The sequence below is a fragment of the Lepus europaeus genome, chromosome 3 (assembly GCF_033115175.1).
Source record: "Lepus europaeus isolate LE1 chromosome 3, mLepTim1.pri, whole genome shotgun sequence".
NCBI classification, from domain to species: domain Eukaryota; kingdom Metazoa; phylum Chordata; class Mammalia; order Lagomorpha; family Leporidae; genus Lepus; species Lepus europaeus.
The window spans coordinates 42135697-42260867 of record NC_084829.1 but is presented as its reverse complement, the minus strand read 5'-3'; the positions used below and the strand labels follow the sequence as shown (position 1 = coordinate 42260867).

Sequence of the window (125171 nt, the reverse complement as noted above, 5' to 3'; positions counted from 1 at the left end):
TTGCTCCTATTACTTGGGAACAAGTGACGTAACAGCTCCTGGAGCCTCTCACCTATTTCTGGTTATCTTTGAACACAGTCTCCTCTTTCTGTGAACAAACACCAAACCAGAAAGGCGAGAGGTAGTCTGAGGGCGGCGGCACGAGGAAAAGAGTTTTTCTTTGCAATTTTGTGTGAAGAATGTCAGGTTGTGGCTCCTTTTTTTTTTTTTTTTTTTTTTTTTTTTAGATTTATTTATTTATTTGAAAGGCAGAGTTACAGAGAGGGAGGGAGAGACACGGAGAGAAAGAGCTCTTCCATCTGCTACTTCACTCTCCAAAGGGCTGCAACAGCTGGGGCTGGGCCAGGCTGAATCAGGAGCCAGGAACTCTGAGTCTCCCATGTGGGTACAGGAATCCAAGCGCTTGGGCCATCTTCTGCTGCTTTCCCAGGTGCATGAGCAGGGAGCTGGATGGGAAGTGGAGCAGCCGGGATTCAAACTGGCTCTCCTAGAGGAGGCGGGTGCTGTAGGGGTGGCTTCACCTGCTGTGCCACAGCCCCGGCTGGGATTCCCAGGGAGTTCTCCGAGACTGGACAGCAGTGGGGACCAGACCTGGAGAGGTGGCCAAGCTCTGAGGAGAAGGTGAGCGCATGGCCTGCCAGGCAGCGGGGCCAGGCCCAGCGTGCACATCCGCAGACTGAGCCCTGCCCGGGCCCCGGGGGAGCCCCACGTGCGGAGGGGCCTGCGCCCTGGACAGCACCCAGCCCCACAGCCCTCCCTGGCAGCAGCTCAGGGAACACGTTAGCAACCAGAAGGGAGACCCTGCACGCCCCGGGAGGGACCTTCCATTTTTTTTTAAACAAGTGAATTACTGTTTTAAAGATTTTACTTTTGTATTTGAAAGGTTGAGCTACAGAGAGAGGTAGAGACAGACAGAGAGGGAGGGAGACTTAGAGAGAGGTCTTCCATCCTCTGGCTCACTCCCCAAATGGCCACAATGGCCGGAGCTGAACCCATCCAACGCCAGGAGCCTGGAGCTTCTTCCGGGTCAGCCACATGGGTGCAGGGACCCAGGCACTTGGGCCATCTTCCACTGCTGTACCAGGCCATTAGCAGGATTGGAAGTGGAATAGCTGGGACTCGAACCGGCGCCCATATGGGATGCCGGCCCCACAGGCGGAGGCTTGGCCCACTATGCCACAGCACCGGCCTGGGACCTCCCCACTTGACCAAGGTGCTCACCAAAGGGGCCCTCAGACCAGGGCTGGGCCAGGGCAGGAAGGAAGCTTGTCTGGCCCTGCCTTATGGGGCGCATGTAGACATCATCGGGGCTGGGGAGGGGCCATGCGCCCTGGGCCAGGTCTGGTTTCTTGGATCTGGTCTCCCCCAAACCCCACCACTGCAGTTATCTGCCCTTTGCATCATAAGCACCACGGGTTGGCCTCTCTTCTTTCCAATTCTGCAACTCCTTTTGCCCATTTTCCGGAGCAAGTGACCTGAAGCGCCCAGAGCTAGGAGGCGCCTCAGCTGGCCAGGGAGAGAAAGGCCCGGGGGAGCTGACCCGGGCACCCCGATTCCTGTCACTCACTGCACACACAATACTGTGACCAGAAGGGAGCCACCAAATGCTGACACAGCGCTCAGCGCTGGGTCACGGAGTCACCGGCGATTTTTATTTTTAAGCCTTGATTATAAAACATACCTGTGTTTTCTGAAGACGGTATTTTTGAAAGGGAAAGCAGCGCTGCGTGACCTATGCTCAACCTAAAGCGGTCCATTTAAGGGGCGTGGGGAGCCAGGACTGCCCTGGTTTGGTCCAGTTCTCCAGACACGTTGGGCAGGGCACGAGAGGGTCCCTCCGTGACCTTGTGGGGAGCCCAGCTGAAGTTCGGGGCCTTGCAGGGTCCTCTCAGGGGTCCAGGAGGAAGCAGAAATCATCCTCCCATCTCTCCTCCCTACTAAAGCCTCCTCAGTCTTCATGTGCGAGGACAAACGCCACCTCCTCCGTGAAGCCTTCCTGAATTCCTCTTTCCCCCTGACAGTCTGCAAACATCTGGTATGAGTTTTCTGTGCTGTACAACCGATCATGACCAAGTTAGCAGCTTAAAGCAATACACTTGGATTATCTCACAGCTTCCGTGGGCCAGATCCAGCACAGCCCGGGGTCCCACGGGCTGCACGCAGGGTGTCCTATGGGCTGTATCCTCACCTGGAGGCTGGATGGGAGAGGCAGCCATGCCCCCGTGCAGATGGCAGGTGGAGCGGTTATCCCAGGCTGTGTGGCCGAGGGCCCTGGCACCTTGTCTGGCCCAAGCAGCAGCCCGGCACCTCTAGAGGCCGTCCACAGCTCCAGGCCCCATGGACATCCGCAACACGGCTGCTGCCCGTCATCAAGCCAGCTCTCATGGCCTCTGTCTGACATGTGGGACGAGTCTTCAGTAAAGGCGTGGAGGGGCCTGCACGGCAGCCCTGGCAGCCCCTGCCATACCTGGGTCCTGGCTGCTCCACTTCCCATCCAGCTCCCTGCTAATGCACCTGGGCAAGCAGCAGAGAATGGTCCAAGTGCTTGGGCCCGTGAACCCGTGTGGGAGACCCAGAAGAAGCTCCTGGCTCCTGGCATCAGCCTGGCTCAGCCCTGACCGTTGCAGCCATTTGGGGAGTGAACCAGCGGATGGAAAACCTCTCTCTGGGTGTCCCTCTGTCTCCCTCCCTCCCTCTGAAACTCTAACTTTCAGGGAAATAAAATACATCTTTAGAAGAAAACACTAAAGAAGAAATAGGGTGGAATCCCAGGACCACAACACGGCAGGTGCCCGAGGCCTGGAGCCTGGTATTATTATTCCCAAGCGAGTGAGAACTGGGGGCAGAAAACTTAAATCACCTGCTCGGGTCTGTAGACGTTTTAAGCGGCGGTTATCAAAGCGTCTCCACTTCACCTGCTCGTGTTGAGCCTAAGCCTGCAGGTCTCCGAAGCAGTAGCCCTGGGGGAGGGGTGCCGCAGAGCCCACAAGCCCTCCCTCCAGTGCCACCCCCTCAGCCTGCCCCTGTGCCCTCTGCCTCACAGCTCCCTCCGGGTAGGGTGGGCCCCCGCGCCCTGGCGCCAGCCCAAGGTGGGAATGGCCTCCCCTGAGACACGGCTGCCAAGTCACCCAGGACTGTATACCCCCAGGGAGCTGGAGGAAGGGGTTGGTGGCGGGGCTGGAGGGCTGGTGGCCACGGGTGATCCAGGAGACTCTGAGGCTCTCCCGGCTCCTCTGGTTGCAGGAATGCTCCAGGGACAGACGCCAAATCAGAGAGAGAAACTGCCAGTGACTGGGGCTGGGGCAGGTGCCGGTGCCGAGAGGCAGCAGCCTCGGGCCTGGCCCATAGCCCTCCAGGGCTGCTCACCTGCCTGCTCTCCACAGAAACTTGGCAGGGCCCTGGGAGCCGGTGAATTTGCCTGGAGCGATTTTCCTGCTCAAAAGAAGGTGGGACTTGGGCCAGCTTCTTGCAAGGACTCAGTGGAGGCTGCTCTACCAAGGCGAGCCTCAAGGGGGCGCCATTCTCCAGGGGACCGGAAGAGGCGTTGCAAGAGGAGAGAGGACTCCTGATGGCGACCCTGCTCCTCACCAGTCGCCAGCTGCAAGGCAGGGGCGAGCAGAGGAGGCGCCCGTTCATATTTGTGCATCTCAAGGACCCAGGCCACGGTGTCTGCGGCGTGATTTGACTGAATGGTTAGGACTTCCTACATTTATCTCTGCTTCTCTTTCAAAATCCCACTCAAGTGGTACTAAGTGCGCCTAAAATGTGTAAGGGCTGGCACTGTGGCATAGCAGGTTAAGCCACCTGCTGTGACCCCAGCATCCCGTATGAGCGCCAGTTCAAGTCCCGGCTGCTCCACTTCCAATCCAGCTCCTTGCTGATGTTTTTGGGCCCCTGCCCCCACGAGGGAGACCCAGAAGAAGCTCCTGGCTCCTGGCTTTGGATCAGCTCAGCTCTGGCTGTGTGGCCATTTGGGGAGTGAACCAGTGGATGCAAGACCTGTGTGTGTGTGTGTGTGTCCCTCTCTGTAACTCTGTCTTTCGAATAAATAAAGTAAATCTAAAAAAGAAGGTCCGCTCCTGCCCCTGACTGAAGGTTGTTCTGCAGAGTTGGACCATAGAGGCCCTGGTCGCTGTCACAGCCTCACCTCGGGAAGAGAGAGGGTCTGCTCTATACATGGGGAGCTATGGGCGGCTCTCCAGCTTCCTCGAACAGCCGTCCCCCTTGACCATCAACAAATGAGCAGAGAGACCAGCCTGGATGCCTAGGGGCCTGGCTCCAGCCAAGGTCAGCAGGCATTTGACAAAAGGGCACCTCTGCTGAGCCTGCACGAACACTCAGATCCCACACTGCCCTGGGCCTCTCTGCCTTCCTCCCCACTCACCGTCCCCGGCGGCCTGGCAGCGCCACTGGCTGCTTGTCTGTGTCCCCAGGCATCCTGTCCCTCCTTCCCACGCCAGCCCAGGCATCCTGTCCCTCCTTCCCACACCAGCCCCCCAACCTCTTATGCGCAAGAAGTATGCCCCCACTGAATACACCACCATAAGCAGAGTTGCAATGTGACTCCTAGGAACGAAACCAGCAGGGTTCACGGTCACTATTTTAACACTTGGCTCTGTGGGAAAAAGCAGCCCCAACGCGAAGGCGTTCGCTGATCTCCGTGGTAGGGGCAGGGAACAGTCCGACGCGAAGCTGCTGACTGTGGAGCTGGACAGAGATGCGCACCGTGGGCTCACACCGGCCCCTGGCTCCTTAGAGACCCTTAGCTCCTCCCCAGTTTCCAGCCCCACTACAACCCAGGGTGAGAGAACCTCGGAAAAGAACAGAGTTGTGCTCTGCCGACGTGTGTCTTTCTTACATCTGAGGGCTTGCTGGGCCTGGACTCAGGACTTGGGCTCTGGAGGGGAGCTGGGGAGACTGAGAACCACGTCCTTCCAAGTGTTCAAGCCCTTCTGGGCACAACCTGGCTGTACAGCACTCCCCTGGCCTCAGCTTCCGTCCACAGCCACCCATAAAGAAGAAGCACCAACTTTAATTGCTGCTAAGAGACCTCCCCCCCTCTCGCCACTCTCAGCAGGTGGACATGACGTGGCTGTCTCAGCCCAGGTGGGTGCTGCTCCTCCTGGAGCACTCAGCCCTTTCCCTCTGGGACCGGCGGCCTCAGGGAGGCAGGTACGGTGCGGAGGGCTTCTGGCTGGCACCAGCCTAGGCGCGCCATAAGACCACGTTGGCAGGAGGCACGTCGAAGCGTTTGCGAGTGTGGTCAGTGTCCCGGCGGTACAGGTAGCCGCAGGTAGGTTTCTGCAAGGTGTAGAAGGGGTTCAGAGAGTTGGAATACTGGGAGGTGTAGAACTTGAACCTGAGCTTGTCCCGGTTCTGCCCCTGGGGATCCAACACCACCGGCACGTAGGCGGCTGCCAGAGACGGCTCACGGTCCTGCTTCCACTTGCGGGACAGGGCTGGCTGTGCAGGCTTCACCTGTTTGCCTGATGGTGTCTCTGGCCCATGGCTGGGTACCGAGGGTTTCTGTGAGTCCTGAGAGGAGGGAAAGGAGAGGGTTTAGGACTTCAGATCCTGGGGCCAGGGGCAGCAGGGAGGAGAAGGGGCCACTGCCAGGGCCACCCGGGAGCACAGTGCTGCTGGCCAGGGAGCCAGGGGTCTGCAGACCTGACCGTCTGCTGCGGCTCACGGATGCTGGGAGCCAGGGGTCATCCTCAGCCCCCCCACCCCGCTCCCCCACACATCCTATCAGTCAGCCTCTTCCACGTGGCTCCATCTGGCCTTCTGCCACTGACCCCTGAGGCCCGTCCACTTCTGTTTATTTTGTTTTTTTAAATGTATATATTTTCATTTTATTTGGAAGGCAGAGAGACAGCGAATGATACTTTATCCACTGGTTTACTCTCCAGGTGCCTGCAATAGCCAGCGCTTTGGCCAGGCCAAAGCTGGGAGTGCACTGACTCTGGGTCTCCCGCATGGGAGGTAGGAACCACATCCCTGAGACATGACTGCCGCCTCCCAGGGTGCATCGGCAGGAAGCTGGATGGGAAGTGAAAGCTGGACTCAGACCCAGGCACCATCACACAGGGTGCGCGTGTTCCAAGCTGCGTCTTAGCTGCTCCCAGATGCCTGCCCATCCCCCGCCCCCCTGCAAGTCTTCCTGCCTCCCCGCCAGCTTGCCTTCCCAGCCTTTGCTTCTGCCCACTCCAGAGGAAGCCGCTCCAAACCAATGGCCAGACCACTTGGTTCGCTTCCTCAAAGCACCTTTCGCTTGCTACTGTCTAGCAAATAAAGCCCAAAGCCGCCCCGCCTTGGAGTTCAAGACCTCGGGCGATGGGCGATGTGGCTGCCACTCGCCTGCTTCCAGGTCCCTGCACCGCCCCGTGCTCCAGCCACACCGCCTGACCCCTCCTTCCCGGCCACACCGCGCCCTTCCAGGTCCCCCAGCCTTTACAAAGGCTGTTTCCCGGCCTGGCATGCTCTCCTCCCATTCAGGAGGGAAATTCTGCCCGAGCCCCTTGGGGCAACGCTTGTCTTACTCTTCGTTCTCTCTTACCCTTGGCATAACAGTCTCCAAAATCCTAGTCCCTCTCTTGCTCCAGACCAAGGCATTTAGAGAGCGCTCTGGAAACGCTGGCTCCACTCAGCTGAGCTCCAGGCCGGGGCGGCTCACCTGCCAGCCACCCGTTCTATTTTAGAACATCACTCATTGTTACCAAGTGCAGCCCCAATCCAGCAAAGCCAGCCTTCCCTTAGCCACCGCTCTTGCTCGCTCGCGTGTCGGGATTCACCCACTTTCTCGGGGTCCCCGCTGCCTCAGTCGGTCAGTGTTCTGACGTCTATTCCCAGCTACGCATCACCACTTAACCATGAGGACACAGCAGAGAAACGCACCTCGAGGCGATTCTTTGTTCTGCGAGGCTCGTAGAATGTCCTTACACAAACTCAGATGTCACTAGGCAACAGGACTGCTGTCACGTATGCAGTGTGTCATTGACCAAAGCACCAGCGTGTGGGGTAGCGTGTGACTATACTCCTATTTTGAAGTTTGCATTTATTTTACTTGGCAGAGAGAGAGAGAGAGAGAGAGAGAGGAAGGAGAGAGAGAGAGAGATGAGAGAGAGAGAGAGAGAGAGAGAGGGAGAGATCCCATCTGCTGCTTCACTTCCCAAAGGCCCAGGAACCAGAACTCAGTCTGGGTCTCCCACGTGGGTGGCGGGAACCCAACCACTTGACCATAAGCTACTGCCTTCCCATGAGCAGGAAGTTGGACTTGGGGGTGGAGCTAAGACACCCAGTATGGAATGTGGGCATCCCCAGTGGCATTTTAACTGCTGCACCAAACCCCATTCCACTGTGCTTCTAGATGGTCCTCTGACCTCCGTGGTCTTGTCCACTCTCCTTCCAACGCCCACTCTGTCCCCCAGTCACCAGCCGCCCATTGCACTAGGGACCCCCCTAGCTGAGACCACACGATCAAAGGACGAAACGTACATCCGTGCACACGTGTGTCAGGCTGACGGGGAACTCACTTCCTCTCTGCCCAGCCTCCAGGCACTGGGAGGGAGCCCCTCGTTACAGACCGGGAGTGAGTGGAGCCCCTGCTCTCTTATAAAAGAAGTCCCAGGGCCTGAAGTCATAAAGTGGCTCCTTGGTGTCTAACTTTACTATGTGCCCGGCCCAGAACTTGTCCAGGGCTTTCTTCCAAGGCAGGCTTTGCTGCCATTGGTCTCTGCCCAGTCCCATAATGAGTAGCAATGTCCAGCCAAGGACCACACACACAGTATGGTGGTCCCCTGGTGAAGTTGTGGCCAGCTTAGCTGCCGTGATAATCACACAATGCATTTCTCCGAGAGAATCCCTATCACCAAGCTGCACAAGTAGGAGTCTCCAGTCTGCATCTCCTCCTGTCCTTCGCAGCCCCAGTAGTTCTCTTGACACTTTCTCCAGGAAGACCTCCCTGAAGCTGCCTGCAGCCCTGCCCCATCTCATCTCTTCAGGGCCCCTTGGCCATCCTCTTGGGATATGGTCCTCCGCCAGGAGGGTCCAGAGGGAATGGAGTATGCACATTTTAAGGAATTAGCCGCTCTTAGAGAGGTACAGGCTCCTCTCTAGCTTTGCTCTCCAGGTACCATTGCTTGTCTTATCCTAGGCCCAGGTCATGGTTGGGACGGACTTGGCCACCCTTTGGGCCCAGGAGGCCAGTGCCTGGGGTGACAGAGGCAGATGCTTTCAGAATGGCGGGGGGACTGGCCAGAGAGCCCCGGAGGGAAGAGGACACTCGGCTAAGAGGACCAAGCACGCACCGAGCGCCAGGTACCAGCCTTTCCGCTCTGCGAAAGCTCCCAAGAGCCCCTGGAGCTGTCACTGACGTCCGCGTTCCAAATGAGGAATCTGAGGCCCAGAGGCGTCCGAGCGCTCAGCCAGGTTTGCAGCATTTGAGTAAGCATCGCGGACAAGCCCCAGGGTCAGCTGCGCAGGAACCAGGAGCCGTGCACGCCTTTCCCTCCCCGCCCCAGCACAGGCCCTGGCTTGGGCCCACCTGCCCTGGGCCTACGGGGCAGCTACTGCTGTTGCAACGCACAGGGCCCCCAGCACGTCCAGGGGCCAGGCCGCCCCAGACTTGGGGCAGAGGTACAATCCCGTGGGGGGAGGGGGACGGAGAAAGAGAAGAGAGGGAGGGAGGGGATGGAGGAGGAACACGAAGAGGAAGAAGGCACCCGGGCAGTCCTGGCCTTGCCCTTCCCGTCCGGGCCAGGCCGGGCTCGGGTGACTAACCCCAAAGGGCTGAGAGCATGTCTCCTCCCAGGCCCAGCCAGCTCTGGGGGGGAGGGCGGGGCCTGGCCGCATACTTCCCTGGTTAATGTCTGGTTTCATTTACCCGTCTCCTCCCTCCCCTGCCCTGCCTGTCAGTGTGCGTGCGTGTGCGCTCGTGTGTGTGTGTGTGCAGTCAGCAGTTCTCAACCTTTTGGACCAGGGATTCCCTCCACTACTGCTCACCCCACTCCACCAGATGGCATTTGGCAGATCTGGGGACTTTTGCTGGTTGTCGCAGCTGGGGGCATCTGACAGTGCATAGGGCAGCCCCCCCAGAGCGGAGCACAAGGTCAACGGCGTCAGGTTGAGAAACCCCGGCTTGGAGACAAATGCTTCCAGCTCCCAGCCTGCCTCGCTCATGTGCACCTCCCACTCCATGGGGAGCGGTAAAGCGTCCAGGATAGGCAGAGGGGCTCACTGCCTCCCCTCCCATCAGGATCCTGCCATCCTGTTTCCATTTGGGTTTCAAGCCAGAGCCCCAAGAAGGAGAGAGAGGCCCCCTCCTTGCCCCCACCCCCCACAGGCAGACCCCATGGGAGGCTTTCAGAGGCACATGTGTGTTCCTGTGTGTGTCCTGCCACCAGGACCTGGCCGCTTCAGGAGTGGACTCTCTGAGCCAGGCCAGAAGGTGCCCCCCCCACCTCCCTACCCGTGGTACTGCCACAGGTCGGCCAGGAAGGCGTCCTGGCTTCTCAAACCCCTGGGGGCCCATGGGCACAAGGCCTGGCCCAGCCTACACCTGGCAGCAGCTGGCTCTGGAGGGGGTAAGGCAAGGAGCACTTGGGTGAGGCAACTGGGGCGCACCCTGCTGGCCTTGGGGTGGGGAGGGCTGCGCTCAGGGCCTGACCCTGCCTTTACAGTGGCTGAGCCTTGGAGCTGCAGCTGCCTCCTTTGCAGGATGGGGACACGGAGACCCTGTTGTCCAGCGGCTGGGGTAGGGGTGCAAGCTGTCTTTTCTGCCGGCCTCAGCAGGCAACTACTCCCAGCCTTCCCTGTTTGCCGGAGGTGGGGGCAGAGGGGCTCCACAGGGATCAGGATCAGCTGGGAGGCAGGAGGGGGCTGGGGGCTGGGAGCCTGCCTCCTGCCTCCACTTCCAGCTGGCCCACTCACTAGCTGCCGATTGCTGGGTGGGCGACCACTGGGTACCTCGGCTTGCCCACCTACAAGTGGGAGTGAGGAGAAACTCCGTGTCACAGGCTGACTCTGAGGGTTGAATGAGCTCCTCTGTGTAAAGTGCCTGAGCTTCTTAAGCACTGGACAATGTAGCTGCTATTTTTACGGATCCCAAGGTTGCCCAGGAGGCAGGCGATGTGACCCAAGCCGCCCAGGATGCTCTCAGAGCACACAGGAGCCAGGGAGCCAGAGAGCCCCGTGGGGACCTCCAGCCCCGCTCCTCTCCCCAGGAGACAGTGGCGGCCCCCACCCCCAACCCCAGCAGGGGAAGAAGTCGGGCAGCAGCTCTAACTCCTAGGGCTCCCAGAAGGGCTCCTGGCTGGGTCCCTGTGTCCCTGGCAGGGTCCCTGGCCTGGCTGGGGCCTCCATGCTCCCTCCTGCCAGTCAGGCGCCTTGTGAGCTCAGGCCACCTGGCTGCATCCCTGCAGCATCATCTCACCTTGAGCATCCTTGGCCAGGGCCTTCCTTGGTGGTGAGATGGGACCTGTGGTGGTCAGGGGCTCCAGGACCTCCCGGGGACTCCTGGGAGGGTCCTGGGAGCACCAGGCTGGGGTGAACTTGTGCAGGGCTGGGGGCATTGTGATGCTCTTTACACCACAATTGCCTGTCTTCCTAGGGGAAGACGGGGTCAGGGCCGGGCCTGGAAGGGTCTTTTAACCTAGACATCACCCCCCGCCCCGCCAGATCTCCACTCCCCACAAATCCCAGGAGCCCACACACCGAGCACAGAGGTGAGTGTAGAGAGAGCATCCCAGTTACTCAGGTACCTCCAGAAATCCTGCTGCACCCCCGCCCCAGGCTCCCAGCATGTTGTACATATCAGTGGCCGAGGGGCCGGCGCTGTGGCTTAGTGGGTAAAGCCGCTGCCTGCAGTGCTGGCATCCCATATAGGTACCAGTTTGTGTCCTGGCTGCTTCACTTCCAATCCAGCTCTCTGCTATGGCCTGGGAAAGCAGTAGATGATGGCCCAAGTCCCTGGGCCCCTGCACCCACGTGAGAGACCCGCCTCCTGGCTCCTGGCTTCAGATTGGCCCAACTCCGGCCATTGCTGCCATTTGGGGAGGGAACCAGTGGATGGAAGATCTTTCTCTCTGTTACTCTGCCTTTCAAATAAATCAATAAATCTTAAAAAAAAAAAAAAAAGAGAGAGAGAGAGAGAGAGACTTTCACTGATTTATTGAATTTCAAGTCCTGCCTGTGGTTGCCTTGGCAGGGCCAGACAAAATGATTTTGTGGGCTGGATATTCCTCATCCCTGAATCTATCTGCCTTCCAAATAACAGAGGTGGATGGGTGGATGGGTGGATGGGCGGATGGATGGATGGACGGATGGGTGGATGGGTGGGTGGATGGGTGGATGGGTGGGTGGATGGGTGGATGGGTGGATGGATGGATGGATGGGTGGGTGGATGGGTGGATGGGTGGATGGATGGATGGACGGATGGGTGGATGGGTGGATGGGCGGATGGATGGATGGACGGATGGGTGGATGGGTGGATGGGTGGATGGGTGGATGGGTGGGTGGATGGGTGGATGGATGGATGGATGGGTGGATAGGTTGGTGGGTGGATAGGTGGATGGGTGGGTGGGTGGATGGGTGGGTAGATGGGTGGGTGGGTGGACGGATAGAGGAATAGGGCCTTGGTTGGTGGAGAGATGGTGCTTGGGCCAACCCTTCTGATTTGAACCCTGCTTATTTCAACCTCACTTCTTGCTGTCTGTCCCCTCACTCTCTATGCACCAATTGATGAAGCAGGCCCTGTTCTCTGCCCTCCGGCCTTTGTTCTTCCTTCTCCCAAATGAGCAGCTTGGAGCAGGGGGGGCAGGAGCTGGAGGGAAGGCTGGAAGGCGGGTGCGAAGACACGGGCTGGCATGAATGGCATTTGGCCCATGATTGGAGAGACAGTGGGTGGGGGATGGTTGTGGTGTTGGAGACAGGGTCACGGGTCCAGGCTGAACTTGACTCCCAGCTCCATCATCTTGGTGGTGTGCAACCTGAGCAAATGAACTCACATCTCCGCGCTTCTGTTTTCTCTCAAAGGCTTCCCTGTTCAGTTTGGGCAAAGTTGTCCAGGCAGTACTTGGCAGAGCGGAAGTAAATATTGGCTATTGCTGTGGGTGTAGGTGGGGGTAATTGGGCTCATGGGTGGGTGGCTGAGTGGGTAGCTCTGTCCCACCCTCAACAACCAGACCTCCGCCCCTGCTGAGGGCCTCACCTCTTCCACACCACACGTGGCAGACACGTTCCAGGCCAGCAGCAGAAATCCCATAGGTGGGAGTGCCATGGGCTTTCTCCTGGCCTTGGCAGTGTGAAGGGTGCTGGAGGAGGCCCCGTGGGAGGGCAGTAGAGCAAGCTGGTGCTTCCTGCTCTCAGCCACACGGGCTTGGGCTTGGTCCAGACCTAGACGTCCACTTCCTGGTACTGTGTCAGCATTGACTGCTGGGATGGATTGGACTTTGGGGCCTGCAGGGCTGATTGGAAGTTGAAGTGTTGGCCCAGATCTCACACCTTGATGGTAATGACCCCTAATTTCCACGAAGGGAGGGAGGAGCCAGGAGGGAGGGGAGGAGTGGCAGCTTGCCTGCCATAGCCTCTGATCCCGCCCGTCTGAGCCCTGGGGGTGATGAGGTCTTGCTTGGGAGGCGAGGAGGGCAGAACGTGGCATTCTGGGTGGAGTGGCCACATCCGGCCCTGGGGACGGCGGCCCAGCTCCCAGCCCTGAGTATTGGGAGGGAGCCCAGGAGATAGGCAAGGGTTTGGGAGAGCAAAGGCCGTGCCTCACCACGTGTTGTGTTTTGTCTCTGCTAAAGGGGTGGGCATCAGGGGACTGGGCAACCAAGGCGATCTGGGAGGCAAGTCTCATCCCTCCTGTGTACATAGGGATGTTGGGTCCCTCATCTTGGAATCTGATGGTGGGGGAATTGAATCCTTCAGGCAGGGGCCCCTGGCTGACCAGAGGACTGGGCCCTGCCAGCAGTGTCCCCGCCCACGACACCTGCACTGTGGGAAGCTCAAGAGGGTGCATTTGCAGGGAGCTGGATTGGAAGTGGAGCAGCCGGGACTCGCACCTGCACCTGTATGGGAAGCCTAAACTGCTGTGCCACAGCGCCTGTGTCTCAATTTCTCATCTGCAAGGTGGGATTCACAGCAGAACTGACCCTGAAGGCTTTTGCTGTGAGAGCCAGGGAGCTTCGGGCGGTGCGGAGGCTCGGGAGGTGCTAGGAGCCACGCTGTTGTTTCTAAAGCCCAGACAGCACTGGCTCAGTCCTGCTTCCTGGAAGTGCCCCCCCACCCCACCCCGCCACTGACTTCCCTGCCACCCTGCAGGCGTGGCCTCATTTCATTCCTCATCAAAGTCCCTGGAAAGTAAGGGCTGCCGTCCACACCCCACAGTGCGGGGGCAGACGGAGAGGCCCGCAGGTGAGCAGCGGACGCTCCCGAGCTCCCCACGCCTTGCCATACACACAGCCTCCTCCTCCCTCTGCTCTCTTGGCTCTGGAGGGGCAGGCACAGGGTTCTGCGTGACAGGTCCCTGCCTTGTTCCTGTGACACAGGCCTGCTTGCTTGTGCATTCTCTCCGCCTCCCCTTACCCACTGTGTGTGATTTGGACAAATTACTGAACCTCTCTGGTCCTTTCTTGTTTTTTTTTTCTCCTCTGTGGGATCTCAAGAACAGAGGGCTGAGCCATTCCGACTCCTTGCTTTGCGGTGCAATATCAAAGCCGGGAAGCCCTCCTGGCTTGTAGTGTGACTCCTTCCCCTTAATCTCCGTACGCCAACCACAAGCCCCAGCCGCCCCAGCCGCCCCAGCCAGAGGCAACCGTTCCAAAGTGCTTAATGAGTAGCTTCGGGTTCGTGTATGTTCTTGCAAAAGAGATATTGTTGTTTTGTGTGCAGGTAGTTTTCATTTGCATAAGTGGCCCTGTGTGTTTTAGATCTCATTTTGTTCTTGACTTTTATCGCTTGTTAAGATCTTATCGCCCTGCTCTGCTGTTGAGAGCCGGCCCTGTTGCTGTGCAGGCGTGGGCTCCTGCCCAGCCCCACTGTGGAGTGCTTCATCCTACCCGCTCCCCCAGAGGCCTGCAAGTCCTCTTCCCACAGCAAGCCTGAAATTATGCCACGTCCCTGTCCCCTGCTGGCCCTGGGTGAAGGATTCTTGGGGTCATGTCCCACCCCAGCAGAAGTGATGGGTCAGCGTGTGAGTCACTGCCCCCGGAAGCCTCCCTGGTGGGGTTTTGAACTTGACTCTCTCTGCTCGGCCCCACACCGACCCTGAAGAGATGCCCAGCGAATGGTGGGTGTAGCTGTGGCTCCTTCCAGCTCTCTCTCGGGGAGGCGGAAGCCAAGCCAGCCCCAGAGAGACAAACCAGAGGGCTGTTTGGCCCAGGCCGAGGGTCGGCCTCCAGAACACGTGAGGAGCGTGCGGGGCCGTGTGACTGCTTGAGGACACTGGTCGTCCACGGTAGGACCGGCTGCAGCCCAGACGTGCGGCCTGGCCCGGCCAGGTGACTGTACCCAAGAAACGCTGTTTGTCTTCCTTCAAGATGGTTCCCGTTCCTACCTCAGAGCCGAAGGGTGGCAGGGTGGCCCGAGGGTCCTTGTCTCCAGCTTCCCCACCCCCACTCCAATGCTGTTTAGAAAAAGGGTTCGTGAAATGATGTTCTTTTTATTTGTTGCCTTTTTTTTTTTTTTTGACAGGCAGAGTTTTAGACAGTGAGAGAGAGAGAGAGAGAAAGGTCTTCCTTCTGTTGGTTCACCCCCACAAATGGCTGCTAAGGCTGGCACGTTGTGCTGATCTGAAGCCAGGAGCCAGGTGCTTCCTCCTGGTTTCCCATGCGGGTAACCCAAACACTTGGGCCATCCTCCACTGCCTTCCCGGGCCACAGCAGAGAGCTGGACTGGAAGAGGAGCAACCAGGACAGAATCTGGTGCCCCAACCGGGACTAGAACCTGGTGTGCTGGTGCCGCAGGTGGAGGATTAGCCTAGTGAGCTGCGGTGCCCGGCCTATTTGTCGCATTTTAAGCTAAAACAAATGATAAACCGACAGAGAACATTAAGAATCTTTGTAATGTAATCCTGGAGGCCAGCATTGAGGCATAGCAGGGGAAGCTGCCACCTGCCATGCTGGCATCCCATGTAGGCGCCGGTTTGAATGCCGGCTGCTACACTTCTGATCCGGGTCCCTGCTAAGGCTCCTGGGAAAGTAGTTGGGCCCCTGAATCTGTATTGAAGACCCGAGAGAAGCTCCTGGCTCCTGACTTCAGTATGGCCCAGCTCCAGTTGTTGCAACCATTTGGGAATTGAACCAACAGATGGAAGATCTCTCTCTGTGTGTCTCTCCCTCTATCTATATAAAACTCTACCTTTCAAATAAAATAAAACAAATCTTAAAAAAACAAACCATAATCCTAACGTTCCAATGCTTCATCTTCCCAGTGTTTCTTCCTTCCAATCCTGGCCATTCACAAACATATTTGCACTCATAATCTACCTAGAATTTTGAATTTTGCTTTTTGTACTCAACAACATTTTTTTTTTTAAGATTTATTTGTGGGGCTGGCACTACGCCATAGAAGGCTAAGCCTCTACCTGTGGCATGGTATTCCATATGGGCGCCTGTTCAAGTCCCGGCTGCTCCACTTCTGATCCAGCTCCTTGCTAATGCTCCTGGGAAAGCAGAGGAGGATGGCTCAAGTGCTTGGGCCCCTGCACCCACGTGGGAGACCTGGAAGAAGCTCCTGGCTCCAGGCCCAGCCCTAGCTATTGCGGCCATTTGGAGAGTGAACCAGTGGATGGAAGCTAGCTCTCTCTTCCTGTGTGTCTCTCTCTTTCTCTCTCTGTATCTCCACCTTTCAAAAAATAAATCAGTAAAAACCTCTCATTTTAAGGAAAAAACAGTGTAAATTCTATTTTAAAAAATATTTATTTGAAAGGCAAAGTTAGACAGAGAGAGGGAAGGAAACAGAGAGAGAGAGAGAGAGAGAGAGAGAGATCTTCCATACTCTGGTTCACTCCCCAAAGGGCCACAACAGCCAGGACCAGACTGAAGCCAAGAGCCAGGAGCTTCATTTGGGCCTCCCACATGGGTGGCAGGGGCCCAAGCACTTGGGCCATCTTCCTCTTCTTTCTCAGGCTATTCTCAGGGAGTTAGATCGTAAGCATAGCACCCAGGAAGAGAGAGACCGAGAGAGAGAGAGAGAGAGAGAGAGAGAGAGAGAGAGAGAGAGTCTTACATCCACTGGTTCCCTCCCCAGATGGCTGCAATAGCCAGAGTTGAGCCGATCCAAAGCAAAGAACCAGGAGCTTCTTCCAGGTCTCCCATGAGGGTGCAGGGCCCCAAGGACCATCTTCTATTGCTTTCCCAGGCCATAGCAGAGAGCTGGATTGGAAGTGGAGCAGCCGGGACTCAAACCAGCACCGGTATAGGATGCCAGCACTGCAGGCAGCAGCTTTTACCCACTACGCCACAGCTCTGGCCCTCCCAACCATCTATTTTATTAAATGTACACACACACATCATTTCATTGTGGGATGTTTTTACCTTGTCTTCAAGGTAACCTTGTCGATACCTGCCCCACCCCGCCTCCTGGGTCCCAGTGGAATTTTCCTTCTTGAGCTAGGTTGAGTTGACACTGCTCTCTTGCAGCCTCTGCTGGCTTCTGTCGTGTCTTTGCTTCTCTGCAGCATCTCCCTGCCCAACATGGGGAGGGGGGTGTTGGGGTGGGCAGAGCACATAGTTCCTGAGTACCAGACCCTCCACTGGGAAGCTTTTTTTTTTTTTTTTAAGATCTATTTATTTGCAAGGCAGAGTTACAGTAAGGCAGAGGCAGAGAGAGAGAGAGAGAGAGAGAGAGGTCTTCCATCTGCTGATTCACTTCCCAATGGGCTACAACAACTGTAGCCGCACCGATCCGAAGCCAGGAGCCAGGAGCTTCCTCCAGGTCTCCCACATGGGTGCAGGGACCCAAGGACTTGGGAAAGAAGCAGAGGATGGCCCAACTGCTTGGGCCCCTGAACCCACATGAAGACCTAGAAGAAACTCCTGGCTTTGGTGTAGCCCAGCCCCAGCCATAGCGACCATTTGGGGAGTGAACCAGCAGATGCAAGATCTCTCTCTGTCTCTCCCTCTCCCTCTCTCTGTAATATCAAATAAATAAATACTTGGGAGTGGAGGGTGTATCTTTCCACAGCGAAGGCAGGTGAGCAGACCGTGGGTGTGGAAGGGCAGGCTGAGACCCTCCATCGCCATGCTGGTCTCTACAGCTTGCTCTCCAGGACCACAAGTCAGAGCCCCACCAGCCCAGCAGCTGTAGATCATCCCCTATGGTCACTCGTTCCCAAGCCTGCAGGGCTAGTAGGCTTCAATCCTTCCCACCTTGACTTACCTCTGGGCGGGGTGGGTGTGAGGAGACGTGGAAAGGGCTGAGCGGAAGTCTGCATGGCGTGGACCCTGAGAAGGGGCTCAGAGGCTGTGGCTTAGACATCGGTGCCCGAGGGTTGTAGGCATTTTAGGTGCAGCCGGGCTGGGGAGTGCTGTGTTTGGGAAGCTTCCCTTTTGACCCATGGGCCCTGCTGATGGGATCCTGACATTGTGGGAAAGATCCTTGGCTGTGCTACTCCTCAAGCAGGTGACCTTGGCTGAGTTAGCACCTCTTCGAGCCTTACTTTGTTCATCTGTAAAGCAGGGGCTGTTAATGGCAGCTGTTATGAGAGTCAGTGAGAGAGTGAGTTAAGGTTCCCAGTGGAGGGGTCGGCACTGTGACGCAGCAGGTTAAAGCCCCGGTCTGCAGTGCCAGCATCCCATGTGGGTGCCGGTTTGAGTCTCAGCTGCTCCACTTCCGATCCAGCTCTCTGCTGTGGTCTGGGAAAGCAGCAGAAGATGGCCCAAGTCCTTGGGCCCCTGTGCCCATGTGGGAGACCTGGAGGAAGCTCCTGGCTCCTGGCTTCAGATCGGCGCAGCTCCGGTTGTTGTAGCCCTTTGGGAAGTAAACCAGCAGATGGAAGATCTCTCTCTCTCTCTCTGCCTCTGCCTTACTGTAACTCTGCCTTGCAAATAAATAGATCTTAAAAAAAAAAAAAAAGCTTCCCAGTGGAGGGTCTGGTACCCAGGAACTGTGTGCTCCCCCCACTCCAACACCCCCTCTCCCCACGTTGGGCAGGGAGATGCTAAACAGAGAAGCAAAGACATGACAGAAGCCAGCAGGGAGCTGGATTGTAAGTGGAGCAGTTGGGACTCAAACGGCACCCATATAGGATGCCGGTGTTCCAGGAGATGGCATAACCCACTGCGCCACAAATGCCAGCTCCAAGTCCCCAAGCTTGACACAGGCCTAGCTGCAGGGTGTCCGGCCTCACTGTGACTTCCAGGCTCCCACCCCACCCGCAAAGTCAGCTCTCGGGGGTTCCTGAATCACACCAGGGCAGAGGTTTAATTATAGGATGGGGCCTTTGTTTGGAAGGGAGCCTGTCATTTGCCTGTTTTTCTTACCTGAGGAGCAGGTGTGAGGTGTTGCGATTAGATGAGAGGAGTGGAGACTGAACGGTGGCAGTGCAGGGTGCTGAGCTGGATGGAGAATTAGGCCCTGACTCTGCCCCAGGGGACTTGGCCCCAAAAGCTGTCAGGCTGAGAATGAAACCGGAGCAACTGCTCTCCATGGATCCCAGACCTTCTAGAGACTTCTCTGCAAACTGGGCACAGAGCGGGTGAAGTGAGAGGTGCGAGGGTAGGCTGCACCCTAGCACCCAGACTCTGCAGCCTCCAGCCCTCTGCCCCATGTGTGCGTCCCCCAGGTCTCTCAAAGTGACCCTGAAAGCAAGGGAGCAGCGCGGGGCAGCGGGAGGCAGGAGGCACCCTTTGTGTGCCAAGCCCCATGCTGTGCCTTCCACATCCATCCTCTTGCTAACCCTCACCGCAAGGCTTGGAGCGTCCGCAGTTAAGGACCGCCAGGCCAGACTCACAACGTTCCCCCGAAAGCTGGCTGTTGCCAAGCCCTTCTTGTTAGTCCCACAGACTAATATCTGCTCTGTCTCCACCATGAGCACACAAGAGGTCCCCTTCCCCTCCTGCTGGGCTCAATTAACCAACTGAGTAACCAACTGAGCAATCCATTCTAAGCAGCTGGCCGTCCCATCAGGCCACACCTCCTCCCCCCTGTCCATCTTGCAAACAGCTGTCCCCAGCCCCCCTGGCTGGCTCAGGGCCCCTGGCCAGCTCAGCCACCCCCACCCCCCAGCTTCCGGGCACCACTGGCTCATACTCAGAGCCTCCCAAACATTCACCTGAATACCTGAATCGCCTAGGTTCCTGTAGAAATGCAGAATCCCGTGCTGGGGAATCCGCAGTGCACTGAAGGGCCCAGGACCCTGGACTTTCACAGGTGAACAAACTGGGAGGGTCAGAGAGGTTGCCAAGGTCTGGGCTGGAAACCAAGACTCTGCATTTCAGATAAGGGTCCGGGCCGTACGGAGTCCTCGGTTCATGGGCCGCACGGAGTGGCCAGGCTCTGCTAGACCAGGCCCCCTGCCTAGCTATCTTTAATTTTCGACAGGAAATCCGTGGATATACTGTGGACATTTGGACAGGCATCCAGGGAGGTCTCCTCCCATCCCTTCCCTCTGCTTCTGGCAGTCTCCCCACCCGCCCACCCCTGGTCACCACTTTGATTCGTTTTTATGTATCTTTCCCAAGTCTGTCTGCGCCAAAACAAGCAAATGAGGTCATACATCCCCCGCCCCACCTCCTGGCCTTCGCAAACGGCCGCATGCTACACACATCGCTTGAGTAACAGTTTATCTTGGAGATAACTGCACACAGTCAGCTGATTGATGTGTTCAGAGTTCCATTATTATTCCATTATATGGACGCGCCACCATTTATTTAACTCGTCATCTCCTGGTGGTCACTGGGGTTGCTTCTGATTTTTCCAGGTGGACACACCCTGGCCAGTCTTGCTGTAACACCCCCCACGCCCACACCCCGACTCCCGCCCTACCGCCGGCACGCCCTGCCTGGATCCTCCACCTGTCCTGAACCTCTGTCTTCCTTCCAGTCTCCTCCCTGTCACTGACCTCTCCAATGTTCATGGCCCCACACTCTCTGCCTGTGCCCCTAAACAGACCACAGCAACTGGAGCTCGGGAGCCACGTCTTTGCTCTCTCTGGCTCCTTCACAGCCCAGCGCTGGGTCCACAATGGCTCTGGGGGACATGGATTCTCCAGCAGAAGGTGCCTAGGACTGGCACTGCTTGATGGTGTCTCTGCTAGGGTGGGGTGGGGGTCAGACCCCAGGAGCTACCCAGGGTGAGAGACCTCCAGCTGCAGAGGCCTCTAAGAAAGAAGCCCACCTCCAGCCCGAGTGTCTAGGCACTCAAGTGGTATGTGATGATGGCCAGGGGGGAACGGGGCATGTGGGGCGCCCTTGTGCCTGTTCCCTGGGGGCAGTGAGAGGAACCGGAATGGAAGGTGTGGCAGTGTGTGCCCTCCCTTCTCCTTGAACATCCTTGTGCCCCCTCCCGGGCCAGCTGCCATCTCCATTCTTCCAAGAAGCCTTCCTGGCCTCCAGCCCCTGTGGCCCTGCCTCCCTCTGAATTCCTGCTGTGCATAGTAGTGAGAGCAGTCACTAGTGTGCACTTAGTCATGCGTAGCCTGCCACCTTGAATCACAGAAGCCTAATCTTCCTGGGGCGAGCCAAGCGGAGCTCCCATCCACTCCACAGTCCCTCCCTGCCTGGTACCTGGGAAACAATGACCTCACAGCTACAGGCCCTGCAGGCCGGGCTCATCTCGTCCCTTGAAGCTAAAGCAAGGGAAGGGAACATCCCAGAAATGTCAGTGCCACGAAAAACAAACAAAAGCAGGAAACTTACAGAGATTAAAGCAGCACACTAAGCAAAGGTGAGGGGTGAGTCTTGGACTTTGGATTGGGAAAACAAATACAAAATTCACATGGGGGCCAGTGTGGTGGTGCAGCTGGCTAAGTGGCCACCTGCGATTCCAGCATCCCAGATTGGAGCACTGGTTTGAGTCCTGGCTGTTCTGCTTCCTATTCAGCTCCCTGCTAACGCACCTGGGAAACAGGCGGAAGGCGGCTCAGGTACCTGGGCCCCTACCACCCCTGTGGGAGACTCAGAGTTGACATGGCCCAGTCCTGGCCATTGAAGCCATCTGGACAGTAAACGAGCAGATGGAAAATTGTGCGCTCTCTCTCTGTGTGTCACTATGCCTTTTGAATAAATAAGTAAATCTTTGGGGGAAAAACAACTGAAATGACATTTTGGGGGACAACTGAGCCATTTTCAACACAGAGTGAACACCAGGCCGTGGGAATGGATCCGAGTGCAATTTCTCGAGTGTGACTATTGTGCTAAGTACTGTGGGAGGTGACAGGAGGGCTGGGACATTCACAGCTTCCAGCCTGCAGCAGAAACATCCAAACTAAAACCCCAAACTTGGTTGTGTGAGTGGGGAGGACCAGAGAAAGTGAGTGTCCACTCGGCACATGTCAGCCCAGGCGAAACCAGGAGAGGGGTAAACAGGAGGGCACTGGACTATTTCACGTTTGCTATGGGTCTGGAATTTTTCCAGGTGAAAGGTGGGGGTGGGGGTGTGGAAGCACCTTGGGTGCCCTAGCTGGGTGGGTGGAGGCCTGGGAGCTCAGGGGATCTGCATCTTGGTGACCCCTCCCCCAGCCTCTGCCCCCTGCACAGGAAGCATGGCAGCACCCCCCCCACACACACACACACCTGACTCTCAGCTCTCTGCCTCCCTCGCACCGGGCCTCCCACGTCCTCACCTGTCCCCAGGGGACAGCCACCCTTGGCAGGGCGAGGAAGCCACCGCGGGCTTCAAGGACCTCTGTTTGCCCAGAGAGGGAGCCAAGCTCTGAGTTCAACGCGTCGAATCATTTTTAAAACTACAGTCCCTTAACTTCACGCCTGGTTCTCCTTGGAGCAGTCAGGGGGGTCCGCCGGCCGGGGGGCTCTGTGGTGGCTTCTCCTTGCGCCGTGCATCTGCCAGGGGCTAGGATGCTTGGCCGGCCCTGTCCTCGGGGTGGTCCCCCGGGTCGCGCCCCCACTGCCCACACCGACCTAGGACCTCGCCGCCCCCTCCTGGCCCAGGGAGAAGGGGCGGAGGCGGGAGTGGGGCAGGGGCGCCCTGGGGGCGGGGCGGCTCGTCTCGCGGGCCGGGGCGAGGTCTACGAGCCCACCGGGCCGCGCCAACAATGGCCTGTTGTAGGAGGAGGCAGGAAGGAATGCGGCCCGGGGAGTCGGGCGGCGGGGCGGCTGCCGCGGGGCGGGGCCGGGACTCCGCCGCCGCCTCTTACCTGTCCAGGTAGCTCGCATTTCCAGGCGAGCGGCGGCGCCCGCAGCACCTGTCCCCGGCGTGCGGGCTGGGAGGACGGCGGGGCCATGGCCCGGTAGGGTCCCCCGGGCGGCGCGCGCGAAGGTGACACCCGGGCAGGGCAGGGCGAGCCGGGCAGGTGCCCGCGGCGCCCGCGCGGCCTGCGGCGGCCAGCATGAAAAAGAACCAGACGGTGCAGGGCACCTTCAGCAAACTCTTCGGGAAGAAGCACGCCAGCCCCGGCGCCACCTCCCTCTACGCCACCAACCCGCCCTGGATTTTCACCCAAGAGGCCCCGGAGAACGCGACCAGGGACTTTGGTACGTGCGCGCCGGGGCCTGGGGAGGGTGCCGGGGACCGCGGGCAGGCGGGCGGGGACGCGTTGGAACCGTGGGACCCGCCGGGAAGGAGCCGCGAGGAAGGGAGGAGGCACCGCCCCGGGGTGGCGGGGAAAGGGCCGTGGGAAAGGAGGGGGAGGGGAGGAGCAGGGCGCGAGGGGACTCCCCCTTATGGCGAGGTGGGCGAACTTTGCCTCCTCCATAGCTGGTCCCAGCCCCTCTTCCCAGGCCTTTAGTTCCTGTGCTTGCGACCCAGCCCCATTCTCGCTCAGTCACAAGTGGTGCCCCAGAACTGGGGGCTTAGGAGGGCCTCGGGGGGTCACCCTGACCCCAGCTCCAGGCCCAACATGGCCAGAGAGGGGCTGCCACCTGCTTGCCCACACACCTGGCTCTGAACAGGTGAGACCCGGGACAGATCAACAGGAGCCACTGCTAACAGGTTACCTGCCTGCTTGTGACCGGAAGTTCTTTCTTGGGATGACAGCTTCGGCTGGGGTCTGTGGATGGAGGAGCCAGGGATGGGACGGTGGAGGCCGAGGAACTCTGCCCCTGACCCCAGCTGCCACTGGCTCCTGAGGCAGGGCGGGGGCTCTGCTGCCCTCAGGCATCAGAACACACCCCTGTAGCCCTACCCCGGGTTCTGGCCACCAGCAAACCGTATCTTTCTGCAATTTGTACTCACTCTTGGCTGGCGGGAGCCAGGACAGTGGGGGACACGATTTCACTTCTGTGTGATTTCTGTGGTCCTGGCCTGGACCACAGGAAGGTCCCCCCATCACAGCTTCCTCCCCTGCCTTTATGGTCACCACGCTGTCTTTACTGGCCACCGGGCAGGGATCCCCAGAGGATGTTACAGCCGCGGCCCCTGCTGTTGGATTCAGTTCAGCACCCAGGCTGCCGAGGTTGGGGTATAAGATAGAGTGGATGGGAGGGGGCCTTTCCCGGCTGGGGGATCTCAGAGCAGCCGGTGAACAGGATTCATCATGTGCCATTTAGCCCTTTCTCAGCCTTCGCTATTGGAGGTTGGAAAGCTCAGCAGGAGCGGAGACGACCTCTAAGTGGAACCAGCCTTTGAGCTGGGAGGAAAGGGCATTCCCAGCAGAGCAAACAGTGGGAGCAGCAGCAAGGTCGAGGCGGGAGTTAGGGCCTGACAGGTACAGCTCTGCTGGCAGGGTTCCTGGGGGCTGAGCGGGTCTCCTGGTCCCAGGGAAGACTTTGGAGGAAACACGTGTCCCTCCCTTCTTAGGTGGCAGCTGCCACTCTGAAGCCCCTGTGCTGTTGGTTTGTTGGATCCTCACGCAGAATCAGGTTCTATCATATTTCCTGTCGAGAAGATGGACAGGGTGGTTATGTAAGCTGCCTGAGGTCACACAGCTTTAAATGCTGGGGCCAAGATTTTCTTAAGTGTACAGTTCAATAATTTCTCTCTTTTTTTTTTTAAGTAGCATTTGGTTGCCCAATCTGGTAACTCATTTTCTTTACAAGTTTTATTTTGTTTAAAGATTTATTTATTTATTTAGAAGGCAGAGTTAGAGAGAGAGAGAGCGAGAGAGCGAGCGTGCTTCCATCCACAGTGCGCTCCCCAAATAGCCTCAACAGTTGGGGCTGTGCCAGGCCGGTCAGGAGCCAGGAACTTCATCCGGGTCTCCTATGTGGGTGCAAGGCCCCAAGCACTTGGGCTGTCTTCTGCTGCTTTTCCCAGGCTCATCAGTAGGGAGCTGGATTGGAAGTGGAGCAGCTGGGACTCGAACCACTGCCCATAGGGGGTGCTGGCATCACAGTCAGTGGCTTAACCTTCTGTGTCACAATGTTGGTCCTTCAGTGATTTTTAGTAGGCTTAGCAACTATCACTGCAGTCTAGGTTTAGGGCTTTTTTTTTTTTTTTTTTTTGACAGGCAGAGTTAGACAGTGAGAGAGAGAGAGAGAAAGGTCTTCCTTCCGTTGGTTCACCCCCCAAATGGCTGCTACAGCCAGCATGCTGTGCCAATCCGAAGCCAGGAGCCAGGTGCTTCCTCCTGGTCTCCCACGCCGGTGCAGGGCCCAAGCACTTGGGCCATCCTCCACTGCCTTCCCGGGCCACAGCAGAGAGCTGGACTGGAAGAGAAGCAACCGGGACAGAACCAGCGCCCCAACCGGGAGTAGAACCCGGAATGCTGGCGCCGCAGGTGGAGGATTTGCCTAGTGAGCCACGGCACCTGCTGGTTTAGGGCTCTTAAATACTCTACGGTCTCCCTTGTGAGACAGAACCCACCCAGGGTACAGGCAGGGAGCACCCACTCGCCAGCTTGTGTTAGCTCTGCGGAAGAAGGCAACTTGAGGGTGTCTGCCTTGGGAACATCGCCCCCTCCACCTCCCCACGCACACACTGCCTCCTCCTCCAAGGAGCGCTCGCCCACATGCCACTCGGGCGCTGCATGACATTTGGTCTGGGCTGTGCAGACTGTGGAGGGTCAGTTCCTCTGGTGACGTGGTGCCCCACCATCTCAGCCAGCTGCTGCCTTCACCAGCCTGGGCAGGGCTGGAGCCCAAAGGACAGCTCCTCCTGGTCCCCAGGGCAGGGCTGGGTCTCCTGCTGACTCAGCCTGGCTGTGCCTGCACAGGGAAGGGAGGGAAGCAGCATGTACCCAGCAGGATGGCTCCTCAGTGCTTCCTGGAGTGGGCACGGCGAGGCCCTCCTCCCTGCTGTGTGTGGGGGCCAGGAGGGGAAGGATCGGTGTCGGGCATTCAGGGGTGGGATGGAGATGCCTGGCCTCCCTTGGAGTTCTGTCTCCTTCAGAACCGTGGGGCTAGCCACTCTCTGGACCCTGATATTTTCTTCTGTTTGATGGGGATGGTGTCTCAGCTGCCTATAGGATGAGGGCCTAAAGTGGTAGATGTGGCAGTGCTTTGAGGAGCATTTAAAAATAATACTCTAGGGGCTGGCGGTACGGTGCAGCAGGTCAAGCTGCTGCCTTCAGTGTTGGCATCCCACATGGGTGCCGGTTCGAGTCCTGGCTGCTCCATTTCCAATCCAGCTCCCTGCTGATGTGCCTAGGAAAGCAGCAGAGGATGGCCCAAGAGCTTGAGCCCCTGTCACCCACCTGGGAGACCCGGATGAAGCTCCTGGTTCCTGACTTTGGCTTGGCCCAGCCCTGGCCACTGTGGCCATTTGGGGAGTGAACCAGCAGATGGAAGCTCTCTTCCTCTCTCTTTGTCATTCTGCCTTTCAAATAAATAAATAAATGGGTTTTTTAAAAAATGCTGTAAAGCAAAGGATGGGCGGACTGTGGCCCTGGCACGAACCTGGCCCATGGCCTGTTTTGGTAAATAGTCTTTTTCGAGCCAGCCAGGCCCATCACTCACGTGGTGTGCAGGGCTTGGACGGCCCACACAGCCTGAAGTCCTTGCTGTCTCGCCCTTCACAGAGGAGCTTGCCAGCCCTGCTTTAAAGCCTGATTCATTGTCAGGTCAGTCCCAGGCCCGGCACTTCCGTCCCTACCTGTTTTACTTCCTCTTCCTCACATTGCTGCAGACCAGAGGCCTGGGGAGGCCATCTTAAGGTTCCCCAGGGGTTGGGATTAGCCTTCCAAAGGGCCCCTGGGCCTGGGGCATTGTCTGAAGCCAGGGGCAAGGCGGCATAGGGGTGTGTAAGATAGAAGAAGCCACTTGCTCTGTGGTTACAGCCATGTAAAATTCTGTTTGCACAAGCAGGCAAAATGCAGTCAGGTGAAGCTAGTAACGGGTACAGTTTTCTTTAGAGCATTTCCAGGTAGTGTGAGCAGTAGGAGAACTTCCTTGGAGGCTGCTGAAATCCTAAGTAGGCCTGCTGCCTTCCCCAGCCCTGGCCTGGCTCTCAGAAGGCCCCACAATGGGATTTTTAACCCAGGAGAAGGCAGAGATTCGAAAGATTCGCAAATCCAGAGAGAAGAGGCTGTGCTGCGAGACACGGGCCCTCAGGACTCCCCCCTTACCTCCTGGGTCCATGGAGCGGCCTCTCACCCCACTCCCCACCCCAGGAAAGGGATGCCCTGTGCCTCAGATGTAAAGCGTCTCTTGATCACCACCACCCAGGACACCCACCTGCTGAAAATGCAGATTCTCAGGGTCCCGCCTCAGGCAGGAAGTCGCGGTCACCGTCATGGTCATGGGGCCCAGGCTCTGGGGCGTTTTTGATCAGGGAGATTTGCAAATCCTGGAATTTCATTTTCTACAAGGAGCTAGGATGTCCTGCAGGGCAAACAGTCGCTTATAGGTAAATGTGGAGGAATGTGGCTGACGCCCCTGTTCCCCCGAGGTTCCCTGACCTTGTCCTGTCCCAGGCCAGGCAGAGGGGTGAGAGGCCTGGGAAGCCCGAGCCGGGCACCTGTTTCCGGCCAGGGCCAGGCTGGCACCAGCCCACCAAGAGCTGACCCGTGCATTGCAGGTGTGTGAAGGAGACTTTTGTTGACTCCTCTCCCTGGAGGTGTGTTGCTGTTTGCCGCCGTGCAGTGCGCACTTCCACACCCTCTCCACTGCCCCTTACGTAAGTGCCTCACATTGCTGAAGCCCAGCTCCAGAATGCCAGGCCCTCGCCTCACCCCTGCAGACCCGTGACAGGTGCCTCGTAGCGCCCCGCCGACAAGTTCATGAGTGGCAACAGGATCCTGAGGATGGGGCAGCATTTAGCATTTCGGGAATCGGGCTTTGTGCTAAAAGCTGCCTGTGTCTTCCCCACCGAGGAGGCGGACTTGGAAGAACTCAGGCTCCCGCAGCAAAGTCATTGCCAGGCAGAGCCTCTCACTCCGTCCAGGGCCTCTGAGCCACTGGAATCTTGTTCCGCTCAGGCTCTGGGGCCGCGGGAGACTCCAGGCGAAGGCGTTCAGCTGCTCTGCACACTTTGAGTGGCAGGTCTGAGCTAGGAAGTTGGGGGCCCCCTACAGTCCTCACACCCAGGGGTGTCCCTGGAGCTGCCCCACCGTGTGCCCTGCCTCACCTCCCCGCACTCCGCCCAGCCTTCAGCGTTTCCAGCGTCCCTTCTGCCCTTGGACAGAGCTCCGGTCAGGCCTGCTGGGGCTTGCTGGGACAGACTGGCCTTTTCAGGTTCCTGTCATGTGGAGCTGCTAATTAGCCGGGAAGGGCCTCATTAATGTGTCGCTGGCCGGTAACATTCGCGGGGCCCCCCTGCTGCCTCTGTGAAATGCAGACGCTGGCCGCCCCACTTCATGTCTCACTGTACAGCACTCCATTGTCTGTCCACGGGGAGGTCTGTGTCGGGGTTCTGGGTTACTCTGGGTCAAGGCAACCAACTCCCCAAGCTAAGGCCTGCCCCCCACCCCAAGCCCCTGTAATCTCATCAGACCCATGGCCAGTGCTCCTGGGGTCATCTGGGCACTCCCGGCCATTTGGGGTCCCCCCACCATCAGGCTGGCCCTGTACCCCTCATCCTGCAAGCTCCTTCCCTCCCTTGCCCGTGGGAGGTGTCCTGCAAAGTGGGAGTAATTATCCCCATTCGCGGGTGGGGAAGCCGGGCCGAAGAAAGGGCCCAAAGTCCTCTGGTGCTACCTGGAGGAGCTGGGATGTGAAGGCACCACCTGTGAGTCCCAGCCTCACTCTGGACAAACAGGAAGGGAAGCGAGGTCGGATCCTCTCTCCCTGCTGCTCTGGCTCTGGACTCCCGAGCCCCGGTGGGGGCCCAGCCCCTTTCCTTTGCTTGCTGTGGGACTGCGGGCAGGCGACTCACCCTCTCTCGGCCTCAGTCTCCTTATCTGCAGATGGGGAATGAGAACCCTGCTCCCCGCACAGGGTTGCAAACGCCGGAGCGGTGCCTGGCTCACCATCCACGCGTGATAGATCTTAGCCATTTAAGTGTTCGATTGACTCAACGAGTGAATTCTGTCTCTGGTTTGGACCTATCCAGAAGTAGGGGAAAGTGCTAAATAACTTGACCTCCATCTCCCTGGGAGCCGAGGGAGCCCCTCTCTGGGGCCGAGGGAGACAGCACTGAACTCTGGGAGGAAAGCAACGCAGAAGGCTTGGCGAGCCCCCTCCTCCTGGGGAGCAGGGGAGGAGGAGGAGCTGAGAGGCAGTCAGCAGTCGTCCCAGCTTTTCCAGGGCCTCCCCCAGCCCAGCAGAGAATCCGCGATGAGCCACGCGCCACGGGGAGGGCACTGTGCTGCTTGTGCCTGGAGCCCTGCCCTGTAACTCCAGGGCCCTGTTTGAACCCCAGCATCTTCACTGCTTTGTGTCCTAGCCCAGCCCCTCCTGCTGTAGGCCTCAGCCTCCTCGTCTGTATAGTCGGCTGCTGGGACCAACCCCAAGCGTCAGAACTCAGACAGATCCCGGACAAGAGAGCAAAGGGTTACCTGCTTCCCAGGGCCTGTCGGCTGTGGGCACAGGTGTTCATCACAATTTGCAAGCGACACAAACTGATGGAAGAGCAAAGTGCGAACTTTTTTTTTTTTTTTTTTTTTTTGACAGGCAGAGTGGATAGTGAGAGAGAGACAGAGAGAAAGGTCTTCCTTTTTGCCGTTGGTTCACCCTCCAATGGCCGCTGCGGCCAGCGCACTGCACTGATCCGAAGCCAGGAGCCAGGTGCTTCTCCTGGTCTCCCATGCAGGTGCAGGGCCCAAGGACTTGGGCCATCCTCCACTGCCCTCCTGGGCCATAGCAGAGAGCTGGCCTGGAAGAGGGGCAACCGGGATAGAATCTGGCACCCCAACTGGGACTAGAACTCGGTGTGCTGGCGCTGCAAGGCGGAGGATTAGCCTGTTAAGCCACGGCGCCGGCCTCTTTTTTTTTTTTTTAATTTGTAAGTCAGAGTTACACAGAGAGAGAAGAGGCAGAGAAAGAGAGATGTCTTGCATCTGCTGGTTCACTCTCCAGTTGGCCGCAATGGTTGGAGCTGCGCCGAACCGAAGACAGGAACCAGGAGCTTCCTTTAGGCCTTCCCACACGGGTGCAGGGCCCAAGGACTTGGGCTGTCTTCTGCTGCTTTCCTAGGCCATAGCAGAGAGCTGGATCAGAAGTGGAGCAGCTGAGACTGGAACCGGCGTCCATATGGGATGCTGGCACTGCAGGCGGTGGCTTTACCTGCTATGCCACAGCACTGGTCCCAGCACAAACTCTTGATGAAGGGAGGAGAGGGGCCAGCACTGTGTTGTAGTGGGTTAAGTCGCCGCCTGCAATATCAACATCCCATATGGGCACCGTTTCGAGTCCCAGCTGCTCCACTTCCAATGCAGCTCCCTGCTAATGCGCCTGGGAAAGCAGTGGAAGATGGTGCAAGTGCTTGGGGCCCTGCACCCATGTGGGAGACCCGGAGGAAACTCTTGGCTTCTGCCTGGCCCAGCCCTGGTTATTGCGGCCATTTGGAAAGTGAACAAGCGGATGGAAGATTCTCTCTCTCTGTAACTCTACCTTTTGGACAAATAAATCTTAAATAAATAAATAAATAAAAGAGAAAAGAAGGAAGAGAGGTGGTAAGATGTGGCAGAGAGAGAGAGAATGATGATGGAGATGACGATGATGGCCCCCCAGGTTATTGGGTGAGAATCACCTGCCAGGCACTGTACAAGCCTCACACAGGAGGGACCACAGTTCACACTGGCACAGATGAGGCGACAGCCTCCCAAGGCCCCAGCGTTCAGTGACAGAGCTAGGACTGGGACCCAGGTTCAGCCTTGACCCCACAGCTGAGCACAGATGAGCTGTGCGACTGCAGGCAGCCCTGGCCGCGGCCCCGCTACCCCTCGAGCCCACAGCAGGGTCAGCTTCTCCGGAGCCGGAGGCAGAAGGAGGGGGCTGCCTGCCCCAGGTGGAAACCTGCAGAGCGGCCCTCTCCATGAATTACTTTGGAAGCAGGTATTTGCGGATTACGTGGTATTTTTTTGTTACCTCAGATCCTTGAGAGAGTAGAAATGAAAGCAAAGACTCTCCTTTATCGCCTGTCCATACCTGAGAGCGAAATTTTTCCGGGTGAAAAATCCAAAGAAACCCTGTACACGATTCTGTCGCAGACTGGATTTAGTTGACGGCAGGGGCGGGGGGGGAGTTTGTTTTGGGTAATGGAAGCAGATCTGGGTTTACCCCTATTTCATCGCTGCTTGTTTTTTTTGTTGTTGTTTTTGTTTTTTCATTTTATTTGACATGCAGAGAGGCATGGGGGTGGTGGGGGAGAGAGAGAGAGAAATATCTTCCATCCATTGGTTCACTCCTCAGACGCCCAGCCTGGAGTCAGGAGCCGGGAGCTCTGATCCATCACCTGCTGCCTTCCAGGGTGCGCAGGAGCAGGAAGCCGGATGGGAGACAGGGCTGGGACAGGAAACAGGCGCTTGGATGGGGATGCGCTTTGTGCTCTGCCCGCCTCTGACGCTTTCTTTGCAGGGGAGCTTATCAGACAGAGAGGCTTCCGTGTGTCCGTCCAGGGCCGTGGTGCATGTGGGCCTAGGCTGTGCTCAGAGGCCGGGCCGGGCACCTCGCAGGGCCTGGCTACTGGGACTGTCCCTGAGCTCTCTGGAAGGGCTGCTTGTCTCCACCCTTCTGAATCGCAGGAACGTCCCACTGCTGCCCCCTAACCTGGGCCTGTGGCACGCACAAAGGCAGGCAGACGCGGGGCTGAGGAGCTTAGGGTGGGGCCCTAGGGTGGGGCCCTTCCTGCCGTGTGTCCCCCAGCGCCAGCTGTCCAGCCATCCCCTGCCCCTCCCTCCGCAAGGGGCTCTGGCCCCTTCCCGGTCTGGCTGCTCGGTTGAGGAGGGGGCCGCTTCTTGGGAAGGCCCGTGCTGGCGTCCCTGACACGTGAGCCCGGTGGGGTGCAGCTGCTTCCATGGGAAACTCCCCAAGGTTGGACTCTGTTGTTTCTCCCTTTGGTTTTGCTCCTTGATCTTGAGGCTGGGAAAGCCCTAGTCCTGACCTTGAACTTTGGGCGGACCCAGCCTGTGGTGCTGGCCACACATGCCTCACCTAATCGTGTTTCCTGACCACACAGGAAGTGAGCCAGGTAGGAAGGGCCCAGGAAAGGGCCCTAACCACACCTCCTCCCTCCCTCTCTCTCTCTCTCTCCCCCTTTCTTTTTCTTCTTTTTCTTTCTAGCTTAAACCAGCACAGATCTGTTCCCCTGCAGTCCTGCAGGTGAGAGGCTGACCCAGGTCCCAGCGAGCTACAGTGAAGGGCTTGGCAAGACTTTGCTCCCGTCGTAGGCGCGAGGGGCACGGCTGCTTCCTCGCTATGTCCCTTTCTGCAGGCGCCCCCGCTCCCTCCTCCGACCTCACAGCCCGCAGAGACCCCGCCCCAGGTGCAGCACCACTCTGCTGCCAACCTCCCGTTTCCTCCTCCGACTCCCAGTACTGGGAAGCCACATCTAAGTTTCCAGAGGTGCCTGGAGGGCTGGGGAAGGGGTGGCCTTCTCCCCGGCCTCAGCCACAGCCACGCCCCTGCCGGGGTGACTGACAGCCTAGCAGGTGTCAGCGTCTCAGAGAGCATACGGCTGAGCCACGGAGCCTGGGAGGTGGTTAGAAGCCCTGACCCCCACCTGGCCTCTGTCCCCTCCCTAGAGCTCTGCTTGACCGAAGCCGAGCCTTCACACCCCCATCCCTCCATGCAAGCCGTGTGAGTGGCAGGAGCCCGTGCGGTGGCCCAGGGAGATGCTGGCACTGAGGCTCCCTGGGAGGCCTCGGGCCGGCTACCTGACTTCTTGTACCAATTTGCGTGGGGCGTTTTGCGCGTTAGATGAGTTAATCACGTGTAAGATGCTTCAAGCAGTGCTGAGCTCACTGGAAGCGCTGGGGACGTTCTCCCTCTTATTATTGGAGTTCTCAGCTTGCCGTGTTTAGATATGCGTGTTTCTCCAGCCCCTAGGCACACAGTAATCACAGCCTTGCCTCTGGCCAAAGCTCAGCTATAGAGAGGAGACTCCTGCACCCCAAGACCGGTGGAGGGATTGAGATTACTTGCATGTCTGCCTGGAGCGCGGCTGGGGTCCCACCCCGTCCCGGGTCCCTAGCAGATCTGCGTGGCAGTGTCCAGAGAGCGGATCCTGGTGTCCACACGCGGACCTGGAGCTCAGGGACCGGTGGCTGTCTTGGTGGCGGCTGGGTGTGTTATCTCTTGTTGCTTCTGATTGGCCACGTCTGCACCCTTCTATGCCCCTCCCCGTGCCCCGGCCAACCTAGGGTGTGCGGCCTCAGGCGTGGAGCCTGGCAACCCCAACTGGGGAATCGTGTTTGCCCAGACTGAGCCGGCCAGGGCCGTGCTGGGGACTGGCGTTTCCGGGCCACGTGGAGCACAGGGAGAGCCCCCCCCACCCTGCCCCCGTGAGAGGCAGAGTCTTGAATGCCGCAGGTAGCAACACGCCAGGGAGGCCACCTCCGGCTCTGGGGGGCTCCCAGGAGCCTCCCCATCATGCCGCAAAACCTCGAGTATTAACTGGAGGGCTGTGGCGGCTGGGGTGGGCGGATTCTGCTCCCAGGATCTCCCCCGCAAGCCGAGGCTTTTTGGAATAAATAACAAAGTAAACTTGGCTTTCTTGCAATTTCCTCCTAGAGCAAGGGGAAAAGTACCCACAGCTGGAGCAGGTTTCTGGTTAATTGAGGTGTTGCCCTTTCTTCTCTTTCCTGTGGGGCTACAGAGCAGGGGCCGGTCCCTCACGGCCTGCTGAATGGACAGAAGTCCTCCTGCTTGCGACCCATGGAGCAGGCGGCCAACAGTGCGCCCTGCCTTTCCCCCATGGGTGTCCAGGGTCTGGGTGAGAAGTGTGCACCGCTATGGTGACACAACCCAGAGCACTGGCCAGGTCCCTGGGGGAAGAGGAAAATCTCCCATGTCTCACAGCGGGAGGGACCCTGTTTGTTGAGCAGTCTGTGTGCTGGCCACTCTCAGCAGTAAGGTTGGCACTGTCATGGGCGAGGCTCAGGTCCCACTGCCCTCCTGTCCTGTCCGGGTGCACGCCGTCGGCCGTCAGCCAGGCAAGTGTTGAGTTAGAGGAGTGGGGGGGGGGGGGGGGGGGAGGCAGCGCCACAAGGGGGGGTAGGAGATGTCCTCATCAGCTCTGCTTGTTCCAGATTAGAAACTCAAACACTTGAGAGGAAAACCGGCTTTTTCCCCCTCCCTCACACAGAGATAAGCTTTGGGTGGGGCCCCCAAAGGCTGGAGGACTTGCTGTGGGAGACGAGGCTCAGGACCTGTTGGGGGAGGTGGGCGTGGGGGGGGGGGGGTGCCGGAGAGCGGTGGCTGCTGGGCGCCAGAAGCCAGGACTGCTAGAGGAGACCCAGGAAACCACCGCCGAGTCCCCGTCCCTGCCCCCGGCGTCGCCTCCGCAGCCGCATCGGCAGCCACCCATCCCGGGGTACAGCAGCCACCCCATTCCGGGGCACAGCAGCCGGGGCAACACGGCCTCCGCTGCCAGCCCTTGCACCCCCAGCTCATGAGCTGCCTCCCTGTGTCTTCCAGATGGCATCTACTATGGAGACAACCGGTTCGACGCAGTAAGCGAGTCGGGAACGGCCACGCTGAAGGCTCGGCCCAGAGTGCGGCCCCTGTTGACCTTCCTTCCCCTGGTGAGTTCGGGCCTGCCCTGCTCTGAGGGTCTGCTCTGGGCAGCCACACAGGAAGCAGCCCCGCCTGCCCAGGGCTCCTGTGGGTCTCAGCCTCATCCTCTGCCTGTTCTCTTCCTTCCTGATGCCAATCCAGGGGGTCTACCGGGAGGAGGCACAGCTGAAGCTCAGGACAGCCAGGCTGGGATTGGGGTGCTGGCTCCTTGGAGGCCAGGACTCAAGGAGAGGCTGGAAAGGCTCTGTGCTGGGGTGGCACCGCGGTGGGAACCCCCGTTTGCTGTGTGCCAGACCCTGCAGATGTGGTCGAACCACAGATGCTGTGCTCAGGGAGCTCCCCGCCCACTGCGGGGACCAATGAGTCACCAGCCTGTCAGGGGCAGCCAGTCCAGCCACAAGGGAGCGGTCAAAGAGGGCTTCCTGGAAGAAGTGACTCCTGAGCTGTTCTCCCAGGACAAATAGCAGGTTTATTTGTTGGTCTGACAAAAACTCCTTTCTAGAGCCCGTGGTTGGGTTTTTGTTCTTTGCTGGGGGAGAGACCCCAGACCATTCCTCTATGACTGGTTGTGTTTACTGCGGTGCGAGCTCCTGGGGTTCCTGGCACACTCTAGATGGGTGCTGTGTAACAGGAATATAGCACAAGCCTTGTGTGTCGTTCTAACTTCCTAGTAGCTCCATCGCAAGTACAAAAAATTAGGTCAAATTAATTTTAACAATGCTTTACTCAACCTGTTATAGTCAAAAGACTAGCATTTCAACATTTAATCGATATAAAAATACCAATGAGATATTTTATATTTCTTTCATTCTAAAGTCTTTACAATCTGGCATATTCCACTTCTTTTGTTTTGTTTTCTTATTTCTTTGAAAGGCAAAGAGACAGAGAGAGCTTCCGTCTTCTGGTGCACTTCCCCAACACCTGCAACAGCCAGGAACCCAGAACTCAGTCCAGGTCTCCCATGTGGGTGGCAGGGACCCAGGTACCTTGGCCATCACCTGCTCCTCCCAGGGTGCAAAGGAGCAGGAAACTGGGAGCAGAGCTCAGACTGAAACCCGGGCACTCTAATGTGGCTGTAGCTGTGTGCCAGGTGCTTGCTCCGGCACGTCCCACTTCTCGTAAGTGACATTTCCAGTCTGGTGGCCTCTTGTGACCAGTGGCTACTGCCAGCCAGGAATAGCTAAGCAGCCAGGCTCCTAGATTGCAGGTCTCTCCTGTCTGCCGTACCTGGGTCCTGGTTGGGACAGTACTGTGGCTGGGTCATGCCCTCCCAGGCCACATACTCAGAACTGCGGTGGTGTGGGCCCCGAGCAGACGCACCTGGGCCTGGACAGAGTAGAAATGGCGGTCACCCTTTGATGGCTGCTGCCATCCTGGGGCCGCTTCCCCCACATCTGGGCCACCCCAAGAGCCAGCAACTGCAGGCTGAATGCAGGCCCAGCTGCGGGTCCTCTGATTGGCTGCTGTCTTGCACCTGCCCCTCCCTACCCCTGCACTCCCCCTACTTTGGGCTCCTCCAGCTTTCTGGCCTCCCTGCCTCTATGCCCTCTGGTTTGGATCAGGTCTGGGCAGAACATGACTCAGGAGCTAACTGACGCCAGGCTGGCCTGGCCATGGCGCTGCTGGGGAGTGCTCCCTGGGAGGCAGTGCCTGGAGGTGGGGGCTTCTCCCCAACAAACTCCCATTGCCTCCCTGGGAGGGACGGGAGAGTGAGTGCTTGGGGAGCTGACAAAATCGGGTCCTCATCCTGCAGAGGCAGGCGCTGCACCCAGGAAGGGGGCGTTCGCTGAGTTATTTCGGTGCTGGCTGAACGTGGAGCGGTCCTCTGATTGGCTGTTGTCTTGCACCTGTCGCCCCCACTCCTCTCCCCTCTACTTTGGGCCCCTCCAGCCTTTCTGGCCCAGGTGTGCTGAGCACTTAGTGTATGCCAGGCCATTCCAAGGGTGTCGCATGCGTTAGCAGAGTTACCCCACGAGGAAGGGGCCTCATTCATCCCCATTTTTCAGATGAAGCAATCGGAACACAGAGAAGGTCGGTGAAGGGTCACGTGACTCATCAGCGGCAGAGCTGGGATCTGAATCTGAGGTCCAAGTTCTATCCAAGCCATCCCACAGTCCCCTCCTCTCACTACCTGGAGTCTTTTTATTTCCCCTCCCAGGGCCAGCGTCCACTTCCCTGCCTCTTGGGTCAGAGACCCCATGAGCTGATGAGCCATATGCACACAGGCTGGCTAACCATTTCAGCCAGAGGGCGCTCAGGCCCCAGGAACCCCCTCCATTGGGTTAGGAACCCTTGGCCCTGGAGGCCCTATGCCAGGGACAGTTTCATGCTACCAGGTCCTCCCAGCCTGGTTCACCACCTGCCGCTGGCTTCAATCCTGTCCGACTCTCTGCCTCCGCTCCCTTAGGCTCTGGGCCGGGAGAGTGGGGAGAAGCAGGCGAGTTCACACACTCACATCCCTGGCCCCCTGGCCCCCTATGAGCTGGGCCTGCACCCGAGCCTTGCCTGACACCGTCCCAGCTGGCGGGGCCTCTGCCCCTCCCAGGCCAGGCTGCTATGGAGCAGGGGAGGTTCCAGGCCGCAGGGCCCCAGCAGCCAGACGATGGGCCTGGGCCATCTTCTGCCTGTTCCCTCGCCACTAATGCCTCCAGCAGCCAGCTAGGGGCCAGGTTCAAAGGAATAGGGCAAGATGAGGTGCAACAGACAAGGACAAGTGCTTCTGCCCTGTCCCTGGAGCTGTCTCTCTCTCTCTCTCTCACACACACACACACACACACACAAACTGCTTTCTACAGGGTCCTCTGGCCAACAGCCAACTATGAAAGGAACCTCAGAATCCCCCAGTAACTGGGATGGTAGCCGGCGCCAGCCCCAGCTCTGCCCCTGGCCTGCAGCATGGCTGGGGACCAGGGCTTCCTCCCCCTGGGCCTCTGACTTCTCCCCGGAGAGCGGAGGGTGGGGGTGCACAGCAGAGGTCCTCAGGGTGTCCCCAGCTGTGCCCTTCTATGTTAGTGATTCCTTCCTGGATGGGAGCAGGCGCGACTGCTGTCTGCAGGCCCCTGAGGACCCCGGGGTCACTCCTCGGGGCCCCTTCTGCATTTGGTAGGCCTGGGCTGGCTGAGAACCTGTCCAGGGGGAGCCTGGGTGCAGAGCCCACAGGCAGAGCCGGTCCTCTGCTACTGGGGCGGCATCCGTGGAGCCACAGGGCCAGGGAGGCTGCACGGCTTCCGGCTCCCCCTTGTCTTCCCCGGGGAGAAGCAGGCCATCCCCACGGTGATGGGAAGGATTCAGAACGAAATGCCCAAGTGCAAATATGGGGAAACTGGCCAGACAGGTCCCCGGGGTGCCCCCGGGCGGCGAGAGCTCCCTGGATCACCCCACCCTGTGAGTCAGACAGGCATGGCCCTGCCCGCTCCGGGACCCCTCCCTCTATCCCTCTGCTGCCTGGGATCGAAAAGAAGCAGCTGCAGCCAGCTCCACCTCCTTCCCACCCCACCCGCCTGCATCTCTGGCTCCTTGCGGGGTGGGATTCCAGCCCCTTAGCGTGTCAGGCACGGCGGGCAGTACTGGCAGTACGGGCTCACGCGGGTGATGTTCGGCAGAAGGGGTGTGGTGTGGGGGGCGTCAGAGGCCTGCTCTCACCAGAGCACAGAGGCAGCTGCCACCCCTGCCGGAACCCAGCAGGACCCTCCAGAGCCCTGTCCGCACTCCCACCCTTCCCTGCCCTTTGGCCTCCCCCAGCCCAGCCTGCCCTCAGTGGGACCAGCCAGACAGGAAGGCCTGCAAGCGGGCCCAGGGCAGGGAATTCTGGAGTGGGTCTAGAAGGGGAAGGGTCTGGGCTCCGAGGCCATGTCCCCTTCCTCCTGCTGACACCTGCTTGGAGGGAGAGCCAGAGCTTCACGGTGCACGGCCTAGGGCAGACTCGAAGGGCAGTTCTGGGATGGCAGGCAGGTGCAGGGGACGGCACCTCATCCGTGGGATTCTTCTCCGGCTCCCAGGATGGGTCCGAGCTGTGGCAGAGCCTGGGGACCAGGGTCGGGGAAGCACCCCATCTTTTAGCAAATGCTCACTGCCCCAGGAGGCAGCAGGTGATGGTTCAAGTACCTGGGCCCCTGCCACCCGTGGAGGAGACCTGGATGGAGTTTCTGGCTCCTGGCTTATGACCTGGCCCAGCTCTGGCTGTTGCAGGCATTTGGGGAGTGAACCAGCAGATGGTATCTCTCTCTCTCTCTCTCTCTCTCTCTCTCTCTCTCTCTCTCTCTCTCTTTCTCTCTCCCTCTCTCTCCCTCTCTCTCTGCCTCTCTGCTGCGCAAATACAACTAAACCAGTTTTTAAAATTAAAAAAAGAAAAAGACAAGAAAATGCTCCCTGGCTCCCAGCTCGGGAGAGGCTGCTGCGTGGGCACACACAGGGGTCTTTGAAGTCAGAGGCACAGCCCTTCTGGTTCCCAGTACTCCCTCTGGCCAGCACCCTCACAGCCCCCAAAGCCAGGACAGCTGGTGAGGCTCCACCCAGCGGGGTACATTGGCTGCCTGGAGGAGCTTCCTGTGGCTCTCACCCTGGGTCAGGGGTCCTAATCCCCTGTTCCCCAACCATGCCTGGTTCCACTTACCTCTAGCCCAGGGCCATCTCCTTTACCCCCTGCAGATCCAAAACCCCCACCCCAGCACTGCCTGCCCTCCCCTCCCCTCCCCCATCAGGCTGCAGGAGGAGTCAGGCGAGGAAGTTCGCACTCCACGGCTCAGGCTCAAAGCCGGCGGTGCCCAGGGTCAGCCATGCGCTGCCCACTGGCCCGGCCCCTGCTGTCCCACCCTTGGGGCTTGGCTGGGCGCTGCGGAATCCCAGGCATGAGGATGTGAGTGTGCCAGCAGATGGGCTGGAGCCGCCAGTGGGGTGAGCCCTGCCCTCTGCGCCCTCAGTGGTGCAGCCGCGGGTTGAGCAATAGGTCCCCCCCATCTTCAAAGAGGGCACTGCGTCAGTCGCTGGCCACGAGTGCTTTCTTCCCTCCCTCCCTCCTCCTCTTTCATCCCGAGATGCCAGCAGTCAGGAAGGGCAGTGGGGGGACTCCTGGGGACTCACCCCTGCCCCCGGGGAAGCCACCACGAGCCTGGTGCAGCCCTACTCTGTGGGACCTCCAGGCGCGCGGTGGCCCCTGACCATGTCGCAGCAAACCCCAGGACAGTGGCATCATCCCCATTGTACAGAGGAGAAAACCGAGCCTCGGAAGGGCACACTTACGGAGCGCCAGCCCTGCCTCGGACATGGTCAGATAACAGGCTTCGGTGCCGTTCTGGCGTGTCTGGGTGCAAAGCTGATGTCCATTCCACAACACTCAAAAAAACCTATTATTGCATCGGGTGTTCTTTTCTAATCTCGAAGGAACAGAAGCTCTTTGTTAAGAACTGAGAAGAAGCGATAAGAATAAGGAAGAAAAGAAATACGAAGGTCCTTGCATGGCACGGCTGGGGAGCCCTTCCACGCGAGAGTGAGGCCTTGCAGGGTTTTGAGGGGCGTTAAAGGGCTGCCTCCCCCGTGCCCGGCTGCTGGCCGAGGTGGCCGGCGGCCCTGGTTTCTGGGTGTTGTCAGCCGTGGGAACAAGGAAAGGCTGAGGCCTAATTCTGTAGAGTTCCCCGCCTGCCAGGGCCCGGGCTGGATTCTGCCCCGGGCATGGAACAAGCTTGGCTGTGGCAGTGGGGCCGGGAGTGGCTGCGGCCGCCCAGCCTGGCCCAGGGACGCCCAGCCTGGCCCAGGGATGGAGGCCAGGGAGCTGGCTCAGCAGGGGTGCGCTCAGATGAGCATTTGCATGTTCTCTGCTTCCCTGCCCTCCTGCTGGTCCGCCCCTCTCTTGTTGTAGCTGCCGCCCTCAAAGGGCCCCAGAGCTAGGGCAGCACCCTGGGGCACCAGGTCTGTCATTTTCCCAGGGCAAGAATGCCCAGGGTGGGACCGTGCGGAAGGCGGGGCCCAGCCAGCTCCCCAGTGGCAGCAGTGACCTCCTGCCCAGCCCTGCCTGCCTGGCTGCCTGGCCGGTGGCTCCTGGACAAGAAGCTTTGAGAACTTGTCCTCTGGACTCCCCTCCTCCTTCATCTCACTTCTCCTGCCCCACTGCGGGGCAGTGGCCCGTCCCAACACCCCGTCATTGAGGGGTGGCCCTCAGAGCCATCAGGGTGGCAGCGTGCAAGGCAGAGGTGCCCGTGTCACAGGGGCCGCGCAAGGCCGTGTTTTCAGGGCTCCTTGAACTTTCGGAGGGTTTGCAGAAGACGTGACCTCACTCCTGAACTCGTGGCCAAGCTGGCACTAGAACACAGGTTTCTCACCCTCTGTGTCCTGAATTCTTTCCACCATTCATTCATTCACTCACCCAGGAGTTTATTCATTCAACAGACATTTCTGGAATTTTCCAGTCTGTGCCAGTCACAAAGAACCCGCAGTCACATGACCTCAAGCAGGCTGGGCTGGGCAGCAGGCTGCAGCCCTCTGTTCAGCTCCTAAATTGCAGGAGGAAAACGTGAGGACAGGCTCTGAGGTCTCTGTGCTGGTTGGCCCTGCCACGTGTTGGCTGTGTGTCTTGGGGCAATGTGCTTAACCTCTCTGTGCCCAGCTTTTTCATCTCCAAGATAAAAACACTGACCCGTGTCTTAGGGTTGCTGGGAAGATTGACTGTGTTGTCTGAATGGTGCGTTGCGCACAGTAAGCACCCAGCAAAGGTCAGCTGAATGGACGGAGCACACGGGGCCGGGGCGGGGGGCACACAGGGAGGAGAAGTGAACTTGGGCTGCGGTGGCCAAGAAAGGCTGTGTGCGGGAGGGGCGTTTAGTCTGGGGTTTGGAGGACGGCCAGGAGTCTGCGGAGTAAGAGCCCGAGCGAGGCTGCGGAGGCCCGGGAAGGTGTGGGAATGAAGTCCAACCAGGGACGCACCGAGGGTGTGGGAGGCAGGCATCTGTCCGTCAGGCTGGGAGAGACGAGGGCTGAGGAATGGCCGAGGTTCGCCAAAAACGGCGGCAGCAGAGAGAGCACCTGTCGTCGGGCTGCTGCAGAGAGCAAATGAGTTCAGGTGGAAAGCGCCGCCAGGGTGCCTGGCACGGGTCCGCCCTGGAGGGGCAGCAGCTGCTGCCCGTGTTATTGTGAAGACTGGGGAGTGGGTGTCTGACCTAGCAGTTGAGACACCAGTTGAGGCGTGCATCTCATGTCAGACAAAGTGCCTGGGTTCAGTTCGTGCCTCCAGCTCCTGACACTGGCTTACGACCAGTGCAGCCCCTGGGAGGCAGCAGAAATGGCTCAGGTAGTGGGGTTCCTGCACCTGTGTGGGGGACCTGGATACAGTTCTCAGCTCTTAGCTTTGGCCTGGCCCAGCCCTGGCTGTTGCAGGTATTTGGGGAGTGAACCAGTGGATGGGAGCTCTCTCTCTTTCAAATAAATAAACAATGTTGAAAACACAGAAGATTGGGAGTACTGGGGCCAGGGAGCGGTGAGATGCAAACATCCAAGAACCAGTGGGTGCATCTGTTCCACATCGCCCCCAACACCTTTTCTGGATGCTCTGGCCTCTTTCCTGTTTTAACTTTTCTTATAAGACAAGCGTAACCGAAAACATACCATTTTAACCATATTATAAGTGTACAGTGCAGTGACATTAAGTGCCTAGCTTTTTGTTTTTCTAATCCCCACGTGCAGGAATGAAAGAAATCCGCTGGACCCATCCCCACAAGGTCTCTGTATTTTGTCATGCTTGCTTTCTGGCGCCTCCTGCTGTCCACTTGGAGAGGTGCAGGTGCGCGCTGCACCAGTGAAGCAAGCTGAGATGTGTCGCTCGCTCCCTACACACCACAGTGAGAGCACAGGAGTGATCGGGAATTGATTATTGATACAGTTCTTTTATCTAGTGTGCCATTTTATCCAGTGGTCGCCAATGGTCTCGTTAACGTCCCTCATGGCAAACCTCTCCCCCCGCCCCACCCTGCCCCTGCGTATTGCACACTGGAAATGTCGCCTTCCAAGCCAGTGCGTGCGATGCCACTGCCCGGGGCCCTGTGCTGAACCGGAGGAGCCAGTTGCCCTCTCTGTGTTTTTCTGATCTGGGATTCAGATGAGTTTGTGTTTGCCTTCTCTCAGTCCTCCATGAGCAGGATCGCTAAGTGAGCCACATGGCCAGGCAGGGGCGTGCTCAGTGCAGGACTGGCCACTGCTGAAGCCATGAGGCTGTCTTGGTGGTGGTGGGTGTGTCCCGGGACTGAAGGGGGCAGGTGCCTCAAGACCCCAAGCTCTGCCTGAGCCACTGTCACTCCTGCCCAGTGGGCTTGGCTGTGGACTCAGCATGTGCACAGAACAAAAGTAGGGGGTAGCATCGCCTCCGGCCACCAAGCACCCTGGGTGACCATGAAGGTGCTTCTAGGACGCCAGGGAGCTCAGTTTCAATTGTTCACAGCACTTTCACCCTTGTGGGGGAGGGGGTCGGAAGGGACAGCACTCAACTAGCAGTTCTGTCATCCAGTCCTCGTGGGTGCCCTGCAGAGTAGGAACCGCCTTCTCCATTTGGTAGGTGGAAATGGTCTCAATGATATGTAGAAAGGCAAGGTGGGGGGATACAGTGCTGTGGCGTAGTGGGTAGAGCCACCACCTGTGACGCTGGCATCCCACATGGGCGCCGGTTCGTGTCCTGGCTGCTCCACTTCTGATATAGCTCCCTGCTCATGGCCTGAGAAAAGCAGTGGGAGATGGCCCAAGTGTTTGAGCCACTGCTACCCTCATGGGAGATCTGGATGAAGCTCCTGGCTCCCGTTTGGTCCAGCACTGGCCATTGTGGCCTTCTGGTGGGGGGGGGGGGGCAGTGAACCAGTAGATGGAAGATCTTTCTCTCTCCCTCTCTCTCTGTAACTTTGACTTTCAAAAATAAATAGGCATCAGAGGTCTTAGCCCTGGCCTGGCCTCCATCTCACTGAAACCATACTTGATGAGGGTTATCAGACAATCAGTGATTTGCATGTGTAGGTGGCACGGATCAGAATGTGGGAGATATACTTCTGATGAGCCAGGCCCTGTCCCTCTCCTGGTTCAGAATCCCTGGGATTAAGAAATGTTAAGAATAAGCTGGTGTTGGTCATGTGAATCAAGTGGAGGAAGAAAAAAAAAAAAAAAGACCAGGGCTCAGTTTCAGAATTCTGTAGGAACCAGGGAGTTGTTTGCAGCCCCCAGATGCTAGGCTAATCCTGAGACGGCCCTTGGTAACCCAGCATCTCATGCTTCTTTCTGTGACATTGACCTTGAACCCTCCCTCTTGCATACTGAACTCTTAAGCCCAGAGGGGCAGCAGCATCAGCCCAGCAGTGAGCACCAGCTGGCCTCTGTCTGCCTTTGGGAGCCAGCGCAAGGCAAGCTCGGCCAGGGCTCACTGGAGGACCACCAGGAGAGCAGACCGGAGCCCCCCCCACCTTGGCGGAGCTTGATGGGGCTGCTCTGGGCAGCAGCAGGTCGGCGTGGGCTGCTGCTCACAGGAGAGAATAACACAGGTTGTAAATAACAACCGCCGATAGCATTTACTGGGCTGTCGTATGGAGCCGGGAGCCATCTTGGTATTTCGCGTGCATTGCATCACGGAGTCTTCACAGCTTCCCTGGAAGGGGTAGATTCTGTTTTTACCACCATATCCCCTGGGGAAATCGAGACGGAGGGAGCTTAAGTACCGTGTGTGGTCATTCAGCGAGCAAGTCAGACCTCAGGGCTCAAATCCAGGAAGCCGGTGCCTGGAGCCCCTGGCCCAGTGTGTCATTCCACTAAGGCTTGAATGATGAGAGACTTTAGAGAGGAACACCCAGGAGGGGGCGCTCCTGAGGCCGGGGATGGGTGGTCATGGCTGTGACTTAGCTTGCCAGGTGTTTCTTTTTCTTTTCTTTTTTCTTTTTTTTTTTTCAAGATTTTATTTATTTATTTGAGAAATAGAGTCACAGACAGAGAGAGGGAGAGGCAGAGAGAGATCTTCCATCCTCTGGAACCAGGAGCTGAAGCCAGGAGCCAGGAACTTGTTCCGGGTCACCCCCGTAGGTGCAGGGGCTCAAGCACTTGGACCATCTTCTGCTGCTTTTCCCAGGCGCCTTAGCAGGGAGCTGGATTAGAAGTGGAGCAGCCGGGACTCGAACCGGCGCCCATATGAGATGCCAGTGCTGCAGGCAGAGCCTTAACCCACTATGCCACAGCGCCGGCCCCCCAAGCATTTCTGAGCCTTGGTTTCCTCGTGTGTTGAATCAGGACAGCACTTCCTTCCCAAAGCAGTGTGACTGAGACGTGGGTCGTGCACAGTGCTAGGAGGGTGGGGAGGCAGGGCGCAGCCGGACCGCCCCCGGTGGCAGGTGGTGGGCACGGGTAACAGGTGAGTGGGAAATAAAAGCTGGCTGGGAAACGGGAGGCCGGGTCACTGAGGATCCTGAAAGCCACCATAAAATGCTCTGCAGCTCTTCAAAGGGACAGGTGTCTGGCCTGTGTTGACACATGGAAATGGGTGCTTAGAAAAAAAAAACCAGAATGCAAAGTAGTATGTACAAGCCAACAGCTGTGTAAACACAGCCTGGTCCTCCAAACACGGCCTGGTCCGCCAAGCCTGGAGATGAGGAGGGCATTGGCGGTGTCGAGGTGTCCCGGCTCACCTCTGGCAGCTGTGTCTTTGTCCGTGCCCTGTAATGACTAAGAGTACACAGGTCGGGCTGGGGGCGTGGCTTAGACCCCTTGCATCCCCACAGGAGTCCTCACAGAGGCTTCTGGTTTTTGTTCTTTTTTATTTTCATATATATATATATTTAAATGTTTATTTATTTGAGAGTCAGAGAGAGAGAGAAAGAGAGAGAGAGGTCTTCTATCTGCTGGTTCACTCCCCAGTTGGCCACAAGGGCTGGAGGTAGGCCAATCTAGAGCCAGGAGCCAGGAGCTTCTTCTGGGTTTCCCACGCAGGTGCAGGGGCCCAAGGACTCAGGGCACATTTCACTGCTTTCTCGGGCCATAGTAGAGAGCTAGATTGGAAAGAGGAGCAGCCAGGACTAGAACCAGCGCCATATGGGATGCTGGGTGTCGCATGCAGCAGCTTTTCCCGTTAGCCACTATGTTGGCCCCATGCTTTGTTCTTAATTGACATATAATTCTTATCATGCTGATCTCACTATTCATGGTCTCTGTAGATTTGCTGGAGGCTAAAATCTGCTTGTAATCCCAGGATCAACACTTGCTTTTGTGGATGTGCACAGGGCAATGAAAGTTTTGAGATGCCTAATACCCAGATTCCCAGCTGAGGGCAAACAAGAGGGACCCTTGCGTCAGCTGTCACAACATAAAGAAGCATCCTTCCTGTCCAGGGCCATGTTTTCTCTTATTTCTTTGCTTGTTGGTGGTGCCTTCACTAAGGGGTGGGCGTTTGACCTATTGGTTAAGATGCAGTCTCCCGGCCGGCACTGCGGCTCACTAGGCTAATCCTCAGCCTGCAGCGCCGGCACACCGGGTTCTAGTCCTGGTCGGGGCGCCGGATTCTGTCCCGGTTGCTCCTCTTCCAGGCCAGCTCTCTGCTGTGGCCCGGGAAGGCAGTGGAGGATGGCGCAAGTGCTTGGGCCCTGCACCCGCATGGGAGACCAGGAGGAAGCACCTGGCTCCTGGCTTCGGATCAGCACAGCGCCGGCCATAGTGGCCATTTGGGGGGTGAATCAGCGGAAGGAAGACCTTTCTCTCTGTCTCCCTCTCTCACTGTCTAACTCTACCCGAAAAAAAAAAAAAAAAAAAGATGCAGTCTCCCTAGGTGCACGTTAGCAGGGAGCTGGATTGGAAGATTGGAAGTAGAATAGCTGGGACTTGAACCAGGCACTCTGATATGGAATGTGAGGTGTCCCAAGTGGCATCCTAACTTTTTGAAGACCCTCATATGCATGGATTTCAAAAAAAATTTGGGGGGGAGAGCTGATGCTGTGGTGTAGCAGGTAAAGCCGCCTGTGGCACCGGCATCCCATGTGAGTGCCAGTTTGTGTCCCAGCTGCTCTCTGTCTCTCCTTCCCTCTCTCTGTAGCTCTGCCTTTCAAATAAATAAATAATTCAATAAGTAAATGGTTTAATTCCATTGTCCATGAACTTTTGAAGTCTCCTTGTATATTTTTTAAAAGATTTATTTATTTGAAAATCGGAGTTACACACAGAGAGGAGAGGCAGAGAGAGAGCGAGAGCGAGAGAGAGAGAGGGAGGTCTTCCATCCACTGGTTCACTCCCCAGTTGGCTGTAATGGAGAGAGAGAGAGAGAGAGAGAGAGAGAGAGAGAGAGAGGTCTTCCATCCACTGGTTCACTCCCCAGTTGGCTGTAATGGCCGGAGCTGCACTAATCTGAAACCAGGAGCCAGGAGCTTCCTCCAGGTCTTCCTATGTGGGTGCAGGGGCCCAAGGACTTGGGCCATCTTCTACTGCTTTCTCAGGCCATAGCAGAGAGCTGGATTGGAAGTGGAGCAGCTGGGACTCGAACTGGCGCCCATATGGGGTGCTGACACTACAGGCGGTGGTTTTACCTGCAACACAACAGCACCGGCCCCACATATTTGTATATTAAATAAGGTGTCTTAAACAGAAACACCTGGGAAACAAGGTCACGTGTCATTCAGTTGACAAATAGAGGTTTGCAGGAATGGAATTGTTTATTTCCCCAGGAACAATGATTCGGTATCGGCTAGTACACTCTCCACTACAACTTTATACAACACAGCTATCACAAATAACAAGAACTGGCTGAACCGTATGATTCACTTTTTTTTTTTTTTTTTTTTTGACAGGCAGAGTGGATAGTGAGAGAGAGAGACAGAGAGAAAGGTCTTCCTTTTTTGCCGCTGGTTTACCCTCCAATGGCCGCTGCGGACGGCGCCATCTCGCTGATCCGAAGCCAGGAGCCAGGTGCCTCTCCTGGTTTCCCTTGCGGGTGCAGGGCCCAAGCACTTGGGCCATCCTCCACTGCCTTCCCGGGCCATAGCAGAGAGCTGGCCTGGAAGAGGGGCAACCGGGATAGAATCCGGCACCCCAACCAGGACTAGAACCCGGTGTGCCGGCGCTGCAAGGCAGAGGATTAGCCTGTTAAGCCACGGCGCCGGCCGATTCGCTTTTTCAAACCCACCCTCTTGGCAGGCGTTTGACTCAGTGGTTAAAATGCCTGCCTCCCGCATCAGAGCTCCCGGGCTGGACTCTGAGAAGCCGGCCCCTGACTCCAGCTTCCTACTGACCAGACTCTGGGAGGCCGTGGTGATGGCTCGAGTGGCTGGGTTCCTGCCACTCGTGTGGGACACCTGGGTTGAGTTCCCATCTATTGCAGCCTGGAGAGTGAGCCAGTGGAGAGGAGCTCTCTTTCTGTCTCGGCCTCTCAGATAAATTTAAAAACGCTTTAAATCCCCTCGTTACTATTTGTGTACCCACAAGGTTGTGCAGACATCACTGTTGCCCTAGATTTCCCAGCAGTAAGATGGCCTCACAGGGCGGTGATGAGAGAAGTATGATCTGTCTGTCTCTCCTTGCTCCCTGATCTCCCTCTCTGGTCCCTTCCAGAATGCCCAGGAGAACCATGGGCTGGCCGTGCCCACCCCCTCTGTCCCAGAAGACTTTGCAGACAAGGCCGTGACAGGTAAGGGGCCCCTGAGCTTGGGGTTTATTTCTTTGTTTCTTCCTTGAAGCCTGAATTCCAAAGCTGAGCATCTGGCCCACCTCCCCAGCTGGTGACACAGCACGGTCCTCAGGCCTCTTGGCTACTGGCTGCAGTGGGGCTGGAGCTGAAAAGAGCCAGGCCGGCCAAGGCCTCCTTAGCAGGGGAGGACGCGAAAGGTGCAGGCCAGTGGGAACCGGGGCAGACGTAGTAGAAGGAACTCTGGAATCCGGGAGCCTGGAGCTCCTCAACTGTGAGTGTCGCTCCCTGGGGCAGGACACACAGCCCTCACCTCTCAATACCTTCCCATGAGCTAAGGGAAGCACAGTGCCAGGTCTGGAGGAATGGATGAGGTATTGGATGGGATGCAGGTCCTCTCGTGTCCCACCTCTGTTCAGAACCACCAGCCTCCCACGCCACATAAAGAAATGGCTTTACTAGACCTGCCGCAGCCTGGCCTTGTCTGGCCGCTGCACCTGCTGTCTCCTGGTGCACGCCGCCCCCGCTCCAGTCTCCTGAAGGGTCCAGGGCACATCTGCACCTCGGGGTCCCTGCATGCAATTCCCTCTGCCTAGACCGCTCTCTCTGTGTGTCTCCCCTCACCCCTCCCTCTTGGCTGCAATGTCACCTCCACAGCGAGGCCTCCCCTGACTGCCCCAGCACCCTCCCCTCTCGTTGCTTCTCCCCTGCAGCCCTCCCCATCCCAGTCGCTGCCATCTTGGCTGCACTCTCTCTGCGCCCTAGCAGCGGAAGCTCCAGGTCCGTCCGCCTGCCCTTTCCCTCTGGCCCCGCTTCTAATTCCGTGCCTGACCCCTGGGCACTCAGGGAATGCTGGTTTCCCCTTCTGCTCCTGGTGTCTTGGTTTTGAAGTCAGAGGGCGGAGCAGCTGTCGGGAGCTGCATGTTCCCCAGGTTTGCCATGCTCTGGAGGAACTGAGAGGAGGGGGACAAGAGACAGGTGCCACAAAGAGGGACGCCAAGCTGGGGCCTGGGCCCAAGGAGAAGGCAGGCATGTGCGCGGTGGAGGCGGGGGCGCTCAGTATCCCTTTAGCCTGAGCTCATCCTGGCAGCCTTCCTTCTGCACCCCTGTTGCACCCTGGGGTGCAGAATCTGCTCCAAGAGCTCTCCCGGCCGTGGAAGGCTGGGTTCTTGGTGGCCCCGAGGTCTCAAGAGAGCAGGAGCTGCCTGTGCAAACCACTCCCTCCTCTTGGGTTCTTCACTCAACCCCTCCTCACCGAGGAGGTCCTCAAGCCTCTGCCCCTCTCTGTCCTGCTTTCCCTGTGCGTCTTACATGGTCTGAGAAGTCGAGCTCAGGTGCTGGCACTCCAAGTGGTCACCATTTACAAAGTACCTGCTGTGCGCCCGGCAGCACCAGGAGCCTGTTGCGTGCACCCATGGGAACTTACTTAGTACACACGGCCTCAGGTGTGAGTGGGCCAGTCACTCTCGTGGGCCAACCTGCAGCCCAGCCCTGGCGTGTGTACAGAGAGACCAACAAGGCTGCTCGGCCTCGTCCCCTCAGTCAGCTTTGCCTCTCTTCTTCCAGGCACCGGCACACTCGTCAATGGCAATCTGCGGCTGTACAGCTCTGTGGGGGACCTCCGGCCTGGGCACTATGGCCAGGACCCGCTCATCCCCCCACCACCCCCGGGCCCGGCCCCGCGGCCACCCCAGGACATTTCACCACCTGCTGTGGAGTCCCCACCACCCCCTCCACCTTCCTTGGCTCCTCCCCCACCTCCCCTGCTGCTGGAACCCCCACCCCCACCCAGCACAGCCCCACCTCCACCCCCCATAGCCGGGGCCCTGTCCCCCCCATCCACGCTTTCCTCCCCTTCGACACCCACCCCTCCTGACTTCATCCCCCCTGCCCCGCCCTTGGCCTTCTCAGCCCCGCCCCCACCCCCCATGCCAGCCCCCGCACCCCCTGCACCAGTGTCCCCTCACACAACGGGGACCCGTCTCTTTCCCGCTGGGGGCGTCACCAAGTGGAAATCGGAGGTGGCACTGAATGGCAGGCAGCCAGAGGCTCCCAGAACCAGCCCCCCCAGGAGCCCTGCTGAGCTAAAGGGGGGCCCCCTGCCACCTAACCCAGAGCCCCACCTCACCTTCCCCCGTGCATTCAAGGTGCCCCCTCCAACCCCAGCCAGGACTTCATCCATCCCAGTTCAGGAAGCACAAGGGACTCCCCCAGAGGAAGAGGGGACCACCAAGAAGACCCCCAGCCGACTCTCACTGCCTCCCACCTTCCACATCCGCCCCGCATCCCAGGTCTACCCCGAGAGGGCCCCTGAGCCAGACCACCCTGGGGAGCTCAAGGCAGGGGCACCTGACAGCCCAAGGCTCTGCCAGTCCCAGACCAATGAGCAAGCCCCCGCCCCGCCCCCTCCTGCACCCCCCCTCCCGCCGCCTGCTCCCCCCCTCCCCACCGCGGCCCCACCCTTGCCTTCTGCTGAGAAGGCAGCCCCTCCACCTGCTGGGTTTACAAAAAGCCCTAAATCCAGCTCTCCTGCTCTCAAGCCCAAGCCCAGACCCAAATCCCCCAGCCCAGAAGACACGGCCTCTTCAGCTCCTGTGGACTGGTGGGACCCCAGCCAGATGGAAAAGCTGCGGAGCGAGCTGGCTGCCTATCTCTGTGGCTCCAGGAGAGAAGACCGCCCACCGCTGGGTCCTAAGCCGGGCCCAACCGTGTCCTCCCAGGGCAAGGAGGGCAAGAGGGGCCCCAACCTGCCAGAGACCCAGGAGATCGCCCGCAGTGCTCCTGGGACAAGTTCTCGCAGCGAGGGTGCCAGCCTGGCCTTACCCCCAGTGGACTACATCCCCCAGGACCCCCCGGCTCCCAGCGTCCAGCAGATCCGGAACGAGCTGGAGGCCCGGCTTGCCTTGGCAGCAGAGAAGGAAGCCAAGCCCAGCGTAGCCTCTGCGCCTCCCAAAGGGGGAAGAATCTTTGAAAACGGGGCTAATGGCAAGTTCCCCAAGCCTGTGTCCACCTCCCCTCTGCCAGCCACACCACTCCAGTCCAAGGTCACACCTGGACCAGCCACATCACCCAAGGCCACACTTGGACCACCCAAAGCCTCATCTGGAGCAACCTCACCAACCAAGGCCACGCCTGGAACAGCCACACCACCCAAGGCCACGCCTGGACCACCCAAAGCCTCATCTGGAGCAGCCATACCAGCCAAGGCCACGCCTGGAACAGCCACACCACCCAAGGCCACACCTGAACCAGCCACACTAACCAAGGCCACACCTGGACCAGCCACACCTGAACCAGCCACACTAACCAAGACCACACCTGGACCAGCTACACCACCCAAGGCCACACCTGAACCAGCCACACTAACCAAGGCCACACCTGGACCAGCTACACCACCCAAGACCACACCTGGACCAGCCATACTAACCAAGGCTACACCTGGAGTAGCCACACCACCTAAGGCCACGGCTGGACCAGCTACACCACCCAAGGCCATACCTGGACCAGCCACACCACCCAAGGCCACGCCTGGACCAGTCACACCACCCAAGGCCACGCCTGGACCAGCCACACCACCTAAATCATCACCTGGACCAGCCACCGCAGTCAAGGCCACGCCTGGACCAGCCAGTGCCACAACTCAGCCCACTATGTCGTCCCAACTGATGGTGGAGAAGAACCTCATCGCAGAAGGCCAGAGGGAGAAGTCAGAATCTCGAGAGGATGCTGTGCCCTCCCAGCCAAGGGCGCAAGGGTCACCCTCGGGAGCCAGTAGGCTGCCCACCCGGGAAGCCCTCCCATCTCCCACCCTCCCACCAAAGACCTCCCCTGGCCGGGAAGAAGTGCCTTTTGTCTATAAGCCCCATGGTGGCGGGCACGGCCCCAGCAGAGAGGTTGCCGTGGTGATGCCCACCCTGGCCGGAGGAGAGGCTGCCGGGCTGGGGGGCCCTGTCGGGGTGAAGGAGCCCCAGGGCCTGCCCGCGGACCAGCTCCTCAGACACCCGGTGACGGGGGAGGTGGTGGAGCAGGGCTCCCCCATGGCCCTGCTCCTGGCAGCCCGGCAGAGGGCGCAGAAGGGGAGGCTGGGAGGGGCCGCCGTGGGGCGGTCCTCGCTGCCCGGGAGTCTCCGCGGCCACAACAGCCCGCCGGAGGCCAGCTCCGACAGCATTTTTTATAGCGAGGGCCGCCCCAACTCCTTCACTGTGGTCCCCAAGCCAGCCAAGGAGGTTGAGAGGGACTCTGCGCCCAGCTTATCGGCCGGGTCCTCGGTTCCCAGCCAGTGGACGCCCCAGCCCCGCAGAGACCCGGAGGGCACAGACCCCATCCATAGGCACAAATGGACGAAGGCTGAGCCCCAGGCCCCGGTGGCCTGGGAACTGCCAGCTCCCCCCAGCCTGCGCCAGGGACGCCTGCTGCCCAAATCCTTCTCGTCGCCACCTTCCCCTTCCTTCAAGAGGGAGGAGGAGGAGGAGGAAGAGTTCAACTATGAGGTCATCCCACCACCCCCGGAGTTCAGCAACGACCCCGAGCCCCCCCTCCAGCAGCCCGGCCACAGGGGCTCCCCTCCCCGGAAGGACTTCTCAGACTTGGGGCGGCCCCTGGGCGCCGGCCTCGCGGCGGCTCCCGGCTTCTCGCGCTTCCCCAGGGCTGCGCCCTACTCCGATGGCGGGGGACCCCAGCGCTTCTCGGGTGCCGGCCGCTCGCTCATCAAGAAGCGCCTGTACGTTGGGGAGCCCCTGCGCAGCTCCGCGCTGCCCCGCAGCGGCCCCGGCCGCAGCCTGAGCACCCCCAACTGCTTTGGGCCGCAGCCAGGAGCCCCCTTCGCCGCATCCGCCGGCCCCGAGATGCGCCGGGTCAACTCGGCCGGCCGCGCGCCCCCTGGCGGCCTGCACACACCCAGGCCGGCCCCTGAGGGCGCCCCCCGGGGCATCACAGAGGCCAGGCCCAGAGGCGGCAGCGGCGACTACGGCTTCGCTCCAGCCGCAGGCAGGTGAGCTGGGGCTGGACTTGGGGAGGGGGGCCAGGGGAGGTCCATGGAGGCGCCGCCCTGGGACCACAGAGGAGCTGACCAGGGCTTTCGTGAGCAGACTTCTGCAGTGCCAAGCCTGGTCTTTTCCTCCTGTGCCCTGGGTGCGGGTGGTTGGTGAACTGGCTGCGGATGTTAACCTCACCTCTCCCTTGCTCCTCCCCCAGGTCTCCCCGCAGCACCCCCCACTACGGAAGCCCCATCAACACATTCACCGTACGTCCAGGAACTCGACACCCCATCTCCTATGCCTACACAGGGGCCCACCGGAAAGCGGCGTCCTGAGCCCGGGGTTGTCTCAGCTCTCCCCCGAGGGGTGGGACCTGGGCGCCTGTGCTTGTTGGGGGGATGGGATGGATGGGGCAGGTGTGGGGCAGAGGGGGCTGTGGCTGGGGACCCACAGTGAGTGAGAAGCCGCAGGGAAGCTGCAGAGTGGTGTTTCTCGAACCACTGGTGGCTGTGGGCTGTTACATGTGGGGGGTGGGAAGGGGCTGCAGGGAGGAGAGGGGGACTTTGAAGGCCCTGGGCCCCGGGCTCTGGCTCTCTCTCCAGCGCTGTCTGTTTTAGCAAGACTTATTTAAAGCAGTTTGACAAGCACAGCCTTCTGAGCAGATTCTAAAAGCAAGGGTCCCGGCCCTCGCTGTGAATCGGAAGCCAGGGAGGTGGCTGTGACCGCCTGTCAGGCCCTCACAGGGGCCCAGGCCCAGCCCTGTCCAGCAGGCGCTACAGGCGGCTCTGTAGCCTCCACTCGTTGCCACCCCAAGAGGTGACCCCTGGGATCCCCGGCCACACTGAAGCGAGACCAGGGGTATGCATGCCCAACTTGTGGAGAAGGTTCTGGAACAGAGGCCCTTGGCATTGGCCAGGAGCAGGGGTGGGCAGATGGATGGTTTGTTTCTCCCTGGCTTTGAGGGAGGAGACCTGGCAAGTTTGAGATGAGACAGGCCCTTGCAACACTGACATGGGGGACGGGGCCCAGGGAGCTGTGTGGTCAGAGGCCTTACACGGCCGGCTCTTGTGGAATTTGGAGGATACTGCAAGTGCCCAGTATTACTGAGGCCTTCACACGTGTAGCCGGGATGCTGGGAGAGTGGAAGGCAACAGAGAACAGCTGTCCGAGAGGAGTTTGCTACAGGAGAGGATGAGTTTTGGAAAGTCACGAGTGGCCGGGCTAGGCCAGCTCCGAGGAGACGAGGCCCATCAGGAGGGTGGCCATTTGGTCTTGCCGGGTGGCCCAGGATTTGCTTGTTTCCCAGGAAACTAGACCCCATTCCATGTTTCAAAAAGGGTCCTGGTTTGAATGATATGTGGTTGCTAAGCATAGCAGGGGCAGCATTTCTTGGTCTGGTGGCCTGTGTTCCAGTCGTGCCCCAGCACAGCACGGGCCCTAGAGCTATGTGTGTGTCCACTGGTTTATAAGGCTTGAGGGCTGGGGCGTGGGGAGGGCAGAGGAGGGCTGGGTCTCACTTGGTTTGGGAAATAAACAGGCCGGTTTGGACTGGCCTCCCGCGCTGAGCCTGTGGATTCACTGTGATGTGAGGAGACGCTGGGGAAGCCGAGCTGGGGACGGCCGCATGCGGGGTGCCGGCAGACCTGGTGAGCCGGGTGTGGGGCGTTGCTGGAGGGGGGGGGGACAGGAGGGACTGGCGCTGACAGGGTGGCCTCCCACAGGGGTGGCGTGTATGCTGATTTAGCTGAAGCACACACCTGGCACTCTGTAGTTGCTCAACAAATGGCCTCTTTGAGTGGTGACTGCTTCCTACATGATGTCTTCCCTACCTGCCGTGTGTGCGTGCCCCTCGCAGCTGCTGTTCCCGCCCACTGGCAGGATGAGGCCCTGCGCTCTGGCTGTGCCCCTGACAAGCTGTGTGAGCTGGAGTGTCAGCCAGCTCACCTGAGGGCTTGTGCTGGGTCCCCGAGCTCCACGAGGAGCTGATGAGAGAGAGAGACGCCCAGCACATGTGCATTTGCTCCCATTATCTTGGGCGCTGCAGGCCCCCAGCACTTGGACTTGGTGGACATCTCGTTGCAAACTCCTGGCGTGAAAGCGCCTCCGTTCTCAGGTTTACTCACAAGCGCCATCTGCAGTGTGTAAGCTGCATCACCATCCTGGTTCCATTTCTAGGGAGAGCTGCTCCGAGGGGCCCACCTGAGCAGAAGCCTCCCACTTCATCACGGCCGCCTCCCTGCCAGCTGGGTCCACTCTCACCCGTGTATCCTTCTCCCACTCACAACCCTCACCCCAGAACAAACCTCTGCATCTGTCACAGTTGGGTAGAGTCACACCACTGGGTGGGGCGACGCTCCCAGGTCAACTTGGCCACACCTTAGTTCCTGAAGCTCCTGGCTGCTCTCTGGGTGTAGCCCAGCCCCGTGGCCAGAACCTCACCTCTCCAGTGAGGCCCAGCATGAAAGCAGCAGCTGGTGGAGCCAGCCAGGTTAAGCCTGTTTGCACATCCCATATTGGAGCACCGGTTCAAGTCCCAGCTGCTCCGCTTCCGATCCAGCTCCCTGCTGATGCACTTGGGAAAACAGCAGAAGATAGTCTTAAGTGTTTGGGCCCCTGCACCCACGTGGGAGTCGTTCCAGGCTACTGGGCCAGCCCCAGGCATTGTGGTCATGTGGGGAGTAAACCAGCAGATGGGAGATCTCTCTCTGTTCTCCCTCCCTCTCTGTCACACTGCCTTTCAAAGAAATTAAATAAATCTAAAACAAAAAATTACAACAAAAAAGCCAGCAGCTAGGGCAGCTTCCAGGCAAGGATGCACCGGGAGCTGGGGGCCTGGGTGAGCACTGTGTCCGGGGCCTAGCCTTAGGGCCATGCTCGCCACAGAAGCAGGGCTTCCTTCCACCTCGGGAGCACCTCCATCCCTCTCTGCAAAGCTGGAGGGGCATGGAGGGGCGGGGTGGTGGTGGCTGCCATTGTTGTGTTTGTTTTTACAACGGTGCAAACACTTGGGGAGGGGCAGGCATTTGGCACACCAGTTAGGGCGCTGCTTGAGACCCCGCGTCCCACGAGTGTGGCCCTGTTCCAGCTTCAAGCTTCCCGTCAACCTCTGCCCTGGGAGGCAGAAAATGATGGCTCAAGTACTCGTGTCCTCTCCACCCACATGGGAGACCCAGGCTGAGTCCGGCCTCCTGGTTTTTGGGTTAGCCCAGCCCTGGCTGTTGCGGCCACGTGGGGAGTAAACCAGTGAAAGGACCTCTCTCTCTGTCTCTCTGCCTTTTAAAAAAAAATTACAGACAAAAATTACCAAACAGCACTTGGGGAAAGGTGTATTACTGACCCCGACACACACACTATGCTGTTAGTTTTGGGTGACCTCTCTCGGCCATTTAAAGCGGTCCTTGAGAGTCGCTGTAACCTGATTTCTCCATTCAGAGGGCGTGAGAAGGCATAGGCATAGTTTGCCCTGGTGTCCAACACTGCAGTCCCCGCTGTGTGTGCACGATGAGTGGGCGATGGCCAGCAGGTGGCGCTCTGCTCACAGATGCCTGAACTCAAAGCAGGTGGGTGCAGTTCAGGTTTCCACTCAGGTTCAGCGAGGTTGGCATGGCTTTTTCTAGGATCCCAGCACAGAGCTACGTGCGGTCAGTAATTTTTAAAGCTGAGCGTGCATCAGAAGCACTGGAGGACTTGGGAAAACACAAGTACCCAGGGGCAGCATTTGGACCTCCACATCCTATATCAGAGGGCCCGTGCTGCTACTCAGCTCCTGCTCTTGACAGCTTCCTGCTAGTACAGGCCCTGGGAGGTGGGGGGTGAAGCCTCAATCGGCAGAGTCCCTACCACCCACGTGAGAGACTTGGGTTGAGTTTCCGGCTCCTGGCTCTGGCCCAGCATCTGAGAAGTGGACCAGCAAATGAGAGCACATTCTCTCATTCTCTCTGCCTCTCAAATAATAAAAAGTATTTAAAAAGAGCAAGTTCCCAGAGCTGCTGATCCAATGGGCTTGGCATGGGGCTTGGGAATTCATTTTTATGTAATTCAATTACTGAGACCCAGAGAGAGACAGCACACTCCCATTGGCTGGTTCACACCCCAGATGTCTGTAATGGCCAGAGTTAGACCACACCAAAGTCAGGAGCTGGGAACTCCATCCAGGTCTCTCAGACGGGTGGCAGGCCCCTAACTACTTGAACCACCATTTGCTGCCTCCCAGGGTCTGCACCCCCAGGAAGCTGGAATCAAGAGTGGACCCAGGGCGCTGGCGCTATGGCTGAGTGTGAAAAAGCGCCACCTGCGGCACTGCCATTGCATATGGGCTCCAGTTCAGGTCCCAGTTGTGCCACTTCCATCCCAGCGCCCTGCTAATGTGCCTGGGAAAGCAGCAGAAGATGCCCCAAGTGCTTGGGTCCTTGAACCCAAGTGGGAGACCTGGAAGAAGCTCCTGGTTCTTGGCTTTGGCCTGGCCCAGCTCCAGCCGTTGCAGCCATTTGGGGAGTAAACCAGTGGATGGAAGATGATCTCTCTCTCTCTCTCAAACACATAAATAAATCTTTTTTTAAAAAAAGAGTGGAGCCAGGACTCAGACCTAGGCACTCCAATATGGGATACGGACATCCCAAGTAGCATCTTAACCATGAGGCCAAATCCTGACACCTAGGAATTCACAGTTCTAACAAGCTCCCAGGTGAGGAACCAGCCCTGATGGTACAGGACCCACACCATGAGAGCCACTGCTGTGCAATGTCCCAGATAACCACTCCAGCTCCCCATGGGCAGTCAGTATTGCTTCTAGCTTACCAGTAAAGAAATTAAGTCCCAAGTGACCTCACCAAGGCCACACAGCGGGGGTGTGTGTGTACACCTGCTGTCCCACCCTCTGCCTCCAGGGCAGTGTGGCTGGGGCAGGTGGGCCAGCAGCTCTTCAGATTCCTGCTCCAGGATAAGAAGGTAGCAGGCTCGGGATAAGCAGGGTACAGGGCCACTGTTAGGCTGGCAGCAATTCTGTGGGTGTCCACAGTGCTGTAAAGACAGATTCCCTTCCCTTTAAGTCTAGCCTTAGGCACAGCCACAATATTGGCTAGTGAGTGGATCCTGTGCTGGTGCCCTGAACCCCCTCCCTTCTCAGGACTGAAGCTCCCACTCCCCCAGCGGCTGGCCATGCTGGGCTTCTCTGCAGACTCCCTCCCTGGGGACTGTCCTTCCACAAGGGCCACCTCGTCCAAGGTCAGGCCCAATCCCCAGGGGCAGCCCATACACACTGGCCAGTCCTCCTCCACACAGGACAACTCTGAAGTGTCACTGCAGTCAAGGGCTCCCCCCTGTGGCAGGCGCAGGTAGCCCAGCTTGGCCCTCCCCTTCCTGCAGGGGTGTGCGTGTTGCCGGCACTGCCAGCGGATGTTCCACGCATGAGTGTCACTCTCCCAGGGAGTCTGCACCAGCCTGTCGGGCCCGGGCCCCGTCCTAAGCGCTCAGCGCGTGTTACTCCATGGAATCCTCCCAACAAGCCCTGGAGGTTGGCATTTTTTGCTACCGGAAGGCTGTGTCACTCGCCCACGGTCACAGAGCAAGGAAGAGGCAGAGCCAGGACTCCTGTGTAGGCAGTCAGACTCGGGCTCTCAAGTGTTGTGCAACACTGCCTTCCAGAACATTCCTGTGGTCTTCGGACACACAAATCCTAGCTTCGGATTTGAGAGCAGGGAGTCCCTGCTGGCCCCAGTTCTCCTCCAGCAGCCTGGACACGCAGCCCTGGTGTCTCAGGTCAGCTCCGGGATTCTCACCCGTGCCAGTCTTGTGCCCCAGAGGACATGTGGCAATGTCTGGGCACACTTTCTGTGTGTGTGTTGACACACCCAGGGGGATCCTGAGGGCATTCAGGAGGCGAAGGCCGGGAACACTACCGGATGTCCCACAGAGCACAGGGCGGCCACCCGCAGCACACCCAGCCCCAACAGTGAGGGCCCCCGGGATCCAGCCAAAAGCCTGGGCTCCAGGCAGCTTTTCCCAGGAAGGGTCCCAGTGGGACAGCTCTGGCCAAGGTGGCCAGGGACACAGGTGCCTGGGGTGGAGAGAGGGCTTGGAGGGTGAAGCTCCTACTTCATTTTTTAAAAATTTTTTAAATTTTTTTTTTTAATTTTTTGCCAAGCAGAGTTAGACAGTGAGAGAGAGACAGAGAGAGAGTTACAGATAGAGAGAGACAGAGAGAAAGGTCTTCCTTCCATTGGTTCACTCCCCTAATGGCGCTGCGCCAATCCAAAGCCAGGAGCCAGGTGCTTCCTCCCGGTCTCCCATGCGGGTGCAGGGCCCAAGCACTTGGGCCATCCTCCACTGCACTCCTGGGCCACAGCAGAGAGCTGGCCTGGAAGAGGAGCAACTGGGGCTAGTACCCAGAGCCCCAATCTGGACTAGAACCCAGGGTGCTGGCGCCGCCACGGTGCTGGCCTGAAGCTCCTACTTCACGATCCTTGAAGAACAAGCCTTATGCCAGGCTGGCTCCAGGGCGATCCCAGGCTCCTGGGCGATTCCAGCAGCTGAGCGTGGGGTGCCCTTTTCCTGCACCAGGAGCCCCTCTTATTCAGCAGACCACGCAGCCCCTACCCTCGCCCCAGAGATATGTGCACTGGGTGGGGGCTTGGGGTGGGGCCCGTGTCCCTGAGCGAGTGTGCATCCCAGCGCTCCCAGCTCAGCTGGCCAAGCCTGCCTGTGAGAGGAGAGCGAGGGGGGCTCAGGGAAGCAAGTCCTTTTGCTGCCCTTCTGCCGGCAAGCTTCCCCCATGAATCTTGTTCCGCGTTTACATAGCTGAGCTACGGGGCAGTGCTTCTGTGCTGGGGCACGCCCAGGCCTCACCGAGGAGAACAACCGTCCACAGTCTCCTATCTGTCCCACACAGCCCATGTCTCGGGTGGTTAGGAGAGCACCAGGGAGTGCTGGTCCACAGTGCAACAAAACGAAAGAACACCAGCAGGAACAGGAGGATGGGACCGCCAGTTGAGACTGCAGGTGTCTGTGGGGTGGGGAGCCGCAGTCTGCCCATCCTTCCAGACTTTCTGGATGGCCTCCCTCCTCGGGCCCACTGCAGAGGTGAGCCCTGGATAACACAGGTGATCCTCAAGCCTCCCCCACAGCCTGTGACTCCCAGAGCTCTAGGAACTCCACTAGCAGAAGCAACTGGCAACTCAGCGCTGTCTCAGGGCACCTGGGACTTAACAGGTGCACAGCTGAGCTGCTGAGTCCCTCCTGGCCAGCTGCGTCTTCTCCATTCCAATGAATGGTGACCACAGCCCTCCTTGGCCACTCTGTTTCTTACTGCACATCCAGTGCATCAGCAAACCCGCCACACTGGATCACTTAACTCCCCAGCAGTCACCCTCTCAGTCCAAGCCACCATCACTCTTTGTCTCCCATCTGGTCTCCCTGCTCCCACCCAGCTGAAGTGAAGTCAGATGTCCTCACTCTGCTTGGCCCAGCTCCCTCCCAGGAGACACGAACGTCATCATGACGCCTACGTGATCTGCCTCTCCCTCACCTCCAAACTCACATCTCGCACCCTTGGGCCTGGTACCCGCACACCTGCTGCACAGGGCTCCATAAATACACTGAGCTCACGCCTGCCTCGGGGCTCTTCCAGGTGCTGCTCCTGTACCACTCAGTGCTCCTCCCCCGCACTCTGATCTCAGTTCCAACGTCACTCTCCCGGGAGGTGGCCTTCCCCATGACGCCTCTGGCACACTCCCCGTTCCCACCGCTCTGCCCTTCCCACCAGTAGTGGTCGCTGCCTCATGTCTACAAAGTCTACATTCGTGTATCCCTGGCTCTCTTCTCGCCTCCAAATAGAATTAGTTAAGTCCATTTTCCACGGGTTCTACTATTCCATTCCATCTTTTTAGAAGTCTAATTTAATTCTATTGATTTGAGAGAAACCGAGACAGACAGAGACAGACACAGCTCACATCTGCTGGCTCACTCTGCGGACCTGCGCACAGTGGCTGGGGCTGGGGCTGGCCTGGCCGACTCCTCTGGAACAAAGGCCCAGGACACAGCCCTCATGCTTCTCAACTCAGGCATCTGTGAGACACGGTGGAGGGGCAGGCCTTCCTGTTCCTGTCTGTCCTGGTCACTTTCAGGATATATGCCTGCTCCACATGCTAGGTCCCACAAGTCCATGGCTCACCAGCACCAGGGTGTGTCACCCTTAACATCTGTCATGTCATCCCCCCTCAATGACATCAGAGGTGTTATCAGCCCACCATATTACAATGAGAAAGGTGAGGCCCAGGGAACTTGGCCTCTTTTTTTTAATTTTTTATTTTATTTTATTTTTTGACAGGCAGAGTGGACAGTGAGAGAGAGAGAGAGACAGAGAGAAAGGTCTTCCTTTACCGTTGTTCACCCTCCAATGGCCGCTGTGGCCAGCGCACCACACTGATCCGAAGCCAGGAGCCAGGTGCTTCTCCTGGTCTCCCATGGGGTGCAGGGCCCAAGCACTTGGGCCATCCTCCACTGCACTCCCGGGCCACAGCAGAGAGCTGTGGGCAACCGGGACAGAATCTGGTGCCCCGACCGGGACTAGAACCTGGTGTGCCGGCGCCACAGGCGGAAGATTAGCCTATTGAGCCGTGGCGCCGGCCTGGAACTTGGCCTCTTGCAGTGTGGCAGGGCTGGGGCTCAGCTCCACAGGCTGTCAGTCACGTCCCAGCCCCATCGCAGCGCTCAGCACTCCCAGTTACAAAGGGAGAGGTAAGGAGGGCCGGTGCTGTGGCGTAGTGGGCTAAGCCTCCGCCTGCAGCTCCGGCAGCCCAAAGGGGTGCTGGTTCAAGTCCCAGCTGCTCCACTTCCAATCCTGCTGTCTTCTATGGCCTAGGAAAGCAGTGGAAGATGGCCAAATCCTTGGGCCCCTGCACCCGTGTGGGAGACTCTGAAGGAGCTCCTGGCTCCTGGCTTCGGATGGGCCCAGCTCCAGCACCATTGTGGCCAATAGGGGAGTGAACCAGAGGATGGAAGACCTCTCTCTCTGTCTCTCCCTCTATCTGTTTGTAACTCTGCCTCTCAAATATTTAAATAAATAAACTTAAAAAGCAAAAACAAAGGGAGAGGTGAATCTCAGGTGTATGAAGAGAAAACTAGGAAAACTGGACCAAAAAAAGAAAAAACATCCAACCCCAAAAGACACGGAATGCAGCATTTTATGTGCTACCACTTGTATAACAACAATGAAAGAACAGAGTTAAAATATAAGTATATTTTGAAAGTAAGTGTGGTTTTTTGTTTTGTTTTGTTTTAAGGAAGTGTTTGGTTTTTGTTTCTTAGATTTATTTAGATTTATTTACTTATTTGAAAGGCAGAATTACAGACAGAGGGAGGGAGGGAAGGAAGGAGGGACAGAGAGATAAAGAGAGAGAGAGCTTCCAACTGCTGGTTTACTCCCCAGTTGGACACAATGGCCGGGGCTGGGCCAGGCTGAAACCAGGAGCCAGGAATTCCTCACAGGTCTCTCACGTGGACGGCAGGGGCCCAAGTACTTGTACTTGAGTCATCTTCTGCTGCTTTCCTAGGCACGTTAGCAGGAAGCTGGATCTGAAGTGGAGAAGCCAGGACCTAGACTGGTGATCATATGGGATGCCAGGGGTGCAGGCGGTGGCTTCACCTGCTGCACCACAACGCCAGCCCCTGGTTTCTTCATCACACACATTTGCCATAAGATTTTTGAAAGCTCCAAATATACATAGATTTCTTTCCTGTTTTCTCCCCATCTACTTGAAAGGCAGAGTGAGTGAGAGAGAATCTTCCAGATGCTGGTCCACTCCCCAAATGCCCACAACCACCAGGGCTGGACCAGGCCAAAGCCAGCAGTCAGGAACTCAATCAGGGTCTCCCACATGGGCAGCAGGGGCCCAGGCACCTCAGCCATGATTTGCTGCCTCCCAGGATGCACGAGCAGGAAGCTGGATCCGAGCAGCTGGGACTCAAATCGTTGCAGACAGAGGCTGCCGGTGTGGGAAGCAGTGGTTTAACCTGCTTCATGCATAGCTCTCTCCCCACAACACCGCCCTCATATATGGATTTCAAATTGTTTTTAACACCAATACAAACAACTTTTAATTCCATTTTCCCACAAACTCTCAAAGAACTATTTATTTCTACTGTTTCTAAGGCAGATAGATGGGGGTAGGGTAGGAAGGGCCCAGAGAGACAGAGATCTTCCCACTACTGAGTTGAGCCAGGCTGAAGCCAGGAGCTGGGCACTCACTCCTGGTCTCCCACATGGGTAGTAGAGACCCAACTACTCGAGTCATCACTGCTGCCTCCCAGGGTGTGCAAGAGCAGGGCTGGGACTGAAATCCAGGTCCCCCGACATGGGATCTGAGTGTCTAAACTGTTGTGCCAAATGCCCACCCCACCACAAACTTTTTGATCTCTCATTCCATACACACACACACACACACACATACACACACACCTGTGTGCTTACATACTGGAGAACAGCTTTTGGGGCAGGTGCGGTGGTACACTGTGTTTGGGCAGCTGCATGGATGTCTACATCCATATTGAAATGAGGGTTCAAGGGACCAGGGTTGTGGCACAGCTGGTTAAGCCACTGCCTGCAATGCCAGCATCCCACATGAGCACTGGTTGGAGTCTCGGCTGCTCCACTTCCAATCCAACTCCCTGCTGATGCACCTGGGAAGCCAGTGGAAGACGGCCCAGGTGCTCAGGCCCTTGCACCCACATGAGACCTGGATAGAGTTCAAGGCTCTTGGCTTTGGCTTGGCCCAGTCCCAACCATTAGGGTCATTTTGGGAGTGAACCAGTGGAGGGACGATCCCTCTCTCTCTCTCTAACTCTGTCTTCAAAATTAATGAAAAAAAAAAAAAAACTCTGAAAAAAAGAAATGAAGGTTAAAGTCCCAGTTACTCTGCTTCCCACCTGGGCTCCTGGCTTTGGCCTGGCCAGCCCTGACCGTTGTGAGCATTTGGGGAGTGAACCAGTGGATAGAAGATCTCTCTCTCTCTCTGCCTTTCAAGTAGATGAAAATACATAGACAACAAGAAATATAAACTTTATGAAAGAAGAGTAGTATTTTTAAAAAAAGAATAACTTGGGAGGGACATATATGAGATCAGTAATAGTGGTTTTTTTTTTTTTTTTTTTTTTTTTGACAGGCAGAGTGGACAGTTGGTTCACCCTCCAATGGCCGCTGTGGCTGGCGCACTGCACTGATCCGAAGGCAGGAACCAGGTGCTTATCCTGGTCTCCCACGCGGGTGCAGGGCCCAAGCACTTGGGCCATCCTCCACTGCACTCCCTGGCCACAGCAAAGAGCTGGCCTGGAAGAGGGGCAACTGGGACAGAATCCGGCGCCCTGACTGGGACTAGAACCCTGGGTGCCAGCGCCGCAAGGCAGAGGATTAGCCTATTGAGCCGCGGCACTGGCCAGTAATAGTGGTTTATTCCCAGGTGGGGACAGGATGACAGAAGAACCAGATTAAAAGGAAGATGACAGGAGCTAGCGCTGTGGTATAGTGGGTGAAGCCACCGCCTGCAGTGCCAGCATCCCATATGGGCGCCGGTTCAAGTCCTGGATGTTCCAATTCTGATCCAGCTCTCTGCTATGGCCTGGGAAAGCAGTGGAGGATGGCCCAACTGCTTGGGCCCTCTCACCCAAGTGGGAGACCTGGAAGAAGCTCCGGGCTCCTGGCTTCAGACTGGCATAGCTCCAGCTGTTGTGGCCATTTGGGGAGTGAACCAGTGGATGGAAGACCGCTCTCTCTCTCTCTCTCTCTCTCTCTGCCTCTGTCTCTCTGTAACTCTTTCAAATAAATAAATAAATCTTTAAAAAAAAAAAAAAAGGAAGATGACAGTGTTCACTATTCTTGCATACCCCCCTCCTTTTTTTTTTTTTTTTTTTTACAGAGTTATAGACAGTGAGAGAGAGACAGAGAGAAAGGTCTTCCTTTCATTGGTTCAGCCCCCCAATGGCCACTGCGGCTGGTGCACTGTGCCGATCCGAAGCCAGGAACCAGGTACTTCCTCCCAGTCTCCCATGCAGGTGCAGGAGCCCAAGCACTTGGGCCATCCTCCACTGCCTTCATGGGCCACAGCAGAGAGCTGAACTGGAAGAGCAGCAACCAGGACTAGAACCTGGCACCCATATGGGATGCTGGCACCGCAGGCCAAGTGAGCCACGGCACCGGCCCATTTTGAGTCTCATCCTGCATGCACTAATTCAAGGCTTAACATCAAGTATTTAAAATAGTAGCTGGCACACAGAAAATCTAAGTAGTGTTTAAATATAAGCTATTGTTATTATTTTTAAAGATTTTATTTATTTATTTGAGAGGTAGAGTTACAGAGAAAGGGAAAGGGAAAGAGAGGTCTTCACTAAATTTAGGGAAAGGTTCACTCCCTAAATGGGCACAATGGCCAAAGCTGAGCTAATCCAAAGTGAGGGGCCAGGAGCTTCCTCTCGGTTCCCATGTGACTACAGGGGCCCAAACACTTGGACCATCTTCTACTGCTTTCCCAGGCCATAGCAGAGAGCTGGATCAGAAGTGGAGCAGCCAGGACACAAACCAGTGCCCCTGTGGGATGCCAGGGCCACAGGTGGAGGCTCCGTCTACTACGCCACAGTGCTGGCCCCTGCTATGATTATTATTTAAAAGTCCTCTAACGCCATGTTGGGGGATGGCCCTGGGAGGGAAGGGAGTGCCGAGCTGGAGTTGTAGGGGTGGGAGCGGGTCTGAGGCAGTCCAGGAGTTCTGGGTACAGCCAGGCCCTGTGGTACTGGGCAGTGGTGTCCCTGGGCGCTCAGGAGGGATGCAGGCCTCCACTGGCCAGGCTGGGGACCGCTCCCTGGCAAAACCCCAGAGTGTCCCAGAGCTTGCTGCGAAGCCCAAGGAAGGCTTCTGTTAAGGCCACGCGACGTGGCTGACACGGGCTGTGCAGGCACAAAGTATTTCCCCGAGCACAGTGGGACAGACCCAGGGATCCTTGAGGACAGGTCCAGGTCCTCTGGGCTGGCTGAATGACCTGCCAGAGGGCTGCAGCTGGCCCTGTTGCCGGAGCGATCGAGTCAGGGCCCAGGCACCTGGTGGTGACAGCGCCTGCACCAGCAAGGGTTGGAAGGAGGACAAAACGTGGGTTAGTTTAAGCTCTGTGGGCCTTTTTCGACCTTGCTGTCCTCCTGGGCACTCAACTCCCTGGGGAGCAGAGGACAAAGTCCAGGAAGACTCAGGGCGACTGGCGACTGGCCCGGGGAACAGAGAGGAAGAGAGCTGCTCTGTTGGTTGTTGGGCGTGTCAGGGGAGGGTGGCGGAGGAGGCGACAGCGCTGACGCGGCTCACTGCTCCCCACAGGGCCACAGGTGCAGGAGCTCCTCCTATCACGCCCGTGCAGGCATGTGCGTGTGTTTAGTGGGAGGACCGGCAGGCACCCACCTTGCTCCAGGGAGAGTGGAGATAGCTATGTCCAGAGACTCTCTCGGCTCCCTCCTCAGCCAGGCTGCGGGACTGGGGACCGTGTATTTCTGTCTGCGAATCCTACCCTGGAAAAGCACCTCGGCGAGTAACAGACATGCCAGCTGAAGCTATTCTGAAATGCCCGTTTCACTTCTCAGATTGGCAGTGGCTTATAGTACACCGTATCGGCTGCAGTGCGCAGCAGGTGCTTTCGGCCAGCAGGGAGGCTACTCGGCCCCAACTCTACGGAGGGCACTGTGCTGCTGCCTTCATCCTGTTTGGGTTGCAGCAACGGTGTACCAGAAACTGGCTGGCTTAGGAACCACAGAAGTCCATCTCCCCCGGTCCTGGGGGCTGGGAAGCCGAAGCCCGAGGTGGATCTGGCGTCTGGGGCAGGGCCTGCATTCTGGCTCACAGAGGGCGTCTTCGCACCGTGCACTCCCAGGATGCAAGGGGCAAGCAGCTCTCTGGGGGCTCTTCTGTCTTCAATTCCTGTTTTACAGATTTATCTGAGAGGCAGACAGACACACACACAAAGCAAGGTCCCATCTACTGGTTTACTCCACCAAGGCCCGCTGAGATGAGGGCTGGGCCAGGCCGTAGCTGGGAGCTGGAAACTCGATCCGGGCCTCCCATGTGGATGGCAGGGACCCAGAGACTTGACCCATCTTCTCGGGGTCTGCATGAGTAGGCAGCTGGACTCAGGAGCAGAGCCTGTACCGAGCCCCAGGAACTCCGAGTACTGGATGCTGTAATACACATCAGCTTAACTGCTGGGCCAAACACCTGCCCCGGGCCTCTTCTGTTAGGGTATGGATCCCAGTCATGACAGTCCCGCTCTCCTGACCTCATCTCACCCTAAGGGCCCTACCTCCTGGTAACATCACCTTGGGGAAGATTTTAACATGAAGTCTGGGGGCACACACAGTTCAGCCCATAGCAGTTACCCATACATTCCACACATGAACTAGGCATTCCTCTCCTAGGAAGTTGGCCTACAGGTGCACAGGCCAATGACATCATGTTTCTGCAATGCTGTTTCCTTAAAGAAATTCTCAATTCTCCGAATAAAAAACTGGTCATAAAGGCTCCATGTCCCATAAGCCTGGAGAGAGGCAATACCCCCGACCCCTGCTCTGAGAAATGAGCCACTCTGACCTGCTGCTCTCTGGACGCGGTGGGCAGCCATGTGGGTAGGAGAGAGCAGGGCCAAGCTATTTAGTAACTAGGTGACTCCGTGCAAGTTACTTTACCTCAAAGCCTCTGTTTCCTTTGACATCAAGCAGTGAAAAGACAGCACTGTTAATAAACCAGACGAACTGCACGTGAATAGGGACAACAGCTGCGCCGACCTCCTGAGGTTTCAGCAAGAGAACAGAGCTCAGCTTAGCAGGGCTCCCGGCAAGCAAGCGGCAAGTGCTCTGGCTTGTTTCCAAAATAATCTGGTTTCTCATTTGCTCTGCTGACCCTTGCAGGATGGAAACCCAAACTCCCCAGTGAGCCAACCAGGCCTTTAGGATCTGTCTTCAACCTTCTTCTCCACAGTGGGCCCTCGCTGCTCCCTCCCAGGCTGGGTCCTCTGTGTCTCCTCCCTCACTTGAGCATCAAGGCTCAGCTCCAGTGTCAACAGCACTGGGATGCTCTCTCCCTGAAGTCCCCACCCAGGAGGAGTTCTCACTCCCTCCCTCCGCTGTGATGGCAGAGGACCTGGGCCTGCCTCTGGAGGTGTCATCACACCTCCTGGCGACTGTGTCCCCGGTGCCACCTGCGGCACACACGCACTTGTTTGTAACAGTAACAGGAATAAGAAAAAGACACTGAACTCAGATAAAACCGCATAAAGAGGCATCTTGGACTAGCACCATCCAGCGACTTCCAAGACACTGGGGTGGCAAGGAGTCCAGCACTCAGTCAGGCAAGAGTGTCAACCAGGACGAATTCTGAGACCTGGGCACGTGATCACAGCTGGGGGGCACACAGAGTGAAATGACACACACAGAGCTACTGGTGGTACCCGCCACTGCTGGCAACAGCAGGAGCCTGGAAGCCAACCAGGTGTCCATCAACTGGGGACCGGTCAATGAGTTATGGCAGAGCCATACAATGGGCTATTACACAGCCAGGAAACAGAGAGAAGCTCTTTTATTACAGCCGTGAACAACAGATAAGGAGGAGTTGGGGGGATTTATACAGCAGCTGCACAAACATTTGCACTGGATGCACAGAGCACTCCTGCATTATACACAAGGTCCCGCTGGTAGTCACAGACTAACCTCTGGGGAAGGCACGGAGGGGCTGAGAAACGGGCCGCAGGGAGATGCTGGCTTACCAGGCATCTCCTTCTTTTAAACGTTACACTGTATATACATGTGGCCTATTCAAAATCCAATCAAATGATTGTTTTTAACAAAGAAGGAAAAGAAAGGCATTAATAAAGTGGAGATGAGGAGAAGCCCCAAGCTCCAAGAGGAGGACAAGTACCTTGCATTTGTCTTCAGGGCTGGAAGCGTCCATGGAAAAATCTCTATCCTTGGGCCAGCCGCGCCCACTTGCAGCTGGGCTCTGTCAGCTCACATTCGGAATTAGGAAGTTGCTTCAGCCCGCGCCTGTGGGACACAGAGGGATGGCAAACCCACTATCAGTGGCAGAGGGGAAGTCATGGGAACGCGCCACAAAGTCCCACAGAGGGAGCATCGGAATGCGGGCCCCAGGGCTCTTCCCTAGTGGCAGAGAGCTGGAGGCTCAGGTTACTGCTGTCCCCACACTCTGGAAGCCCCGGAGAAGCCTGTAGAGATCAACAATGCAGCTGGCGGGGGGAAGGGGACAGGAAGACCCTGACACCCCTGACCCCAGGGGACCTGGAGCAGAAAGGTGACCAGAGAAAGGTGGAAAAGGCCCACCAGTTCAACCGACGCCCTGGAGCTGGAAGACACCCAACTCTGCCTATGCCAGGTGCCGTGTGATGGCCAGTGCCAAGGGAGCCTCTGCCAGCTTTCCATGGGAGACACCCAACTACCTCAGAGGAGAGAAGGGACACGGGAGCCTCCAGGGCTGTCCAGGGCAGATGCCAGGCGCCCTGGGAAAGCGCCAGAGTCCTCTCAGGCAGGTGCAGACAATGCCCCGCCTCCCCTGCCCTCCCACTGGGACCTCAGGCCACCTCCAGCCCCTGCTCCGCTTCCTCACCTCTTCCCAGAGCTTCACCGGCTGCTGACCCCTCCCCAGCAGGATCTCAGCACAGGTCTGGGCCTTTGGGTCCTTAAGGCCAAGCCCATCTTGCCAACTGTTCCCCCGTGTCCTGGTGAGTGCAGGTAAGATGGGCTCCCGTGTGTTTATCTGTCTCCCTGACTATACGACTCGCTTCCCGGGGGAAGGCAGTTATCCGGTTATCCCTGGGTTTGTATTTCCTCCGGCAGCCTCGGCACAGGGCTCAGGCTGCAGAGAGTCGTTCCACTTGGCCTTGCTGGTGCGCTGCCTGTCTCACTGTCTCGGGCCAGGGATCCTCTCCCTGCAGCTTCAGGGCACCATCTGACGCTCTGCTGCTGTGTGTCTGGCGAGTGCCAAATGACGTGGATCTGGTGTCTCCCAGACCCGCTTCTGGCCACAGCAATCCCCTGGACTCCTGCTGTCCCCCTGCTGCCCACCTCCCTCTGAGTAACATCCAGCACCTTCTGTTAGGCCCGAGGCTTGCTCCATGGGCCCTGCTTCCACCTTTCTCCTGCTCTGTCTCCTGGCTGCCCACAAGTCAAGGCACGCGCATGTTCCTGCCTCCTAGCAGGTGCACTGCTGTTCCCTCAGCCCAGGATGCTTTTCTACATGACTGGACCCATCCAGGTGTTGGGGACTTTGCCAAAGAGAACTTTCCTTCCCCACCTGTTCTAAAACTGCAACACCTGCAGCAGGTGCTTCCTCCTGCTGCTGCCCTACTTTGTGACAAGGGTCTTTTTCACCGGCCCTTAAGATACACCCTGTGCTCTGCCATGGGAGGCTGGCTGTGGCCCTCTGGCTTCTGGTTGGCAGATAGCAGGCAGGCGAGTAGAAGGAGGGGGCAGGGGAGGAGGGAAGGAGAGGGCAGAGGGTTCATTTCTCTGGTTGGCCCCTCCCTGCCAGGCGCAGTGACTGGGCTTGGGGACTAAGGCCTCAGCTTTGGCGAAGGCTCTCACCCAGGCCTCTCCACAGGTTCTGTTGACTGCTCTCTTCCCTTCCATGCACCAGCCCAGGAGCTGACCTAACCCCTGTGGTTCCCCGTACCTTTGCAGTAATCCCTTTATGAACCCTTCCTTGAATGACCCAACCCAGCATCCCATTACCCTCCTCTCAGGAGCCAAAATTCACTACCTGACGTTACAAATCTGTTGTGACCTAGGCCGTAAGCTCAGGAAGGTGGGGACATTCAAAAGGTTTGAGGAAAATGTGTATTACGTGCACATACTCAAGGCAGGTGGGCATCGTGGCGCAGATTAAGCTGCCACTTGGGACACCTGCATTGCATATCAAAGTGCCTGGTTCGAGTCCTGGCTGTTCAGCTTCCAATCCAGCTTCCTGCTAATGCACCTGAGAATGCCAATGAGGGCCCATGTGCTTAGGTCTTTGACACCCACGTGGGAGATCCAGATAAATTCCTGGCTCCTAGCTTTGGTCTGGCCTGGCCACGGTTGTTGCAGGCATCTGGGGAGTGAGCCAGCAGATGGAAGACTTCTCCCTCTCTGTCACTCTGCCTTTCAAATAAATAAACAGGGAAAATAAAGCTCATGCCAATTGCATTTTAAAATGCATGGATTTCAAGACTTTTTGTACTAAAATAAGCATTTTTTTTTTAAAAAAAAACTTACTTATTTGAAAAGCAGAATAAGAGAGAGAGGGAGAGAGAGAAAGAGGTCTTCCATCTGCTGTTTTACTTCCCAAATGACCACAATGACTGCGGCTGGGTCAGGCTAAAGCCAGGAGCCCAGAACTTCTTCCAGGTCTTCCACATGGGTGCAGGGGTCCATGCACTTGGAACAGCCTCCACTGCTTTCCCAGGTGTATTAGCAAGACGCTGGATCAGAAATACAGCAGCTGGAACTCTAACTAGTGCTCCAATATGTGATGCTGGCATTGCAAGCACGGCTTAACCCACTGTGCCACAACGCTGGCCTCAATAACATCTTTCTTTTTTTTTTTGACAGGCAGAGTTAGACAGAGAGAGAGACAGAGAGAAAGGTCTTCCTTCCATTGGTTCACCCCCCCAAATGGCCACTACGGCCGGCGCAGCGCCGATCTGAAGCGAGGAGCCAGGTGCTTCTCCTGGTCTCCCATGCGGGTGCAGGGCCCAAGCACTTGGACCATCCTCCACTGCCTTTCCGGGCCACAGCAGAGAGATGGCCTGGAAGAGGGGCAACTGGGACAGAATCTGGCGCCCCGACCGGGACTAGAACCTAAGGTGCTGGCGCCGCAGGCGGAGGATTAGCCTAGTGAGCCGTGGCACCAGCCAATAACATCTTTCAATTGCATTTTCCACGGACTTTTTTTCTGGTCCCCTTGTCCTATCCGCTGTCTCCCAGCATCTACACCAGCACTCGCACTGTAAAAGTTCAATATGCGCTTGCTGGATGGATGACCGAAGGCAGCAAGAATCCGTGTAACCTGGACAGAGGCTGTGGAGGTGGAAGGGCAGGGAGGAGGAGCTCCAGCCCCGGGGGTAGGATGCAGCGGGGTGAGAACAGCCCCCCCCCCCAGTTGTCCTGTTTCCTTTGCGTGCCTCCCACTGGGATGATCCCCTGGAGGCAGGGACCACGTGTGTCCTGTTCACACGGCAGAGAGGCAGGTACCAGACCCTTATTTGTTGGAAAAGTACAAGCAAATCAAGCTAAGCTGAAGAACAGAACTGGCAGAAGGCCAAGTCGTGCCGTGCGGATGTGAAGAGCAGTAGGGAGGACCTGCAAGTCCTCTTGGCAGGGACCCGGAAGGGACAAGTTAGGCTTTGTGGGAAGATGGGCCTGGCAGGGGACATGGGCTGGGGGACAGCAGCAGCTGCTGCAGGCTTCTGGGTGAGGAGGAAGGAGTGGGGAGGGGGCAGTGTTTGGTGGCCAAGGAAGGCTCGCAAGGACGCGAACACAGGAACACAGGAGTGCTTCTCCCGGGACACTGGGAAGTGAGCTAACGCCAAGGGTCACGTCCACAGGCCGGGCCCAGTTGAACACTAATGGTTGGCTGCTGTTATCCTCCTGTTTCTAACCTGTCTGAAGTGGGGAAGCTGTGGGGTGGGCGTGGCGTGGGAGAGAGGGGGGTCAAACCATACCCAACCCTGCGGCCAAGTGTAACCAGGCAGCTCCGGGGACTGACGGCTGGACACTGAGTCTGCCTGCACAGGCGACTGGAGACTGAGTGTTGGGGACCAGCCACGGCCGCGTGGGTTGCAGGGAAGAGCTGGTAGAAGGCCAAGAGGTAGAAGGCGGCAAAGTGGGGGTGGGGTGGGGTGGGGTGGGGGGGCGGTGCCTCGGAAGCCAGACTACAACATGGTCACACGTCGGAGCCAGAAGCCCGGCTGGATCTGAGGGGCCGGGGCCTGGAGGAGAATCTGACTACCACCCTCGGGGACACGCTGGGAGAGCCCGCGGTGCCAAGTCAGCAAGGATCAGCGTCAGCACAGGGCTTGCTGCCCGCCCTGACAAGGCGCTCCTGGGCACGCCCCTGGAGCTCATTCGTGGCACAGACTGCCAAGTCTTCCACAAACCCATTTGCTCCCTTTCCTGGTGGCGAAGCACCCAAGTTTCACCTGGACCCAGGGTCACCCAGCTGAAGGCCAGCTTTCTCGCCTCCCTTGCCGCTCGCCAGGGCCGCGGGGCTGGGAAGGTGCAGCCCCTGGGTCTCACTCTTAGGGGAAGGGGTCGCTCTCCTTTATTTACACACACCTCCCGGCTCGCTCTTCCTCTTGGCTGCAACGTGGACCTAGCAGAAGGGTGGCAACCACCTTCCCTGCTGTGGTTCACAGGCAGCCCCCCAGGTGACAGAGCCACCAGGCCAGCCAGGACCTCTCATAGAAGGCGGGGGGGGGGGGGGGGCGGGTGGAGAGGCCCGAGGCACAAGCCTTGACAAGATCCTCATTCCCTACACTCCAGGAAATCCTGAGTCTTCCTAAGAAATCTGTTACAGAGCCCTCCATGATAAACAGGTCTACACGCCTCACGACACTCCTTGTCCCCTCATCTGCTACATCCAGGAGTGCAGGACAGCGGAGACTGGCAGCCCCAGCCTGCCCGCCATCACTCTGGCCTCACCCAGTTCCTTCGCTAGCTCCGTTTCTCCTCCCATCCACAGGTCACGAGCAGGTGGGTGAGGTGGGCGTGGTCGCAGAGGCACAGGGGAGGGGCAGGAGGCCCGTGCCCACTGCAGATGCAGACCGCAAGGCCATCTGCTGTAGGACAAGAGCCGGCGAGGCGGCGGAGAGAAGGGAGCCCCGCACAGTGAGCGGGCACGTGAACTCGGACAGCCACGACAGCAAACGCCACGGCAGCCCTGCAACCCAGCAAGCCCTCTACTGGGGATGCTTCTCAACAAAAGGAAATCAGCTTATCAAAGAGATGTTTGCTGCAGCGCTAGTCACCAAGATAGGGACTCAAGTCGTGGCCATAACGGCCATGCCGATAGGGAAAATTGAGTTATTATAGTAATGGAGTATTATTCAGTCTTTTTGTTTTTATTTTTTATTTTTATTTATTTGAAAGAGTTACAGAGAGAGGTAGAGAGAGGGAGAGAGAGGTCTTCTATCCATTGGTTCACAGATAGCCACAACGGCCAGAGCTGAGCCGATCCAAAGCCAGGAGCCAGGAGCCTCTTCTGGGTCTCCCACGAGGGCGCAGGTCCCCAAGGACCTGGGCCATCCTCCACTCCTTTCGCAGGCCACAGCAGAGAGCTGGATCGGAAGAGGAGCAGCTGGGACCAGAACCAGCGCTCTCATGGGATACTGGCGCCGCAGGCCGGGGCTTTAACCCCCTGCACCACAGTGCCAGACCCCATTATTCAGTCTTAAAGAACAAAATCTTGTCGCTTGTGACAAAATAGTTGGACCTGACATTAAGTGAAATAAGCCAGACATGGAAAGATAAATGCCACATGATCTCACTCACATGTGCGATTTTTAAAATTTATCTTATAGATAGCAAAACGGTGGTTACCAGACCGGGGTGGGGGGTGGGGGCGCGGAGAGAGGTTAGTGGGTGAGTACCACGTGACGGGCAGCAGCACACATTCTGCCCTCTCCTGCAGCAGGGTGACCGTAGCTAATCACGTACATTCCAAAATGGCTAGCAGAGGTTTCTGGATGCTTTCACCACAGACAGACGATAGTGATTACCCTGGCTTGGTCATTACAGTGTATGTGTGCTGATGCACCACGTCGCACACGAGTATGCACAGCTATAATCTGTCAACTGAGAAACATCTTCAGGGCCGGTGCTGCGGTGTAGCGGGTTATGCCGCCACCTGCAGCACCAGCATTCCATATGGGCATTGGTTCCAGTCCCGGCTGCTCCAATTCCGACCCAGCTCCCTGCTGATGTGCCTGGGAAAGCAGTGGAGGATGGCCCAAGTGGGAGACCTGGAAGAAGCTTCTGGCTCCTGGCTTTGGCCTGGCCCAGCCCTGGAAGGTAAACCAGTGAATGGAAGACCTCTCTCTTTTGGTAACTCTACCTTTCAAATAAAAATCTTAAAAAAAAAGACAGAACTCTAGAGGCAGGTGTTGTGGCACAGCGTTAGTTGCTACTTAGGTTGCCCACACTCACTCCAGAGTGCCTGGGTAAGTCCCTGCTCTGCTTCCCATCCAGCTCCTGCTAGTGCACATCCTGGAATGCAGAGGTGATGGCTCGGGCTCGCACCCCTGCTGCCCACATGCGGCTGACCCCTGGCTTCAGCCTGGCCCAGCCCTGGCTGTTGTGGGCACCTGGGGAGAGAACCAGTGGATGGGAAACTTCTCTCTGCCTTTCCATAAAGTGAGTACAATTTATAAAAAGGGAAAAGCTCAGGTGTCTGGGTCCGCTGGCTCCCCTGAAAACCCACCCATTTTGTAACTGTTCTCTCAGGGCAGCCCTACCGCTCCCCGTTTGTTCCCTCTTGGCCGAAGGCAGAGGAAAGGGGCCTGCGGGCTCCTCCAGGCCCAGGCCAGAGCTGGGGCTGGTGACCAGCAGGCAGAAGGTCAGGGAAGGGGAATGGTCGGGCCCGGTCCATCGACGCCACAGGGGCTGCCATGCGTTGACGCGTGAACAAAGTGTGATGCGGGGCTCTCATCTTGATCCTGACTCAAACAAGCAAACTGTCAAAAACATGCATCTTTGAGATAAACGGAAAAGTCCGACTGTGAACTGGGCATCAGGGGCTGTCAAGACATCACCGTTTGTTCCTGCGGAGTGAACACAACGTGGTGGATACATATTTTTTAAAAAGCCTATTGACCCACAGAAATATGCCCAATTGATTTTTGGCTAAAGAATAAACATCATTCAGTGGAAGAAGTGTTATTTTCTACAAATGGTGTGGGAGCCACTAGATACTCAAAAGGTCAAAGGACGAACTTGCCCTAGGCCTCATGCTCACAGAAAACTGAGCTCCAAACAGATGGACTAACGTGTCACACAGAAATCAATACACCTGTCAGGAGATCTCCAGGACTTGGGCTCAGTGAAAAGCATTGGGTTTTGTTACTAGAAACGACCCGCCAATGGGAGAAGCGAGCGAGTGGACTCCATCGACACGCTGCACAGGGGCCTGCGCGGAGGTTGCTAAGCAGCTTCGGAGTGCGAGGAAGCGCCCGGGGCCACAGAGCCGACAGAGCTCCTGTGCGCAGGACAGGTAAGGAAATCTGACAGCTCATTAGAAAATGCACCAAAAAGGCCGGCGCCGTGGCTCAACAGGCTAATCCTCCGCCTTGCGGCGCCGGCACACCAGGTTCTAGTCCCGGTCGGGGTGCTGGATTCTATCCCGGTTACCCCCCTTCCAGGCCAGCTCTCTGCTATGGCCCAGGAAGGCAGTGGAGGATGGCCCAAGTGCTTGGGCCCTGCACCCGCATGGGAGACCAGGAGAAGCACCTGGCTCCTGGCTTCGGATCAGCGAGATGCGCCGTCCGCAGAGGCCATTGGAGGGTGAACCAACGGCAAAAAGGAAGACCTTTCTCTCTGTCTCTCTCTCTCTCTATCCACTCTGCCTGTAAAAAAAAAAAAAAAAAGAAAAAAGAAAGAAAATGCACCAAAAAAAAAACACCCAGAAATAGACGTTTCCCCAAGACAACACACAGACAGTAAACACATGTGTCCGACATCGTTGGGAAAAGGCAAATTAAGGCCACAGTAAGACGGTACTATGTACCCACCAGGATGACTAAAATAAATGACAATGGCGACTCCAGACAGGATGCAGAGACACAGGGCCACTCGCACATTGCTGGTGGGGACAGAAGATGGTCCAGCTGATCTGGGTAAGTTTCGCTAGTTTATCAAATGAAACACGCAGCTACCACAGGACCCAGCAATTACATTTTGAGGCATTTATTACAAAGAAAACTTAACATTCACAGCAGCTTTATTCATAAGAGTCCCAAGCTGGGAACAGCCCAGGTGTCCCCCACGGTATGGACAATTAGGCAAAGTGTGTTACCCTGTGGTACATCCACAACACACACCACCACTCCTGGTAGACACAGGCAACAGCCGGGAGAGATTTATAGAGTGAAGCAAGCCAAGTAAAGTTACAGACTTTGGTTCCACTTCCGCAACATTCTTCGGATAAAGTTATGGGGTAGGGAGAAGTAAGTAGTAGTTACTGGGGGTTACAGATGGGGAGGGGGTGCGAGGCGGATACAGTGAGAGCATGACAGAGAACTGTGGTGGCACAACTGTGTCTCAATGCGGTGACAGAACTGCTGAGCACAGACACACAGAGACGGCACCGACGAAACGGTCAAGTCCGAGTGAGCTCTGTGGCCCGCACCGCGGTCAAGGTCCTGGTTTTGATACTGCGGGAGCTGTGCAAGACGCTGCCACTGGGAGAGCTGGTGGTGTGTATTTTCTTTCACAACAGCCTCTGAATGTGTAATTTCAAAATTAAAATTTGAAGAAGGATCCATCAGAGGTACACAGGGACACTCTCTAGGTCCAATGACATTCTGTCTGGGATTTGCTTTAAAAACCAAAATATTCCAGGAAGAGAAAAAAATGGGAGAAACAGATGAAACAGAATTGATGGGACATTGCTAAGTATTAAAGCCGGGGGAGGGGTACGGATGGCTTCAGATAATCTCCTGTCTGGCTGTGTGTTGGAAAATTTCTCAAGCTGAAGTTTTACCAAGTTCCCAGGGTACTTAAATTTACAGAAGGGCTAGGCCTTGCTTTTCTGTCCATAGCCTTGTACAGGGCCGTAACTTCCAAAGACAAATCACGTGCAAAGTTTACAGCACTGTTTATTTACAAAGTTTTTATTATAGGATTTTCATTAGTCACATTTTCAAACGGGCTGTTTACTACTGTTTCTGGCCAAGCCCGCCCCCAAAGTTATTAAAAAAATAGAAATTTATAAATACGCATTGAGACGTATGCAACTCTCACACAACAGCAGCAGTCAGGTCAACGCCTCCCGTCGCCTGGCCATCACCCGGTGCCTCCCTCCAGAACGGAATTACAGCAATTGTGGCAACCCTCTTCCGCCTCCCGCCTAACCCTGCAGGTGCCTGGCTGGGACGGCAACGGCACAGGATGAACGGGGAACTGCAGAAACGACCCGGGCGACAGCTCCTGAGGGCAGCGAGGACAGCAAGCCGGATGTGCCATGCCTCCAATCTGGGACTGTGCTTCAACCCACCGCGCCGAGAACTGCTGAGCGGCAGACCAACCCCGAGGGCTCCGCCGAGCCTGCCCTGACTGCTTTCAGCAGGGCGTCTCTGGTCGCTGCGAACCTGGAAGCTCCTACGTGGTCCGGGGTTGGGAGATCCAGCTATCTTGGTGATGTCTCCTCTCCAGTTCTTCACAAGCAAGTCTTCCTTCCGGGAGACAGGGCACAGTACCCTAAGGACACGGGGTCTGCAGCCAGGTCGCCACCGTTTTTGGGAGTCCAGTTGTGGGGGTGTGAGAAGTTAACTAAGGACTGTAAGAGTCTGGCCCAGGGAACATGTCCTTCCCGTGCGAATCTCCAGGTGGCACTGGAGTTCTCTTCCTTGGTTTGGTTTTAAGATCTTTTCCTTCTGAGATCAAAAGATACCTGCGCGCTCTATATCTTCTTTAAAAATCTGTTCTCTGGGGACAGGCATGCTGGCGCATCTGGTTAAGTCACGGCATCAGATGCCGCCATCACAGGGCCTAGTCTGAGTCCCAGTACCTCAGCACTTCCAATCTGTCTTCCTGCTAATGTACCTGGGAAGACAGCATATGACGGCCCAAGTCCTTGCCTTCCTGCCCTGCCACGTAGGAGACCAGGGTGGAGTTCTTGGCTCCTGGCTTTGGCTTGGCCCAGCCCTGACTGCTGTGGGCATTTGGGGAGTGAACCAGTGGATGGTATCTCTCTGTGTGTGTCCTTGTCATTCTGCCATTCAAATAAATAAAGTTTTTTGCTTTGTTTTTTAAGGTTTACTGATTTGAAAGGCAGAGTTACAATGAAATCTTCCATCCACTGGTTCATTCCCCAAATAGCTGTACCAACAGTGGGACTGGGCCAGGCCAAAGCCAGGAGCCGGGAACTCTACTGGAGTCTCCCAAAGTGATAACAGGTGCCCAAATACTTGGGCCATCTTCTGCTGCATTAGCACGAAGCTGGATTAGAAGCGGAGCAGCTGAGACACGAACCAGCGCCCACATGGGATGCCGGCATCGCAGGTGTCAGCTTAACTTGCTGTGACATAACGCAGGTCCAGGCTTTCTTAAAAAAAAAAAAAAAGTTTCTGGCTCACAAAGTCCACTAAGAATGCAATCTTGTCCCCAGGAGGTGATGAGATCGAACAGACTGAGACCTGGAGACCACCTGGGCTGGGCTGCCAGGCTCCTGTCTGCCCACTTCCGCTGGCAGTAGGAACATGGCTTCGGGCAGAGCAGCTGCTTTCTCGGCTTCCAGAACACAAGGGCCAGGTCCAGCCCTCAGTCCCACCCCCACCCTGCCCTGTCCCTTTCCTATTGTTTGACTTGAAGGCTGTCCTACAAGTCGCAGCTCAGACACAGACGATGCGCTAGGCTTTTGTCAGGCAAACCTCTTTTCTTGGGGGGGGGGGGGGGACACACGTGGCAGGCCCCAAAGCACACCTTCCGTGGAGGGAGAGCCAGTGATGAGTCTCTCGGGAGCGACGTGCAGTTGCAGTGCTGCCCCCCGTGCCACCTTGCTCCATGTCCACCTGTCTGCTCACGGCTCCCGACTCCTGCCTGCCCCTGGTCAAAGCCGTGCCGCGTGCGCTGCCCATTTCCAACACGATCAAGGGCTGCAGAGTCACTTCCCATCGGCACAGGAGGGTACCCGGGGCTCAGTGGAGCGAAAACTCAACAAGGTCCCGGGAAGATCAACTGCTGTCCCAGGTGTGATTCAACAGAAGGGATGCAGGCCTCCTGGCAGGACGCAAGGCAGCAACACGTGCCCTTCTCCCTGCCGCCTTCCCTGGGCTTGCAAAGGAATCGAGTCCCACGGTCACAAGCGAAGTCCCTGGCTGAGGCTGCAGGCAGGAGGTGGCCGCGTGGCCAGCGGACTGAGAGGCCTCATGACTGCGTCGGTGCTTTCTCACCCAAACCTTCCAGGTCGCCGTCACACCCATGCCCATCACAGCCTCGGCCATGAGGGTGGCGTCCCCGTCCCTGTCCAAGCCAGGCTTCCTTCTCAGCTCACGAGAGGGACCTAGAAAGAAGAATAACCATGGAGCCTGCCAGGTGGGCGCCCCCGGCCCGCCTGCTCTCCTCCTGGGGGAGGCTGGGGCCCAGGTGCAAGGGCAGCCCGCGGGCTGTAGACACGCAACTGCTCAGGAACAAGAGGCACACAGGGGAGCTGAGCGGGGAGAGGGGGAGGAGGTTTCCTCTCAGCACACAGCTGCTCCCAAGGTGAGCTCTCTCCCGCAAAGAGCAGAAAGGCCGCCTCGGGCGAGCAGAGCGGCCTGTCCCGCCCCAGCTCTGACTCACTTCTTCCTGCGGATCTTGGGCTTCTTCACGGGGCGCAGGTAGGGGTTGTCGATGACATTCTCCTCCCCGTTCCGGCTTCCCGGCAAGGAGGGGGCCTGCTGCAGCACAGACGCGTTCTCCTTCTCGGCTCCAGAGTCATCCTTTGACCAAAAGCCGAAATAAAGCAGAACACCAGCGGCATGAGGACACAGACTCTGCCTGCCACAGGAACTGACCCTTTCACTGAGCGACCCCAAGCCTGGGCGCTGCCTTCCGTCCATGGTTCCCGCCTCCACCGCAGGCCGAGACGAGGCCCAGGCAGGGGCTGGCCCAGAGGGGAAAGCGAGACTGGAGCACACGACATGGTCTCAACCCTCTTGAGAAGCCAGGGATGTGAGTTAGGAAGGATGGAGATCTGGGAGAGGCAGGCAGTCGGGGCTACGATTCAGTTGCTCCAGGGACGAAGCCCAACCCGTGGGGAGATAAACAGAGAGGAAGGTGACCTTGGACGCCGGAGGATCGCCTGCACAGCCACTCCTAGCCCAAAGCTAACTGGAATCACAACAGGTTTCTCCTGACATCTCTGAGTCTCCAGTGCTTGTACCGTAGTAGCAGCTAGAATATCCCAGCAAAGGCCAGAAACTTCTCGAGCCCCAAGACTTTCCAGCTACCAACACATCACATCATCCGTATCTGTGACCTGTTAGTCAGGTTTTTTAGTCCATTTTTTTGCAGGAAAAGGTGATTTTGGAGAAAAGTTTATAAATTCATGTATATTCAAGTATGATCCCAATTAAACTTTTCAAAATCACAAATGTCTACTGACAGAAGAAAGGTAACACGCTGAAATTTTACACTGCCCTGGGAGGGTGACACCGATTCTCCTTTCCTCATTTATACTCTCCTGTTTCCCAAGTTCTTTAAAATGAGCAGAGGCTGCAGGGTGGGGTCGGGGGGGCGGGGCATTGGGGTGGGTGTGAACTGTTGATCTGGCTCAGAAGCTGCTGGGCTGCGCCCCCTGGTGGCCGCATCGAGGAAGACGACATTGAGAGGACTGCTGGGCAGACCAGAGACCCTCACCAACCTCAACCAGGAGAGGCTGTTGTGAAAGCCGACGGCAGAGGAGAGGATGCCTTGGTCAGCTGGCACAAAACAGACAGCCTCCCCTGCAAGGGCCAGCTGGCCCAGGCTGTGGGCTTCCAGGTCCCACCAAGTCTGTTCTCCCCAAAGACCTGTGCACACGTCCTCCCCAACACCCAATCAAGGGGGACCCACAGGGTGATCTAGAGCCACTCGGGACCCTCTGGAGACCCTCTAGAAAGGGAGTGCCCAAGGCCAAGCTAGCTCATGCCAGACCAGGTGCAGACACACACTCCCCGTGCCAGGCCTGCCTTGGGTATCTGGCTCCAACCTTCCGGAGTCCGATACACGAGCCTCAAGCGCTTTTGGAGATCACACAGGCTGGGATGACTCAGTGAGCGCTGCTGAAAAGCCAGCCCAGGGCCGTTGCTGGTGGGTCCCGGGGCTCTCTGTTCGCCTCGCGGCTTCTCCCAAGAGCAGGGCGCCTGGATTTCTTCTCCCAAGTACAGCTTGGGAGTACAGCCAGAGATGGAGATGGGCGGGGAGCAAACAGAGGGAGGGTCACATGGACCCAGAGCTCCTCCAGCCTGCCAAGGTCAGGCCCCCAGTGCCCAACCAAGTCCACGTGCTCTTGGGTGACGGCACGCAGTCTCGCAGCTCTCGACACCACTTTCGTGCTGAGGGCTCTGGCAGATCCATCCCTAGCCCTCACCTCTCTCCTCAGCCACAGACCTTCACCCAACAGCTCCGCTCAGGTGTCAGGCAGGCGTCTCACACTCAATGCACCCATGTGGAATGGGCTCTCCCCAGGTGCGGGCAACTCTGTGCTTTGAGTTGTGAACTCACGGCGTGCCTGTTTCCGTTCTCGGACTCCTCCTATCCTGGCCTTCGTCTCAAAATCCAGGCAGACCTGACCACTGCACGACCTCTACTGCAGCCACCCTGCGAGGACCCACTGTCGGCCTCACTGGACCAGAGCTTCCTCCCTCTGCAGCTCATTCTCATCACACAATCAGAGTCTCTTTAACGAGTGCCGGGGGGGGGGGGGGGGCCACCACAGTGCAGCAGCTTAAGCTGGGGCTTGCGATGCTGCATCCTGTATCACAGTGCCTGGGAGGGAGCCCCGCCTACATTTCCAACCCAGCTCCCTGCTAACACGCACCCCAGGAGATGGCAGTGACGGCTACGTAGCTGGGTCCCTGCTCCCCATGTGGGAAACCTGGATGAAGGTCCTGGCTCCTGGCTTTAGCCTGGCCTAGCCCTGGCTGTGCCAAGCATTTGGGGAGTGATCCAGAAAATGTAAGATCTCTCTCTCTCTCTCTTTGCCTTTCCAATAAATGAGAACGAACTTCAAAATTTTAGAATGTCCCTCCTCACCTGGTGAAAAGTAACTGAGAGGCCCTGCTTAACCCAACCCCTCCCTGCCTCCTGCCACAGCCACTTGTGTTCCTCAGGGCCTGTGCACGGCCTGTCCCTCTGCCCCGCACCTCTGCCTTCCTTACCCCCGCCTCTGCTCAGAGCGCACCTCTCAGCAGCACCTCCCCTGGGGGGGGGAAACCCTGCTAACAGCTGACACCCCCATCCTCACCCTGCATCCTCCAGGACTGCTTCTGTTGCTCCCCACAGCACTTTCCTCTTTGATGCACCGCATAATGATTTGTTTACTTCCTGCCATTCTCCTGAGGTCTTCTCCTGAGCGGCCAGGACGGCAGGTGCACAGAGGAGGCGCTAAACAAATACCTTGTTGAGTAAATGCTGGGCTGAGTTTTCATAAAAGAGTGAAAGCCGAGACGTCTGAATGGCCTGCGGAAGGCAGCTCATTCAAATGTGGGATTTATGAAAACACAAATCTACTTCACCCTATTTAAAATGGACAATTCCTTAACATTCAAGCTCACAGAGATAAACAAAGTACTACCCAGCAACGGTGCTTGAGATACGCAGTCCCCAATACAGAATGATTTAAAATCGCACTGACTGTGCTGCAGCAGTCAGTGTTGGTGAACGCAGGGCGGAGTGCACCTGCCACACCCATACCACAGCACACCACGGAGCTGTACGGACCGGGGATGCTCTCCACACACAAACGTGAGAAGAACGTGCAGAGAGGTGGGGGAAAGCAAGAGTGGTTGGCGAGCTGCCGTCTGCATCTGCGGCAATGATACGGACAATGTCTTGGGAAGCACATGGGGAGACGCCTGCTCTGTAGGAGGCCAAGTGGATGGCAGAGAACACGGAGGGGAGAACTGTCACCACGCGCCTTTTTGCACATTCTGAATTCTGAAATGCATTTCCCGGTCCAACAAAATGTTACCAAGTGCAACTGCCCATATACTCACTGTTGCTGGAATCTGTTTTGAAGTCTTTTGGTTTCTACAGGAGGGCACGTGGTTGCAGAGCCCAAAACAGCAGGGGAGAGGAACATGTGCCTTGAGCTGCCAGGTGCCGGGCACAGACGCGCAGCAGCTCACAGGCGCTCAGCTCCCCATTTTCACTGAGGGAGGTGTTCCTACTCCTGCTAGTTCTTGTGAAGAGGCCAACCCAGATGTTGGGGAATCAAAGCCACGTATCAGGAAGGTGGTCTGGCCTGGATTTGCGGCTGAGAGGGGCACACCTTTCTGCACTGTGCTGGGGATGAGGCTCGGCCTCCACGTACCCGGGAGTCCTTGGGCAGTAGCGCTCAGGACCACCGCCACGACATCACACCCGTCACCACGTGGAATCCTAGGTGACGCATGTGCAGGCCCTTTAACTACACCGTATGTACAGAGGCACGCTACTGTTGGCTGAGAAGCCTCTGCTCATTAGGTGAACCTGAACTTAGCTCAAGACCCAATCACCATTAACTGAGCCCAAACAGAAGTGTAGAATAACAAGCTCCTCTGCTTCCTGTCCAGCCATGGGCTGTGAGCCCTAATTCTGGAAGGGCACAGAGAGCTTCATCAAGTAACAGCGCACGGGCCCTCTCCCCCTCGCCCTGAGCTGCTGGCTGCCACATGGTGCATGGTGTCCTGGGACGCCTGGTCGGCTTGCAGGCACCAAGCACCGAGGCCACCGCTGATTTCCAAGGACGGCTGAGTGCAGACAGCTGACCACAGGACCCTGAAAGCTGAGCGGCATTAGCGCTCCCTGCAGGTCTGGGATTCTCCTGGCACTCTCTCTCGAGATGCAGGAGCTACGACAGGCCTCGTCCTTGTATCGATGTCCACAACCGGGACGTAACACCCACGCCCCCTCACCCAGTGTGGCCCTATCTCCTCGCTAGTGTGGAGTGTCTGTGAGCTGGCTCTGTGGCGTGGCAGGTGGAGCTGCTGCTTGCAGTGCTGGCATCCCTGGCTGCTGCACTGCCGACCCAGCTCCCTGCTACGGCCTGGGAAAGCAGAGGAAGATGGCCCAGTGCTTGGGCCCCCGTACCCACGTGGGAAACCCAGATGAAGCTCCTGATCAGCCCAGCTCCAGCTGTTGTAGCCATTTGGGGAGTCAACCAAATGGATGGATGATCTCTCTCTCTCTCTCTGCTTCTCCCTCTCTCAGTAACTGCCTTTCAAAAAAATAACAACTTAAACAAAAGCAATGCGTGTGAGAAGGCCGGGCCAGTCCCTCCATTCGGGCACTAGGGCCCCTCCTCTCATGCCCTCCCCCACCCTGTATTCCGTGCGTCCTTCCTCTCTTCACTGTCTTCCCTCTTTACCTCAGCACGCTGTAATGCTGGATCCACCTTAAAGAAGGAACGCAGGCCGGCACCGCAGCTCACTAGGCTAATCCTCCGCCTGTGGTGCCGGCACACCGGGTTCTAGTCCCGGTCGGGGTGCTGGTTCTGTCCCGGCTGCCCCCCTTCCAGGCCAGCTCTCTGCTGTGGCCCGGGAGTGCAGTGGAGGATGGCCCAAGTGCTTGGGTCCTGCACCCCATGGGAGACCAGGATAGGCACCTGGCTCCTGGCTTTGGATCAGCGCGGTGCACTGGCCGCAGCGCGCCAGCCGCAGCGGCCATTGGAGGGTGAACCAACGGCAAAGGAAGACCTTTCTCTCTGTCTCTCTCTCTCACTGTCCACTCTGCCTGTCAAAAAATAAAAAAAAATAAAAAATAAAAATTAAAAAATAAAAATAAAAAAAAAAGAAGGAACGCAAAACCCACAAAAGACCTCTCTTAACCCCTGATTTGCCTCCGTAAGTGTCTCCACCCCTTTCCTCCCCTTCCTTTTACAGCAACAGCCGTCTTCACAAGGGCTGACCGACAGAACTCTGGGACAACGGATGCTTGCTCCCTACACCGTCCGTACCGTGGCTGTGGGCACTGGAAATGTGGCTAGGGAGATTAGGGAACAGCCTTTCAGATCTATTCAATTTTAATTCAAATGTAAAGAGCCACATGTGACTGGCGGCTACTGCAGTGGGCAGGACAAGTCTACACTCACCAACTCCAACCCCCTTCCACCCTCTGAATTCAGTGCAGGCCCTTGCTCTCATTCTCACTGGAACAGCTCTTAGCAAAAAGTCTAATGGTCGCATTCTCCACCCTCCTCCTGCTGCAACCCCAGCTTTCCACACTGCTGATGGCTCCGCTCACCCGCCTCCATGTTCTCTTCTCTCGGCCTCCAGGCCCCACCCTCTCCTGGTCCTCCTCCATCTCCCTGGCCACTCCCTCCTCAGCTCTGAACCCCCGAGAGGGCCAGGGCCATCAGTGCACCTCTTCTCTCACCCTCACTCCCCCAGGAGAGTTCATCTACGCCCATGGTTTTCAATACCATCTATAGGCAAGCTGGCATCGCCAACCCCAGTGCTCGGCAAATTCCAGAGTGAGGCCCAACTCTCCATCTGCTCTCTCTCTCTCTCTCTCTCTCTCTCACACACTCTATTAGCTGGTTCTCCTGGGAAAAGAATCAGAGCAAATAATCTATGTGACCATGTCTCATTATCTGCCTTCCTCCCACAGCCTCCCAGCCAGGGGTCTCCTGCCTCTGCCTTGCCCCTCTAGCCAGTCCTCTACATGGCAACCTGATGGGTCCCACTGTCAACACACTTGCATCCAACCCGATCCTCCTCAGCCTGACTGCTCCAGTGGCTCCCATCTCCCTGAGTAGATGCCAAGTGCTTCACGTAACCTCCAAGACACGTTACATCTGACGCTCGTGAGCCAGCTTCACCCCTTTTCTTCTCCTTGTTCACCCCACTCTGGCCACCTAAATGTCCTTGCTTTTCTTCAACACAACAACCAACCTCCCACCTCAGGGCCTTTGCTGTTCCCGATGCAGGCAGTGAGCCCTGTACTCAAATGTCACCTCCTGGAACACTCTCATACCACATCCCCCCCATCTCCATCTCCACCCCCATCTCCTAACTATTTTTCTTTAGTTCCACAAGGGCAGGGAATTTTGCCTGTTTTGCTTCCTACTACTCCTGCAAGCACCAGGGACTACGGCAGGCCCTGGCAGGTGCTCACTCAGTATCTGCGGAATGAATGACTCCCCAGGACACAGCTGAGACTCCCCAGCAGCGTCAGGGACACACCATGCAAGCACTAACACAGAGCGCTGGGGCAGGCCATGTCTAACTACCAGGGTGACAGGCGGAGGGTGAGATGGGCCACTCTCGGGGCTACGCTGAGGCAGGCAGAGGGCAAGACCCACCGTGCTGATGTGAAGCGCCAGGTTCTCAGTGTCCGTCTGCTCATCCTGTTCCGAGGAATCCGTCTCTTCCATTTGCTGCATCTCCAGCTCCGACGGCAGAAGAGCGGTCAGGTAAGGGATGGTGAAAGGTCTGGCGGCAATCACTGGGGGGGTGGAAGACAGGCACGACTCCGTGGTCAGGGGGCCCTGCAGCTGGCCTGGAACCTTATGACACATCGGTGCGAGGCACCGAGACAACCGCTGCGCTCCAAGCACACAACATGCCCGGCAGTGTCCTTGCACCCATCCTACGAAGCGCATTGACCACTCCCGGTTTACAGATGGGAACCTGAGGCACAGAGAGGCTTTGCAACTTTCTCAGCACATAGAAAATGGGAGCGTGGGATTTGAACTCAAACAGTGTGACTTCACCACCCACCTGGAGCAGGCACAACTGAAGCCAGACAGAACAGGGACTTTGGCTAGGATCCTGGCAACATGCTGGATCCAAGCTAAAGTGACCTAGTATCCAAGGTCAGCTGACCCCTCCAAGCACTGTTCTAGAACAGGCAGGGAGATTAACCCTTTCAGCAGGAAGGACCCAGGTCCCAAGGCTGGACTTGGGAACTCTCTGTATGGGAGCACCCCCACTGAGCTATGATGCTCCTGGTAAACCAGGGTTCCAGTTCCTCCAAAAGCAATGAGTAAGGACGAGAGGAAGAAATCCATTAAAGATCATTAGGAAGTGGGCGTTTAGCCTGGTGGTTAAGACACCCGTCCCACACTGGAGTGTTTGGGTTTGACTCCTGGCTCTGGCTCCCGACTCCAGCTTCCCACAATGCAGACCGGGGAGGCAGCCGTGATGGCTCAAGTATTTGGGTTCCTGCCACCCACGTGGGAAACTTGGATCATGTTCCCAGTTCCCAGCTCTGGCCCCAGCCTGGGCCCAGCCTTCATGGGCATTTGGGGAGTGAACTCATAGATAGGAGCTCTCTCTGCCTTTCAAACAAAATCATAAAATAAGGAATAACTAAAAGAAAGTCCCTATGTTGAAATCTTTGCTTAATATATACTGAACTGATCTTCTGTATATAAAGAGAATTGAAAATGAATCTTGATGTGAATGGAAGGGGAGAGGGAGTGGGAAAGGGGAGGGTTGCGGGTGCGAGGGAAGTTATGGGGGGGGGAAGCCATTGTAATCCATAAGCTGTACTTTGGAAATTTATATTCATTAAATAAAAGTTAAAAAAAAAAAAAGTCCCTATGTGACCTCCTAGGATACAACGTGACTGTCAAAAGATATATTACTGTGTCAAAGGAACCGCTGGGCTATAGCCAGCCTGGGAGATATATTATAATTTTTTTTTTTTTTTTTTTGACAGGCAGAGTGGACAGTGAGAGAGAGAGACAGAGAGAAAGGTCTTCCTTTTGCCGTTGGTTCACCCTCCAATGGCCGCCGCGGTAGGCGCGCTGCGGCCAGCGCACCGCGCTGATCCGATGGCAGGAGCCAGGTGCTTCTCCTGGTCTGGGAGATATATTAAAAAATTATTTTTATCCATATCATGTCCAGCAGTCATACAGGGCTGGGTTTGAACGCTGCCCACTAGGCCTGTGACCTTCAGCAAACTGCTTCATGTCTCTTCTCTATGAGCCTTGGCTTCCTCTACAGGTGGTGACGAGATTGTCCCTAACTCACGAGCTCACACGTGATTAAACAAGATGACGTGTGGGAAACGATTAGGACAGTGCCCAGCATTTAATAGCCATCAGCTGCTATCAGTCCAGAGTGGACACACAGCAGGCATCCAAAAGAAGCTGAAAGAGTCAATCACCTGGACCACTATTCTCCCATTCACCTTTGCAAAAACTGGGCCTATGGAGAGGAAGTAAGCTGGTCAACACAGAGCTAAGGGAGGCGGGGCCTGTGAGAGGATGCCTGGGCCGCCACTTCTGTGTAAGCCTGACTCCCCTCGGGGCCACCTGAACTTGGTGCACCTCGTGGGCCGATCCCAATGGAAGCCATCACTGTTCTGGAGTCATCTGTGAGAGAAGAGGCGGCGGAACTCTGTGGGAAACCTGCAGCTATGGGAAGGAAGGGAGGGGGACACGGTGAGCCTGAACGCTAACACCGGTCCGCAGAGGGACGGCTCTCACGTGGGAATGTGCTGACGTCGTCTTTGAAAAGGCTCTGGGTCTCGCCTGTCTTGGCCATGAACCGGGTGAGCGCCCGCTCCACGTCGCGCCTCTGTGATGCAGCCTTCTCCCGCAGCACCTGGTAGTCTGACACAGGCTCCCGGTAGGTCTACGGAGAGAAGAGTGGAGACAACGGGGTCATGCAGACTGTTCTGCCTCGCTGTGCCGTGTCCTTCCACCCTCTACAATGATCCACTGCCAGCAGTCAGAGCAGAAAGCTACCAGGCCAGAAGAAGGGCAGAAAGACAACTATGTACTTACACTAATATTTCTTCTTCTTTTTTTTTAATTTATTTATTTGAGAGGCAGAGTTACAGCAGAGATCTTCCATACACTGGTTCACTCCCCAAAGATTGGCTGCAACAGCCAGAACTGGGTTGATCTGAGGCAAGAAGCCAGGATCTTCTGGGTCTCCCACGTGGGAGACAGGGGGCCAAGCACCTGGGCCATCTCCACTATTTTTCCAGGCCAGAAGCAGGGAGCTGCATCAGAAGTGGAGCAGCCAGGATTTGAACTGGTGTCCATATGGGATGCCAGCATCCCAGGTGAAGGCTTAACCTACTACACCACAGCGCTGGCCCTTATATTTCTTCTTAAAAGTAAGAAACGTGGGACCAGTGCTATGGCATAGTGGGTAAAGCTGCCACTAGTGATGCCGGCATTCCATATGGGTGCCAGTTTGAGTACCAGCTACTCTACTTCCCATCCGGCTCCCTGCTAATGGTCTGAGAAAGCAGTGGAAGATGGCCCAGGTGCTTGGGCCCCTGTTACCCACTTAGGATACCTGGAAGAAGCTCCTGGCCTCCCTCGCCACTGTACCCATTTTGGGGAGTGAACCAGCAGATGGAAGATCTGTCTCTCCCTCTCTGTAACTTGGAAGGAAGGAAGGAAGGGAGTGAGGGAAGGAGGAAGGAAGGGAGAGAAAGAAAAAGTAGGTATTAAGTTATAGTTAAATAGGAAAGAGAAGTTCTGATGTCTACTGTGTAGTAGGGTGCTTACAAATAATGTTGTGTGTGTGTGTTTAAAGCTAGAAGAGAGATTTTACAAAATAAAATTAAAATTAAAAAATAAAATTAAGAAACATGCAAATATTTACTGTAGAGACTGACCGGGGGCTCTACTCAGCATCCCTGGCAGCTGGTGAGACGCAACCTGAAAGAAGGTGGGACTCCTCCCAGGGAAGCCCCAACAGGGACCACAGGTTCCATCAGTGTAATGGGATGTCCCTCGATCTGTGGGCTTTTTTTAAAGATTTATTTATTTTAAAGACAGTGACAGAGAAGGGGGAAGAGACAGAGCAAGAGATCTTCCATCACTCCTCAAATGCCCACTAAAGCTGGGGCTGGGCCAGGCCAAATCCAGAAGCCCGGAACTCCAGCTGGGTGTCCTACGTGGGTGAGGGAGATGAGCCATTCTCTGCTGCCTTCCCAGAAGTATTAGCGGGAAGCTGGACTGCCAGTGGAGTGGCCGGGACACGAGCCACACAGTGCAATGTGGGATATGGGAGTCTGAAGCTTTGGCTTAGCCCGCTGTACCATAATGCCTACCACACTGTGGATTTGCAGACTGTACGAACTTGTTTTCTTTCTTTTTTAGTAATTTATTTATTTATTTGACAGAGTTAGAGAGAGAGGTGTCTTCCATCCACTGGTTCACTCCCCAGATGGTCGCAATGGCTGGAGCTGGGCTGATCTGAAGCCAGGAGCCAGGAGCTTCTTCCCAGTCTCCCATGCGGGTACAGGGACACAAGGACTTGGGTCATCCTCTACTGCTTTGCGAGGCAAACCAGCAGGGAGCTGGATTTGAAGCAGAACAGCTGGGACTCAAACCGGCAACAAGATTGGATGCCAGAAGCACAGGTGGAGGCCCAACCTACTATGCCACAGCGCTGGTCCACCCACCAACATGTTTTCTTAAATCAGCTCTCACAGAATGGATATGCTGTTCCAAAGATTTCCTCAAAAACAGAGACTGAAGAAATTATTGTTAAGTGCAAGCAAGTAAGAGGCCGCTATCCCTGCTCCTGATTTTGACAATGGCAGTGAACCTGTTACGGAGCAAAAACAAGTAGGATCTACACATGGGGTGGGTGTCAGTTAAGATGCCCACATGCCACATCAGAGTGCCTGGATTTGCTTCTCAGCTCTGCCTTGATTCCAGCTGCCAGTTAATGTGGATGCTAGGAGGCAGCAGTGACGGCTCCAGCAGTGGGGCTCCTGCCACCCACATGGAGGACCTGGACTGAGTTCCTGGCTCTCAGCTTCAGCCTGACCCAGCTCTGGCCATTGCAGGCTTTGAGGGAGTGAATCTGCTGATGGGAGCTCTCTCTCTCTCAAACAAAAATCAAATAAACAAAAAACTATGTTTTAAATCTATTCATTGGAGGTTAGCCAAACATTTATATTGTAATGGCAAAGATAACATTCTAACAATGACCAAAAGAGTAACTACTATTCTTGACATAAAGAAAAAGTTTTAAAGGAAGTACTTGGAAAAATTTCTACCATTGTTACTGTCCCTTCCGGTGTGTCATCAATACAGCTCCCTTATTTAAACATAGAAATTGGGGCCAGCACTGTGGCGCAGCAGCTAAAGCCTCCACCTGTAGTGCCGGCATCCCTTGTGGGCATTGGTTGGAGTCCCAGCTGCTCCACTTCCAAACCAGCTCTCTGCTGTGGCCTGGGAAAGCAGTGGAAGATGGCCCAAGTCCTTGGGCCCCTGCACCCACAAGGGATACCCAGAAGAAGCTGCTGGCTACTGGCTTTGGATCAGACCAGCTCTGGCCGTTGCAGTCATTTGGGGAATAAACCAGAGGATAGAAGGCCTCTCTCTCTCTCTGCCTCTACTCTCTGTAACTCTGCCTTTCAAATAAATAAATCTTATAAAAAAAAAAAATAGGAAAGCACACACAGAACCACCAGTTACCTAACGCTGCACCAAGAATTAGCATGGACATTTGGGGGGACACCTTCCAGTCTTGTTTCCACCTGGCTCAGCACTAGGGTGGTCCGGTGGGACAGGCAATATTGGGGCTGGCTTCAGTTTCCTCAACTACACTTTGCTGACAAACTTGTAAAATAATCGCCATCTGCCACGCTGTTTCTCAATGGGGAAAGATGTCCCGAGCTCTGAACACCTCTTTGGTCCACAGCTTGTGGGACTCCAGCTCAGCTGTGAGCCGGAACCTAGGACTTACATCAATCACAGCCACCAGTGGGGCTTCATCACTCACCGGGGTTTTGATGTAGGTGTGGGGATCGGGGAACTCCGGAAAGTGGCTGGGGATGTGCGGTGGGTGGGGTCGGTTCTGCCCTGCGGTGAGGGCCTTGGGGGTCACTGGCTGATTGGTCACTGGAGCTGCAACAGAGTCACAACCGGTTACACCTGTGCCCAGGGCCCTGGTTTCACAGAATATGGTCTCTGCCCAAACCCGTCTTTTCTCCAAGTAAATGCCCACTGCCGTCTCCTAAAAGACAGGTGCGCTATCACTCCATCAGTAACAGGCCTTCAGGGGCTTGAGAATCTACGAAGGCCACCCCTGTGAAGCCCAGTCCTGCTGGATGACCTTGGCGGATGGTCCCATCTGCAATCAGCCTGCAAGCCTCCGAGGAGGGGTAGGTGGGCGGCTGTGCCCATGGCACCTACGTAGAAGAACATCTGAGAAACTGAGGAAGGTAGATGGGCTGCTAGCTCCCTTTCTAGGGACCCCAGAGTACAAAGATACATGGTAAGCTGGGGAAAGCAAGAGAGGACTGAAAAGTGGCAACTTTGAGAGGGGAATTCTTAAAAGATGCCAACCTGAAAAAAAAATTAGGAAAAAAAAAAGTCCAGTGAATTATCCCCAGGTCCTATAAGTCCAAACTAGTTATTCTACATTCAGCTTATGGCACCCAGTTTTATCTAAGGCACAGGTCGTCAAACACTTTACATGGACAGGAAAGTGAACATCTTAGGTTTCACAGGGCGTTCAGGCTCTGTCATGACTAAACTGCGCCATTACAGCACAAAAGCAACCAGCCCTAGTACGCAGATATGTCTGTGTGCCAATAAAGCTTTATTTATAAAGATAAATAGCGGGGCATAGGCCATAGTGTACCAATCTTAATCTAGGGAAGAAGGATTACTTTTCAGGTTTCCAAGCATCATCGCTTGCTCTTCTGGTGCCTGAACCTCACACCCTGACCCCACCGGCCTAGATAAAGGTTATATGGTGAACAGCCCAGAGACTGGAAGGAGCCTGCGACAAGATGGTAGCTGGCAATCCAATCCCTGCCCCCTCCAACTAACTCATTCCCCACGCACTGGTGACATCTGCCAAGGGCCTGAGCTCAGAGTCACTTACGGGCAGTGATGACCATCCTCTGAGACCGTTTCGCATAGGCAGGGAGAGTGTCCACGTTGAAACCTAAGACACAGGAGAACAAACATCACCGCCCAGCCCGTGGACACTGAATATAGGATGAGGGGGGACACTGCGGAGAAGTGGCCTAAACTTCACTCAGCCACGCTGCTGCCGCTGAAGAGAATCCACCAACGGGGAGTTAGGCGTTCTCTTAAATGTGTTCAAAACCCTCGCTAGCTAAGTCTCCCAAACTAGAGACAAACCAGGGGAACACAAAGGCATCCAGAACACTCAGTAGACACGCTGATCCCAAGGGACTCCTTGCTCCCACATTACCCCACCCGCTGCCCCCAGCACTGCACACGGGAGTCCACTTACCCATCTCCACGAGCGTGACCACAATATCCGACAGCGTGGGCTGAGTCCGGGCTGTGTGCTCACAGTAAGACTTGGCGCTCCTCCCAATCTCTGAGATGTCTAAGGGGGGGGGAGGGGTCAAAGGCACAGACTCTCATCCTTAGTTCCTCAAAACCGAAACAAACTTACCTCCCACGTGAGCCGGCCACTACCTCTACATGTACACCCAAAGAAGCTGCAAGCAGGGATCCAGGCAGACAATTGTATGCCAATGTTCACAGGAACGTTACTGACAATGGCCAAAGACCAGCTGCCCACTGACAGATGAACGGATAAACAAAGTGTGGCACCTACAGACCACAGAATAGTATTCGGTCTTCGAAAGGAATGAAATGCCGGCAGGCTACGGCATGGATGAGCTTGGAAAACATTACGCTAAATGAAACGAGCCAGATACAAAAGGACAGATATTTAAAGATCTCACTTACATGAGGTACCTAGAAACGGCAAATGCGTAAGAAACAGCAAGTAGGAGGGAGGTTCCTAGGGGCTGCGGGGAGGCAGGGGCAACGGGGAGCTGTTATTAATGGGCATAGAATTTCTGTCTGGAATGAAGAAGTTCTGGAAATGGATAGTGTTGACGGTTGTACAACACCATGTAGGTCCATGGAATTGTACATTTAAAAATGGTTGGAGGGATTCATTTTGTTATGTAGAGCTTACCCCCCTCTAAAGATCTTATTCTATGGGGGCCACTTTTTGTTTCTTCCGCTGGAAGCGGAACTTCTAGTGCACAGTCATGCTGAAGTCCTCCAGGGCACGGTGGAAGGTGCCCAAGACACAGCTTAGGGAGCTGGGCCGTGTGGATGGGCTTTGGAGGTGGCTGGGAAGTGCCATGAACATCCTGACTCAGGATGAATTCATTTATTTTTTTAAAGGTTTTATTTAATTATTTGAAAGGCAGAGTTACAAAGAGAGAGAGGGAGAGAGGGAGAGAAATTTAACCACCGGTTCACTCCCCAGATGGGCACAATGGCCGGGGCCGGCTCAGGGCCAAAGCTAGGAGCCAGGAGCTTCTTCCAGGTCTCCCTCGTAGGCGAAAGGGCTGAAGCACTTGGGCCATCCTCCGCTGCTTTCCCAGGTGCATTAGTGGAGAGCTGGATCAGAAGTGGAGCAGCCAGGAATTGAACATGTACCCAAATGGGATACCAGCACTGCAGGTGGTAGCCTACCCAGCTATGCCGCAGCACTGGCCCCACAGTGCTGAATCCAATGCACAGGAAAAGTCTCTCTCTGAGGACGAGCCCACAGGTTTCATTCAGAGAAAAAATGGACCCCAAAAGATAAGGAGACCCTGTTCCAGGGACCCAGCTGCTCATAAGATAAAAGCAAGAAGCACTTGACAAAGTCTACCTGAAACCTATCCCAACTCTTCTGCCACCTGAGCCAGTCACTGACACCAGTCTCCAGACAGAACCTTCACATTCTCAATTCCAGGATCTTCTCAAGAACTGAATTCTTTTTTTGGTTGGGAATTATTAGTTCATTTTTTGGGGCCAAAGTTCTCAAAGTGTGGTCTGGAAACCCCTGGCAGTCTCCCAAATCTTTTCCAGAGTCTACAGGTCAAAATTATTATTATTATTTTAAAAGATTTATTTATTTACTTGAAAGTCAGAGTTACACAGAGAGAGAAAGAGAGGCAGAGAGGCAGAGAGGCAGAGAGAGAGAGAGAGAGAGAGAGAGGTCTTCCATCTGCTGGTTCACTCTCCAGATGGCTGCAATGGCTGGAGCTGTGCCAATCTGAAGCCAGGAGCTTCTTCCAGGTCTCCCACGTGGGTTCAGGGGCCCAAGGACTTGGGCCATCTTTTACTGCTTTGGATTGGAAGTGGAGCAGGCGGGACTTCAACCAGCGCCCATATGGGATGCTGGCACTGTAGGCGGTGGTTTTACCCGCTATGCCACAGCGCCAGCCCCTACAAGTCAAAATTATTTTCTTAACAAAATTAAGTCATTATTTGACTTTTTCACTGTCATTCTCTCATGTACTTTTCCAGGGTTATATGAAGTCAGATGACATCACCACTCTGATGAATAACAGAATGTGTGACTGTATATCCTTACGTTTTAGAATTTTATTTTCAAATCTGGCAAATATAGGTACATGCTATATATACATGTTATGCATATGCATAACATGTAAACATACATATTTTGTACACATATAAAAGCTCCTTGGGATCCTCAATATTTGAGTCTGAAAGTGGTTCTGAGACCAAGAAGTGTGAGGTCACAGGTTTAGGAAAACATCTGGTATTAGAAGTTCAAGGCGGCCGGCGCCGTGGCTTAACAGGCTAATCCTCCACCTTGCGGCGCCGGCACACCGGGTTCTAGTCCCGGTTGGGGCGCCGGATTCTATCCCGGTTGCCCCTCTTCCAGGCCAGCTCTCTGCTATGGCCCGGGAAGGCAGTGGAGGGTGGCCCAGGTGCTTGGGCCCTGCATCCGCATGGGAGACCAGGAGAAGCACCTGGCTTCGGATCAGCGAGATGCGCCAGCCGCGGCGGCCATTGGAGGGTGAACCAACGGCAAAAAGGAAGACCTTTCTCTCTGTCTCTCTCTCTCACTGTCCACTCTGCCTGTCAAAAAAAAAAAAAAAAAAAAAAAAAAAAAAAGAAAGAAGTTCAAGGGGCTGGCGTTTGGCACAGTGGTTAAGATGCCACTTGGGATGCCCACCAGCACACACTGGAGTGCCAGGGTCCCAAGTCCTGGCTCTGCTCCCAATTTCAGCCTCCTGCCAATACACACTCTGGGAGGCAGCAAGTGATGGCTCCGGAACTCGGCTCCATGCCACTCACCTGAAAGGCCTGGGTTGAGTTCCTGGCTCCTGGTTTCAACCTGGCCCAGCCCTGGCCGTGTTGGGCATTTGGAGAGTGAATCAGCAGTTGAGAGATCTCTGTCTCCCTCTCTGCCTTTTAAATAAATAAATATATTTAAAAGTAATATTAAAAAAGTTTCTAAAATCAGCTGCAGAAAGTGGCTCCACCCAAGGTCACACCCTACTCAGGGCAGCACACATCTGGGTCTGATCGAGACCTGGGCACAAAGGCGGGGCCTTTTCTCCTTGGCAGACAACAGCTGCTCCAAGGACGCCCACCTGTTGGCCAGCTCTTTGTTGGGTCTGCACTGCACTTCAGTTCTCCTACTTATTTTCACAGGTGCTGGTCCCTAAGAAATACTGTAGGAATCCCCCAACACCCCTTTTCCAACTCTAGCCCCTAAGAAATTTTAAACAGGCCACAACAGGCTCCTAAGGCTCTGCAATCCCTTGTCTAAAAGTTGTTTTTCAGGGCCAGAGAGCTGTGGCGTAGCAGGTAAAGCTGCTACCTGTAGTGCCGGCATCCCATATGCGCACCAGTTTGAGTCTCAGCTGCTCCACTTCCAATCCAGCTCTCAGTTATGATCTGGGAAAGCAGAAGATGGCCCAAGTCCCTGGGTCCCTGCACCCGCGTGGGAGACCTGGAAGAAGCTCCTAGCTCCTGGCTTCGTATCAGCCCAGCTCTGGCCATTGCAGACATCTGGAGAGTGAACCAGCAGATGGAAGATTTATTTATTTACTTGAAAATTTATTAAATTTTTGCCACCGCCAAGTCCCTCTCTCTCTGCCTCTGCCTCTCTGTAACTCTGCCATACAAATAAATAAATAAATCTTTTTTTCTTAATAAAAAGTTGTTTTTCCCCATTCTATTCAACATACCCTCATTCTTTCTACCACACAATATAGCATCTCCTTACTAACGTACTAGCATCTATTCCAGGGCGATAGTCCTGACACCCCCCACCCCCACCACGAAGGTGTGAGTCCTCCCAGAAGAGAGCGCAAAACAGCAATAATGAGGGCTCCAAGTCCTCGACAGCGTGCAGGCCCCCAGCTTTGACTGCTGTACTCACAACCCCGCGCGCCTCAATTACTATCCCACTCCACAGAGGAGGGCGTCGAGGTTCAAGAGGGTGAGCGAGTTGCCGGCGCTACACAGTGGCAGAGGGACGATTTCCAGCTCGGGCTGCGTCGCTGGAAAGCCTGAAGTCTCTCCCCTCCGCTCCCCTCCGACGCCGTCACAACGCAGGGCGCAGAAGGCAGGGAGCCCACCGCTGCCCGGTACTCACAGCTCTGCAGCATCTCCGTCAGGGTTTCCACGGACGCCTTCTCTGCGCTCTCAAACCCGGCCTCCGTCAGCAGGGAGCTCACGACCACCTGCAGGGTTCTCCTCCGGGCCAGGTGGTAGTTGTCGGCAGGGTTGGTGGACTGTTTGCTCCCCGACCTCTGGGAAGCGGCAGGGAGAGCAGTGTCACCCCCGGGACAAGAGGGCAGCGCGCAGTCCCCGGGTCGTCCACGGCAAGCGCGCGTCCCGTGCTAAACGGCAGCGCTGCGACCTGCAAATCCTGGCCGACCGAGCGGAAACCGAGCCGGAGGGCCCTTCCCAGGGACCATCGGCATCCCCAAACCTACGGCGCCATAGTGCAAAATGGCTGGGGTTTCCTGTTCTGTGTGTTTCTTGCTTTTCCCACTCTCTACTCCGGCACATTATCAGCACAGCGGAAGAAACACTCGTGACGGGACTGAGTTAAACCTAGCTCCCGGGAGAAAAACAAACGGGATCTCTATCGTTCGTCATCCCACTTCCACACCGTTTCATTAGCAAGGAGAATTAAAGCAATAACATCACACGGAGCCGAGGAGAAAGACCACTGCACGCCTTGGAAGGGAAGCTCAATATTTTGAAGCCGGAATCCCGCCCAGCTCTGCCTGGCCAATGAGAAGGTGAAACAGTCCTCTCTGGACCAATCAGGAGATGTTCCGGGTTCCCAACCCCCAACACGGAGCAAACCAATCAGGACACAGGTTCACCAACTCCGAAGGCCGCCGCCAAGTCCCTCAGAGGGGTGGGCGCGCACGGCCTGAGGGGCCCTCCTCCGGTCGCAGCCCACGCTGGGGCGGGATAGCTGGGCATAAGCCTGCTGCCCAGGCCAGGGGAAAGTTGCAGAGTACCCCAGCTCTCTCAGCGGCGAGCCCGCGCTTCTAGCCCTTACCGTTCCGGAGCCGCCAGCCCCGGCGGCGGCCGCCGTGTCGGCCATCTTGCCCTGGCGTAACGTGCGTGAGGCGCGGGGCGCGATGGGACTTGTAGTCACGGGGCGGGGTGGGCGGGGCGCGCGCACGCTCCTCCCGGTTTTCCGAAGCCTCGCAGGGTGGGGGTGCGCACGTGACCATCTGTAAGCGAAGTGTGTGGGCTTGGGGAGGGGTGGGGTGCGAAAATGTGATCTTGGTTTACGCGAATTAAAATAAGCCTGTTTTAATAGTGAATCGTTTCTGATGAGGAAGGATCCGGGAGGCAGTCTACACTGGCAGGGTTTCTCCAAAAGTCTCTGGTTATTAGCCACACCTGGCTGGGCCCAGCGCGGTCCCAGTGACCCCACCGTGGGAGAGGGGCTTGGGGATTTGGTTACCAAGCTCCCTGGGCTCTCTTGGGTAACCCTGGGGCATCGGATCTCGTGACTTTGTGCGGCCGTCCGTGGACCCCTCGGGGATGGGCGTGCCTGCTCCGGGCCTGCCTCAGTCCTCGGGCGTCGCGTCCGCGTGGCCGCCGGGGGTCTTTGGGGGGGGGGGGTCGAAGGTCCACGCCGCGCCTGTGCCTTGGCAGGGCTCGGACGCTGGGCTTGGGTCCCAGCCCTCGGCGGCTGCCGGAGTTTGGGCACAGGACCTAGCCGCTCTGTGCGTCAGTGTCCTTTTCTGTGACTCTGGGGGTGGAGGGGCGCTGACGGCCGAGGGGACAGCCAGGTAACGACGGCAGGGGACTGTCCCGGTGCCCGACGTGCAGCAGTCGCCCCCAGTGTGGTGGGCTTCCTGGGTCGCGCGCGCTGGTGAACCCGCTGGGCGCCTGCCGGCCGTGCGCACCTGAGCCCGCCGGGGCCCGGTCCCCTACCTAGGGCGCGCGGGGCGGGGCCGGCGGGGGTCGGCACCCGGGCTGCGCGGAGCCGCGCCCCAGCCCCTTTGTCTCCCCCGCCCCCTCTTCCCCACTTCCTGCCCAGCTTCAAACTCGGGATCCGCCGACTTTGTAAACACGCCGCGGTCGCGGGGGCGGAGCCTGGGTCTGTTTGGGCGCCTGGGGACGGGGTGCGCTGCCTCGCCGCGGCTGCGGGCTGCGACCTGCGACCACCCCCACCCCAGCCCCCCGCCACTTCCCGAAGACCGAGGCCCGAGGCGGCGGGAGAGCGCGTGTGCGGCCACCGCGGGTGCTCCGCGGGACTCACCTGCCCACGAGGTAGGCTTGGGGGGCTGGCGCAGCCGGGAGAGGCAGTGTGGGCATCACCCCCTGGCCCTGGGGTTTCGCGGTTCACACTGGATATCCGGAGCGGGGTGGGGGTCGCCAGAGGTTGGCTTGGGGGTCTCCGCGCCGTCAGCACCTCCCCGGCCGCCCCTTTGCGCTCCCAGGACGCGCGCCGCTTCGCGTGTAGTCGAAGGGCAGAGAAGCCCCTGCGCCTCTGCGCTCACCGCCGCCCCCTTAAGCGGACCTGGGAGCGCGGGCGCTTCCCTGGGCTGTTCCCGTTCTTCCTACCCCAGAGAGGGGCGCGAGAGACCGAGGCCGGGGGAGGCCACTGTTTGTCCCGCCGTCGCGTCTGATGGGGAGAGTTTGCGCGTCCGCGGCGTGTCGGAGTGTTAACCCGAGGAGTCACCGCAGAAGCCGTGTAAGGCAGGGGGCACGGACGGGCCGCGCGTGGGCCGTGTGCCTGCTCTGTGTGGGGTGCCGAGAGCGCGGCAGTGCGCGTCCACGGCCACAGCACAGCCCGGGGACGTGCCCGGGGACGTGCCCAGGGCGGCGCGAAGGGAGCTTTGAGCTGGATTCGGAAGGAAGGATGGACAGATCGCTGGGCAGGGACGTTAGTGGGAAGACTGGGGGCACTGCTCATCCCACAGAACTGGACTGCACTCCACTGCGGGCTACGTGGTGACCCAGGAGCAACTGCCCTCTCCAACGCACTGCCCAGGTATGAAGAGGAGGTGGGGATGAATTCGAGGAAAGCCAGATGTCTGGGCTGGTTCCCAAGCAGCCAACAATGCCCAGCTGGTGCAGCGCCCCCCACACCTGGGCCCCAGGCTGTTTCCTCTAGCAGGTGCTGGCCCTCTGAAGCCCCACCCCTCCGTCCCTGTTCCCCGTGGAAGCAGACGTCAGTGGGGAAGTGGATCTCCATAGCTTCCCGGCAGATGCTGCTCTCTCATTCCTGGCGCAGGCACCTGTGTGCGTGGCCGCCCTCGGTCTGCGCGCGCCCCGGCTGTTCAGGGTTAAACAGGTGGGAGCGTCCGCCCCTCTGGAAGCTGAAGTCGAAAGCACCTCTGCCCCAGTCTGTACCCAGCCCTGAGTTTCATCCCGTCCTCCCCTGCGGCAGGCAGGCACTGGGGTTAGCCGTGCTCCATGGGTGAGGAACCCCGGGCCTGGGGGAGCTGCGTAGCCTTCCTAACCGGGATGCGAGAGGGAAGTGGCAGAGCTGGCATGGAAACCCGGGCCATGGACTTGGGAGACCCCGTTCCTAACCACTGGGCCAACCTGCCTCCTTGGCCACCTGTGGGCGAGGGCCTGGGGAGTTCTCACTGGCTCCAGGTGGTCCTGTGTCTTGGGTGATTCCAAAGAGTGTGGGCAGCCATCTTCTGGGTGCTGGCACTGTTTGCAGAGAGCCCCAGCAGTCTGGAGTCGGGTTGTGAGGACTACACAGAGCAGCGTGTGTGTGTGTGTGTCTGCACAGAGCAGTGTGTGTGTGTGTGTGTGTCGTTAGCCACACCCAGGAGGGAGGGGAAATGTCAATAACCCAAGGGCAGCCAACCTAGCCAAGTTCAGATGCAGGAAAAGCACCCGACGTGGCAGTGATGTGCCAGGGTCTGGAGACGCAGGGAACCAAGACCCCCCCCCCCCTTTTTTTTTCATCTTGAAGAATAATAGTGACCCTGATAGTCCAGGTTCCGGAGGGGCACTCCGGCTTGGTAGCCAAGTGGGGAGGATGGGCAGGGAGCGGCAGCAGCCTGAAGATGCTCACCTCGCTGTGTTCCCCAGCCGCTCAGGGCGGGCCAGACCACGCAGCCATGGACTCCAGCCGCGGGTTGCCACCTCCTTGCAGAAGGGAAGTTTCTCCCAGGGCCCTCTGCACTGGCCAGGGGAGGCCCTGAGGCCGCCCCGTCTCTGCGGGGGTGATGGTGCTGGGTGTGGGGTGGCTGTTGATGCAGGTGTCTCAGGTAGAGCGTGGCCCCTGGAGATGCCAGGGTGGGAATGTGTGGCTCTCTGCAGACCGCCCCTCTGCCAGGCACACACTTCCCTCCCTTGCTGGCTGGGGGCAGGGTGGGGGCAGAGCCCTTGGCACGCCCCTTCCCTCCCCCAGGCACCGGCTGAGCGGTGGAGGACAGGTTGTACTATTGAGAAACCGCAAGAGGAAGTTTAGAGAGGGCCGGGGTGGGGAAAGTCGTGGGCCCCTGCCAAGTTTCCCTTTTCCTGCCCAGCCGTGGCTGTGTTTATCTTGCCCACAGAGACATTTAAATTTTAAATCCTGAGTTAACCCATTGCCTGCAACCCATGTGGGCACTAGATCACTTGTCCCAGGCTGCTCCACTTCCAGTCCAGCTCCCTGCGAATACACCTGGGCAAACAGCGGAAAACAGCATGAGTCCTTGGACCACTGCCACCCACGTGGGAGACCTGGATGGAGCTCCTGGCTCCTGGTGTGGCCTGGCCTCCAGCCAGCTGTTGCAGCATTTGGGGAGTGGACCGGTGGATGGAAGATTCTCCCTCTCTCTCTCCCTTTCTCCCTCTCTCCCTCTCTTTCTCTCTCCCTCTCTGTTAATTCTGCCTTTCAAATAGGTAAATCTTTAAAAATATATATATTTTTGGTAAATCTGTGTTTCAGAGAGTGCCAAGGCCTGCCCCTGGGTGGGGCTGGGACAAGTCCCCCTTTGCTGGATTTCACTTCTGTCCCTCACCTCTGGCTCCCCCAGAGCTCTCCCTGCAGCCTTTAAACCCCGGAGTAATGGTCACTTGGGAGCTGAACGGGGCATATTATCTCATTTAACAGTCACCACAGCTCCAGGCAGTAAATACCTCCATCCCCGGGTTACAGACTAAAAGGCTGAGGGGCTTACCCAAAGCCCCATAGCTGGTAAGCGAGCGTGCAGAGCGTGAGTCCATCTGACTTCAAAGTCTGGGTTCCTTTAACTAGTCCTCCACCAATCAGAGCAGCGACTTCTCCAGACAGTAGGGAGGTTGAGATCTAAAGATGTTTATTATTATTTATTTATTTATTTATTTGACAGGTAGAGTTACAGACAGTGAGAGAGAGAGAGACAGAAAGATCTTTCCTCCATTGGTTCACCCCCCCAAATGGCCGCTACGGCCAGAGCTATGCCGATCCGAAGCCAGGAGCCAGGTGCTTCCTCCCAGTCTCCCATGCGGGTGCAGGGACCCAAGCACTTGGGCCATCCACCACTGCCTTCCTGGGCCACAGCAGAGAGTTGGACTGGAAGAGGAGCAGCTGGGACTAGAACCAGCACCCATATGGGATGCTGGCGCCGCAGGCAGAGGATTAGCCTAGTGTGCCACAACGCCAGGCCCTTATTATTTTTTTTTAAGAGATGTATTGATTTATTTAAAAGGCGGAATTAGAGAGAGAGAGAGACAGAGTGATCTTCCATCTGCTGGGTCACTCTCCAAATGGTCACAGCAACTCCATCCTCAGCTACCACAGGGCTGCAGAGGTCCAAGCACTTTCCCAGGTGCATTAGCAGGGAGCTGGATCGGAAGTGAGTAGCCAGGACTTGAACCCTGGGCCCACATGGTATGCTGGTGCGGCAGACGGCGGCTTAACCCGCTGTGCCACAGCACTGGTCCCCAAAGATGTTTTTAAGCCGATGCTTCTAGAGATGGTGTTTGGCTCAGTGGTTAAGCCACTGCTGGAGACGCCCACACCCCATATCAGAATGCTCAGCTACAAGTCCTGGCTCTGCTCCTGTTCCGGCTTCTTGCCAATGCACACCCTGGAAGGCAGCAGGTGGTGGCTCAAGTGGTTGGGTCCCTGCCACACACATGGGAGACATGGATGAAGTTCCTGGCTCCTGGCTCCTGCCTCTGGCCTGGCAGCCCAGGCCATTGCTGGTATTTGGGGAGTGAACCAGTGAATGGGAGCTTGGTCTCTGTCTCTGTCTCCCCACTTTTCAAATAAAATAAACGACATTGCTAGTATGGGAGGGGGAGGGGCGTAACTTGGGGTAGAATTGGAAGGGACTCCTTGGAAATTAATATGTTTCTATTTTATTTTATTTTATTTTATTTTATTTTATTTTATTTTATTTTGACAGAGTTAGAGAGAGAGACAGAGAAAGGTCTTCCTTCCGTTGGTTCACCCCCCAAATGGCCACCACAGCCGGCACACTGCGCAGATCCGAAGCCAGGAGCCAGGTGCTTCCTCCTGGTCTCCCATGCGGGTGCAGGGCCCAAGCACTTGGGCCATCCTCCACTGCCTTCCCAGGCCACAGCAGGGAGCTGGACTGGAAGAGGAGCAACCGGGACAGAATCTGGCGCCCCAACCGGGACTAGAACCCAGGGTGCCGGCGCTGCAGGTGGAGGATTAGCCTAGTGAGTCGCGGCGCTGGCCAAGTTAATATATATTTCTTAAAAATGAAAAAAATACCAATAGCCAAGTGAAAAACAGGTGCAGGGGTTGCAAGGTCGAGGACAAGCTCTGGAAAGTTGAAGCGCATGCATTCTGGTCCTTGAGAGGCCTCTCCCGACAGCCCTGGGGTAGAGTAGGTGGGGGACTGATGGGAGTAAGCATTTATTTATTTATTTATTTATTATGACAGGCAGAGTGGACAGTGAGAGAGAGACAGAGAGAAAGGTCTTCCTTTGCCGTTGGTTCACCCTCCAATGGCCGCTGCGGCCAGTGCACCGGGCTGTTCCGATGGCAGGAGCCAGGTGCTTTTCCTGGTCTCCCATGGGGTGCAGGGCCCAAGGACTTGGGCCATCCTCCACTGCCTTCCCGGGCCATAGCAGAGAGCTGGCCTGGAAGAGGAGCAACCGGGACAGAATCCGGCGCCCCGACCGGGACTAGAACCCGGTGTGCCGGCGCCACAGGTGGAGGATTAGTCTAGTGAGCCGCGGCGCCGGCCTGGGAGTAAGCATTTAAGCAGTGACTGACAGTTGCCCTGTTGGCTGCATCTGAAGTGAGCTTCCATGTAGGGGAGGCGAGCGTGCACGCTGTTGGAGTGGCCGCTCAGCCCTTCTCCGCCTCTGTGCCTGTTGCGGTTTTTCACCTGCCTCCCCCTCGCACATCAATCATCCCTTTGTCCCCGCCTGCGCCCGTGGCAGTCTCCGTGTGTATCCACCAGGTGGCGCTGTTGCCTAGTGCGTCGCTCCGGGGCTGCTGGGGTGGTGTGAGCAGCGCCACCTGGTCCGCCTCTCAGGCGCCAGCTGGTTTCCTGGGGCCTCTGCCGCACCCCATTCCTGACTGCTTACCCGTGGGGGCCCGGGGAGACCCTTGTGACCCAGCAGAGCCCCCTGTACAATGTGCTCTTCAGGTTTCCTGCAGGCTCCGGCCAGACCCCTTGTCGCAGTTCCCTCCCACACCTGTGTCTCTGCTTCCTGACCTTCCGTTGCCCTTGAAATAGGACTCACGTTTGGGGCAGAGAGCAAGGCCACGGCCCCTGTGGGCACGAGGGGTCCCTTACGTGGCCCGGCCTTTGGCACCCCTCAGAGGGCATGACCCGCGTGCCGCCCCCCACGAGGGGTGTCAGAGCCCCGCCTTTCCGAAAGTGCCCTCAGCACCCTGACCGATTAAGTACCCCTGTTCCACCACTCCCAAGGCGAGGGAACCGAGGCCCGGGGGCCCCATTTCTTGCCCCGGACCCTTAGGCTCCAGAGAGGCAGCAGGCAAGGCGGCGTGCAGTTAGAAGCCCTGCGGCTAGGGGGCAGCAGAGAGGCCAGGCCCAGAGGCCAGGCTGCAAGTGCGCGTTCCAGGCCCCCGGTCACAGCGTGACCAGCTCAGTGAGGCAGGCGCCCATTTCACACTAGAGCAGTCGCAGGCGGCGAGAGGTTGAGCGGCTCGCATGCGTTCACGCACCTGGTCGCTGGCCGAGCCGTTGACCTGTGAAGTTTGCACGCGTGGTCACACCCGTTCCGTCCTCTCCTGGTGTGACCACGACAGCCTTGCCCTGGGCACAAACCACCGTACTTTGGGCCCTAGCCCAGCACCTTTCTGGGTGTGTCAGTTTCTTCCTCTGTAAAATGGGCATAACTACACTCTGTAACTCTGCCTTTCAAATAAACAAATCTTTAAAAAAAAAAAAATGGACATAACTACAGTGCCCACCTTACCAGGTCATCGTGAGCATTAAAGATGGCAGGCATCATCTGTTCATGTCCCCACGGCCGTCCCATGAGGGGGCATTACAGTTGTGCCGGCACAGATGAGGGACCAGCCCTTGGCTCGTGAGGTAACGCCCAAAGCCCTGCCAAGGGCACCACAGGCCCTGAGCCCCTATGGGCGACAGCCGCTGTGGTCATTGTGTCATTGTCCTTGGCCTCGCCCGGGTGGCAGTCCTCGGGGTGGGCACGCGGCTGTGCAAAGAGGCGGCCCTGGTTCCTTCCTCACCACCCCACCGACGGCTTCGTTTCACCGTGTGTCTAAAACAGAAGTCAGCCCCCGACTTCGGTCTGTGGTCAGACAGTTGGATGGAATTCTCGAAGCTGGGGCTGTCCCAGAAACTCCCAGGCCTGGCCCCAGCGCGCTCTGCTGCAGCTCCCCCTCCCTCTGCCTCTCTCCTCTCCTCCCTGTCCCCTCCCCTGGGGTCCCTGAGTTCTGGGAAAGGAAGCCAGAGCTGAGGCCTCAGGCAGATGGGAGGCCTTGGGCTCCAGCGGGGAGGAAGCGCTGAGGCCCCATAGGGCCGGGCCTGGGAGGGCGTCCGTGTCTCTCGGTCACAAAGGCTGTCTCACGCTCGCTACCCTGGGCGCTGTAGAATGCTCCGGGCATGGGACCCAAGGGCGGGTGTGGTCGTCCCTGAGGAGGGGCTGTCAGAAGCCATCTCTGGGGCACGGGGAGCAGTGCTGGTCCCGCCACCCCCTGAGACCCTCCCCATGCGTTTTCTCTGAGCGCAGGCTGCTGCTCCCAGACCGCGCGTGCGTGGTGTGTTTCCATCGCAGGGGGAAAGGATCGCAGTGGGTCACCGACTCTCAGCTGTCCGAGATGGCTGAGTGAAAGCCAGGGTGTAGAATGTTCTAGGTTCTCCTTCTTTCCAGTCAACTGGTGGCGGCAGGTCCCGGGGGCAGCCTCCATCTTTGCCTTGACTTGACTTCTGCACCTCGGGCCGGCCGAGACCTTATTCCAGATCTCTCCCTCTTTTCTTTTCTGCCTGGGTCTGGCCTCTCCTGTTCCAACTCAGAGCTCTGGTCACAGCCCCTGGCCTTGACCTCGGTGCCTGCTGGACCGTCCAGGTCTCCCCTCCCCCCCAGCCTCTGGAGTTGTTTTGTTCACTTGTGGGAACTTACCGTGTGAGTTTTCTATGACGACTCATTTCTTCTTCTTTTTTCTTTCAAGAGTGATTTATTTGAAAGTTAGAGTGACAGAGTGAGGTCTTCCACCCACGGGTTCACTCTCCAAATGTCCGCAACAGCCAAGGCTGGGCCAGGCTGAAGCCAGGAGCCAGCAGCTCCATCCAGGTCTCCCACGTGGGTGCAGGGCCGATTCTGGCGGCTTCTCCGGGTGCATTAGCAGGGAGCTGGGTGGGAAGCTGGCCTCGCGAATGGCAGCTTAGCCCACTGCACGGCGGTGCCTGCCCTTGCTTCTTTCCTTACACGCTGCCCCAGTGATGTGAGTGAGAAGGGCCTGTCTGCACCACGCCCTCACTGCCGTGAGCAATAGTGGAGACAGCCTCTGTACCGCCTGTAAGCCACCCTCAGCGTATGACCGAACATGTGTGTCCATTCCTTTCTCGATTCTTCCTCACCGGAAGCCTGTGAGGTTTCCTTATTCCACAAAGACACTGAAACCCAGAGCATGAGGAGCTTGCCATGGGTCCAAGAACAGGCCATCTTTTGTGTGTGTATGTGTGTGTGTGTGTGTGTCTCCCCACCATGGCGAGTCTGAGAGGATCCCAGGGTTGGTGGGCCCCCTGCCCTGCCTCTGTGTGGGCCCTGCATGCCTGTGTGGTGGGGGGAGGGTCTTGATGCCAGTCTCAGAGCATGGGACACCCCCCTCCCCCAACAGGTGTCGTGTCGCACAGCCGTGCCGCCAGGAAGCAGGGGTGGGTGGTGGTGAATGTGAGCTTTGCTAGGTGGGGCCGGGGGCCCTCACCTATCTGGGGAGCCCTGGATGAATCAGCCCAGCCACAGCCACCCCAGCTGCGGTGACAGTGCAAACAAACCTCTCCTCAGGCTCCGACCAACGCCCATTTTCCTTTCTCTGCTCACCCCCAGGACTCAGGCTCTGGGAAGGGTGTGGCACCAAGGCAGTGGCCAAGGGCACCGCTCTGGAGCTGGTGGTGACGCTGGGTCCTAGTGCTGGGCCTGCGACCTTGCCCTTCAAGATCCAGAAGGGGGCAGTAGCCCAGGCTCACGGTGGGTGCCACAGACCCTGTGAGAGGACAGGACTCAAGGTCAAGGATTCCTGGGCTCACCCACCTAAAGTACTCACCCAGCAATGTCTGTGAGCCTCAGAGGCCTTGGGACCCCCTCATCTGTCCATTGCTTGGGTACCGTGGAGTCACGGGCTATGCAGTGTGGGATTCACAGTCAGCATGAGACAGAATACAAGCCAGCATCACCCCATGACAATCTCCTTACACGGTGCACAAAACACAGCGTATGCAAGCTGGGCGCGTTCTCCTATCTCGGAAGAACCTCCAGCACGGCCAGTTTGCACGGAAGGGTCTTTGGTTGCGCGTTCTGTCCAGCGTGGGTTCCGAGGAGGCTGCTGTGGCCGGCTGGTGTCTCCGTGCGGTTGTAACTGAATCTGTGATGGTTCGGTGTGCACAGTAGGAATTCAGTGTGTGTGCTGTTACCAGCTAACCCCGCCACAGCAAAGGCCGGAGCCACAGCGCTCTGGGGATCGGGAGGAAAGAGTGGTTGCTTTGCACCTGGTGAACCGAGAGTTTGTTCCAAAAGGCACCATTTGAGGACACGCAGGAGGAGTGGGCTGGAGGAGAAGTGACTCGGGAGCAGTTTTAAGTGGTGGGTGCTTTTGTATCTTTTTCACTTTTCTGAGTGCTGTTTGGAGTGTTTTCCTGAAAGCCACGTGGGGGGTCTTCAGAAGAGTTCATAGATAGGGTGCGCGTCATGCGGAGCAGGTTAGGCTGCCCCTGTGGTGCCGGCATCCCGTGACACAGCGCGGATTCAGGTCGCGGCTTCTTTGCTGCTGAGATGTGCCTGTGATGTAGCAGGTGATGGCCCAAGTACTGAGTCTCTGCCACCTGCGTGGGGGACCTGGATGGAGTTCCTGGTCCTTGGCGTCAGACTGGCCCAGCCCCAGCTGTTGTGGGCATTTGGGGAGTGAACCAGCAGATGGAAGATCTCTCTCTCTGCCTCCCTCCCTCCTTTCCTCTCTCTTTCTCTGTCACTCTGTCTTTTAAATAAGTAAAAATTAACAAATAAACTTTTAAAATCCATGGGAGGGGCCAGCATTGTGGTGCAGCACGTTAAGCCTCTGCCTACAGCACCAGCATCCCGTATCAGAGCACTGGTTCAAGTCCCGGCTGTTCTACTTCTAATCCAGCTTCCTGCTAATGCCTCTGGGAAAGCAGTGAAAGATGGCCCAAGAGCTTGGGGCCCTGTCACACACATGGGAGACCCAGATGGAGTTCTGGGCTCCTGACGTCGGCCAGACCCAATCCCAGCTTTTGTGGCCATTTGAAGAGTGAACCAGCAGGTGGAAGATCTCTTTCTCTTCCTCTCTCTGTCATTCTGCTTTGCAAATAAATAAATTAAAATCTTTTTAAATAAAGTTCATGGAAAGTGTATATGTTGAAAAATCATGGCCGGCGCCGTGGCTCACTTGGTTAATCCTCCGCCTGCAGCGCCGACATCCCATATGGGCGCCAGGTTCTAGTCCTGGTTGCTGCTCTTCCAGTCAGCTCTCTGCTGTGGCCCGAGAGGGCAGCAGAGGATGGCCCAAGTACTTGGGCCCTGCACCCGCATGAGAGACCAGAAAGAAGCACCTGGCTCCTGGCTTTGGATCGGCGCAGCACCAGCTGTAGCAGCCATTTGGAGAGTGAACCAACGGAAGGAAGACCTTTCTCTCTGTCTCTCTCTCTCTCACTGTCTATAACTCTACCTGTCAAATAAAAAAAAAAAAGAAAAATCATGCATGATTTCAAATTTTTTGTACCAAAATAAAACATATCTTTTAATTGCATTTTCCATGAACTTTTTGAAGTCCTCTTGTATTATAGAAATAATCATTTTTTTTCTTTGATTTCTATGGTAATTATTGGCTTATGTCCATTCTTTTTCTTTAAAAATTTTTGAAGATTTATTTTAATTTTATTTGAAGGGCAAAGAGACAGAGATCTTCCATCCCTTGGCTCACTTCCCAAATGCCAGCAACAGTCTGGTCTGGGTCAGGGAGAAGCCAGGAGCCTAGAACTCCATCCAAGGCTTCCACACGAGTGGCAGGGACTCAAATACTTGAGCTACCATCTGCTGCCTTCCAGAATCTTCATCAGGAGCCAGAGCCGGGAGCCAAACCAGCTACTCCTGTGTGTGACGTGGGCATCTTACCTGCTAGGGTCAATGTCTGCGCCATTATTCTTTTTCTTTTTTTAAAGATTTATTTATTTACTTGAAAGGTAGAGTTACAGACAGAGGGAGAGACAGAGGTCTTCCATCCGTTGGTTCACTTCTAAAATGGCAGCAACTGCCGGAGCTGGGTCAATCTGAAGCCAGGAGCCAGGAGCTTCCTCTGGGTTTCCCAAGTGGGTGCAGAGGCCCAAGTACTTGAACTATCTTCCACTGCTTTCCCAGGCTATCAGCAGGGAGCTGGATTGGAAGTGGAGCAGCCGGAACTTGAACTGGCGCTCAAATGGGATGCCAGCAACACAGGTGGAGGATTAACCTACTGCACCACAGTGCCAGCCCCTCCATTATTCTTTTTCAATGATATAATCAAGTATTCTAAGATAATTAATGGCTCCTTCTTTTCAAAAAATATTTATTTGAAAGGCAGAGTGATAGGGAGGGAGGGAGGGAGGGAGAGAGGGAGGGAGGGAGGGAGGGAGAGAGAGAGAATGAATATGAGACTCTTCCATCCACTGTCACTCCACAAATGGTCAGGCCAAAGGTAGGGCTCTACCTGGGTCTCCTACATGCTGACCGTGGTCCAAGCACTTGGGCCATCTCTTGCTGCCTTCCCAGGCACGTGAGCAGAGAGCTGGATCTGAAGAGGAGTAGCCAGGACTTGAACCTGCTGTACCACAATGGTGGCCCCCTGGTGGCTCTTTCTGTAATTACTATTATTTTGTTTCTTTCTTAAAAATGTATTTACTGGGACCAGCACTGTGGCATAACAGTTTGAGCCGCTATCTACAGTGTTAGCAACTCATGTAGGCACTGGTTCAAGTCCCTGCTGCCCCACTTCGGATCCAGCTCCCTGCCAGTGTGCGTGGAGGGCAACAGAAGATGACTCAAGTGCTTGGGCCCTTGCACCCTCATGGGAGACCCAGATGAAGCTCCTGGCTCCTGGCTTTGACCTGGCCCAGCCCCAGCCTTTGCAGCCATTTGGGGGGTGTACCAGCGATGGAAGATCTCTCTCTTTCTCTGCCTCTCCCTCTCTCTCTGTAACTGTTACCAAAATAAATAAATAAATCTTTTAAAAATTACTTATTTTCATTTTATTTGAAAGGCAGACAGAGAGAGAAGAGTCTTCCGTGTACTGATTCATTCTCCAAATGCCTACAGCAGCAGGGGCCGGATTAGGCTGAAGCTAGGAGGCCAGGGCTCAGTCCAGAACTGCTGTGTGTTAGCAAGAAGCTGGAATGGGGAGCAGAAGTGCGACTGAAACCCAGGCAGTCTGGTATCGGCTGCAGTTGTCTCAAAAGGTGTCTTACCCACTGCACCGAATGCCCAAACCTCACTATTATTTCTATAATAATAATTGTTCTTTTTAAAAAAAATTTATTTATTTGAAAGGAAGAGTTAGAGAGAGAGGAAGGAGAGGTCTTCTATCTGCTGTTTTACTCCCCAAATGCCTATAACTGCTAAGGATGGGCCAGGAGCTTCTTCCAGGTCTCCCATGCTGATGACAGGGTCCCAAGCACCTGGGCCATCCTCTGCTGCCCTCCCAAGAGCATGAGCAGGGAGCTGGATTGGAAGTGGAGCTTCGGGGACTTGAACCAGCGCCCAAATGGGATGCCAGCATCACAGAAGTTGCTGAACCTGCTGAGCCACAATAGGGGCCCAAATAATAATTATTCTTAATAAGATCACTTCTTTTTAAATAGTTTTTTAAAAAATCCAGAAACACACTGGGGCAGAGAGAGCATAGAATGGAGAGAACTGGGCATCTCCGAGACCCTGTGTCTGCTTAAACCAATGGGAAGTCCAGTGCAGCAGTTCTCAAATGTTCTGGTCTTAGGAACGCTGTGCACCCTGAAGAATCTTTGAGGATCCCTAAAAGCTTTTGTTTTCATAGACTTTTGCTATAGATACTTGGTTACAATTTTTAAAGTTTTTTGAAAGCGATAAGCGGACAAATGTCTTCTCTCCGCTGGTTCACTCCTCGCAGATCTGCCTGGAACTCGTTCTGGGTCTCCCATGGGGGTGGCAGGGACCCAAGTATTTAAGCCATCACCCACTGCCTGCCAGCGTGCTCATTAGCAGGAAGCTGGATGGGAAGTGGAGCCAGGATTCAGACCCAGACACCAATATGGGATGCAGGTGTCCCAAGTGGTGTCTTAACTGCTCTATCCAACACCTGCCCTGATACATAATTTCTAATAAAAACCCAATATGAGAAATATTAAAAATATTTACTCTTTTAATGTAACAGAAAACTCATTGCATATTAACGTAACCATTGGATTTTTTGGTAAGATGTTAATAACTGTTTTCCAAAGCAAAAAATAAGTAATGGGAAATATGGCCTGTTTTTACATTTCTGCAAATCTCTTTAACACTTGACTTAACAGAAGGTGGCTGGATTGTCATGGCTGCTTCTGCTTCAGTTCGTTGCACCACATGATTTTGGTTGATGCTTAGGAAGAAAATCTGGCCTCAGAGAAGTCGCTGGGAAGGGGGCAGCAGCCAGCCTGGTGGGACGTGGCGTTGGAGGGCACCTTCGGGCGGTGATGCAGAAGCTGGATCAAGAGTGTGGGATCCAGAGTTTGGCCATTCTTTAGCAGGCAGCCAGGTGGAGCTTCGGGCAAGGAAGTGACACGATCAGAGCTATTTTAAGATGTTTTCTTTTTTTCAAGATTTATTTTATTGGGGCTGGTGCTGTGGCATAGTGGGTAAAGCCTGTATGGGTGCCGGTTCGAGACCCGGCTGCTACTCTTGCGATCCAGCTCTCTGCTGTGGCCTGAGAAAGCAGTAGAAGATGGCCCAAGTCCTTGGGCCCCTGCACCCACGTGGAGGACCCGGAAGAAGCTCCTGGCTTCAGATTGGTGCAGCTCCAGCTGTTGGGCCGATTGGGGAGTGAACCAGTAGATGGAAGACCTGTCTCTTTCTCTCTCTGCCTTTCCTTCTCTCTCTGTGTAACTCTGACTTTCAAATAAATAAGTAAATCTTTTTAAAAATTGATTTATTTCTTTGAAAGAGTTACAGACAGAGAGAGAAAGAGATCTTCCATCCTCTGGTTCACTCCCCAAATGACTGCAGTGGCCAGGACTGGGCTAGGCTGAAGCCAGAAGCTTTTTCTGGGTCTCCCACTTGGGTGCAGAGACCACAGTGCCGGCCCCAAGATGATTTCTTGGGCAGTGGTAGAATTGTATAGAGTTGGCGAGAGAGAGTCCGTGCACAATATGAAAGGGATGCTAGCTGGGGCGACACCAGGAGAATTAGACGTGAGTGGGTGTTTTGGCAAAATATTGTGACGGTGAAAGCAACAGAGTGATTACTTGGTCGGAAGGTATGAAGTCATCCGCCCTTCCCCAGCGAGGCGCCCTGCATGCTTCCAGGATGAGGCGTGTGGCCCAAGTTCAGGTTCTCTCCTCCTGTGCTGCATGCCCTAGGAGGTGTGTGCCAGATGCATAGAGGAGAAGCAGCCAGGACTCTCCCTGAATTTTTTCAGCATGAGTGACAGACAGAACATTGGTGTCAGTAATAGAACCTTTAAAGTCAGGAGAGAAAGAAGTGTGCTATTGCCAAGTATCATTAACTGAAGGACAGTGACGCTAGGGGAGAAGTAGCTGGAATGTGCCGTTGTCAGGGTGGGCGTTGTGTGTGCAGCAGGTTAGCCAGCAGGGAGCTGCTTTGAGTCCTGGCTACCGTGCTTCCTGCTGAGGCACCTTGGGCAGCTGCAGGTCAGAGGTTTAAGTGCTTGGGTCCCTGGTTTGAGTCCCAGCCTCCTTGTTTCAGCCTGGCCCAGCCTTGCAGGCGTTTGGGGAGTGAACCAGTGAACGGAAGATTCGTCTGTCCATCTCTGTCTGTCTCTCCTTCTGCCTTTCAAGTAGATGGAAATAAATAAACGTTAAAGGAAATAGACCTTTCTCTTGGCAAAGAAGTGTGTGTACTTACATTTAGCATAGGTACTAAAGGTGTAAAAACATCTAGGAGAGATAGCTCTGTCAACTCAGCTCCAGCTAGGATTTTGTTTTTCAAAACTGAGGTGTTTTCATTTTATACATTTTATACACATGCATAAAATATGAGTGTTTTGGGGTAGATGTTGTGGCAAAGAAGGTTGAGCCACTGCTTGGGACACTGGCCACCCACATCGGAGTGCCCGTTCGAGTCTTGGCTGCTCCGCTTCTGATCCAGCTCTCTGCTAATGCACCTGGGAGGAAGCACATGATGGCTCAAGTACTTGGGTTTCTGCCACCCATGTGGGAGACCTGGATAGAGTTCCTGGCTCCTGGCTTTTGTCTTTCCCAGGCCTGACTGTTGGGGACATTTGGGGAGCGAACCAGTGAATGGAAGGTCTCTTTTATCTCACTCTGCATTTTAAATACATTCAAACTTTTTGTGAGATTTTTATTTATTTATTTTAAAATCTTTAAAAAAGAAAGACAAGACACCACTTGAGATATCCACGTCCCAATTTGGAGTGCCTGGGTCTGGTGCCCAGCTTGGGCTCCTGACTGTCGGCTTCTCAGTGCTGCAGCCCTGGGAGGCAGCAGTGCTGGCCCAAAATACTTGGTTTCCTGCAACTCGTTTGGGAGACACGGATTGAGTTCCTGGCTCCCAGCTTTAGCCCAGCCAAGCTCTGGCTGTTGCAGGCGGTTAGGGAGTAAACCGGTCTATGGGAATTAACTCGTTCTCTGCCTCTGTGTGTGTGTGTGTGTGTGTCTGCCTTTCAAATAAAAATTTTTTTAAAATGTTTAAAAATAGGGGCCGGCATTGTAGTGGAACGGGTAAAGCTGTCACCTGTGATGCTAGCATCCCATATGAGCGCTGGTTTGAGTTCCGGCTGCTCTATTTCCAATCCAGCTCCTTGCTAATGCACCTGGGAAAGCAGTGGAAGATGGCCCAAGTGCTTGGGCCCCTGCACCCACATGGGCAACTGGGATGGAGTTGTTGGCTCGTGGTTTCAGCCTGGCCCAGCCATGGCCATTACAGCCAATTGGGGAGTGGATAGTAGCTATGTCTCTCTCTTTGTCTTTCCCTCTGTCTGTGTAACTCTAACAAATAAATAAATCTTAAAAAAAAAAAAGTTACAGTGACATTGTGGCACAATTGGTTAGGCCACCACTTGGGATATCAGATCTCATGGAGGAGTACCAGTTCCAGTCCCAGCTGCTCTGCTTCTGATCCAGCTCCCTGCTAATGCACCTGGGAAAGCAACAGAAGATGACCCAAGTGCTTGGGCCCCTGTAACTCACACGGGAGACTCAGATGGAGTTCTAGACCCCTGGCTTCAGTCTGACCCAGCCCCGTCTGGCCGTTGTGGCCATTTGGTGAGTGAACCAGCAGATGGAAGACCTTTCTCTCTGTCACTCCCTCTCTCTATCTATAATTCTACCTCTCAAATAATAAAATCTTTTTTTTAAAGAAAGTTACAAAATTGCAAAGTTACTTGAAAAAGTTCATAGAGAAAAGGAATTAAATAATATACATTTTTCATGGAACTGTTTGAAATCCTTTTATGCCATAATGTGAAAATCACTTACATGGTAATGTTAAGCAAAAAAAATTAGGGTGCTATTGTACATGAAGTGTATTTACAGCTATTTATACATACCACACACAAATACTCAAAGAAAAGCCTGGAAGGAAATATACCAAAATCTTAACAGTGGGTGTTTTTGAGGGTAGTAGAGCTAAGAGAGGGTTTCTTTTTTTTTTTTTTTTTTTTTTTTTTGCATTTTTCCCTTTTTCGAAATGTTCCAGTTCTGTTATAAATAGAAAACACGTCACAAGTCGTGTTTCCATAAGTGCAGGGGAACTCGGTCTTACTAGTTCTGCAGCATCTCACGGGAAACAGGAGAGGTCACGTCCAAGGTTGGCAGTGAGGAGCGCAGGCCCAGGGCCCAGCAGAGCGCCTGCCGTGGACAGGGGGTTCCAGCTGCTGAGCCCCAAGTTCCCACCTAGGCCAGTGCCACCTGCCAGCCTCTCAAGTCCCGAGGCAGTGGTGCATCCGAGGGGCCCAGCTCAGTGTTGTCCTGGCTGGAGTTGGTGAGGGGGCAGGTGTCTGAGCACACGATGGGTCTCAATGCTGCTGGCGTTTCTTTGGAGGCCTGCGTTCCCCCGTGCCTGGAGCGAGGGCAGCAGCTAAGGTGGCGAGGGCAGGAAGCAGGGCTGTATCCCAGTGTCTGCCTCTCCAGCTCAGCAACAGAGGAGGAGGTGGAGCCTGCGCAGGGCCCCCTGATAAGGACTGTGCAGCAGCTGCCGGGGAGATCAAAATAAACAGCTGTGCCCCCAGGAGAATGAGGTCCACATTCCACGCTCTGATCCCACCCCGGATTCCCCCTTCTCGCAGCGCCTTCCAGAGTGCACCCCACCCAGCGCACGCACACCCAGCCTCCCCTCCGGCCTTGGCTCGGCTCCCTGCAGCGCCTTCCCACACCCCCCCCCCCACCCCCCTCCAGAGGCGCGGGGGCCACTCTCCAGCTGTCTGGAAGCACTGAGGACTCGGGACAGGTGGCCGGAGGCGGATGGAGAGGGGCCTCTTCCATGGTCCGGCTCCACCTGCCAGGCCGGGCCACCCGCAGATTCTCCCTTGGGCCATTCCAGAAAGGCCTGGGAATGGAGGAGAGCTGGGCCGTGGTGGTGAGACTGGGGAAACTGAGGCAGGACCTGGGTCACGGGGAGTCGGTGGGGACAGGGTGAGTGGTCCCGAAGGCTACGACTGCACACATCTGGTCAGCTTTCACCGTGGGTGGGCGCTGCCCTCCAGGAACTTGCAGTCCAGGTAGGGGAGGTGGAGACGAGGTCCCAGACGTTCCTCTATGGGCGCTCGGTCCTCCTCACTGTGTCTGGGGGGCCCCTGCTCCCTAGGGAATCCCTCACAAGGCTCTATATCTTCCGAGGGTTCAAGTCTGCCCCAAACACCCCAGATTGCTTGCTTGGCGTGCTCGGGGCATTTTAAATCTTAAGAGCTGGAAGGAACAGACATTTTCCATCTTCCTGGGCTGTCCCAGCCCCTCAGGCCACCATGAGTAGTAATTACCCCTTTGCTGTGCTACCCCCATTCCAATTCCAATTTTTTAGAAAGGTTTATTTATGGTGCCATCATCTACAGGGCTGACATCCCACATGGGCGCCAGTTCGAGTCCCGGCTGCTTGACTTCCAATCCAGCTTCCTGCTAACGCACTGGGAAAGCAGCAGAGGATGGCCCAAGTGTTTGGGCCTCTGCACCCATGTGGGAGGCCCAGGTGAAGTTCTCACTTCCTGGCTTTGGCTTGGCCATTGTGACCATTTGGGGAGTGGACCAACGGATAGAAGAACTCTCTCTCTGTCTCTCCCTCTCTCTCTATAATTCTGACTTTCAAATACATAAATAAATCTTATTTTTTTTTAAAAAAGGATTTATTTATGTATTTGAAAGGCAGAGTTATGGAGAAAGAGAGTGGTTCACTCCCCAAATGACTGCAGTGGTTAGAGCCTGAAACCTTGAACTACATCCAGGTCTCCCACATGGTGGCAGGGCCTAAGTATTTAGTCTATTGCCTGCCATTTTCCCAGGCACATTATCAGGGAGCTAGATCAGAAGTGGAAAAGCTGGGACTTGAACCAGTGTTCATATGGGATGCCAGTGTTGCAGGTAGCAGCTTAACCCAATATGCTATAATAAAATTCTTTAATTTTTTTCAATCCTTTTATTTATTTATTTTAAAATTTTATTTAAGGTATACCAATTTCATGTATTTCACATATACAGATTCAGGAATATAGTGATACTTTCTACCCCACTCTCCTTCCGACCCACACTACCGCCCTTCTTCCTCCTCCCTCTCCTATTCCCATTCTTATTTTTTATAAACATCTATTTTCAGTTAACATTATAAACCCTAGGCTGGCACTGTGGCTCAATAGGCTAATCCTCCACCTTGCAGCACTGGCACACTGGGTTCTAGTCCCGGTCGGGGCGCCGAATTCTGTCCCGGTTGCCCCTCTTCCAGGCCAGCTCTCTGCTATGGCCCGGGAAGGCAGTGGAGGATGGCCCAAGTCCTTGGGCCCTGCACCCGCATGGGAGACCAGGAAAAGCACCTGGCTCCTGGCTTCAGATCAGCGCAGTGTGCCGGCCGCGGCGGCCATTGGAGGGTGAACCAATGGCAAAGGAAGACCTTTCTCTCTGTCTCTCTCTCTCACTGTCCACTCTGCCTGTCAAAAATAAAATTAAAAAAACCATTATAAACCCTACACTAAGAGTTTAATAAATAGTATAAAGAAAAAGACACTATTCCATGGGCACTGGTTCGAGTCCCAGCTGCTCCACTTGCAATCCAGCTCTCTGCTTTGGCCTGGGAAAGCAGTAGAAGATGATCCAAGTCCTTGGGCCCCTGCACCCATGTGGGAGCCAGGAAGAAGCTCCTGGCTCCTGGCTTCAGGTCAGCACAGCTCCAGCTGTTGTGGCCATCTGGGGAGTGAACCAGTGGATGGAAGACCTCTCTCTCTCTGCTTCTCCTCTCTCTGTGTAACTCTGACTTGCAAATAAATAAATAAATCTTAAAAAAAAAAAAGAAAAGAAAAAGACACTATTCCTCAACAGTCGAGACAATGGCTACTAAAAATCATCAAATCTCAAAAGTGTCAGTTTCATTCCTATAGATTACCTTTCAAGTACTCTTTTAGTTTCCACAGATCAGGGAAAATATGGTATTTGTCTTTTTGGATTGGCTTATTTCACTAAGTATAATGGTTTCAAATTGCATCCATTTTGTGGCAAACAACAGGATTTCTTTTTTCTTTTTCTTTTTAAACACTGTGTCATATTCCATAGTGTATATCTATCATTCCATAATTTCTTTATCCAGTTTTCAGTTGATGAACATGGGTCGATTCCATATCTTCTTAGCTGTTGTGAATTGAGCTACAGCCATTTTTTTTTTTTTTTTGGACAGGCAGAGTGGACAGTGAGAGAGAGAGAGACAGAGAGAAAGGTCTTCCTTTGCCATTGGTTCACCCTCCAATGGCCGCCGTGGCCGGCGCACCACGCTGATCCGAAGGCAGGAGCCAGGTGCTTCTCCTGGTCTCCCGCGGGGTGCAGGGCCCAAGCACCTGGGCCATCCTTCACTGCCTTCCTGGGCCACAGCAGAGAGCTGGACTGGAAGAGGGGCAACCAGGACAGAATCCAGCGCCCCGACCGGGACTAGAACCCGGTGTGCTGGTGCCGCAGGCGGAGGATTAGCCTATTGAGCTGCGGCGCCAGCCCAATTTTTTTTTAAAGATTCACTCATTTATTTGAAAGGCTGGGTTAGAGAGAGGTTTTGGGGGTGAGGGCGGGGCGCCTTCCATCCGCTAGTTCACTCCCCAAATGGCTGCAACAGCCGGAGCTGGGCTGATCCGAAGCCAGGAGCCGAGCCTCTTCTGGGTCTCCCACGTGGGTGCAGGGGCCCAAGGACTTGGATCATCTTTCATTGCTTTCCCAGGCCACAACAAAAAGCTGGATCGGAAGTAGAGCAGCTGTGACTTAAACTTGAGCCTGTATGGGCTGCCAGCACTGCAGGTAGTGGCTTTACCCACTGCACCACAGCACTGGCCCCAGCCAATTCTTTTTTTTTTTTTTAATTTATTTATTTAAAGGCTGAGTTAGAGGAAGACAGAGAGAGATACCTTCCATCTGCTGATTCACTCTGCAAATAACCGCAACAGCCAAGACAGAGCCAGGCTGAAGCCGGGATCCTGGAACTCCATCTGGGGGGTCTCCTACACGGTTGGCGGGGCCCAAACACTCGGACCATCTTCCACTGCTTTTCCAGGCACATTAGCAGGGAGAGGGATGGAAATGTAGAGCAGCCAGGACTCGAACTGGCGCTCCTTTGGGATGTCAGTGCTGCGGGCAGTGGCTTAACCTGTTACGCCACAGCGCCAGCCCCCAGAATGCCAGTTCTAATGTGTGCACCACGTCTCCACTGGGCCTGGGCACTGAGAGGCTCTGGGGCACCAGATAGTGTCTCTGTCCTGAAGATGTGGGGACCCTGTGGGTCTAACCTCTGTATTCCTGAGCTGGCCCTTGGCCTGTGGCCTAGGCATACAGAGGATGGACTCTAGGGGTTAGGTGAGCAGCTTCTTGCCCCGAGGAACTTCGGGCACCTTTGCCCTTGGTGGGAGGATGGCTCAAATACGCAGGCAGGGGGTGGGTGCTTAGGGCTGCCCGTTTGCCTGGCTGGCTGCAGGCAGGGCACCCTCCAGCCTCAATGCCCAGTGAGAGTGTGTGTGAGATTCTTGCCACCCTCTCAGACTCTAATTTCTAGCAACATCCTTTATGAGTGTACCTAAATGATTCGCGTAAGGCCCCCAAAGCCTTCTGATGCCTCGCGTCTCCAACAAAGTGCAGCCATGTTCCACCTTTCATAGCCACGCGTGGTCTCCTCCCTGCTGAGCGGCCCTGTCACTCCTGTCATGCAGACAAGGAACCTGAAGCCTCAGAGGAGTCGTCTGAGTGCTGTGGTCACCTCCCTCTTAGGTGCCGGGACTGGGACTGGAACCCAGAGCCCGACCTCTTCCCCAGCACCCTGGGCAGCCTCAGCCTCCAGGGTTAGGGAGGTTGCAGGGAGGGCAGCTGCTTCCCGTGTCAGGGGCAGGAAGGAAGATGAGGCAAGACCTAGCAGCTGATGGTGCAGCAAGAGTAGTCGTGGTAGTGAGGGCGGCTGGCCCAGGCAGAAGTGCCGGGGCGGGGACAGAAGTGAGATGGGCACAGGCATTGCCGGAGCTGGAGGCAGCTGATAGACACCGCAGCTGCGTCCCCCACCCGGTGTGGGCATCGCTGAGCCCTTCTCGCCCTCCCCTGATGTCACCTCCAGCTCTGCCTCCCTCTTCCTCTTTCTGGCCACAGTTTCCTCTCTCAGACTCTCTCCTCCAGCCCTTTCCCAACCCCCTCCACTGGGGACCTTGCTCGGGTCCCTGTCCAGATGAGTCGTTTCCATATGTACCTCCATGGTGCCCATGGCCGTGGATCTTAGTGAGCCCCTACTATGTGCCAGGCATGCTGCTGGGGACTTGACAGGTGTGTAATCTTGAATGTTCCCCACAAACCCGTAAATAATTCTTGTTCCCTCTGTTCTGAAGGAAGAAGCTGAGGTGGCTGTGCACAGGGTTCCATGGTTGGGGAGCTGTGGGGAGGAGCCTGAGGCCTATGCTTCTCCCCACCCTCTCTGTTAAATGGCATTGGCCTGGCAAGGCTCAGTGGCTCCCAGAGCGTGGATGGAGTTGCATGGTTTGAGAAGCATTTTGAGGGAAGAGTGAGTTGTGTGTAATGAAGGTGGGGAGACTTCTCCCCCAGCCTCAATTTGGCATCAGCTGGGGTGGGGGACGGGGTGTCCTGTCTGCCTGGATGCCCCTCTCAGGCACTTAGGGAGCAGACCTGATGGAGCTGAAAGGTGGGGGGGCTATCGGGCTGAGCACATGGAGGGGTGAGGAGGGCCCTGCCCACACACTGTTACCCACCAGCGTCATGGCACCACAGGTGGATTGGGGAAGTTAGGAGTGGGTTAACAAAACAGGCAGCTCTCCGTGCAAGTCTCAGTAGGTGATCTGACCCTGTGACAGTGTTGGGGACCTCAGGTGCCGAAGGTCGCACACCGCCGTGTCTCCTGGGCCTGTCCTCCAGCCAGTGGGAAGGGAGAAACAGGAGGAGGAGGAGGCCCCGTCCTTTCTTCCCAGGACACAGCCTCCACATTGCCAGATCTCTTAACCCTTTGGCCAGAGTTGGTCAGCTGCCCCGCTGAGCTGCCAGGGAGTTTGGGGGACATACACTCTGGGACGTCTCGAGAGAGGGATGAGAAAGGGACATGGGTTGTAGGTGACAGCTAGCAATCTTCACGTGGAATCTGGGTGGGAAGGGGCCGGGGAGTTGGTGCTGCGTCGGTGAGGGTGGCTCTCCTGGGTGGCACGTCTGGGTGGAGAATGTGTTCAGGTGCACGTCTCTCTGGGGGAGGCCCGGAGCACAGTGCCCGGAACGCTTCTGGCCAGCTGCCGTCTCTGGCCAGAGGTGGAAGTTTTCACTCTCGCTTGCCCTGATCCCTTACAGATCGTTGTGAAGCTCAGGGTGAGAAGCTTTGAGAAGCCCCATCTCCCCTTGCGGGAGACCACGGTGTTTGGTGGGCAGAGGGACAGGAAGTGAGCAGAAATGGGACAGGGAGGTTGAAGTTTGTCAGAAATAAGGGTAAAGGTTCTGTTCTCTGGACATGGGAATCCGTGGCTCGGTGCAGACCTAATGGAGCTGAGAGGTGGGGAGCTATCGGGCTGAGCACATGGAGGGGTGAGGAGGCCCTGCTCACACACTGTTACCCACCAGCGTCGTGGCACCACAGGTAGATCAGGGAAGTTAGGAGTGGGTTAACAAAACAGGCAGCTCTCTCATGCAAGTGACAGCTAGCAATCTTCACAGCCACCTCAGCTTCTTCCTTCAGAACAGAGGGAACAAGAATTATTTACGGGTTTGTGGGGAACATTCAAGATTACACACCTGTCAAGTCCCCAGCAGCATGCCTGGCACATAGTAGGGGCTCACTAAGATCCACGGCCATGGGCACCATGGAGGTACATATGGAAACGACTCATCTGGACAGGGACCCGAGCAAGGTCCCCAGTGGAGGGGGTTGGGAAAGGGCTGGAGGAGAGAGTCTGAGAGATGACTGCTCATGGGCAGTCTTCTGGGTCCAGTGCTGAGTCATTCATTCATTCACCATTCATTCATTCATGTACCCACTCAGCGTCTGTTTCCTGAGTGCCTTCCAGGCATGCTTGAGGTCCATATTCAATGCAGGCAAAACAGGAAAGATGAAGCCAGGCCAAGCCTCTGACCTCCTGGACCATATAAGCTCTCATGTCTCCCTGATGCTCTGTCCGCCTCCCCAGGGAGGACAGCGTGAGCTATTGCAGCTCAGAGCTCCAAAGGCCCATGGAGCCCACAGGAGTACGTGCAGAAGCGTGGAGTGGGTCTTGGAGCTGCAGCCTCGGCTGGGCAGATTTGTGACCTGCGAGCCTAGGGCTGAGGCCTCCAGCCTAGCTGTCCCTCCAGAGCCCCGGGTGGGAAGCCATTGCTCCTTCCCGGTACCCACAAGTCCATGGCCCCAGCTGCAGCTCTTTGCTCCAGGAAGGAGGGTGGTAGGGAGTGCCTGTCTGTGTGAGGCCACTTCCTTGGGGAGGCCTTTAGTGACCAAGGCTCCACTCTGGCACTGGGCCTCCTGGGCCCTTCTTGGGGTTGGAATAGAGGCCCCAGGTCCTTAGCTCCTCAGAGACTGTCCTGGCTTCCTCTCCCAGGAGATCACAGATCCCCCCATGTGCACTGGCTGCCTCCAGACCCTGCTTGCCTCCTGCCGGGACTTCTGAGCAGTGGCCCCCAGTGCCCACTTCATGCTCTCTGGCTAGGGAGCGATGCCAGTGGTGTGGCTGAGGAGAGGGACCCCTCCTCATCACAGAGGGGGTCTAACAGCCTCACAAGTTGCAGAGTCTTCTTCCATCTTCAGGACGTGGCGTGAATCCCTGTGTCTCCGTGGTCCTGGTGGGTTCTTCACCTCTCCGCTTCTCTGTGCCTCAGTGTATTTATCTGTGAAATGGGGTAATAATATTACCTATGTGTTAGGGACAGTAGGAGGATTCCATTAGTTGGATGGAGGTTTCAGGTATGGTGCTCAGAGCAGTGCTGGACTCAAAGCAGTGTCATCACCGTGTTAGGCTGTTGCTCTGATAGCCATGTTTGTTAGGGTGTTAAAAACACTGGCAAAGGGACCAGCGTTGTGGCGTAGCAGGTTAAGCCGCTGCCTGCCATGCCAGCATCCCATATGGGCACCAGTTCAAGTCCCGGCTGGCTCCCTTCTGATCCAGCCCCCTGCTAATGCACCTGGGAAAGCAGTGGAGGATGTCCCAAGTGCTTGGGCCCCTGCGCCCACGTGGGAGACCCAGAAGAAGCTCCAGGCTCCTGGCTTTGGCCTGGCCCAGCCCTGGCCATTGCGGCCATTTGAGAAGTGAACTAGCAATGGAAGACCTCTTTGTAACTCTACTTTCTTAAAAAAAAAAAAAAAAAAACTGGCAAGGTTTTAGGCCCCAGTGCTGCTGTATAAATCCAGGGATCTAGGCCAAATAAATAAATAAAACCTTTAGAGTCACATGTCAAGAGTTACCTGTTTTTTTTTTTTTTTTTTTTTTTTTTTTTTTTTTTTTTAAGATTAATTGATTGATTTGAAATACAGGGAGATAGAGAGCTCTTCCATCTGGTTCACTCCCCAAAGCAGTGTCACAGATGGGACTGGTCTGAGAAGCCAAGAGCCTGGGACTCCATGCAAGTCTCCCCGGTGAGTGCAAGGGCCCAAGCACTTGGGCCACCTTCTGCTGCTTTCCCAGGTGCATTAGCAGGGAGCTGGATCAGAAGCAGAGCATCAGGAAGAATTACCAGTTGACATGCCCAGTGGGAGGGCTGGGGGCCCTGTCGGTATCGCATGGCTGTGGCTTTAGTGTGAGATTGTGTTCAGTA

At 56.3% G+C, this 125171-nt stretch overlaps 3 protein-coding genes across 3 annotated transcripts; 1 reads left to right on the top strand and 2 right to left on the bottom strand.

Annotated features, from left to right (window-relative positions):
* Positions 1-5117: 5117 nt before the first annotated feature.
* On the bottom strand, positions 5118-22488 carry CIMIP3 (ciliary microtubule inner protein 3). Its single transcript, XM_062186110.1, has 2 exons — positions 22313-22488; positions 5118-5535 (listed from the first exon to the last, which is right to left on the bottom strand). Exons 1-2 carry the CDS (start codon positions 22397-22399, stop codon positions 5206-5208), a joined length of 417 nt encoding a protein of 138 aa, XP_062042094.1. The 5' UTR covers positions 22400-22488; the 3' UTR covers positions 5118-5205.
* On the top strand, positions 22404-54307 carry C3H6orf132 (chromosome 3 C6orf132 homolog). Its single transcript, XM_062186109.1, has 5 exons — positions 22404-22649; positions 34068-34174; positions 47706-47781; positions 49345-52768; positions 52972-54307. Exons 1-5 carry the CDS (start codon positions 22505-22507, stop codon positions 53087-53089), a joined length of 3870 nt encoding a protein of 1289 aa, XP_062042093.1. The 5' UTR covers positions 22404-22504; the 3' UTR covers positions 53090-54307.
* A 24775-nt stretch (positions 54308-79082) lies between these two features.
* Positions 79083-99023, bottom strand: TAF8 (TATA-box binding protein associated factor 8). The gene is made up of 9 exons (XM_062186108.1): positions 98954-99023; positions 98030-98186; positions 93890-93988; positions 93512-93574; positions 92402-92526; positions 89131-89278; positions 86998-87140; positions 80313-80452; positions 79083-80034 (listed from the first exon to the last, which is right to left on the bottom strand). Exons 1-9 carry the CDS (start codon positions 98996-98998, stop codon positions 80022-80024), a joined length of 933 nt encoding a protein of 310 aa, XP_062042092.1. The 5' UTR covers positions 98999-99023; the 3' UTR covers positions 79083-80021.
* Between the last annotated feature and the right edge of the window lie 26148 nt (positions 99024-125171).

What these genes read in the sequence shown, in the direction of transcription:
- TAF8 (XM_062186108.1), bottom strand. Translation starts at nt 98,998, where the DNA reads ATGGCCGACACGGCGGCCGCCGCCGGGGCTGGCGGCTCCGGAACG. An exon ending in GGGCTGGCGGCTCCGGAACG is followed by an intron (nt 98,187 to 98,953) that starts GTAAGGGCTAGA and finishes GCCGCTTCCCAG; the next exon opens with AGGTCGGGGAGCAAACAGTC. An exon ending in GGTCACGCTCGTGGAGATGG is followed by an intron (nt 93,575 to 93,889) that starts GTAAGTGGACTC and finishes CCTGTGTCTTAG; the next exon opens with GTTTCAACGTGGACACTCTC.
- C3H6orf132 (XM_062186109.1), top strand. Translation starts at nt 22,505, where the DNA reads ATGAAAAAGAACCAGACGGTGCAGGGCACCTTCAGCAAACTCTTCGGG. An exon ending in GAACGCGACCAGGGACTTTG is followed by an intron (nt 22,650 to 34,067) that starts GTACGTGCGCGC and finishes TGTGTCTTCCAG; the next exon opens with ATGGCATCTACTATGGAGAC. An exon ending in TGTTGACCTTCCTTCCCCTG is followed by an intron (nt 34,175 to 47,705) that starts GTGAGTTCGGGC and finishes GGTCCCTTCCAG; the next exon opens with AATGCCCAGGAGAACCATGG.
- CIMIP3 (XM_062186110.1), bottom strand. Translation starts at nt 22,399, where the DNA reads ATGGCCCCGCCGTCCTCCCAGCCCGCACGCCGGGGACAGGTGCTGCGG. An exon ending in AATGCGAGCTACCTGGACAG is followed by an intron (nt 5,536 to 22,312) that starts GTAAGAGGCGGC and finishes CCCTCCTCTCAG; the next exon opens with GACTCACAGAAACCCTCGGT.